General features: G+C 42.0%; 1 protein-coding gene and 3 pseudogenes across 3 annotated transcripts; 2 read left to right on the top strand and 2 right to left on the bottom strand.

Annotated features, from left to right (window-relative positions):
- Window positions 1-16,355: 16,355 nt before the first annotated feature.
- LOC118607473 lies at window positions 16,356-16,473 on the bottom strand (annotated as a pseudogene).
- A 24,091-nt stretch (window positions 16,474-40,564) lies between these two features.
- Window positions 40,565-108,790, top strand: NPR3 (natriuretic peptide receptor 3). 3 transcript variants are annotated; one of them, XM_016121982.2, is made up of 8 exons: window positions 40,567-41,886; window positions 50,707-50,829; window positions 60,343-60,509; window positions 92,692-92,827; window positions 98,226-98,320; window positions 100,031-100,166; window positions 102,270-102,354; window positions 103,390-108,790. In XM_016121982.2, exons 1-8 carry the CDS (start codon window positions 41,130-41,132, stop codon window positions 103,499-103,501), a joined length of 1,611 nt encoding a protein of 536 aa, XP_015977468.1. In that variant the 5' UTR covers window positions 40,567-41,129; the 3' UTR covers window positions 103,502-108,790. The 3 variants fall into 3 exon arrangements, with proteins under 3 accessions (XP_036081493.1, XP_015977468.1, XP_015977467.1); XM_016121981.2 differs by having other exon boundaries at window positions 40,568-41,886; window positions 102,267-102,354; XM_036225600.1 differs by lacking the exon at window positions 50,707-50,829 and having other exon boundaries at window positions 40,565-41,886; window positions 102,267-102,354.
- An 11,183-nt stretch (window positions 108,791-119,973) lies between these two features.
- On the bottom strand, window positions 119,974-120,092 carry LOC118607331 (annotated as a pseudogene).
- A 2,634-nt stretch (window positions 120,093-122,726) lies between these two features.
- Window positions 122,727-122,845, top strand: LOC118607417 (annotated as a pseudogene).
- Window positions 122,846-138,401: the final 15,556 nt, after the last annotated feature.

Below are 138,401 nucleotides of genomic sequence, written 5' to 3'. Positions count from 1 at the left end.
TAATAGCTCCCACTCTGGCTTTGTTTTCCAAATTAGTAGTAGTTGCAAGAATGGTACAAAGAACGCTCATAGACCCCATTTAGGTGTTGCCAGTTCCAATAATTTTTGTAGCAAAACCTTCTAGCCCATTTGACTGTTATGTCTCTAAAATCTGCCATAGTTCCTCAGTTTTTTCCTCGACTTTCACAACCTTGACATTTCTGAAGTTTTGGTAATTAGTAGGTCACTGGTGATGTTGACAAGGGCGGGGAAGGCAGAGCTGGTTGAATGAGGAGTGGACCTCGGACTCTCGACTCGTCAGCATGGTTGTGAGGGATAAAGAAATGGGGTGGTGGCTGCGGAAGGATATTGGACCCAAGGGCAGGGTGTGTGATCAAAACTGCAACATCTAGGTGCCTGTTGATCTCGCTGCATTCAGCGCGTGTTTAAACTGGCCTTTGTTTTCAGCTGCAGTTTCAAATCACTTCCCGCTTTGTTTTCTGGTGACTTCTTCCTGAGTGCCACCTGGACAGTGAGGTACATTTGGAGGGCAAGACTGACAGACCAAACTGCTGTGGTACTTCATCATTATGGCAAGTCATGACTGTAAAGATTTTGCAACTCTAAGAGAAGGAAAAAGTAAAAGGAACATAAAAATAAGATTCGTGAACTAGAGAGTCTCCATTTTAGCTTTGAAGGGGCGTCATCTTTCCTCTGAGGTCACGGAGCAGTCTTGGGACAAGCTCCGGACTGGTTATGAAGGCTGCACAATTGTAGCACCAATTAAGTACTTAGTCTTGCTAGATCTCTAAGGACACTAGTTGGGAAAGCATTTTCGGGCTGAGAACTTCGAACATGAATAGCAAAAGGAACACATCCTTCACCTATTTCACAACTTTGTCTTACTGAATTGTTTGAAAGTAAATTACAGCTACATATACACGTATACATAGATACATATGTAAACATAATATGTACATTTTTAAATTAGCTATTTGAAAATAGACATTTAATCGCTAAGTACTTCAGTATGCATTAGGAATAAAGATGTTTAAGTAACTAATGAAAAATAAACATTTTACATAATGGAAAAATTAGAAGAGACATTTTACATATTACAAATCTAATAGACAATAGCTGGATTCTCCTCTCTGCTTCTGCAGATGATCTTTTATGATACGTTGTTTGGGTTGATGTATGTGAAGAAAAAGCCTCACAGAAATACGTTGTTGGAAAAGGGGGGAGTGTTTTAATAGCCTTTTCAGATAACTGGTTATCCCCCTTTACTATTGCACATTTACTTTATTAGTGCCTTTTATTGTCCTCCCTCTCCTCATGTGTACTACTTTTTTTTTTCATTTAAAAATGTTTTATTAAAGTATAGCTAACATTAGTTTTAAGTGTACACTATAGTTATTCAACATTTATCTACCTAAAGAAGTGATCACCATGATTAGTAACCATCTGACACTACAACATTATAACATTACAGACTCTATTTCCTATGTGGTACATTACATCCCCATGACTTTTTTTTTTGTAACTAGAAATGTGAACCCCTTATTCTCCATCATTCCTCCCTTTAATTTTTTTTTCAATTATAGTCAACATTCGATAATTGTCATTTTTTGATAACCACAAAACTTGACAAATCATAGTTTCATCAAGATTAGTTGTACCATGTAATTTTTACTTGAAAGCTTGAATTCCACCATTGGCAACAAATATTGTCAGTTGTTTTCCTTGACGTGGCAGGCTTAGTTTATTCATTTTTGGGAAATGTCTGTCAGGTTCATATGTCTTAATAATCGTGGTTTGTCAATCATTCTTGAAAGGAAAAATGGTGTTCCATGGAGGAAGAAAACAGTTCCCAATCCAAACAATCGTGCTTACGCTTTTCCTTGTGTCAGCCGCTGAATTTAATATGCAGTTCCCAAGAATAAAGGTGTTCTTCAACCTAGCTTCACTATTATCACAACTTAGAAAACTTCAGTCATTTTATTTAATATTCAGTTTATATTTAAATTTCTCCAGTGTTCCCCCAAATGTTCTTCGTTTCTTCCCCGATACAGTATCTGACCAAAGTTCCTGCCTTATTAGTCTCTTTTATCTAGAACCTTAATCTTTTTTTAAAAAAAGTTCAAGTGTCTTGTTTGTCCCACATTCTGGATTTGTTAATTTTCTCATGGCTCAATTCGGGTTAAATGTTTTCGCAAGAACGCGGCACAGGTGAGGTTCCGTACTCCCTGTTGCATCATACCACAAGGCACATCTAGCCAGGTTACTTCACGCTGATGACTCAGCTAAGGTGGCGATTGCCAAATCACTCCATTTTAAGAACACCTTCCTCCACTATTCTTTGTGAAGCATGTAAGTTTTGGGGACCTAGTGTGGAAGGGAGAAATGAGTCCGATGAATTGGTGATGGAGATTGCCCTTTGGCCATCTTGGACTTCTCAGGCCACTGAACCAATAGGCAGAGTTTTTGTATGGACCGAATTGATCGATCTTTGATGGTCCGGAGGAAACGGGGGCTGCGGAGAAGGATGTTTGGAAACCAGGGGATTTACTGGTGATCTTTTACATATACTCCCTTGACCAGTTAGTTGTCTTGGTGAGTGAAAAACTGCAACTACCCACAAAGAAAAGGAGCGTTTGGATTCTCCCTCAGGTAAAGAACCCTGGTCCTGCCAAAATGCTGGAAGAGGTCAAGGGGTGTGTGGAATGAATGGCCAGTGGGAAAAGGTGCTGCAGTGACTGACGCAGGCCTCGCAGGAGTCAGGAGAGTCACAACAACGTTTTATGTAACTCGTTTCTTGTCTCCCTCTGTTTTCTTTGAAGTAAGTTATATAGGTAACGCCAATGTTGGGTAAAATTTTAGGTTTAGGTGGGAGTAAGAGAAACTTGATACCAATTTGCAATGACATGGTAGGTGCTATGTTGGAGGCTCAATCCTTTTGTCATTTGAGCGTGCCGAAGGCGAAAAGGCTCGGGTGGTGCTGTGTATACTGTCTGTCCCACCAGTCCATCATACGTTGTTTGTCCTGCGAGGCTGACGTGTATGGATTATCTTAAGGGGCTGTGCACTCTAGTCTCTGGCTGGGCTTGGTGCACAGTGAGAAGAGAGCGAGGTGGAGGAATGGGGTCGCATCAGGCCAGCTGTGTTTCTCATCTCCACTCCTCTCAAGGTGACCTCTGAGTTTTCTCCTTTCGGGTTCCACTAACTGCTCCTTTCTTTTACTTTTGGCTGTGGAGTGGTAACAGTTCCTCTGTTATTACCAGGTGAGGGGTAGAGTGTGGTTACCCTTTGGTTTCCCTAAGCCTTTGCCCACACCTTTGTAAATAATCTATTTTAATAAAGATACACTTTCAATTAATTTGAATGTCTTTTCAAATTAAGAACCCAATAACAGGCAAATAGAATTAGCAGAGAGAACTGTTACTGGGATGAGGAATCTCTGTCACCCAGCTCTGAAGATTAAAGTCAAAGGAAGATCGAGTGAGTGTGTCTTCAAACTTGTCTTTGGCCTTGTGAAAAACCGTTTAGTATTTAGCGTGTTTGTTCTTCTTGCGCTATGTGGTCTCTAAAAAGTCATGTTAATGTAGGGAGATTGTTTTCCTGTTGGTTTTGGATTGCATGCAAAGCTCCTTGCAAGGCATCTGGCCTCTTGAGTCTACTGTGTGGACTGATTTCAGCCAGTTATTTTCCAGAATTTTGTTCTGCCATTTCACTTCCCTGTAGATCTGGGAGGTGTGGGCATTGAAAAGAACTTACAGACTTGCTTTGTAATTTGGCCTGGACGTAGTTGGCTCCTGTCATTATTCAGGGATCTCAGAGTCTTTTTGATGGTAGTAGTGCTAACAGCTTTGCTGTATAGATATGCTTCTATTTATGTGGAAGCCTATCAACGGTTAGCAAAACATATCTTCATTTGTATGAGTCAGCTTCTATATTCGTAGATATACCACACAAAGGAGGCTAAATTGCTTTCTTTGTGGGCTTGACTAATAGGAAAGGTATGACAATTCGGCTGAACGACTCTGGAAAAGTTTGTAGTGTAGGAGGAGCCTTATTCTCCATTGAAGGACGTGCAAGCAAGGTCTGGGAGAAGATCCTTTGACACCACCTAGTGTCCATCTGGGGAGCAGCAGGGCTGTTCAAATTATCTGTGGTCAGACATGTTTCCAAATGGTTGTGGACCAACGTTTTGGTAAAATAAAACAAAAAATTATTAGGAAGATTATATAAAAAACACACACAACATACAAGTTTCAGTTTTTCTTATTGTGTTCAACAGACAAAGGATAACATTTTAATAAATATAATCAGACTGAATGTCTGTGTCCCCCCTCCAAGTTCACATGTTGAAATTCTTAATGTGCAGTGCCGCTGTATTTGGAGATGAGGCTTCTAAGGAAGTAAATAAGGTTAAATGAGGTCATAAGGGTGGGGACCTGATCCAATAAGATTAGAGTAGGGGGCAGTGGTAGGGAGCGTTTTCTCATTCTCTCTCTCTCTCTCTCTGTCCGTAAGCACACAGTGAGATGCAAGTCACCTACAAGCCAAGAGAAGAGCTCTAGGAAGGAAACCTGCCTTGCCAACGGCTTGATCTTGGACTTGCCAGCCTCCCGAACTGTGAGAAATAAGTGCCTGTTGTTTAAGCCCCGAGTCCGTGGCATTCTGTTGTGGCAGCCCAAGCCGACTGACACAGCTGCTGTCGCTGCCCCCTCACATGGCTTTCTTAAGAATCAATGTTGTTTACGCTGCACAACGAGGACTTTTTTATAGTGAGTGGATTGTGAATGAAATGATTCCGTATTATATTTTTTTCAATCTGTAAAGATTTTGTTACAGAATCGATACACATATGCACCAAGAATTTTATATGCAGAAGATTAAAATTATTTATATTTTTCTCTAATGTCAATAAGAAGGCTGCAAAACCTTGGGTGAAATTATCAGGAATTGGGAGAAGTGTATGTGCTATTCACCAGAGATAGACACCCTCGACACCCATGTGCTCCAAGCAGGGTAATTAGTATTCTGATTTCTAACAACAGAGTTCTGTTGTGCCTGTGTGGTTTTTAATGGCATGTAAATAGCATTATACAGTATGGATTCTTTTGCATCGGGCTCTTTCACTCAGCATTTGGTTAGTGTTGCGTGAATAGTTATGGGCGGCTCGCTTTCACTGCCCTAGTATTCTATCCTGCCCCATTTCTCTGCATATTGTTTATATTTAATATGGGCAATTCTCCCCAGTCCTGTTTCCTCTTGCATAACGTGAGTCAGTCCTTCTCGACGTTTCCCGTCTGGTTTAGGACCCATTTGTCCTACACCCTTTGAATGACAGACAGTTCGATGGTGGGGCATGGTTGTCCCTTACTCCTCTGTATACCAACAATATGTGTTCCTCGTGGAGGGCAGGGTCAGCTCTTCTGGGACCAAGTACAGCCTTAGGTGGGGGTTCTGTGTAGGGTTCACTCCACACAGCCGTGGGTGTCCCTCCCCCCGCCCGCCACCAGGGGATTAAACCTGCTCTCCCAACTCAACCCACTGCCTTGGATGAGCTCTGGCAATGCTCGCTGCCTGTGGCAAAGATGACGGGGTGAGGAGAATTCTGCTGTTCAGAGTTTTCACTTAGAATTTTTTCTCCCAGATTTTCTTGGTCACTACTTAGTTCTTCTATTGCCACTGTTGAATATTGGATGTGAAAACTTTTTTTTTTTTAATTGTTTTTTCAAGTACTGGATAAAGGAGACTCTGTGCTCTTGCTTTTTTTTTTTTTTCCTGCCATCTATGCCTTTTAACAACTTTTGTTTTTTTGCTGCAATAAACACAGGTAAAATAAGTGCAGAAGAGGAAATAAAATTGTGGAAAACACATTCTAGTCAAAGATCGTAAGTTGTTCATTAATTTGCCATAAGGTGGTAGCAAAGTTACAATCAGACCTTGGGTAAAAAATTTCAGATTGTCAACACACTACGAAAAACAAATGAAAATGAAAAGCAAGAACAAATTAGGAAAACAATGAAATGTCGTCTGCTTATTTAATATTTGATTTTTATCTTATAATTCTATTTTTAGAACAGTATTCTTAGAAGAAAACAACGCTATAAAATAAATATGATTCTTACCTCTCATGAATGATTATTAAAAAATTCTTTATGAGTCAAAGGCTCTTTTTCAAACTGAATTTCTACCCTGCCAGTAGTACAATCTGCTGAATTAAGAAGTCGGAAATAAAAGTAAAATTAATGGTAACCTAATAAAGTTCACTGCATTTTATAAATTTTTACGATGGTATGCCACTGGTGTTAAATTACATTATGTAATATACTCTCCAACAGGAAAACACTGGGAAAGAGAAAACCTATTATAGCATAGTTGCTGTTTTGAAAAAGAAAATAAATAGTGAAAAGATGAAGAAGAGGATTGAGTAAGGGAAATATATATTTTCTTCTTACACATGTCTGGGGAGTGAAAGATACAGGACGGGAAAGAGCAGCGTGTCAATAGATGCAGGATCCACCAGCGGGGGTTGAAATTCGGGTCTGCCTTTGGCAGGAGTGGACTTGGAAGGCTTCTTTGAGCCTTAAAATTCTGTAATTCTATTTCCACTGAACAAAATTCCACTGACTCCCTTGGCAACAGAGCTTCAATTTTCAATGTCTCACAAGTCTTAGAGTCAGAAAATTTCGTGGAAATCCTCAAAAATGTAATCCATGGCATATTTCCGAGTGAGTGTACAGGGCGAAGTTTCTGCAGCATGTGGGGATGTGGGCTGTGAGGAGCACCAAGAATTAAAGAATGCTTCTCTGCATCCGTGCACTCATTGTGTGTGAATTCTCAACCCAGCAATTGGAACGTTTAAGGGAAGGATGAAATCCTCCGAACATGAAACTCAGGGCGCTGCACATGCGTTGCTTCTGAGCTGTAGGGCTCCCTTGAAGTCTGCAGTGGGAGACTCAGTGCCCACGGATTTTGGACATGGTATGAGTGCCCAGTGGTTAGTGCAGAAGCCACATGTCCACCGTGGTGCATTCTGTGGACCAAACCTGCCTTTCAAAACACTAGTGTGTCATAGAATACCTTAGAATTCATCTGAATAGCTTCAATAGCGTGTGCTTTTGGAAATGGCTCCATGTTTTATGAAGGTTAGCTTTGTTGGCTTGCACAGTGTTGTCTTCTTTATGTGGGTCCTCATCGTGACCCACATAAGATGTGGAGTCGGGAGACCTAGATTTCAGTGTTGAATCTACCTGCTACCCGTTAGCAGTGAGACCTTTATCAAGTTGCTTAACTTCTTGGAGCCTCAGTTTTCTCATCTGTGGAAAGAAGGTGACATTAGTAATAGCACTGTCTAAGTAAGATGAATGTTTTCCCATATATGAGCAGGTATAGTAAACACTGTCTAAGAGATTATTCTTGCTTTTCTCTTTCTGGGAGCTCAGGACGATATAGTAATCAAGCAGCTAACCAAACTAGCGCATTATGTGGTGCAACTAACCATATTCCCATATGCACCAGTGTTCATGAGTTTGTCCTCCAGGTCTATGTTGGCTGGAATTTTGGTCATATTTTAGGAGCAGAAAGGGTCAGGAGAGAAACAGCTTCTGTTCCAAGTATTTTGATGGAAGCACAAGCACCGCCCAGCTTTGGGAAACCATAGTGGCTTGTTCAGTCAGGGTGGTAAAGCACGTTTACCTTTGATTTCTCCTCTTTAAGCACCCCTGTATTCCTTGGGGGCTGTCCCCTCTACTGCTGTTCCTCCCTGGGGATCCCTGCCTTCCACTGGCATCCTGATTAGACCCTGGACTCTCTCAGGAAAAGCCTCAAGACTAACCCCTCCCTCCCTTCATAGAAATGACTTTTGTCCCTTTCTCTCAAGGACTTGCTTTGTTTTCTAAGCTGGTTCATAGAATACTTATTAGCACAGCTTAGCTCAACAAGTGAGGAGGCGCCAGTGTATTACGTCTCCCAGTTACCCCCATGCTTTCTGACAGATGTCCTCCATAGCCTTGAGTGACTTGAAGGCAAGGTGGCGGCAAGCAGGTAGAAGAGGAAGGCTCTGAAAATGGGTCACTTTTGCCTCCTTAAATTTCAACGTGTAAATAGCAGCCTAGTGATTTTTGGGCTGTTCATTGGAAGTAGAACAGAGAGGCCAAGAGCTTGAGGACTTGGAGTTGTGGAGACTGATCAGCTTCTTTGCTCAGAAGAGGAGAAGGACTCGTGGTTTAGAGGGGCCTACGAAAGAGCACCTAGAATGAAGAAGCCTGTTCTGATCCCAAGGAAAAATAACAACAGACAACATTTGCGGGTGGGCGACAACCTCTTTCAGTCTATAATCTCTCTTGGTCTAGACCAGCACTGTCTGATAGGACTTTATGCCATTATTTTAACCCAATTATCAAAAATTAAATTAAGCAAGTCTGTGGTCACAGTAGCCATGTTTCAGGTGGTCAGTAGCCACACGTAGCTAGTGGCTGGCTACCTTTTTGGACAGTGCAGATTTGGACTAGCAAATCTGTGGATATGGGGTGGGCATTAGCGTGCTCACTTGATCTACCAATCAACAGCTCGAAGCAGTAAGACTCAAAGGCCTTCAGGAGCCGGACAGGTAAAGGAAGTGGGTGTGGCGGGCCGGTGGTGCTGTAGGATCGTGCGGACTGGGTCAAACGGAAGGGCAGCTGTTACTCGGCTCCAGCCGACTGTTGCCATTTGGAAATGAAGGCCCCGGGGTGCTAGATCTTTTTTTTTTTTTTTTTTTTTAAATTTTTTTAAATTTTCATGTGTTTACATTGATAATGATTTTTAAAAATTCAATATTATACAGGATAAAGGACAACAAATACCCTCAAACCCCCAAACCTACTTACACTGGAACCTTGATGTAGCCCACGAACCACCAAGTTTCAAACTCTGCGGATGGACCAAACCATGGCACTCGAAACAGTTTCTTTGGAATCAGCTCTCAGGCATGTGAGCCGAAGGGGGACGGAACTTGGGTGTGAGCTTCTAGAAATGGGCAGACTAAATAAAGAAGGTTGTGGTAGGAGTGAAAACACAAACAAACAAACAAAAAACCTTGCTTTTTTTTTTTTAAGGGTCAAAAGTTTCCTACATACGCATAGGCCGGTAGAGGACAATGTGGGGATTGGCCCCAGAGTATGAAGAAGGGCAAATGAGAGGCAATGATCTTCCCCAGGGACTGGTTAGAGACAGCGTTCAAATTATCAAAAGCAGAGTGCATTGTGCAGAAAGTATCTGTTTCACTAATTTAACGCTGCCAAAAATTGCCGTGTCTTAAAGTCCAGTCTTTTTAACCATCTGTATGTCCAGATTTTACTTACTATGTGTTTTGGGTTCAGATACTAAAAGAAAAAATGGTTTATTTGCATTTCAAATTCCTGGGTTCTGTCTTAGTTATGACTCAGATGTTTTGCTGATTGTCTTAAGACTGCTATTTTATAATGTTTTCTGACATAATGCCAAGAATGTTGCAAAAAAACCCCCAAAACCCACAGATTGAGAAACCTTAGTCAAACTGAGGCGAACATGAGCAAACTTCATTTAAACGAGAAAGAACTCTCAGTTTTCAGCAGATATTTCAAATGGCTGTGTTTGTGTTTTGTTAAATCTCACTGCAGAAGCCAACATTTATTGAGTGACTGCTGCATACCCTCTATTGTGTTTTTATTTGGGCATGATTAAAACCGATATATATATATTTTACTATTTTTTAAATAATTAAAAATTTTAAATTATACTTAGCATATAATATTATATTAGTTTCACATGCACGGCATAGTGATTAGACATTTATATAACTTACAAAGTGGTCACCCAATAAGTCTATACCCCCAACACCATACATAGCTATTCAACATTATTTTATATCAGTTTTAGGTGTAAGCATAGTGGTTGGACATTCACACAATTTATGAAGCGATTCCCCCAATTAGTCTAGTACCCACCTGGCACCATACGCAGTTATTACGATATTATTGACTACATTCCCTATGCTTTACTTCACATCCCTGTGACTATTTTGTAACTACCAATTGGTATTTCTTAATCCCTTCCCCTTTTTCGCCTAGCCCCCCATCTCCCCTCCCAGCTGGCAATGTATCTATGGGTCTGTTTTCATTTTGTTTGTTCATTTATTTTGTTCCTTAGATTTCACATATGAGTGAAATCATATGGTATTTGTCTTTCTCTGATTGAGTTATTTCACTTAGCATAATATCCTCTAGGTCCATCCATGTTGTTGCAAATAGTAAGATTTCATTTTTTTTTTTGATGGCTAAGTACCGTTTCGTTATCTTTATGTGCCACAACCTTTGTGTCCAACTGTCTGTTGATGAGAACTCAGGTGGCCTCCATATCTCGGGTATCGTAAATAGTGCCACAGTGAACATAGGGGTGCATATATCTTTTTGAATTAGTGTTTTGGTTTTCTTCAGGTAAATATCCAAAAGTGTAATTACTAGCTCATAAGGTAGACATAGACCTATTTTAAATTTTTTGAGGAACCTTCAAACTGTTTTCCATAGTGGTGGTACCAGTTTTTAATCCCACCAATAGTGCATGAGGATTCCCTTTTCTCCACATCCACACTTGTTTTTTGATTTATTGATGATAGCCAGTGTGACAATCAACACTCTTGTTCTTGTCCTCAGCAAGTCTGAAATTCAGAAATGTAGTCACTGATATTTTCTTTCGAAGTCCAATTGAAGTTAACAATGACCGAATGCCTAGTGTGTTCCAGGCAACATGCTAAGCATTTGAACATCCTTACAGAGTACAAACCATAGCTTACTGAGTCAGACTGTAACACCACCAAGGTGTTTACAGAAGCAAGAATTAAATTTTCTCTCAGGATGCAGGTATTTTCTACAAAAGGAAATGCCGTTAAGCCACAAAGGTTGATTATGGAGTCCATTTCCCTCGGACCTTTGGACATGTGCTGTACTTTGTTCAAACCATTAGTGAGTTTGTTGAGACGCCTCCTTCCCCAGATTAGTTTGTCCTTGGAGAACTTGTATTAGCCCATGACTACATTAAGCTTGGACAGGTACCTCAGCAAGGGGCAAGACTGTTCCAGGAACTAGGGGTCTTGCTTTCTGTTTCAGTCTTCCTGGGCTGTGGTAACAATACCACAGACCATGTGGCTTAACCAACAGATATTTATTTTCTCACAGTTCTGGAAGCTAGAAGTTTGAGATCAAGGTGCCATCGAGGTTGGTTTCTGGTGAGACCTCTCTCTCTTCTGTAGACGGCCACCTTCTGGCTGTGTCCTCGGATGGCCTCTTCCTTGTGACCTTGAGGGAGAGAAACATCTCTGGTGTTTCCTCTTCCAATAAGAACACCATCCTGGAGAATTAGGGGTCCACCTTTGTGATCTCGCTCACCTTTAATTACCTCTTTAAAGGCCCTATCTCCAAATAGAGTCATGTTGGGGGGATGAGGACATCAACATGAATTTTGGGGGGACATAATCCAGTCAATAACTTCTTTTATTTTACATTTCAGTTAACTTCATCTAGGAAACAGTAGTGCCTGTAAGTAACTATCCTCCACCCACAAATTTAAAAAACAATAATAACCAGATCCTTCAAGGTTAATACTGGAAAGCGAATTTCCTGAAGAAGAGAAACAGCTGGATCCCGGAGCCCTATTGTTTGTCCCCCAAGCTCCACAGTCCTGGAGGGAACTCTCATATGGACCTCTGCCACCTCCTCCACCCCAGGTGGGGATCAGGTTGGGAGTGGGGAGTATCATTTCCCTTTTAATAAAGCTGGCCTCAACAGGGAGGCATGACCCTTCCGCTCATGTCCTATAGCACAGCTGAGCCAAGGTTATGTCATTTAAAAGAGGCTTTCCTAAGAGCCAGAAAGTGGCAAAAGGCAGAGAATAACTGACCGCAACAGGAAGCACATGAATCTTTTGGCCAAATCCTCCCTAGTTATGGTCCACTGGAGTGAGCTGTCCGGTCTAAGATACCTAGACCTCCCATGTTCCATCCCGAGAGTATTCCTAAGTGCCTTTCTTCTATTTTCCACTTCTCGCCTAGCTGATTGCCTCGGCAATGAACATTCTTCTGCAGAGGAAGTCATGGAGGCAGGACCCCAACATGATAACCATGTCAGAATGCCCCTCGACATTTCGCAATGAGATGGCACTTTCCTGGGAATCATCTATGGCTATATCCATGTGTCCCAGATGTTCCTAAGGGGCCAGTTGTCTTCATCTTCCCAGTGCTCCAGGGTCAGCGCCAAGATGTGCCAGGCACCCTTAGTGGAATAATGGATTGCTCACGTGTCATCTTTCTGTCTGGGTCTTAGATCATCTCTGCTTTAAGCTTCGATGTAGTCACACCTGTGTTATTCTTCCTTCCAAATGACAGACATCCAGTGCCCCCAATAAAGAAGTCAAAAGAAATAAGAGCAATTATACAGATCTTGCTTGGAGAGTTTACTCTTGTAATTACTATACAACTTTAGATAACATGAAAACCCACCCCCCCATAGGTGCATAGCAGGAATGAAAGGACTGAAAAATCTATATTTATTCCTAGACATTAGGAGCATATAATCTTGGTTACAATATTTAAAAAAAACTGTTTTGCATACATGCATTTTATCTACTGAATAAAAATTGATAGAAAAGGTTTTTGTCTAGGAAAGGAGAATTTCAGCAGCAAAAGCCAAGGTTTCATTTATTTTTCTAAATTAATTGGATCTATAATTCTCAGCCTCCTGCCATCATTCTTCACAGCAGGTCCCTAGTCTGAGGTCTGGGGATGAGGCCAATTCCCGATTCACCCCCTGACTCTCGGAGCCCAGGATTCTCCTTGAAGCATTCCCATGAAGAGCTTGAGCCACTTCCTCAAAGGGAAAATCACAGAAACTCTGAGCACTGTGTGGTGATCTTAGCTGAGACACATTCACAAGGAGGGGTGTGTGTGTGCGCGCGCACACGCGCGTGTGTTTAACAGACAACAATAGAAAAGGCCAGGAAGACAGACTTAATTTTTCTTTTGAAAAATTTTCATTTCCATGTTTCCAGTTTTGAATACCTGAGCATAATGATAGCTATGAACAAAATGTTTATAGTCCACTGATATCCTTGAATTAAAATAAGCCTCCCAATCATTCATTCACACAGTAAGCATTTATTCAGGGCCACCTGTATGCGTAGGTCCTGAGAATGCAGAAGTGGGAAGTGACACTCTTTTTGCCTTCAGAAGGTGTATAGTCAGGACGTACGGTGAGGTGAACAGTTCCTTCCAGGAGCCCACTTCAGTCGTGGGACCAGCTTGGTGGCCTTCATGGGGAGGAGGGTGGCTGTGATGTTTAGAGCAGTTTGGAATGAGCAGTGTGTCTTTCAGGATCCAAGCTGATGGCTGATTTACAGCTGGAGGACGTATGATGTGAGGGTAAACTATGGCTGTGTGACTCCTTGAGTTCAGTGGATGTCAGAAAGCAAGTTACTTAGATAGCTCAAAAAAGGAAGAGGTAGGAACCCTGGCTTCTTGATCAAACATGGCTCGTTTGTAGGTGGATGGGGCCGGGAGAGGAGAAGTGAGGAGAAAAGCAAGCATATGTACATCAAAGCAAATGCAGAAGAGAAAAAAGGCAAATGGAACTGACTGGGAAGGGAAAACCTCAAGGTAAATGCCATCGGAATGAGCTAATGAAGACAGAAAGTCTCTAATACAGTGCCCAGAAGGTTTAGAGCACCTCTCCTGGAGAAGACTCAAAGGACTTTGTAATGTTATGGAATTAATTTTGATTGTCTATGGCACTCGATAATGCTTTTTAATCTCTGCGATCTCCCTCCTGCTATCCATCTCTCTCTAGACTATCCATGGGTTATTTCCCTCCTCATTTAACATTTCTATGAGTCTTCAAAGTTTAATTCTTATTTCCTCTGTAAGGTGGCAGTGTCTAACACAGTCAGTAGATGTCACTGTTGAATAGTTAAGGTGTCCAGTGGACCAAGCTCTTAGGTCAGAAGCTTCAGGTCCCCTTAGATGGATTTACTCCCTCCTTGGTTGGCTCTGTAAAGTTTAAAATCTGTGCACAGTATTTACTGCAGACAGTGCTGCAGCCACCTCTCCATTTTAGATATGACATTCAAGACGTGATTTGCCCAGGATCTGCGATCACCGGCTTTCACCGGCCTCCAGCTGCAGCACATTGCCTCATGCGCTAAGAAGCCACAGTTGCCCTTCGAGGCTGATTCAATGGCATTTAATAGTATCTACCCCTGGTCCATTGCCCTCTGGACCTAGATCTTTAAGTTGTGGCCAAAATCTTAGCTCCGAAGATGGAGACGGGATCAGGTACCACATGGTCCTGAGCGCAGGAGCCAGTCTGAATGTGCCTGTCACTTGATAGCAGACAGACACTCCTCATCAGCTCCTCAGGACTCCAGGCGCCAGGAAGTAAGTTGAGGTCAGGGAGTTTGTTTTATCTACTGATTTGGAAAAATATTTAGCCTCCCTGGAACAGGGATGTGCATTCCGTGTGCCTGAAGCCATGAAATTTGGCAAGTCCCATATTAGATGCCTAAAACTGTTATACAACTCAGTCTAATTTAGATTGTAAGGCTGCCAGACGGAACTGGTTCTCTCCCTTGGTCCAAAAGTCCCCTCTGACAATTATTAGGGCCCAATAATCAATATCAATCCATAATCATAATAATGAGAATGAATATACTACTACTACTACTACTAATAATAATAATATCCATTACCCAGGTTTGACTTATAGTTTAAGATACACAGCTTTGAATAATCAGAAGCTAGAATTTGGCTCAGAGGGCCATGTGAGTACTTGTGCAATAATTTGGCCATCTTACAAATAAAGACAAAGGTATTTGACAGTGTGAATGAGAATAAACACATCTCCCAGGCTAGTGTTTCTTTTACAATTGTCTCTGGCGACCAGAAAAAAAAAGAAAAGAAGCTATCTTACTTGCAGTTTTTCAAAGAAGAGACCATTGCATGTGTCACACAATTTTTATTTGAAATTGTCTTAAAAAGATTTAATACTATTTAATTTTGCATGTTGTAAATGGATCTGTAAGAGCAAGCTCGTAAAACTTTGTTCTCTGAGAAAGTAACACTTCAAATGAATTAGCAAACTCAAAACCAGTGTTTCTAACACTTACTTTCCAAGTGATTAATAATACTCGTGTTAGTGTATCTATGTATGGAATTGTGGAAAAGGCATATGTTTTCGATCCAAATAGATATGGGCTTAACTTGTCACTCAACAGATTCTTCAGTTTTCTTTATGTTCTGTTCATCACACCTAATTGTATTCTGTGGAATGCAAATTTTGTAGAATTGGACAAAAAGATCCCAGGACAGAAAATGGGAACTGAAGTGAAATAAGTTTGGAAAGTGCTAGGTTGAATTAAGTTCAACTGGCATTTTAATTGTAGAGTCAGTCACTCAGAACCCTTACTACATTAGAATATAATGAGGCTATCAAAGAAAGGAGCAGCACACAAATTAAAACACAATGAATGTCCCAGCGTTGCCCAAACTGATTTATGGAAACTGTTTTTCCTAGAGTGTCTTGCGGAATTCAGAAATTTAGGGAAATAATGTCTCTATTCCTTAGGACTCTTTAGGTTACAAGTAATAGAGACCAAACAGTAATTTAGGCAAAAAGAGAAAACCAGTTGCTCAGGTAACCAAGTCCAAGGCAGGACAAAGGTGGGAATAGCTTGGGACAACTGGAGAGCTTATAATACTTAGTATTTATTGTGCAATGACCACGGGCCAGTCACCATGTTCAGCATGCTTCACGTGTACTGATTCGTTCAATCCTCCCAACAGCCCCATGAGTTAAGTAATATTATTATTATTATTATTATTATTATTATCTCCTTTTTCATAAAAGTGGAAACTCAGGTTCAGAGAGATTATTTCCCAAGGTTACCTAGGCAGTCTGACCCCGAGCTCACACTTGAAACCACTAGGCACTGTGTGTCTCCAGGGACTTAAGTGTTGTCAAAGTTTATTGTCTCCATGTGACTCTTGTGTCCTTGGGTCTATTTCATTCTCTTCAATAGCTTTCCCCATGAGATTAGAGACCCAGCTCCCAGCTTTTGGCTTGTCCCCTCACCTCCTTCCCAAGAAAAGTTTCCTCCCACTTAATGTTCTATTAAAAACATTTTGGAGAAGAGCCGAGGTTAGCCCCTGACTTGAGGTCCTGGGCCCAATCTTGAGGGGCAGTTAGGTGGCATATTCTACTCAGCTCAGTTCTCATGCAACTCCTGTGGCTGGGAGCATCCACAATATCGACATGTTCTCTCTCTCTCTCTCTCTCTCTCTCTCTCTCTCTCTCTCTCTCCCTCGCCTACAGCACAGGTCTTCCTAGGTGGTCTCCCATTCAAGTACTCAGCAGGCCCAACCCTGCTTAGCTTCCGAGATCAGATGAGATCGTTGATGTTCAGGGTGGAATGGCCATAGACTTCAACATGTTCTCAATGGGATGATGGGGAGCAGTTCTCTGAATGAAGAAGGTGTGTTTTCCGGAAAAGGCCTTGGGCGGGCACTGACACTCCGAACTCTGACACACCCTCAGATCTTCTGGGATTGAGTGGCATGTGTATGTAGAGCTGTCAGTATGGTTCCTGGCACCAGAGCAGGTTGTGGGTTCATCGTGACTACTCTTCTATTCAGGTTGCAAAAGAGAAAGACCCTCTTTTTAATGGAGTTACTAAACTAAGCGGGTGGAAGAAATAGCTGGGAAGTGTGCTTTGTACCAAAGTCATAGTGTTAGAGCAAGATGTGACTGTCAGGGCAAGGTCTAGGTCTCAGAGGTCAGGCCAAGCTGGAGGATAAACAAAACCAGGTCAGACGTCCAGGGAATGGGGGAATCAAGATCCAAAACTGTCATAAAGCGCAGACATGCTCAGTGGACTGGGCCAGGAGTCAACATCCAGAGCTCCAATCTAGGGGAGAGGATACAGGCAAGAGTCCAACGGGACAGCAGGTCCGGCGTGAAACAAGGTCTGGAGTAGTGGATGGAGGCCGGTGAGGTCAGTCAGGGAGCAGGCCTGGGACGCGAAGCAGGGAGACAGAGAACAACGCCTCAGGGTCCAAACGCAGGGACTGCCTGCAGAGCCAAGTGATGCCGCGGAGAACTTCCTCCGGCTCCTGGAAGGGAAAGTTGACACACGCGACACATTGATTTAGATCAACCTGTACCACACATCCTAACGGCCATCTCTGACTGTTTTCAGGAGCGGGTTGCCAGATGCCAAAGAGCGCCCAGTGGCGGAGCGCTGGTGCCGCGGTGGCTTCGGCCCTGCCACGCAGCCTTTCCGGCTGGCCGGCTCCGCTCTCCGGATGGACGAGGAGCCGCGAGCCCGCAAGGTGGATCCTCGCTCACCTTCGTTCTTGTTGGTTTCATGCTGCTGCTGTAATGAATTGCCACGAACTCAGGGACTTAAAACACGAATTTATTTTCTCACGGTTCTTGAGATCCAAAGTGGGTCTCGCTGGGCTAAACCCAAGGTGGCGCGAAGGCTGTAACCCTTGGAGGCTCTGGCCAAGGATCCCTTTCTTTCCTCTTTTCAGCTTCTAGAGACCTCCCTGGTCCGTGGCCCCTCTCTTCATCTTCAGAGGTGGCAGCCTAGCATCTCTGAGCATCTCTTTAACCCTGATCCTCCTGCTTTCCCTTTTATAAGGACGCCTGTGACTACATTGGACTCCACTCCCCTTCCAGATAATCCGTGATAATCACCTCTTCTCAAGGCTTTTAAATTTAATCATACTTACAAAGTCCCTTCTGCTCTGTGAAAACATATTCATTTACAAGTTTCGAGGATTAGATGTGGATATCTTTGCGGGGCTGTTAATCAGCCTACCACAGTAGTCACGTTCACCTTTAAACCTCCAAACAGCTTTGGCTGTTTGTTATAAGCTCACCTCGTTTCCACAGTGCTTCCATTGGTCCATTCCAGATTTTATAAGCACCTGCCTGGGTACCTGCAGTGTGAGAGCTGCAAGCCCAGGATGTATTAGCTCTCCTTGTGGGGGACAACGGAACTGCAAGGTACATGCCCTTCTCTGAGAGAGGCAGGCCTCTGTAAGAGCCTTTGCTTACCTAGAGGCCCACTAGAGGCCTCCATCACCTGGTCGGCCCTCCAAGCCCATGGAGGGAAGACCGTCTCAGCAATCTCTGGTCCTACAGGTGTAGAAATCCACTGTACTTAAGCAGACTTTATGGAAAAACAAATGGGATGGATAGGTCTCTCTGGAAAGACTCTCATACTTATGCTCCAGGAAACATGCAGGAGAATATTCATCACAGTCTTGTTTGTAATGGTGTAAGATTGTAAACAATGAAAATTTCTTCAATAGCAGAATTGATAGATAAACCATTGATAGTGCCTACAGTCATCACTATGGATGAACTAGAAGTATATATATTGATATGGAAAAATATGTTAAGTGACTATAATAGAATTATATCCTTTACACACATAGGATGTAAAGCTGTAAAAATATGCTTGGGATGGATGCTCCACCTTCTGGATTGGAGAGATGGGAATGGTGTTGAATAAGGCCACATTGGTCATTTTCACATTTTTAAGAAAAAAATGGAACCGAATACAGCAAAGTGGAAATATATGGTAGAGCTAAGTGGTAGGGACCATGTGTTAATTATGTCATTCGTATATTCCGTATGTTTCAAAATATGTAATAATAAAGCAATAATTATTTTAAAAGCTAAGCATGAAACAGAGTAATTTGGATTATTTTAAAAAGCAACTTCTTCTATAATTTAATGTAAAAAAGAAATTTAAAATAGTCCCAGTCAAACTACCTTCTGAGCCAATGAATGAGTTACAGTGTTTTAATACTATAGTCCAATTGTAAAAATTGACTTCACACTCAAACTTCAAGGTTTTCAAGTATTATATAATTAGTAACTTGCCTTCTTATCTTTCTAAACAGCATGGTCAGTGTGACTATATTCCCTTGTTTTCTTTTTATACAAAATTCCACTCGAAAAGGGGATAAAAGAGGTTTTAGCACCAATGCAAATTCTTACTCAAAACCTCTCTAGCCTGATAATTCCGGCATGAATTTACAGGGTAAAGTCAATGTTGCAGAATCCTCCTCCCCCCACCCTCCCGCCCACAAGCCCAGGGACTTATGCAACTGACATTTTCTCTGTGGCACTAGATGGAAACAGATACTACGCAAATGTTCTGTAGTGACTACAGAATTGTCTCCTCACTATGATAACATTGAACACTGAGCATGGTTCTATCCAAATAGTGGTATGAGACTCCGACGTCACCAGTTCTCCATTTCTGCCTTATACAAAATGGCACGAGCAAGTTTAACAGTAACCGCCACTGAGGAATTGAATCCAATCCTGCCCATGCTCTTCCAGGTACCAGTGTTTTGTACAGTCTTGACTCCACGGGTATCACATTGCAGTATTTCTCCAGTCTTCTCATCTGCATGAGGAACCTGGCTCCATCATCTTTGCTTTATTTACTCCTTTGAGCAACCTCCGGGTATATAACCGATCTACCCTCTTGGCTGCCATCCTTGCCCCTGTCCAGATGTCCCCTTACTCCTAAGGTGCTGTCGCTGTTTGCTGGGCTGCCTTTCCACAAAGGACATCCTTTTCACCCTTGTCCCAACACCCGACCTGGAGTCTCCCCTGTGGGGATGCCCTTCTCTTCGTGCGAGCACCCTGACGCGCCCCACTGGGCTGTCTCCATGTGTGAACACGGGGTTCACTTTCCTGAGCGATGGCAACTTGCTCTGTCCATCACGGCTCTTCCCTCTCCCGGTGCAGAAGCCTGCTTTGTTCGGCCTCACCCGAGCGCCTTAGGGTTGAATTGTTCAAAAAGAAAGAGAAGGGAAGTGGGAAAAGGAAAAGGAGAGGAGAAGGAGGAAGAGGGGAAGTTATATGTAATTTTTAACAATAAGAAGCCCCTAACCTTAACCCTACTAAATAAATGTTAAGCTGTTTTTAGCATTGATTTGGAGACGAGCTGCACTTTTGCCTTCCCTGGGCACCTCGTGTCTCTGTTTAGCCCTGGCTGTCAAGCCCACTTATGTATGTCTTAGTTCCTTCCTTCTGTGCAACCCCAGAGTATAATCCTGAGGAAGTCGGCTTCTCTCAGCTTCCTTGATCTTTCTAAGGCTTCATTGCAGAAATGCACTATGATTTACCTTCATTTCTATTTTCAACAATCCCACTTCCACTCCTCCCCGTCCCAACGCCCCCCCCCCCCCCCCCCGCCCGCCGTTCTTCCTTTTCTACATGTGCCTATCAGGGATGAAAGGGTTTACTGGAATCGAAATTCTCGGACTTGCCAATGAGACGTGTAGCAGTTAAGGTTCGTTCCTAGAATTTATTTATCAGAAACTTGTGACTGATTTTCTATATGATGTTTATTCCTGAGTCTGAAGCTTTATTATTTTTTTTATAATTATTTTTTGTTTTTATGACTTGGCATTGTACCAGACACATGATAGGCAATCAGTCTATGTTTGCTGGATTGTGGCAAGTGATCCTGATGGGTATTATACTCTGCAAGGTTTGAATACTTGATGAGCTGAGACTAGAAAAACTGTTATTTTCAGTGTCCCTTTGTCCTGGGGGAACTAGTCGGGACAGGCCTTTAGTAATGAAAATGGAGCAAAGACCTTCTGGAATGGAGAGGTGTGAGCCGAGTGGTTTGTTGGGTTATGCACAGGGCCATTACTGTGGACGAAGCCGCCTTGCTGCATTGTCTTTCCTTTAGCAGAGGTTTTTCTAGGTTCAGATCCAGGCCATAGTGTTTCCTGAGTCACCGCTCCAGACACTGGAGCAATGTGTGTTCTTGCTCCCATATCAGGAGCAGAGACCCCGAAGATTCTGGGGATGCACACAGGCCGCAGTCTTCTCTTTCCTTTGCTGGAGGGGAGACTGTGCCAAGGAACTCTGCTTAGAGCAAAGGGGCCTGGATGGGATTATGGCTGATCCCACATGGCATTATTAAAGCTTGAGTAACCCACTTGGCAAATGTATTGAAGCAGAAATGTGTTCTGACGTCTTTTGGGGCTAATACCACTGTGCTCGGGGTGGACACTGGAGTTTCCCCTGAAAGGAATGAAGAGTCTGACCACCAGTTGTGCTGGAAAGAGGTCAGTCCTGGGGAGGAGGTGGGGGCATAAGAGGTGGCTGAAGAATGTCTTTTTACTGAGACCTCAGGTCAGTTAGCCCTGGATGCTGACGAATGGAGGTGTTTGGAAACCCGCAGAGGTGGCCGGCACGCTAGGCCACGTGCCCTGAAGGCAGATGACGAGGGATCCAGGACAAGATGAAGCATTTTAACCTGTTCTCTATGTTTTACTTCTTTTCCATGATTTTGGGGACACACACACACACACACACAATTTAAGTCACCTAGATTGAAAAAAAAACCCCTAGAACCCCAGAGCTATGGGTAGATTTTGTCACCTGCAAAATGAAGACAATAGGGTCACTGTGTGGGCTAGTGGGATAACCCAGATCAGAGCGCCTGCACCTGTGCTCGCTAAAGGTGAGTTTCCTTTACTTTCCATAGTGAGCTACTGTGGGAGTTACTTCCAGGGGACCTTCTGTCTGACGTACTTTTAGGCTTGCCTGGAGCACTCCACTCTAACCAAGCAAGCCAGTTCTTTATTCCAGAATTCTTTATTTTGATAAAGATGCTTGTATGTGTCATGGTGGCTCATCCAACATACTGTGAAAAATGATGACATGAAATAAAGTGATAAAAGGTCAAAGTGAAAAGAACTTCAGAGATGATCTAGGTTAGCTTCACAATAAGGCTATGTTGGTTTTTCAGATGGAACAATTATTTGTTTGTGGGACCATTCTCCCCATCACAGGGCATTTACTGTTTTTGGTTCTGTTAGTTTTTGTGACAACCAAAAAGTATCCCACTCATTTCCAAATGCCCCTTGAGTGGGAGAAAATAATATTCTGTTGAGAACCATTAAAACCTTCATTTTTATTTGTAGAATGATGGGCTTGAAGAGTTCATATGGCTTGTCAAAATCACAGAGTCAATTACAGAGCCAGAAAAGAAAACAAGTCCTCTAACTCTGACAGGTAAGTCTTATGAACTTCTTTACCTGGATTGAGAAATTAAAGTTCAGAGTGGTTAAGGACAGGCCTAAGGTGACACAGTTCGTAAATAGCGAAGCTCACATTCAGCCCCAGACCTGGCTGGTTTCAAAGCCTGCCCATTATACCCTATCACGCGACGCTCATAAACTAGTTCACATCCCATTAGAAAATGAAGACACATGCTCGACCCTTTCTGTAGGACATTTCCTCTGCCCCCGATTCACAACTCGCCAAGGGATAATCCACAGATTTTCTGATATTTCTAAAGTTTTCTAACTTTCTCTTATAAAGTATTGTAAAGGGTGACATTGTAAAGTGATAAGTGATGCAAAAACTTCTAAAAAAAAATTTTGTTGTTGTTGTTGTTATTATCCACCTATTAACTCATTTTGAAGCCATAGAGACTAATGGCTTTAGAGTCAAATAGAGCTGGTTCTCCCATTTACCAGCTGTGCGTAACCTTGAACATGTCGCTTAAACTCTAAGCTTCAGCTTCCTCATTGGTAAATTGGGAATAATAGTAGCTTATACCATATGGTACTGTTGCGAAGATTAAGTGAGATAAGGCATATAAGGTGTAAACATTCAAAATATATTCCAAAAATTCAAACATCCAAAAAAATCATTTTTAATCATAATTTTGATATGTTCTATGTGACAGTCATTGAGGTACATGCTGGATGGGGATGCAAAAATGAGGGCAAAGAAATTAAATTCACCCATATTATTCTTGTAAAAAACATGACTTCGAAGAAGTACATTGATATTCTGCTTCAGGTGGAAAGCAAAGAATGAAGCATCCCCCAAGGAAATGCTTAATTAATAGTTGAGTGAAGTTGGGAAGAGAAGAGAAATTAGCCAAAGAATGACAGATTACAGATTTTGAAGTGAAAAGTGATGTATATGATCCAGCCTATGTGAAATAATTTCTGATATTCTATGTGGGATTATTAAGGGAAAACACCCTTTTATAATTTATATTAATTCGCTTTACACTCGGAAAACAGACTCTTAAAACAGGATTTTGGGATTGGATTGTGCATGTGTTCAAGAAACGCAGAGGTTACTGTCTTGACAGGAGGGGAGAATGGGACATGGGTAATGCATGACAGGTAGTGACATCGTGACCACGCAGATCGCCGCTGGATGATATCAGGAAGTGAAGTGTAGGTGGAGTGCAAGGCATAGGGAGATCAAGTGGCTATGGGCTTTAGTTGCTATGGTGATAATAGTGTTTGTAAAGACTGTAGAGTCACCTGGCTTCTTCTGAGAACCCTAGATGATACAAGAGAAATGAAAAGCTATGAACAGATTTAAGAGTACATGCAGGAATCCTTTATCCTTCATCTTTTAAATTGCAAGATTGATATAGCTGGGGGTAAAGGGTGAAGAGTTACATTGTCAATTAAATGCTTTACACTGCTAGGCTTCTGACCCTAGGTTAAGGCCACTGGTGAGGCTGGAGTGGGATGACATGAGGCATGGCTTGAAGACATTTGGGCAGACATGAATGATGCCGAGAACTTTGAACGTGTAAATTCCCCTTAACTCCCTTGCCAGCAGAGGAAACCCCACTCCTCTCCAAGGGAACAAGCCTTCCTCTGCTAAAAGCCTTTTAAACGGGAACACCTGGCAATTGCCTCCCAAACTAATGTCACCATTCATTGCCTCTAGGCCCATAAAAGAGTTAAAACCCAAGAGAGCCCTGATGGACAGTCACAAAGCCTGGTCTGGGAAGACAGAGCTTATACACAGAGTTCCAAGATGTCACTGACTGCTGTTGGCAAGAGTCTAGAGAACGTATGTGAGAGTAGATTCTAAAAATGCTAGACCAAAAAGGACAACATTTTAAGCCTGACATTTATTTGGCCTGAATTTATTAACTGGAAGCACTCATCCAGGATTCCAGATTTAACGCATTGGCGTTTGTGTGCTAAATTGGCTAATCCAAACCTGGACTAGGCCATGATGTGGCAGATTGTGCCTTCCAAGGTGTTTGGAATATATATCCCATCCCAGGTGCTTAGCCCAAGGGCTAAGTCAGTTCTCTTGCTCCCCATCACAACATAGTTTAGAACGGTATTGATCGTTCTGACATTACATAGTTAAGGAAATTATACCAATGAGATTTGGCGGTCAGGAAGTAGCAAACTCCTCTGATGCCTTGGCAAGACACATGTATGCTGTAGGATGGAAAATAAACCCTGAGAAAGTTTAGGGCTTTGCCATCTTGATGAGTTTCTAGAATCCAGTGATCTGGGCATTTGGGGGATATTCCTGCTAAAGTGAGAGTCCTGTTGTTGTACCTTGCCTTGCTCACCCCTGAGAATGATGTACAAAGCTTGGTGAGTCTCTCCTTGGATTTGGCGGGTATTGATTCCTCGTTTGGGCATGCTGCTTCCAGCAGGGGGCACCAGTTTAGAACGGGGCCTGTCTTCAGAAATGGTTCTGTAGCAGGTCTAGGCTGTGATCCCAGCTGCCCTGTGACTTGCGTCTTATGACCCAGCACGACTAACAGTAGGAGAAAGTCTTTTGGGGAAAAAAACTCCAGTATGATAGAAATAAATAATATTTTTTATTCTCTCATTTTTATAAAATAATACATGCTTATTATAGAAATTTTAAGAATACGAATAGGGAGAAAGAAGAAAGTAAACCAACTATAACCTTATAACCCATGTAGCTATGAATCCTGTCTTGGGCATATCCTCTCTGTCTTTTATTTTTTTTTTTTCGGTAGCAGCTTTATTTATAATTATCGCAGGTTCAGAAGATGGTTAGCTTTATATAGATATTTAATTTATTTTAAATTATTATTTTTTTGGTGACATTGGTTAACAAAATTGAGTAAGTTTCAGGCATACAATTTAACAATTTAACACTAAGATATATATATATATATATATATATATATATATATATATATATATATATTGCATTTTGTGTTTCCCTCCCATAGTTTCTTTTTAATGCTTATAAATACTTTCTTTTTCATCAGAAAAGCAGATCACATAGAACATGGAATTTTGTGACTTACATTTTTCATTAAGTATGTCGAAATCACTTCCCATCTTGTTCATTATTTTTTTACAACATTATTTTAAATACTTGTTTCATGTTTCACTGTATGAAATTCATGTTTTGGTTAATCGCTTAGCTTTGCATATTTAAATTGTTTACAGTTTCTAGCTATCATGACAGGTTTTGCTAATCAACACATTTTAATTTTCATTCTACTAAACTAATAATTTTTATTCCACAACTTAGGAAATAAATAAAACTGTTATCTGAAAAAGCACATAGTGAAAATCTTTTTTTTTTTTTCCAAAATAATCTTGGTAGGTTTTTAAAAAATGCCTTACTTGCAAAAAATTTAGGAAATTATATCAAACACTAAATGATCACTGAGTAACACCTCTACACACTTCAGGCTTAGAACAAAAATCCCAAAAGTTCTTAACCTAACATATGATAATACAATAACAGGTATCATACTGAGAGTCATGATGCCTTGGTTCTTGGCTTGGCTTCTTTTGGTGGCAATGGGCATTCACTTAGATTTCCAGGCTCTCCATCCATGAAATAAAAGGCTTGGACTGACAGAATTCTTCCACTTCTAATTTCTAACATGAAATTCTTTCTATGATTATTCCAGGCCGATTTTTAGGTCTTTATATAGAATCCCCTCCCCCTCCCCAACCTCACCCCAGTAGAGACCTTTTCTCTTGTTATTACCTAATATTTTGGTATATGTCTAAGTACAGGTGCATGCACTTACATTTTACAAGAAAGAGCTGAAGAAAAACATAATGAGAAAAATGGAATACTTTTTGACAATGATTTCTCAAAGCAAGGAGAGCAACTGCAGTTCAGCACAGTTATGGAGCCAGGGAGCCCACCACTTGGGTAGGCAAAGGGAAGCTCAGAAATGCTCTCCAGTTTGGGAGTGACATTTGACACGGGCAAGTTCAACCCTTGTTCTGCTTGAATTCAAACCTGTTGTTACTCAGTGAAATACTCCTTAAAAATATAGGCTTTAGAGTTAAACACCTGGGTTTAAATCCCAGCCCTATCACATATGACCTGTGCCACTGCAGACAAATTATTCCATTTTTTTGAAGTTCTGTTTCATCATCTCTAAAACGGAGCTGGTAATAATGCTGACTTCAGAGTTATTGTAAGATAATGCACGCGGAACACAGTGCCTTGTACTTGCTGAGCTGTGCTCAAGAAGTAGTAGTTACACTTAGTATGCTATATTGCCTTCTTGGATCTCAGCTCTGCACCCTTATGATCTTGTTGGATTAGGAAAACTAAAAAAAAAAAGAGATATAATTTGTAAATATAATAAAGGAAGTTGGGGAAAATAGTGTCTAAGAGAAAGATGAACTTTTTTTTCAAATGTAGAAAGCAGATCACAATAGAGTTTACAAAGGCAGAGAAATTAACTTAAGAGATGACAAATTAAAAAATCAACATCAGAGTGGGAAGGAACATAACATTTTGACTCCAATGAAACTTTAATGCCATAGACATTTTGTTAAACAGAGGGCAAGTAAAGGTCTGATTGTCATTTTGACAGTAACAGCAGGGAACAGCCAATGGTTTCACACTCTCTTCATGACCCCAGAGGATAAAACAAAATAGATGCAAAGCAAAAATAGGTCTTTTTACACTTGGAGAGGACATTTGTCTTTGTTATTTATCTATCTATCTATCTATCTATCTATCTATCTATCTATCTATTTATTTATTTATTTATTTATTTATTTTCTATCGAGAGTCCAACCCTTCTTCCGGAATAGCACCCAGCTCAGGTTACATGTCTTGATGGGTGGCAGCACCCACCTCCCACCTCGGAAGCCAAAGGGAATCTTTTCTGCAGTCTAGCCTGCACTCACAGACAGGCCTTGCCTTGCCCTGCAAAACCGGACACACCTCTCAGACTAGGGCTCTTCCTGAGGGATACAGTGGCAGCTGGCTGGGCTCTTTCAGCTGCGGGGCCGCCAAGCCTACCCCTCCTGAGCTCCTCTGATTGTCCTTTTCCTGGGCCTGGTTGGGAGCTCTCTCTCCTCTCAATACTTGGGGCCTCCAACAGCCTTCTGGTGAAATCCCTTTTAGCTGAAGAGAACTTGTTTAGCTTGGTTTCCCCCGGAAGCAGACCTGGAGAAAGGGGTTTGAATGCAGGTAGTTTATTTGGGAGGTGCAGGAAACATTGGTTAGGAGAGTGGAGAAGTGAGAAAGGGAAGAGAAGGCAACTCATTAAGAGTGTGTAATCACAGCCGCCACTGTGGGCGCCTGCAGTGGTTCCGGCCGGGGGACTCTGGGAAACCGTGGGAGCAGCTACCTTGCTCAGGTGGGGTGGGGACTGGGGTGTTTATACACTGACTTCTGTCAGTCCTCGCCTGAGGGGTGCTCACTGCCGGCCCTTTTGGCTGCCATCCCCTGCTTTGGGGAAAGTCTCCAAAGAGATGCACATACTTGCAGTTGACTCTGGGTTGGAGCACACGGAGGTGGTGAGGCCCTGGGGACATGGGTATGGTGCTGACAACATCTGCTGCAGGCCAGAGCCGTTTCCAGGGGCTTGAGAATCAGAACCAGGGCCGGTACATTCCATAAACAGGACTGCAGCCAAGCTGGCCGCTCCCATGTCAATGATGTCAACACCACCTCCCTCCCTGACACCTCCATGTCTTCCTAGCAGCCTCAGCAGCCTACGGGGCCCTCCTTCCAGATTTCTGATCCTGGACAAGAACAGGTCAGACAGCTGTGTGCTGGCTGCCAGGGAGTGGAGAGGGGAAAGGCTCTGTCTGACCTGATTTCCACAGTCGGAGGCAAAGCACTGAATCCTACTGATATCATCCTAAAATTGGGAAGGGTGGGGGTTGGCAAGTCTGTGGTGGGGGAAAAAAATCTGACAAATATTCACTGAAGCCATCGCTTTGGTACCTCAATTGTCACCCTCAATAGTATCCCCACACTACATGGTCAGGTGCCTAACATGACGAATTACTTCTTATGTAACCACAAATGCACTCACTCTTTCTCCTAGGGAAGAACAACTGAAATCACATTGGTTATGGCAACCTGCTTCGGGACCAAGATTTTGTGGTAGGGTCCATTATTTCTCCAATTCCGTGGAATCCCATGTCAATATTTCACAACTGGTGCACCACATTGTAAAGTTATGAATGCTCATGCCCTACATAAGATAGTGGAGTTTACAGAGAGGAAAAAAGGAAAAATAGGTAAGATATATAAATGTATATGGGATAAAGTGAGGATAGAGACAAGTGTAGCAATTAGAACCCTCATATCTGCACCAAATCAAGAGGCCGTACTTGGGTTTTGGGGACTCCACTATGTCATGGTCCCTTTGTCTTTAGCCAGTACCTCAGCTTGTTATTGCTCTTTATCCACAAGTTGACACAAAACCTTTAATCCACAGGGATCTGTGTGTCCCTGTGGCTCAGATATACTGCTACCTGTGTTGGGGGGCTCTAGCAGTCATCGTTGTCTCATAACTAGTACTGTCGCGTGAGGAGGCACCTCGGAACCCTCGGGTTCCCTTCATATTTCTTCCCGTTCTTGCTGTTTTCCAGCATGTCTAGTTTTCCTTAATAGTCAGGATCGATAACTTCTAGATGACTTAGCGCCAACTTAGGACTCACTCAATTTTTTTGCTTGTTTGACCAATGGCATGAATTTCTGATTTTTTTTTTTTTTTTTGGTAAATAAAGTTTTATTGGAACACGGTGATATTGTCTATGGCCGCTTTCATGCTACAGCGGCAGAGTTAAGCAGTTGACACTGATGCCACATGGCCTGCAAAGTCTAAACTATTTACTATCTGGCCCTTTACAGAAAAAGTTTGCTAACTCCTGGGTTGGAGAAATAACTTGATAGTCAACAACTGCGCAACAGTTTCCAGGGGCTGTTTGGTTTACCAACATCTGTTTAGACGACTGTGAATGCTGTCGCCCCCTGATTAAACATTAAATGAGTCATTGCTATTTCTCCAGGATTAATCTCTTTTCATTTCAGCCGAATTGGACATATAAATGAACATGTAATCATCCTCTTTCCCCACATATAAAAATATTTGTTTCCGTGTGGGTCGGGCCACTTGGTCACATTAATGACTTTCTTTACTGTCTATACTAGCAAGAATGGGGGAAGGTAAGACAAGCAAGGTGCCTAAGACATGAAACGTAACAAGGTGTTCGTTCACTCACGGTAACACGAGTGCTAAGCCCTTCACTGGCACAGCCTCGAGAGTGAATGCCTGCCTAAAGTTCGTGTCCTCGTTGTATTGACTGTCGCCCTAGTCCCGGTCCCGTGTAACAGCGATTACGTGTTTCTACCTTCCCTCCCATTGTTAAGCACTGCTTCTTCATCTCCAGCGCCTCTAATATATTGCATTCTTTCATTCTTGTTGATATTGAAGATATCATTTCAATTGCAGCGTCTCCCCGGCTTTAGTGAATGTGTGCTGTGCTGCCCAGACCCCGTGTTAGGACAGAGGCACTCATTCCTCCAGCTGATGGGAATGCTAGTAGCTGAGGGCTGTCCACTGAGTTGTTCTCCAGGTCTTGCATTCAGCTGAGGAAAGTCACCTCATCCAAGATCATGCCCATCCTTCAAGGTGGAGCTGGACACTTTGCATTCCAGCAAAGTGGGCATTCCAGCTCCAGAGTTCTTGGTGGGACTCCACTGCAGTTTAACCCCTTCCTCTGCCTAATTCTGCCTTCGCTCCCCCACAGATGCTGATCGTGAGAACATTTACCGATAAACTTCCTGCGTGCTGATCTCCTCTCGGAATGGGTTCCCTGGAGAACCACATCTGTGAAAGTTGGTGCCAGGTGGTGTGGTATGAAGAAGCTGATCCCACAGTGAGATTTGGGAGCAGGACCTCCTACCAGTTGACTGGCACTGAGGACAGCATCACTGGTGGCAGGTAGAACACTGGTCACCTTGGCTTACAGTAATGATGCATTCATTAACACATTCACTGCTGGTATGCTGGGATGGGGTACCTATGGAAAGAAATTTATTGGCGGATTGAAGAAAGGAATGCAGAGGGGAGGGCAATACCACAAGTGTTTGAGAAGTTTGGTGGAAGTCGTAATGATAAGAAATGGAACCAGATGGCAATTCCTGGGGACAATTAATGAAATAGAATAAGATAATGAAAAACTAAGGAGTATTAATCAACAATTAAAGGCCAAGTGCAAAAGACAGATGGCCTCTCTGGGAGCATATAAGTAGACTCCTCTTGCAGCTGGAAGGCAAAAACAAACAAACAAACAAAAAATCCCCAAAGGATTAGGCCTGTTGCATAATGATCAGTGCTCCAGAGATGGTTGACTTCTCAACATTATAAAGTCTGTGGCACCAAGGTCAGGGCTCTGATTAGGAAACAGTGGTACCCTATGGCATGGGATGGGGAAATCTGGGTCAATGCATTAGAAAATCTTGATTCTCCACATTCCTCTGAGCCTCCTGAGCCTGCAGAAAGGGCACGCTGTTCCTTGTTAAAGGACCATGCTCCCCGATGTTTGAAAATGATGTGGACGTCTGTGCCATGAAGGACGATAAGAAGTCCCCTTAGGATCTACACCTATCTCATATTCTGGTTACCAGGCCAATAATTAGGGTTAAATCACAATAAAACTCGGCTGTAGAAGTTCTGGGCCAGCTAAGGAAAGACGGGGACCCTAAGTGGAAGGAACTGCAGGAATCCACCGACATGGTAAAAGCATCTGGGAGGATGCAGTATATGGAGCTGGATCCCGAGGGGGCTGAATGAAGGGAAGTTAGAACATAGTAAAGGAAATTTTATCACGGGAGCATTCTTCCATGATACACGATTTAACACCTTTGGCAATGACCCTAGGACGTGATGGCTCTTGGAAGGCTCACACCAAGTGAATTCTGAAACTGCTGTGGCAGACCGTGGACAAATAGATCAGAAGCCTAAGAGAAGAGGGCATGCTACAGTAGACATACTACCTAAGACCAGAAAGCCCACCAGCTGATTATGTTCTGGGGAGGGCCCAGAGAACAGTCCATTCATCGACGTATTAAAGAATGCTCTGGTGAGAGGACACCAGAGTTGCTGAGATTCTCACTGGTGTTCGTTCCTTTAGAACAGGGCTTGACAATAGCAGATGCTGATATAGCACTGGAGATAATAGAATTCCAAAATAATGTAGACCAGCTGTTCTTTAATCATCAGAAGCAACGAGGCTGCAAAATCGGAGTGGCACGAGGGTGTGTGGGTCTGACCTCTAAGAAGGCTACAGAGTCGGTTGATAGAAAATGTCTGGGAGCAAGACAGACGGCAGGCGAAAAGGGTGTTGCTTAACTTAGGCAGTCAAAGAAAATCAAGGATAGATGATACAAAGGCTGAATGCAGCTGGACAATCCCCCAGAGAGATTTATGGCTCTTTACTAAGATACCAGTCAGGGGAGAAAAGGGACTGCCCAAACATTTCAAGGACCGTCAGATATGGAGTACAGGTTGACATTGCGCTCTGGGAACCCGAAGCATTTTTGTGGACTGCATTTATAGTGGGGGCAAATGGGAGACTGGGTAGTAGATAGAGTTCTGGCTCAGGTCCATTTCCCAGTGGGTCCGCTGGGTCCATAGATCCTCCGGTGAGAAGACTTCAAAAAGACTTTTCTGTGTAACAGGAAACAACAAAAGGAAAATAAATACCGAGTTACATATTACAAACAGCCCAAATTGCACATTACAAGTTACTAGTTAGGATTAGGTTCAGATATATTGACCAAAAACTCAAAGAATGGCGTAAAAATATATGAGGTTATTCACTTTTGTAAAGAAGACCTTAGCCTGAGTGCTCCATCCCAGGGTTCGTTTCATGGCCTCATATGACTGCTGGTGCTCCGGCCCTCTACATCCCTAACTGTTTTGTAACTGTTTTGTAGCTTCTAGTTTGTTTGTCTTTGTCCCTTCACCTTTTCACCCAGTCGCTCAAGCCTCTCCCCTCTGGCGATCAGCAGTTTGTTCTCTGTATCTGTGAGTCTGCTTTCCTTTAGTTTGTTCATTTCATTTTCCCCTTAGATTCTACAGGTAAGAGAAATTGCATGGTAGTTGTCTTTCTCTGTCTGGCTTATTTCAGTTAGCATAATGCTCTCCAGTTTCCCCCATGTCGTGGCAAATGGTAAGATTGAATGTTTTTTTTTTTTTATTGTGGCTGAGTAATATTCCAATATGGTACAGATGCACCATAACATCTTCATCTAGTTTTGTTTTTAACGGAGAAGACCGTTGCCTTGAATAAAATGGATTCCGTTATGACAGACAAAAGGGAGAATGGACATTGGATGGACAACCAGCCCTCTCTGCAATAAGGTTCCTTCCATGGCTTAGAAGCCCTGTTCAGCAGATGGCCCCCAGTACCAAAAAGCTGGCAAAAGCTCAAAGCCTGTATTTTTTCTGTACCTTGAGTTTCTCTTCCATTTTCGCGTGGAGGTGTCATCTTACGACCCATTATCTCGGTGCTCCCTCAGTCCCCTACGAAGTCTCAAGCCAGAAGAGCCAAATATTTCTCTGGCTTGTTCTACTTGGTTTCGGTTTTTTGGCCGGTGAGTCATACGTCTTCCCTAGGTGATACAAAACTCAGCATTTTAGTGTAGCATACTGTGGGTGTTCTTATCAAAAAGATAAGAGACAACAAATAGCAAGAATACGGAGAAAAGGAACCTTAACACACTGTCAGTGGGAATGTAAATTGGTACAGCTATTACGGAAAATGGTATGGTGGTTCCTCAAAAAATTAAAATAGAACTACCATGTATGTGATCCAGCAACCAGTCCTGGGTCTATAGCCAAAGGAAATGAAACCAGTATCTCGAAAAGATATGTGCACTCCCATGTTCATTCCAGCATTATTCACAGTAGCAGAGATGTGGCAGTGACCCAGCTGTCCTTCAGTGGATGAATGGATAATGAAAATGTGACACACACAGACGATAGAATATTACAATAGAATATTATGTAGCCACAAAAAGAAGGAAGTCCTGACATTTGCCACAACATGGGGGAAACTGTAGGATATCGCATGTAGAATTAAAAAAGACAATTCTATAGAAACGGAGAATAGAATGGTGGTTGCCAGGTGCTGGAGGGAGAGGAAATGGGGAGAGGTAAGTCAAAGGGGACACAATTCCAGTTATAAGAAAAGTTCTGAGGATAAAACGTGCAGCATGGTGACTATAGTTGATAATATGGTATCACACCCTTGGAAGTTGCTGAAAATAGATTTTAAGCATTTTCGCCACACACACGCACACACACACACACACACACAAAGAGTTAACTCTCTGAGGTGATGTCTGTGCTAATTATCACATCAAGTTGCACACTTTAAAGATGTACAATTATATTTGAAAATTATTCCTCAATGAAGTTGGAAGAAAGATTACCACTTCTAAAAACTTAAACAAAACCAAAGCAATGATGTAGATTTTTCACCTAATAGTTAAGATCTATCCATGTTACTCTCTGAAAAAATAAAAAATAGCATGATACAAGAATCTAGTTAGGGAACAATATTAATAAAGTACTTGCTACGAAAAAAAGAAATAGCATAATACAATTTCTATATTAGGATGCATGCACAAGCAACACTCTTTTTCTAAAATATAGATCTATATATGGCATATATTAAGCAAAAAGAGAGTCTTGTGGAGTAAAAGTAATGTGAAGAGAGCAATGAAGGGAAGAAATTAAATAAGACAAGAATCTTGCAGATTGAAATAGAATGTGTCAAGAATTTACTTAAAAAATTGTACTCGAGGTTAAAAGAACTCAGTGATTTACTAGAATCTGAATGATTTGCGATTTGAGATAATTTGTACACTTAACATATACTTGAACATGAGAAATTGCCCAAGTAGGAAGTCCTTTCCATGTCATAGTTCAAGACTTCCAAGAGTCTGCAAAGTAATCAGATTCAGGTTAAAATAATCCCTATTATTTTTCTCCCAGGCAGTTTAGGAAAGGGAACAGGAACATGAAGGCTGTAAAGAATATTTTTGTAGGATGGATGAAGAGCAAAGAAGTACATTTCACCAAAAGAGTTAACAACAATTGAAAAGTAACAATGTCAGCTCCATGAAACAATTTTCACCACTAATGTCAGGGTGAAATTTAGTGTTACAACATGATCACCAAAAATATGAGAGGGCAAATGTCAAGAATTTTCCTGATGTTTTCCTCATGGCATTCTATTCTATTTTAGTCTCATGCATCAGCTATCCAAGATTTAATACGTACTGGAATGTACTTGCTGGAAAGAAATTAAAAAATATATCTCAGAACATTGTACATGGTGGCAAAAAAATTTTCCTTATCATCTTTAATTTCTGTTCATAGCATTACGAAAGAAAAATACTGATTTTTTTTTTTTTTTAGTATGACATTTTTCCTATTAGCAAGTAAATAATCAAGAATTAGGTATAACTGATGTGGTGCTAGTATATCAATGTGTTAAGACCTCAAAGTTGACAATGGGGATTTTTTGCTTATAATATTGTTTGCATAATCAGAAACCAACATGATAATATCTGGATATTCTGAAAATTATTTTAGAATTATATACATAAATTTATATATACGTGTTAATTTCTTTTTGGATTATCACATTTTTCCCTTTCTTTGCTTTATTATTTCTTGTCTAAATTCTGTTTTATAGAAATCTTTGCAGTCTTTAAATTTATCATTGGTGGAATAAAATTTTAAGTGCTCACTACGTGTATCATCAGTCTTGAAGGAACGTAGATTAAAGAAAAAAAAATCTCAGTCTTCATGGATTTTATATTCTAATGGATTAATGCTGGTTAATTTAGAGCACAAACTATTCAATAATGATGTAACACTGCCAGGAAAATAATTTTTATAAGACGTTTTTGAAACTGGATATATTTTTGTCCTGATACTGTTTCTCTTAAACATGGCTCATCTGGCCGTTATAACATGATTGATCATCACACAGATTTAATCATAACTTGGGTCAAATCATATCCCCAAACAAAACAAACGAATGTCTAGTACAATAGCTTTAAGCTAGAACATCCTAGTCCTTGACATGCTGTGGACATTTAAAAGGTTGAATTGAAAAAGAAAGAGGATTAAACCCTGGGCCTGACATTTTTATAGCTTGAATATTTAGTACACTGGGATACATTTTATTCTTTTCTCATTATTTATAATAGTCCTGATCTAGATATTAAATACATTATAATGTATAATCCTCTTTTGCTTCCATACAATCCGCGTATTCCACCCCTTCATCCTCGAAGTCCTGCCCCTTTGTACAGCCACTTCTATCTTTTCCCTTCTAAAAAAATCACTCTCCGATGTATCTCTGCCTCCCCTTGCTTGCTTTAGTCCTCTAAGGCTGGAGGCAGCCGGAGTTTCTGGAGAAGCCTTACACCTGTTATGGGCAGCACCGGAGCAGCAAACATGAGCTCCTGCTCTCTTTGCCACACCGTGTAGAGAAAGGAATATTGAATGAGCTCTTGTCCCAAGCTTACCAGGAAATATCTGAGGCTAGAAACCCAGGGCCAACGTCAAGGTGATTGTCAAAAGGGTTGCCCCAAGGAAGCCACTGTCACCAAGCCAACATTATTAAATAAGATCTGTTGTGATCAGGCAGTAGACAATTCCAAACAAATTACACATAAGCCATATAATTTTGTGTTTTGAATTCATTCCTTCATTCTAAAAGAATTTATTGAACAATTACATGGTATAATACTCTTTCCCAGATTTTGAAGGGAATATAATACCAAGAGCTGCCATTTATTAATACTCTACTGCATACAAAGCACTTTGCATCTGTTGTTTCTAATCCTTTCTTCTGCAATGCCAGGACACATGGTTTATCCCCATGTTAGAAGGGAGGAAAGTGAGGAAACCGAAGGTCAGATAGGTTAGGTGATGTTTGTGAGGCTTCTAAATGTGTGCTGTTTCCACAGGATAGCGCCCAAAGTAGACTTCAACCCAGACTACCTCCCTGTAAACAGAGAGGAAATTGAGTGTGATCAGGAGCTCTGTGGAAATTCAGGTGGGAGAGGAAAATGTTGTTGAGGCTTGGGGCCATTACTAAAGGTTTAAGGAACAAAGGAAGATCCAAGAGATTAGGAGCTAATGGCTGCACATTTTGCCTTGAGGAAAATTTCTAAAATTCTATTTTTTAAAAAATATGCATTTTCAAACACTTGCTGGAACAATGCAGTGTACAACTAAATAAACCAATTAAATATAATCCATATGGGTGTGCATGCAGTTGAGGCACATCCACTTTTGTGAATGTAATAATCTACACTAAATAACTTGTCTAAAAATCAACAACATGAGAATTCTTCAAGTGGCTTGCAAATCCTAGAAAACTCGTGCCGGCACTCAAGTTAAATTACGGACCAGCTCTATATTTTCTGAAAGCCTTTTTAAATGTTATTTTGTTTCAGAACATCTCCAAAGAAATGGAAAAAGGCTGTAGTTGATGGAAACCTAAGAGGACAGTAATACAGAAACAAATCTGACCATAAGGAGATAAATCTGTTAGAGCTGCTTTCAAAAGCAGTTTCTGATGAAATTGAATCATAAATTTAAATAGAAAAAAGAATCATAATGGCTATTATTTAGTGGCAGTACAAAATGCCCCATGGATTTGTATAATAGAAGAAAAGGGGTCAATTAACAGAGTCCCTGCTAAGGAAAGCTAAAACCTAGAGGCAAAGTTTTAATGCAATTTTTTGGCATTCATTGATTTCCTCCCATGAATGGTTCCCTCTAAAACATCAACTATATGTTAAAAATAAAATGTCGACACTCCTTGAATTACAGAAATGCTCCTGAATTATGTGTAATATTCTTTCATCTTTTCTGCCTCTAGGGGGAAGTGTGTTTTCAACAATTCGTTTCCCAGAAGGTATTTTCTTTGTGGGCTACAGGCTTCACAGAACACTCTTCAGTGTGACTTTGGGGCTGATTTAACCAAGAAAAGATTCTCTTTGAAGATCCGAAAGGGTCGGGACTGTAGACATTGCCTCCAGGATTCTGAGGGAGAAGGTCATACAGATTCTAGGGGAGAAAACTCTTCTCTGATAGCATTTCTAATACATTATTAAGAATTACACGTTAAGGTTCCTTGTATACTACTGTCTTCTCTGGTAGCAGGGTAATAAATATAGACACTGGTTTTATTTCACAGAGCTGAAAACAAATAATTGAATACTTTATGGAAAACTTGCCACCTTGTTTTAGCAACTTAAAGTTAAAAAATATGGTTGTGGATATTGATGAAAACATTTCTAAATCCTATGAAAATTCTCTTTGTTTCTGTCCCATCACGTTTAGGAATAACATTGTCTTTAGGCTTTCATTTGGCTAATTTTACTTGATTTTGTAGGATTTCCCTGTAACTGTCTTTTGTTTACATTCAGCAAGTGTGGCCTGAAAGAATATACACATGGAAAAGGTTAGCAATTCTTTGAAAGTTAAAAAAAAAACAACCCAAAAAACTTGAAAGGAACAATATTTAAAAATCGAGTCTAAGAGATAAGTTATTTCAACTTTTTTCTTTGTTTCCTTCTTTCTGGGTTTGATTCATCTTCATGATTTTAATGCTACAAAAATTCTATTATAAATTATTACTCTTACTGTGCTCTAGATCCTCAAAACTTAGCTACACACAAAGTAAAATTTCAGTTTAAAGAATGTTTTTATTTAAAGAGAGTTAGCTTTGTTTCCTCTTTGACATAATGTTAATGGGTGGTACGTGCTTTATTTCGAATCCAATTCTTCATGAAAATATTCTCAGGGGATGAAGAGGTATTTAAGTATGTTGTTTATATTCTCTGGGCCTCAATTCTTCATCTGGAGGGTGCCGGGTATCAGGCTGGGTGACTTCTGAAGTTTTTTCCAGCCCTAAGATTGGAGAACTCCGTGATATTCATAATATTTACACAAATTTATAGCTGCTTGGGAAAAATCTAATTTGATGGAAAGTAAACAAACTCATAACATTAAAATCTGTATACTTATATTACTTGGTGGGTCTTCCTATACTCTCATGCCAAATTTCATTTGAAAAGCTTTTTTTAAAAAAATCCTAATTTCTGCTCATTGGAAAAATTTAACGGGTGCTTTGAGCATTGGCAACAGTAGTGACATTGGCTTTTCTGGTTGTGCTGTACAGTTGGGGTGGTGGTGGGGCTCTTCCCTGCGGCAGCCTGGTCTGTCGGTGCTCTTGAGTGACAATCTGGAAGTTGAGAACTCTGAACCAAAGGCCACCGAGAGGCTAATACTCACCCAAACATAAACTCACTGCCCTGCGCGTGACCTTCAGGGGGGCTGGGCAGCGCCTGGGAGTGGAGAGGCATTCACACTGGTGCCACTGAAACCCCAGACTCTCCGAATAAACCCACGCTACGCGGTGTGCAGAATCACCTCGCCATTGGCTGGTGTACCCCTGACACAGGGCATAACGAGCAGTAATAGGAAACCCTGGTTCCTTGACGTTTCCTGGCAACCAGTTTTGAAATCCATTAAAACCCTTGGATTCAGCCGTTCTCTGTCTGCCTTCTTTCTCTCTCTCCCTCCCTTCCTCTCTTTCCTTCTCTCCTCTCTTTCCCAGGAGTTCAGGGAGGATTTAATTGCTGTGAAGCTCTAAATCTCAGTATCCAGTGCGTGTGAATTACCCTGTTTGTAGAATTAAATTTTGTACAGATGCCTCTTTTGCTACTGGTTAGCAGCTCTAATTAAGTACATGAAAAGTTCTCGCAAGAGTTAGAAGCTCTTACACGAAGGAGCTGAAATCAAAATGACCCACAGGACGAAAAGTTAGCCATAATTACGCAGTCGGTCCCTGGAGTGATAAGGGAGGTGGGATTAACCTCGGCGAGCGCCGATGCCTGAAGTTGCCACATCTCCAGAAACCCCAATTTGCCCTTTCGAGGTCACGAACGAGAGATTGCCCTGTCGGGTTTTGGCGTTAAAACAAAACAAAACAGAACAGAACGAAATAAACAAAACAAAACAAAACCCAAACACGCTGCGGCTGGGTCCGCGGCACCCGGCATACCAGTCCGCTGCAAGTTTCTGCCGAAAGAGGGCGTTAGTCTAAGACTAATAGAAGTTTGTGGACAGGACGCCCAATTAAATGAAAGATAATTTTAAAATATTTTCAATTTATTTTAATTTGTGGGACTTAAGTGTCAGAATTCTCCCGTCCGATGTAGCACGTTCACATTGCAAACGACCTCGGTGTGTCACCACAGTCAGAGGGTCAAGTTCCATTCCGACCTGTCCGGCGGCTCAGCGGACGTCCGCGAGCCTCCTCTGGCCACCGACTTCTCCGCGGCCGTTTCCATCCCGGTGTGCACTGCTGTTGTGGCTGTGACCAGAGGCAGAACTGGGTCTCCAAGGCAGGACCTTTTTCAGCATTGCAGAACCCAGAGCAGTGTCTCGCGCGCCCGAGAGGAGCAGCGGTGGGATTTCCAAGCGCTCGGGTCGGAGCGGAGCATGAGCCTGCACCCAGGGGACTCTCGGGGTAACGATTTGGGGAGAAGGTCTCTTTATTTAGTCACCTTGTTTAGCAAACAAAGCCCCGAGGACACGTTGGAGATGCTTCCCAAGCGTTTGCCACCTCCAGAAGCCGAACCGTTCGCTTGTCTTTCGGAGCAACAAGTTTCGCTTTCCTGCTTGCGGCGCGCTGGCAGAGGGTCTGTGCGCCGGGACACGCGGATCCCCGCGACGCTGCGACTCCAGCGCGAACCCGCGCAGCCCAGAGGGTGGGGGCCGGCGCTGGGCTGCGGAAGGAGGGGTGCGACTGAAGCCCGCGCTAGCAGGGTCCGCTATCGAACCGCTTGCACTGGGTCCATGGTCCCCGTTTCCTCACCTTGCTCCAGAGGACAGGATAGGTCGGGTGCCCGCCAGGATTTGGCGCGTCCTGCGAGAATGTGGCCGGACTGAGAAAGAGGTGAGAGTGAGTGAGACCTATGGATTTTTGCGTCGAAACTACCAATTGCTAGAACCATCCCTTCCTCTAACCCTGTTGTTTATTTTTGCGCGATGTAAGTGTGCCTGCGCGCATTTATTTACTTTCAAAGACATTCCCTATTTTAAAGCCGGGGCTGGAGAGAGCGCTGCCGCGTGCAGGGTCAGGGAGAGGCGGGGCCCCCAGAGGCGGTGCGGTGCGGTGGCTGCTCCCGCGGGCGCAGCTATGGGCAACTGCGGCTTTAAGGAAAAGGATGAGGGCTGGCGGGGAGTGGGGGTTAGGGATACGGGAGTGGTGGGAAGGGAAGGGGTGCGGGGAGGAGCCCTGATGTAAGAATGTTAATGAGAGGCTCCCCCAGCCCAGCCCCCACCACTCTCCCCACCCCCACCTCCCCCACCCGCTGGAAGTACAAGGCCGGCCTCGGCGCGCCTTGTGTGGTAACACGCTCCGCCGCTGCCACGCTATTTAAACGCCGGTTATGGATCCAGGAACCGGCGCGAATCAATGAGATCAAACGCGAGGGAGATGCACCGTCAATTACAAACACTTGGACAAGTCTAACTTTTTTTTTCTTTTACAAATACGCCTTCAAAAGCAACCTTAGCAACGCCCAAATAGAAGCCACCTCTAAGCAAAATAGTATATATAAAGGGAGGGCGAATATATATATTTATAATAAGTATATATATATAAAATATATTACAGGCGTTCAGGTTTACACCCGGTGAACTTTTTCTTTTTCTTTTCTTTCTTTCTTTCTTTTTTTTTTTTTAAAGAGTGACATTGCAAAGAAGGTCTCTTCCTCTTTATCTTTTGGCGTCAGTGAAGGGGGTATTCTGTTTTCTTAGAGCGCCCAAGGGGGCGCAGGGACCTCGGAGAGAAGAGAGGGGAGGAAAGAGGAAGGGTGGGTAGGGGGCAGAGGGCGAGTCGGCAGTCAGGGCAGGCGCTTTCCTGCGGCACGATGCGGTCCCCGCTGGTGCTCACTTTCTCCGCGTGCGTCTTGCTCGGCTGGGCGTTGCTGGCCGGCAGCACGGGTGGCGGCGGCGGCGGGGTCGAGGGCCTGGGTGGCGGGCGCCGGGAGAGAGAGACGCTGCCGCCGCAGAAGATCGAGGTGCTGGTGCTGTTGCCCCAGGACGACTCGTACCTGTTCTCCCTGGCTCGGGTGCGGCCGGCCATCGAATACGCGCTGCGCAGCGTGGAGGGCAACGGGACCGGGCCGCGTCTCCTGCTCCCCGGCACTCGCTTTCAGGTGGCCTATGAAGACTCAGATTGCGGCAACCGCGCACTCTTCAGCCTGGTGGACCGCGTGGCAGCGGCGCGGGGCACCAAGCCTGACCTCATCCTGGGGCCGGTGTGCGAGTACGCGGCGGCGCCGGTGGCCCGGCTGGCGTCGCACTGGGACTTGCCCATGCTGTCGGCCGGCGCTCTGGCCTCGGGCTTCCAGGACAAGGACACGGAGTACTCGCACCTCACGCGCCTGTCTCCCGGGTATGCCAAGATGGGCGAGATGATGCTCGCCCTGTTCCGCCACCACCAGTGGAGCCGCGCCGCGCTGGTTTACAGCGACGACAATCTGGAGCGGAACTGCTACTTCACCGTCGAGGGGGTCCACCAGATCTTCCAGGAGGAGGGTTTGCACACGTCCGCCTTCAGTTTCGATGAGACCAAAGACTTGGACCTGGACGAAATCGTACGCTACATCCAGGCCGGCGAGCGAGGTGAGCAGGAGCGCACCCGGGGCCCCGCTGTAACCCAACCGCTCTCTGCGGCTCTCCTTGCTCACGCATCCGCTCCTCGGCGGACCCCACTACCCCTTGCGGCTCTAAGCACTCGGGGAGGGAGCGCGTTCGGGGCTTCTCCAGGCTGTGCGCTGTCTGGCTGCAACAACCTTTAATCATGCACCATCGCGGTCGCGGGGAGTACGTAGAGGGTCCGCGGGAGGTGGCGGAGCCTGGGGGAGGGGCGTCTGAGCCTGCAGCTCCGGCGTGCCCAGGTCCGACAGGTGCTGTCAGACCGTCTGGGTTTTTCTTCCTCGCTCTCCCTTCGCCAGCGCGGTGCTGGCGTTTAGGGGCGCACTCCCAGTGCTCTGCTCCACCAGGGTCTGAAAGCGTGCGGAGGAGGAAAGAACTCGTTACCCAGTCCTTTTTTGACGTGCGCCCCCTCCTAGTGCGGAAGCGTAAGAGGATGATCTATAGCCCCCGCGCCACCACATGGCTAGCTCAGGCCTCGGGGTTTCCCTAGCTCTTCCTTCCGCGGACCCCAGCTTTCTTTTCAAGTCTCATTTTTCGCACTTCTCATTCCTTCCTCGGCTCCTCCAGTCCCCTTTAAACGAGTTTTTGTGGTTTCTACCAAAAAATGCCTCATTGTGTCTGGACGCAGGCGACACTCACTTTCCCAAGCTCTAAAGCACCGCAGCTCGGCTTTGCAGGAGCGCGCGCTGGAGAAGCGGGCGCTGAACCTCCTTTCCAGATGCCCCCAGCTTTTCCCCGCGGGTCTGTGGGGGGTTTTATATAAGCACCAAACTGGACGAAAAGCTAAAGGCTGAGGATGGTGGCTATGGTTACAGAGACCGGGAGGAGAAGCGGGTGGTCGCGGATACAGAATTGCGAAAGCCCCCAGTGTGGCCCGTTTTACTGCAGAGGAGACTGCGGGAAGGCGTGCCGAGATCGCAGCATAACGCAGTTCCCTCTCTCCCAGTGTCAGTTTTGGGGCGCACAACGCTGGGGGAATACGCGTAGGCACACACGCGCCTGGATTGTCAGTGGTGCGATCCCAGCAAAGCTCCCCACAACCCCACGCGGAGAGATGGAAGGGGCGAGGGGCGGAGCCAGGTGCTGGGCTAGTCCACGACTTGGCACCGCCAGACGCCTGGGCGCTGGTGGTGCGAGGCAGCGCGGCCGGAGGCGGGGGTTGGGTCTCAGGAACAGGTGAGAGTGAGCAGAGGAGCCATGGAGGATGACGCCGAGGCCACCCTCCTTCCCAGCTTGGCCACCTCGGACTCGTAGTGAACGTCATCCTTAGAATAAGGAGGCGCGAGGTGGTGACAGTGGGGATGTTGCATGGCCACATTTTGAGCGTTCAAACTCTAGGCCGTCTGTACAGAATCCCTGCCAGCGAAACAGCTGGGGCTTTGCTGATTATGAAAAAGAACTTGTACCAACGGCTGAGGACTCGCCACGCTCGGCGGCGAAACCCGTTTCTACTTCTCTCCGCTCTCCCAGTCCCCAGCTTGCTGCAGACCCCTGCAGACCTCGGGCTGCTCTGGCCCCGGGTTCCCGAGTCTTCGGTTCTCTGGGAGCTAGGAGTTGGAGACTTCCCAGGGCGGGCTAAGGCTGGGGGTGTGTCCCCCTCCCCATGAGGTCCAAGGTCTGCTGACACTTCTGTGCTGCCATTGCCCCGAAGGTCTTAATGCCGCTGGGATTCATGGCGGAGGATTCATGGCAGATGGCGGCCACGGGGCCCCTCACCAGGGTGGCTGAAGCCAGGTGGCAGAGAGGACGGCAATGCCTGGGGGGCCTGGGGGCTTCACAGAGCTTGGGCTACAGTCTGCTGCCACGGATTATGTTTAATTCCAAAAGCCTCATAGATGTTCCTAGCCTCTTTGCTTTTTTTTTTTTTCTTCTTCCAAGTTCGAATTCAGTGGTCAACGTTTGCTCAGCTGACCTGTACATTTTACAGTGGATAAGGTTACCATTCCTGCTAAAACATATTTCCAATAGTGACTTAGCAGACGTTCAGAAATATAAAAGTTTCCTTCCTAAGTACCCCATTCCTCGCCCCACCTCCCCGAAATTCTCAGAAAGTTGCCTGACAACAAAGTTTTTTCTGGGGACATCTACCTTTTCCTAATAATCATTGCTCCACCACAAGCAGTTAAAGGGTTACATAGGGGTTCAGTGGAGTTTACTGTCAGAAGTGCCTGTCCTGGCTCGGCCTTTCATTGGTGGTGGTGGGTGATTGTTGGGGCGCTACCAAACCTCCCTACCTCAGGCTCCTCAGGTAAAGTGGGGTCAGTGGGGGCACCCTATCTTGGGCATGTTGGGAGGGTTAAATGAGCTAACGCATGCAATGCGTTGAAACATACTAAGTGTTCAGGGAAAGTGAGGTTTTATCATAGTTGTTATTATTTTATATATATGATGATAATCAATCACCTTTACTAGAACCCTGGGGCGAGAAGCAGATTCTCTGGATTTGGTGTCTCCTCAGCAGCTGCATGACCTGGGCAAGTCACTTACCTTCTTCGAGGCTGAATTTCCTCCTCTGCGATACAGTGAGGTTGAATGAGAGTCAGGCCTCTTCAAAATGATGTTCCCTAATTCCGATTTGTGGTCACTCAAGTGTAAAAATATAACTGTGTTTTTGTCTTTGAGCATTTCATATTAAACATCACAGAACTAGACAGTTTTCCCCCACCCCCTTTTGGAGATAATATTTTTAGCACCTTTTTGGGCTTAGGTTAATTTTTAAAATCAGATCACAAGTGTTTGAAGCTCCTAAAGGGTAAAAACTAGCAATGCTGCCAACCCAAATAATAATATGACTAAAATTTCATTTGGCTATGTGGTATACTGTAAAGAGAAAAGCTAAAGGATATTAATTGTTCTTTCATTTTAGAGAATTACCTTTGAAGTCAGTAATTCAAATTTTTCCCTTTCATGTTTTAGCCAAAATATATCTCTGAAATACACATACCTGAGCATATATTATTTTTAAAAAGATCTTTATTTAAAACTGATTAAATTATCCAGTCAACTACTGCCTTCAATATTCTATATACTCAATGATAAATTTATTGTTAAAAAGGCAAGTTCAACATTTTCAAGCACTAAAAGTCAGTAGTTGCTTTGTCTATGTATTTTATAAGATACAGAACTCGAAGTATTGTGCACACAAACATTTTTGTATGAAGAACTGTAATTTTACCCTATTAGTTGTTAAAATGTCATTAATCTGGGCCTTCATGGCAACTGTAGAGATAACAGTATATAATCAGTACCAGGGTCACTTATTTTTGGAATTAGGCTGGGGTAAATGACCGAGTGGTTGATCAGGAGCATTTTAAAGCAAAGAACCCATGCTACGTGTAAAATAAGTAACGCACAGCAGGAGAAGGAGAAGGAGAAAAAGGAGAAGGATGACAGGCTGCTGTGTGGATGTTCAGGAAGCCATCGAAGGGGATGGAGCTTTGTGAACGACACAAGTAAAGGTGCAATCTTTATTTTGCAAATGAAACCCATTGCTATGTAATAGAGAAACAGCCAGAGAGAAATCCCTTTTTTAAAAAAATAGATTTTATTTTTACGAAAGTTAGTTATACAACTATATAGCTTAAAAAGTCAGAAAATTACACAAGTCTTATTAGGAACAAGAGTTTCCTGTCTCCTACTCTCTATTTCTCACTTCCCAGAGGCAACTATTTTCAACTTTTGTAGCTGTTTCTGTATTTGACTTCATACCACTAAATAACATGTTACTTTTGATTTTTTCAGTTTTAGTCTAGTTCTTGCCATGCCAGTGGAAGATGATGATTTAGTTCTCTTCTACTACCTGTTAACCACACACTCAAGCCTTCCTTCCAGCTACCTTCCCAATATGATTGAATTAAAATTTTTGGTTAGCTCGGTAGTTTTGAGTGTCTACATTATTATTACTTTCTAAATGCTATTTGTAGCTGGGCCATATAGGCTACTACAATGCATTTCCTTTCTTGCCCTGTTTGTTTTCCTTGGGGTTAAAAAAGGTCTATTTTTGTTTGTTTGCTTAGTTTCCTATGGACTTATAACTAAATCGTCTACCGAGTCTCTATTTTAAGTCTCCTGAGTTGCTCCAGTTTAGTTATTTTCTAAATAGGCTGTCGCTCTAGATTCTTTCTCCAACTTTCTCCAGCAACTCCCATCACCTCTGTCTCTGGCTAGATCCCTGTGTGTTCTTCTTTCTTGGTTTTATACTCTTGTGTTGGTGGAACACATCCTCTAGGAGCTTTCTGAGAAAGGATGGATGAGAGCTAAAGTTTGAGACCTTTCATGACTGAAAATCTCTTCATGTTACCATTATATGTAATTATAGAATTCTAGGTTGGAAATTATTTTCCCTCAAAATTTGAAGTTTGTCTTTTAAATTCTAATGTTGTATAAGGAAGCTTGCATTGCTTCAGCTTCTTTACCAATTATTTGTATTATTATTATTATTATTATTATTATTATTAGGAAATTTTTAGAGTATTTTTTGGGCTCTTACTGTTTTACTATTCCGTTATGATGTACTTTCTTGCCAGTATTTTGCCTTATGCATTTGAGTGTATAGAAGGTTAGGCTGCTTCAATCCAGAAACTCATATCTTTCACTTCTGGGAAAATTTCTTAAGTTATTTCTTTGATAATTCTATCCCCTTCATTTCCTCTGCTTTTTATTTCTAGAATTTATTTCATTTGGAGGTTAGATCTCCCGGATTGATCCTCTACTTTTCTTATTTTTTTCTCCTTTTTATTACCTGTCTTAAAATAAAAAAATCTCTCTTACCTAGATATTTGACTACTCCCAAAGTGACTATGGAGTTTGGTTTTTTACTTCTGCCCTTATTTTTTCAGTTCGCAGCACATGGCACATCTTGCTCTGCTTCCATGCAGTAGCCCATCCTTTCTCCCTTTTAAGTTTAGTTAACTGGAAGATGGATACAGGAGTCAGATGGAGAATATGAAAATACTACTACTATTATTATTATTATTATTATTATTATTATTATTATTATTGGTAAAACCCATTGGGGAACATGGATTTAGGTCTGCTGTCGAAAGGGCTGCTTGTTATTACTGTCCCTCAGAATTAGGCAGGGTCATCCATCTAATCACAGATAGTGCTGTTTGGCCGCACCGTCCCCTCCGAGACAGGCCCCTTACCATATAACACAACTCACCCATAACGTATGCTCTCTGCAAGCAGACAGAGAGAAAGGGAGAAAGGGCAGAGCCCAGTGTGCCCAGTTTTTTCTTTCAGACTCACCAATCAGACAATTCAGTCCTTTTCCTCCGGGGAGTGGAGAAAGGAGGGGCAAATGAAGACAGATTGAGAGGTGAGGATTGTCACCTTGTAAGTTTTCTCCAAATGGAAACTCGAGACTGGGAAAAGGTATGCATACCCCCCAACTCAGGTATGCTGCCTGCCATGTTTTTGGTTCTCTAAATCGACTTCATAGCCACTGCTTCGCCCTTCTCTCTGCATTCTTAGAGTGACTGCAAGAAGGTGCTGCAGAAGTGAGAAGCCTCTTACAGATGACACTGTGGGAATCAGGAGGATGACATGGGACATCGTAAGGTCTTTGGCAAGTTGGAGAAAATTAAGCAGAATGATGAAAAATCTATCCAAAAACTTAGAATTTTATTTGACCAAAAAATTAATATTTAGGTATTTAAGTATACTTAAATACAACAGAAACTATCTTTATTGATCTCCACATAAGCAGTTTTCAAGATGAGCTGATAATCTCTTTTTCTCTATAAACCTTATTGATTATTGGTGAGTGTTGGCAGCTAACACACTTCTGAGTATGCCTGTACACTGCTCACACTCGTCCATGTACTTTCCAAGAGCTGTCTCCAAATCTGTTTATGCCAGTTGTGCTTATTATTTTAAGTATGTAATTTAATAAGTTATGTAAACTGATGAAACATGAGTAGGAAGAGAAAGTTATTTTAATGAAAACTATTTTAATCTTCTGATGGACTGTATAAAGGCAAGTTGCTAAAAATACTTGCTGTTGAATTAGGCTTGAATGAAACAATCCTAAGAGATTAGAGAATATCCTGCAAATTAGAGGGATTCTGTGCAATGACTGTTTTGCCATCATCTTTAAGTACTTGCTCCAACTTAAACTGGACTATGCTGTGTATTATGGGTTTGTTTTATACAAGAGAAACAATACCCTGCCCATGAACTTGGAAGTTAGGAGATCATTTTGAGAGTTAAACTACATGGTCAACACACAATGGATGAGATCTACAATAATCAAAGTCTGCTCAGTTAGACACAGTACCACTGGGTCACTCTTGCTCGGTCCAAGTAGGTACTGACATTTAAAGAAAGAATGTGTCTGTCAGAAGGGGTTGGTCTTGATGGTGATGGGAATAGAGAGAAGGAGATGGGCCAGGACTACAAAAATAGAAGGAGAAGTGACAGAGAGGCCAGTGTTGGGCAGAGCCCAGATGCGATTTAGGGAAGCTTGTACTCCAGCCTGAGGACTCAGCCTTTTCAGTCTGGGGCCAGGTATATGTCTCCTACATGGACACTTAGAGTTATCAGGCCCAGATGCCCTTGGATGCCTGAATCCTCCAGTTGACCTCTCTGATTCTGATTCAGTTAGCATGTCTAGGTACATGTTGACATGCCCATGACCATTTTGGTCCTCATTGAATTTAAATAATCTGCATTTTGGATTACCTAAAAATATCTGAATTAGGTTATTGTGACTCTGTCCTCAAGCAGTGACTCCACTCTTTATGTGCTGACAGAATCAGATGATGCATCTGGGGACTGTAATTCCGGACTATAATTAATTGATCAAAAAGTGATGAGGGCCGCCTGGCAGACAGTTTGTCTGAGCCTACTGGACCCTCCTGGAAATGCCCACTCTTGGAATCTACACTCTTCAAACTTGTCCAAACTGAGCCCCTTCTTGGCTGATTTGTGGAACACCTTGGCTCTTTTTTCATTTAAGGGTCCAAAATTGAATCGGAGCTAAAACAAGGGTCTAAGTCATAATGAGTAATGAGTTTCTTAGAAAGCTTTCTTATTGAGGCATCTTGGAATTTGACTACATATCCCAAATATATATTTCCAAGCACAAGCAACAGCTACTCCTAAAGAGCTATAGTTCTTTAGGAGTTTTGTATTGTTTAAGAAACTCGTTCTCCAAAACTTTTAGCCAGTGCACCGAGCCCCTTTGCAGTATGAAATGTCAGACTCATGACCTAACACTCTGAATGAATGCTGCAGTAAACGAAACATCAACAAGCGCCTGACCCTCCGTGCACGTTGCCAAGGCAGCTTTGGCACAGCCTGAAGTTTGTTTTACGTCTTTCAGCACCCATGCTTTTACAAAGAGCACACACATCTCTGAGTGCTGGCGTGCACGGTGATAACGTCGGTGGAGCATCCAGGCCTCTCGGGTCTCTCCTCTGTGTGTGCAGCAAAATGCAGGGGTCCCATTGTGGGGACCAAGGGTCAGCAACAATGATCAAATTAACTGGGTAATGGCCAGGTCCCTACTTCGCTCTAACTTGTAGCTGTTATGAGGCTGGCAACAATATTCCGGAGCTGTTTAAACCTCTCCAATCCAACAGCAGAGGTATAAACAGAGAACTTGGGGAGGGACCTAAAATCTTGCTTCCTAGGTATGTTGAGACGGCTTGAGAAAACTTTCAAAATCGAGAATGCAGAAAGCCTGTACCACTCACTGCATCCTCTGATTGGCAAATGAAGGTTCTCCCTAAAACCATTCAGTTCGTTTTTTCGGGAAAATTTACTTATTAGGCTATTAAATGTAAAAAACAGTTGGCACTCCTCACTGTCTTATATTGGGTAAATATGGTGATTCATTTATAGTATTTTTTAAACTTTATTTTGAAATAATTTCACACCTTTGGAAAAGATGTAAGAAAGTATAAAAACCCCTGTTATAGACTTTGCTTAGATTTTTACCAGTCGTTAACATTCTACCACATACGCTTTATCATTCCAAATCTCTCCCTTCTTCCTCCCCTCCTCATCCCTTCCCACCTCCAAACATACACGCAGATATGTCACACACAAATATTATTCTCCTTTTATGAACGATTTGAGGGTAAGTACAGCCATCATGTTCCTTTACCTCTAAATACTTATGTGTGTGTGTTGTTAAGAACCATTCTTAAGGCCATTCACTTACACATCCACAGTAGAATAATGAAAAGCAAGAACTTTAATGCAAAATGCAATACTATTATTTAATTTACAGACTTTATTCAAATTCTCCAGTTGTCTCAACAATGCCCTTTATAACAAAGCTTTTACTATTTTTTACGGTCCAAGATCCCACTCGGGATCAACCATTGCATTCAGTCTTCTGTTCCTCTAAGTGTCTGTCTGTTAGTCTAGAACATTTCTTCCGTCTGTCTTTGTTTTTCATGGAATTTGAAAGAGCATAGGCTGACTCTCCTACGGACTGTCCCCCCGAGCTGGGCTTGTGGCTGCTTCCTCCTGATTAGATTCAAGTTGCCCATTTTGACCTTTCGGGTCCTGGGTGTGTTACATCAGGAGGCTCTGGAGTCTGTTCCCGTGGTTGGTGACATTGGCTTCCATCCCCTGGTTATGGTGGCGTCTGCTAGGTTTCTTCGCTGTACAGCTACTATACTTTCCCTTTGTCATTCATACATGATTGGCGATGAGATACTTTAGGACTACGTAAGTGCCCTGTTCTTTGTCAGACCACCCCGTGGCGTCGGCGCCCTCGCCGTGCTCTGAGGAGGGGCGGTTCACGTGTGTTGTTTGTTCCTCCCTCCCCAGTGGTGATCATGTGTGCGAGCAGCGACACCATCCGGGGCATCATGCTGGCAGCGCACAGGCACGGGATGACCAGCGGGGACTACGCCTTCTTCAACATCGAGCTCTTCAACAGTTCTTCCTACGGTAACTCTGCGTCCCGTTTCCCCTCGCGCGGCTAGGGTGTCAGAAACAGGTCGTGAGAAAGGGCCAGTAGTGGGAGTTAGGTCAACAGATTTGATTTCCACAAATAGGATTTTAGAAGTTTGTGATCCTCAACACTCCCATGACTTCTCCTAAGTTCTCAAGCTTTTCTTCTCTGAGAACTCAGAGCAAAATGACACCACCTACCTGTGATGCCAAGGGACTTGTCTCAAATGATTGTAAATCCAGACCCCAAAGACCCCTCCCTAGGGCTTTTCCAACTGCTGGATGGACTGTTAGAGTAATCTTAGTGCGATTTGGGCAGGATTTTTCCTAGAATGGAATAGACTAGAACATATCAATGTAATAAAGTAGAACATGCCAAAGCGTGTCACACATAGCATATGTATTATTTCATAAAACTTCTAGCAATATTACTGTATGTTTGTGTATATATATTTATGCATGTTACGTATGTTTGTAATGGTCTCAATATGAAATAAATAAAATAACCCTCGCCGAGGTAAAATATTTTGAAAGTCACGGCTCCCAGCCCTACTTCGTTTCAGGTTACTGACCCTTAAGCTTCTTCCATATAGAAGTTCAGAAGCCATCATCAACGTGTATGATTGAAAGCATTTAATTTCTTAAAATGGATCTGGGGAAGTCCCCAGGGTTCCTGTGATGGAGTGTGTTTAAGGACAGAATATTTCCCCCAAAAGTGGTTAGGGCTCTCTCTGAAGTAGACACGATCGGCTATGGTACGTTTTCCCAGATACCGCATATTGTCAGTTTAGGGAACTTGCAAGTGTGCATGTCACAACGGCGTGTTTACACTGAGCTCCACTTCCCAGCTCTTGCAGTTGAGAGATAGTTAAACAGGATCTAAACCTTATAACATCCACCTCAGTTTCCTGCTCTGATACCCTGGCTTACTCATAAACAGGTAGTGAAACACACTTCTCATGGGGGTAAGGAAAAGTTGATGGTTCCTTGTAGAGGATAAAATTGGAGATTCGAGGCTTGCAGGGTAAACACTCTGTTTTCTTCTTGCTGCCGTGATCATCCTTCCCCCAAGCAGCATGGCAGTTTCGCTTCTTGGCTGCAGTATTGAGTTCATTGAGATAGTGGTAGAAACTGGTTAAAAATGAAAAACATTTATTCTGAATTTTGCAAGTTGGCAATTGCAACCATAGAATTTAGAGGCAGTGCATGTGAGTGCACAGTATAAGTGTGCAAGTGCAATACAAATATTGGGCACTGAAATTCCTTTCATCCACAGATAAAACTTATATTACTGTTCCCTGGTTATTGAAATACATGAGTATTGCAGACAATTTGGGAAACAATGAAATACACAGGGAAGAAAATAAGTAACCATGAATCTATCACCCAGCTAAAAGTACATTGATAACATTTAGAAGTTTGTACATCTTGTCTATTTTATGAAATACATAAATATTTTTTCGATGGAGTCATCATACTATTTATAGTATGACTACATAGTATTTTGTAATGCTGCTCTGCCATCTTTATTGATTCAGTATTTTATTTTTAAATACTTACGTTGTTTCCAGCTTTTTGCTATCAGAACAGTGCTATATTGCGTTGCCTTCCATTTGCTTGTGCGTTCCTGCACAATCACGCACATATATAAATATTCTGTAAGATAAATTCCTAGAAGTATATTTTCTGGGCCACAGGTTATATGTATTTAAATTTTGATAGCTATTGCCAAGTTGTTCTCTAGAGAGGTTTACTGATTTACACTTTGGCGGCAACGTATGAGACTGCTTTCCTGTCAATCCTGTGTCACCTAACTTTTAAATTATTTTATTTGTTCGCATTTCTTTTCATGTCCATAAGAAGAGTTATGTTTTTCTTCATTTGAATTCTGCACCATTCTTGTTGAGCTCATTATTCGATATTTTATGTTTTCTGGTTGTTATTATAATCACGATCTTTTCTTATTGCATTTTGAAACTATAGTTAGTATACAGAAAAGGTGTGAGTTTTGTTTAATTTTCAAGAATTCCACATATTAAATCCTCTGTTCCAATAGTTTTTATATCATTTTCAAATAATAACTACAGTTTTTTCTCCATTTTGATAGCTGAGCTATTATTTCTTTTTCTTATTGCAAGAGCCTCCAGAATAATATTATATAATACTGTGATACTTTAATTTCTGACTTTTTATCTTGAAGTAGATATTAAAGCATCTTTTTATTCTTAATTTATTAGTGTGGTTTTAAGTCAAAAATTAGTAATGAATCTTGTCAAATACATTTGACCCATAATTTTAATAAATTTCTTAATATTGAGTAATAGTATTCTTGGAATTAAGTATATTTTTCATGATTTTTTTAAAGATGCATTTCTGATTTTAAGTTTTAATATATTTTTTAAGATTTATGAATCTACATTCGTGAGTGAGATTAGACAGTAATTTTCTTGCCTTTAGTTGGAATTCTAACATCAGGTTTAGATTAGCCTTATAAAATTAACTGGGGCACTTTCAATTGTTTTTATTCTTTAGAACAGCTTATAAGAATATTTCTTGAAAGATGGAAACAATCCAACTCTGTATATGGACCTAACTTCTTTTTAGAGGTAATTTTAGACTTATAGAAAACTTGCAAAAATAATGTAGAGTTCAGATATACCTTTTACCTAGGTTCCTCTATATTAACAATTTAAAGGACGATAGTACAATGATCAAAATCAGTACAATACTACTAACAAACGTACAGGCCTTATTTGAAATTTACCGCCTTTCCTTTTAATGTGTATGTTTTTTTTTTTTTTCTTTTGGTTCCAGGATGCAGTCCACTTAGCTGTTGTGTCTTCTTAATCTCCTCCAATCTGGGATAGTTCCCCGATCTTTCATTGTCTTTTATGACCTGACACAATGAATCTGTTATTTTGTAGACTATCTCTCAATTTGGATTTCCCTGGTGTTTTTACATGATAAGATTGAGTTTATACATTTTTGGCAAGAATACTGCAAAAGGGATGTGTCCTCATTGCATAATAGCAGTGCATAAGAAATCATATATACACATATACACATACACATATGTCACTATATATGACGTTGGTGATTTTGGGACAACTTTTTAAAACTTATTTTTCTGAGTTTAGTTTTTCTGCTTCTTGAAAATTTAATTACATAGTTATACAATGTGTTTTTATACAACCTGCAAAGTAGCCTTGGTGTGTCTGATTAGATCCCCTTTTCTTTTCCCTTTTACAGCCTGTTTGCTCAGTTTGTGAACTCAGGTGTTAGTCTGCTTGAGAGGCTGAGCCATGCACCAGCTCCCATCCCTTGCAAGCCTTAGTTTCCTCTAATGATAATAATAGTACTTACCTCATGGCATTGGGCTGAGTAATAAATGAGATGATGTATGTGAGATACATAGCAAACTTTTTGAGTATTTAACAAATATTAATTATATTTATTATTAGTTTTAGTTTACTTTGACCATTACACATAGTCCTTTAAGAATAAGTTAAATTTGTACATTTTTGCTGTGTGTAGTTTTATAGATTGATTTAGTCCATATGTTGTTACCAGATTAACCAGATTTTATCTACTATATCCTAAGGGCTTGGGTGTGTTAGGAATTACATCTGCTTGCAAATAACCAAGACTCCCAACAATAGTGATTAAAATGAATGTAGAGGTTTATTCTCTCACCTGTAAGAAGTACCAGGCAGGTAATTCTAGGCAAGGATGGTGGCTCCAAGTGTCATCAGGGATCCAAGCTTCTGCTTTTCTGCTCCCTCAGTCTTAGTGAGCATCCATCTTCAAGATCACAGGTAGTGGCTAGGGCTCCAGGCATCGAGTTTTAATTCTAGGCAAGACAAAGGGGGAAGATGAGAGGCAAAAAGACCCTCTTGGCTGACCCAACCCTGTTGGAAACGCTCTCTGGAAGCCCCACTCATTAACTTCTGCTTACATATCATCACCTACTTCTAGTTGTAGGGAAACCAGAAAATGTGTGTTTGACTCACTCAACTTAGGAATCTGTTACTCAAGAAGAGAGGAGAATGGATGTGGGAGGTACACTGTGCATGTCTCCCACAGGTCCTGAAGCACCTTTTCTCCTCAGAAAAGAAGAGGTAAACAGACTCTTACGGCAGGTAGAGTGACCGAGAGCAAGGTTCTGGTGTCCGTCATTAACTAAGGGCCTTCTTTGAGATCTTGTGCTTTAAGAATAGGAAATATGTTCATGAAAAGTTCTTCAACAACCTCCTCATCCTGTGCTTCCTCACACCAAATTCTACTCATTCTAGAAAAAGGCTCTATTTTAATTTCTACTTGATATTGGATTTTGAAAAAAATAAGTGTCCATATTTACTGATTGTTTGGTCTTCATGAGCACTCAAATATATTCTCAATTCTGCCCAAATAATATTGTTAGGGGAATATATGATGGCGGAATTCAACTGATGGAAAATAAGATCGAAAGGATAGGTTTTACAAACTCTAGAGAGAAGATGACATGTATTGCCCTAGAGTTTTTCATGGCACTTATTGGCATTCTCATTTATTGGCGTTATCTTCTTTGGATGTAAGTCAGGTAGGAAGTTATTTGGGCGATTCTCTCTGGGGCTACTAAGATCATTGCAGCATTTTCTGCCTTCTTGAGAACTCAGAGGACACTAATTAAGGTGAGGATGGAAGTACAGAGAGACAGGTGATGCGCATAAATGACTTGACTTGCTAAAAGTGGGAAAACAGCAGAACAGCTGGGGGAGCGTTGGATTTATTGTATTTTGCCATAAAAGTGGTGTATGTACATAAAAGTCAGTTTGGGAAAACGAGGATTATGCACAATTATTCTGACACAGTTCTGTCACAATCTTTCAACTGTTAACAGTTGTTAAGCCACTGTTCAGATACTTTCTCTTCTGATCTTTCTTCTACTGTTACTTTTGCTTTTAACACTTTTGTCATCCCACCACATTTGCAGTTTTAAATCGTGGAGCATCCCAAACTCCGATGACATGTATTTGGAGCGGGCGTGGCACCAGCGCTTGGAGTCTGGGTTGCATTTGCATCCTGCTTCTGTTGTTTGTTAGCTACGTGACTCTGGGCATATTAATCTCCTTGAGCCTCCATTTCCTCCTCTGTGAGATGGGGATTATATCTAAATCTACCTTGCAGAGTTTTCATGAGGATTAAAGAATAAAATGCTACAGGCAAAGCCTTTTGCAATGGCATCGCCCAGTAAGTAGTGCTGTTATTACTGGTGGGAGTAATTGGACTAGCCTAGCTCATGGCAAGCACCTAGGCATTTTGAGAAGGTTGGATTAGGCAAGGAGGCTGATGCTTTTCTCTCACTTATATGGCCATCAGAGGTTAAGAGTCATACTTAGTGCTATACAAGCAGCCTAGGTGAACTTCAGGCATTGATTTTTTGAGTACATTCTGTGATATCTCAGGTAGCCATTCAGCCCACACTTATTGAAGGCCTACTATGTACTGGGTCCTTGGTAAGTACTGAGGGCTCCAGGATGACACAGTTATATCCCAATGTGGGTACCACCCCTTGCCGGCACCAGCTCCCCGGCCACAGGATTGCTGAGCACAGGGCTTGGTGCTGAGCAGGGTATTTCCTCTTTCACAAATATTCTATTCCCTTCTCACTCTAAGTGCAAGCTTGGGAGTCTATGATGTTTAAAACAAAACAAAGCAAGGCAAAGTGACTTCGCGTTCTCTTATTACTAAAACAACTGTTAAGAATTGCCTTCTCTTCCCTAGTTGTCCCTAGCAGACTTATTTCTCCTCTTAAGCCCCTTGTTCAGGACCTTTGTAAGGATATGACATTAGTACCCACCTCTCCTCTGACAGTGCTATCCTTAAGGTCACCGGTGACCTCCTCATCACCAAAGCCATTAGCCTTACGTCAGACCGTGCCTCTAAAGCCGTGCTGTCCAGCGGGACTTCCTGTGGCGCTGGTTGCGTTCTGTTCTGTGTTGAGGTGTGGCAAGTACAGCCAGGAAACTGAATTTTTAGTTTCACATAATTTCAATTAAATCTAAATAATCACACGCGTGGCTAGTGACTACAGTCATTAGACAGCACAGCTCTAGAGCATTGTAGATATTGTTTCTGGAAACCCTGTTTTTCCTCGCTTTGGTGGCATGGCAGTCTTCTGGGTCCGTTAGCTCCTCCGTCTCCTCTTCTCCTTCTGCCCAGCGAGAACAGCGTCCCCAAAGTGTCTGTGCTCAGTCCTTCTCTCCTCTCCTTTCCACTCCCTTATCCACTGCAATCAGTCCCTAACTATAAGCCACATGGAGACGACATCCAGTGAGCGCTCTCTCGAGCCTTCACTTCTCTTTCTGGCTTTAGACCATTGTTTCTAAGCCCAGCCCACTGTTGCCACTGGGGTATTCCGTAGATAGTCACCTTGGCTTGACCATGACCCTAACTGAAATCAGCCTCACCCCTCCTCCTCCATCCGGCTCTGCTCTCTCCTCTAACGACAACCCACTTGCCTTTCCTCTTTGCATCATCCATGACGTGACTCCCTCTCTGTTGTCCCTCACTCCCTAAATCTTAGGGAGTCTTGAGATTCCTCTGCTTTCAGTCTCAAGGGCTCTCTCTCTCTTTTTATGATTATAAAAGCAGTAAACATTTATTATTGAAAATTTCCTTGATTCAGAAACACACACACACACACACACACACAGAGAAAGAAAAGAGAAGAAAAGGGAAGAAAAGAAAAGAAAGCTTGCTCAGGGTTTTAGCCACCCAGAGGCCCATGTTTAATCTTGGGGGGCGTGGCTTCCCACATTTAACCTCTCGTAACCTCCTGCCTGGATTACCGTGGCTGTGAACCCTCAGCGTCTCCCCAGTCTGACCCACTGCTATTTCCCAAGGCATGATTTCGGTCATGTCATTCTTCTGTTCCACTCGTAAATCTTTAGAGGCACCCAGTTGTCTACTGAATTAAATTTGTCCCCACTGATGGGGAGTCATGCCAAGCCGACCTTTGCTTTCCGAGTGCCCAGCAGCCGCGTATGGGAGACGTCGCGGACACAGTACAAGGAAAACACCCACGAAAGCAGGAAATCATAGTATCGGTTATGCTGATGACCAGATAACTATTTCGCCTTAACTTTATTAAGCACTATTGTTTCTATTCTTTTTTTCTAGAAAACAAAACTCAAAAGTTATTATCTTTTAGACGAACTTATTGTCTGGATTTTACTTCTTTCAAAAAACAAAACCAAAACACGATTTTCCCATGTCAGTAACAGACACAGTTACTGTTTCCAGTTCTCTGTGTGTGTTCTAATTATACAGCACAGCACCCAGCAGGATTAAGTGTTTCCTGTCCTATGAGCTCTTTCCCAGAGCTGAGAAACACTGACCCGCTTTGCCTAAGAAACATCAACCCTACTAAGTCTCGAGAGCTCAAGGCAGTTAAAAATAAATCAATAAACATTGATTGCATCCCTATAAGAAATGGGATCCTCCTTGGGATGAAGATGTTCTAGACATTCTTAGACTTTAGAGTCTTTCTGGTAAATGGATTCGGCCCCTTCACCAAGGCCACGTCGTCTGGGCGTTGCGCACCCAGATGGGCCTACCCTGGCCGATGGCAATGACGCGAAGCTCTCTGGCCCTCTGAGCACAGGCACGCCCTCTGCTCGCGCGGCAGCTTCATTGGTGTTTGGGAGGTTTCATATGCGAGGAGGAGGACTTTGTCCAGTTTTGTTCGGTGGTTTGAAATTTAATCTTGTGCTCACTGAGAACAGATCCAGGCCTTAATGAATTCTGTCCTCAGCTTTGTCTTATTTATCTTTTAACAGCTCCCTGGGCACATAGTAAGCAATTAAGGAACGGTTGCCCTGATTAGGATTATGATTATACAGAGGCCTCCACAAACAAATTCTTCGTCTCTGGCTTTTCTCATGCTCCGGACCGAGGTTCCCAGCTGCCTACTGGATGTCATACACATTTGCACCTTTGCCCATGCCGTAGGCTCTGCCAAGCACACCATTCCATCCTCCTGTCCTCCTATTAAAATCCTACTCACACACCAGCCTCGTCCACACATGAAACCTTCCCTCATCGGAGCTAGTCCCCTCTTCCTTTACACTCTGCATTGTTTCTTTGCACCCCAAGCTTCTCTCACCCACAGAAGCTAACTGGTACCCTGTAATCACCTCAGTTGTTTACATGTTCATCTTTAAATCTCTCTCTTGAAGGTGGTGGAGACTGTTCCCGAGACTTTTGATGTCCACTGTGGTGGCTATCACAGACCTTTGAACGTAGTTTAGTTAATCCATGTTTGTCTGACTTAAGCTGTAGGAGAAATTCTAGGGCCACCAGCTCCTTACTGATTTTTTTCTTTAAGAGTAGGGTGAGTGCCACAGAGCTCTGGCTGCACGCTCTAGAACCATCCTCACAGCTCAGCTGCTGGGCACCCCACACTGGCCAGGGACTGGGTGCTCATTGCAAACCAGTGACTTTGGTGTTGGAGTTGAGTCCCTTGTTGCATTTCTGGAGATCTCCAGGGATCTCAATGACGACTCACAGAACTAACAGCTTTATTGTTAAAAGTCAGAGGCTCACATTTCCTTTCGGGAGCCCTGCAGGCTACTTTGTTTTCTCAAAAATGGAATGAAGAGAAGAGTAATGATTCTAATCCATGTGCTTTGCCTTCGCTTTTGTGAAGCAGCGGAGTGCCCGGCTCTCGATGCCTCAGTCTCCTCATCTGTAAAATAGAGACAATAATTGTACCTACCTCTTGGGGTCTTGGGAGGATTAGGTGAGTTTCTCCATATAAAGTGCTCAATAAATAGAGCCTTTTCTTAATAAACATGAGCAATTTTCATTTTATTTCTATTGGTGCACCAATGAACATTGTCCGGCAAGTAGTTTTTACGGCGTTGCCAGTGCTAGAGGGGTACAGACCCTCACATTCACCCAAGCTACTTCTCACTCTGAAGAGATTCCAGAAGTCTTTCAAGGAACACAAATAATCTCGAACTTTTTGTTGTTGTTGTTAGAACAGTGCCAACTTTATCATGCTTGTGTGTATCTGCTGCCACACATGGCCATTCCTGGCCCTCCACATGTACATAACGTCAGGTTTTCCTGTACCCCAGCAGCAACTTGGTCGGGCTCCACAGTTGATAGGAGATGTTAAAAACTAAGTGTGAATGAGAAGGAATAAAACTCACTTCTTGCGCCTGCCGTGCTGCAGTTCTTGGGGGCTGAAAATTATAGTTACACGCTTATTATAACACAGTTTACTCCACTGCGCTTTTTGATTTTTGTCCTCTCACATTTCAAAGGACCACGTGTCTAAAGGGCTTTCTTCTCCTTGAGGATGGTAACATTGTCACATTATACCCAAGTGCAGAGCTGTGACAATGCCTCTTGCCCCGGCCGCCAAGAGTAACATGTAGAGGAGACACATCGCAGTTGAAAACAGAGAATAGCCCCTTTATGGTGACCGGCTCGGAATTATAAATATTTTTATTTCTCCCGTAGGAGATGGCTCGTGGAAGAGAGGAGACAAACACGACTTTGAAGCTAAGCAGGCGTACTCATCCCTGCAGACAATCACTCTACTGAGGACAGTGAAACCCGAGTTTGAGAAGTTTTCCATGGAGGTGAAAAGTTCTGTTGAGAAACAGGGCCTCAACGAGGAGGATTACGTAAGTGCTCGATTACGCGCCTAGACCTTCGGCATTCTGGAAAGCCTTCTAATTAAATCGGAGGTGACAAAGTGTCCCTTTCTGAACCATTCAGAAATTCCTACGTTCATGTCTGAATGTCACTGAGCTTTCTGTGTTTTTTTTTTTTTTTTTCTTTTTCTGGCCAGTTACCTTCCCTCCCTGCCCCTGCCCCCCCGGCACACCCCCATCATCCCCCGTCCATCACTTACGCTTTTCCATCTGCTGCAGGAAGGAAAATTGCTTTTTGCGGGTACTTGTGGTAATGCTGAGCAGATGTCTGTAGACTTCCATCACTTACTCGGCTAGGAGCGTGTTCGGGGGAGAAGATGGATGAAAGAATGCCAAAGTTTTGCATACCTAATTTTTCCAAAGCTCGGTGGCAGAAGGTGCTTTGGGTTTTAGAGGGCTCTTTCTCCTGGCAGTTTGTCTTAGCCGTATGGCAAGTCTACTTCTCCCTCGTGGCGGTGGCGTCATTGCCCCTTTGGTTGCAAGCTGGTTCCCGCTCAGGTATTCCAGAGCTTCCCACCCAGTTAGCGCTCTCGTTACGGATTCATTTTCCAAAAGTGGATGAGATTCTGAAGGTTAGGACAGGCTGAGGATTAAACAGAAGGACTCATCTCATTGGTGGCACTGAAGACAGCCGACCGCACCCTGCTCGGTGCCATCGTTTTGCTGCCTGTGGCACATTTTGCCGTGTGGCCCCACAAACCTCCATGTGACGGAGCAGGATTTGCAGCGGGCCCCGCAGGCCACTTGGCTAGGTGTGCTGGTTTTCAAAATCGTTCACTGCACGGTGTCCAGAGCAGGACAGGAGCACCTCAGTGACAGATATGTGATGTGGATAGTCCCTGCCCAAGGCAGAAAATAACCAGCTTCACAAGAGACGGTCACTTTCAAACAGGACGAACAGGACCTCTCCCGATTTCTTTACCTCAAGTACTGCAGGGTGCAGGCATCGGCCTCAGACAGACCTACATTCAGAGCCTGGATCCAGCATTTCCTAGCTGTGCGATCTGGGGCCAATTCCTTAGCCTCCTTGATCTAAATTATTCCTCCCTGTTGGGAGGATTACAGATAATCTCTCTGAAGCATTTAGCATTATCCTTGTCAAAAAGTTGGAATCCAATAAGTGATAACTCTTTTATACTACTGTTACAATATTATGCCTGTCTTTATAGGAATTTGCTACCAAACGACCTAGAAAGGGTCTTATAAACATATCTCTTAATGTCATGTACTAAACACACATCATTTAAAATACCTTTTGACTTTCTAAATCAGCACTGTCCAGTAACATATGATGTGAGCCACAAGTGAGCCAAAGATGTAATTAAAAATTTTCGAGTAGCCACATTTAAAAACATTAAAATAAAGAGGTGAAATTAATTTTAATAAGATGTTTTTATTTAATTTACATATAAAAATATTATTTCAACAAGAATGAGATTATGTGTTCTTTTTATTGTACAAAGTCTTTGAGATCCAACATGATTTACCCTTACAGCATATCTTTAGTTCAAGTGCTGGGTGTATGTGACTAGTGGCTCCTATTTTGGACAATGTGTTCTGAATTGTGAAAGAAGTAGGGCTTCTGCAATAGAGCCTGAGTTTAAGGAAACCTATGATAGCATAGTCATCATCCAAATCCTTTGCCTCAGGATTGTGAAGAACACAAAAGGCTTTGAGCTTCCTTTAGTAGTGCTGCTGAAGGTGGCCTGGGCCAATATTGAAAACATGTGTCACTGTATTATTTTACGATACTAGGCTCATATTAATTTTATGGTTTAAAAATTCAACAGTACTGTCATTTTTGGTTGGCATCCTTCTTGAGGCTGTTGAAGTTCAAGTATTTCAGTATAGGTTGTCCAACATAATGATACTCATTGGGCAAGAGTTGGCATTCCAGCACTCTGGTGGGTAATTATTTTTGGTTATCAGTTTTTCTGTGTTCAGAATAGTAAGTCTTATTTTAAGGGTAGTCTAAGAACAATCTCATTGGGAAGGTATAGCAACTACAAAGATCCATGATACATTCCAAACCTAATGCTTTGTAGATTATTTGTAGGTGTAGATGACTACACCACTTTCTCTGATGGTGGTCCCATTTAAAACTGACTTTATAAATAAAAGAAATGATAATTTCCAGTAGAAATTAGGGCTCGTTATAATGCCTTCCTGCAGTTGTGGAGATGTGTCTATCTTTCGTATTTGTGTGTGTTTTAGTTGGGCTCTGCTGAGTGCCAGTTGCAGATGTTTCATGAGGTTAGTTTATCAGTTTCTGTGGTGAGTTCTGTGGAAGAGGGAGATATGGGAGCCTAAGATCCAGGAGCTAGTGCGGCTGGGACTTGCACACTTGATCAAATGCAGCAGGAGACACTTAATAAGGCCAGCAAGACTCGGTGGTCTTCATTCTAGGGCTCAGCTCTTTTCTGGGTCTTTCTACTTTTTTCATTTGTACTAACGAGTGTCTCATCTGCTTATTTAGAGCTTAAGTTTGTGACACTCACTCATCATGGGCCCTTCAGCCCCTGGTATTGAATTCAAATCCAGAAATTCTGATGGACTCTCTGATTAGTTCTAAAATCTACCATGCATTTTCTAAACAGTCACGTGACCTGCGAATAGCGACGAATTTGTTTCTTTTCAATTCTTCTCTTAAGTATGCTTAATTAAAGCATATTTAATTAAGCATATTAAATTAAATTAAGGAGAATTAATTAAACTAAAACTTTAATTAATGGCATTGGATAGGATCTCAATCTAGTATTGAATAGAAGCAATGATAATGGGCATCCTCGTTTTAACTTTAATATGAAGAACACATCACAGATTTCATATCTGTTCATCTCACCACATAAGCATAATGTTTGCTGTGGGGCATTTGGGAGCATCTTCATGAGATTATGGAAATTCTCTTTTATCCCTTGAAGTTTTGTTTTGTTTTGGCAAAATTACAACTTTTATTAGGATAACTGAAACAAAAATAATACTAAAGCCATCAAGAGTTATATAATGTGGGTTAAAGGAAGGCTTTGGTTCAGGTTTTTATTGCAGGCATTATAGATTGTATGATATCCCTGATTCTATGTCATATAAGGTAGAATCACATTTATCATATTAGCATGATGGTGGCTTCCATGGAAAGGCTGAGATTCCAAAATGCAAAAATTTGAAACTTTAAAATTTTTATAAGGCTTTGCTGAAACACCAAAAGGATGCAGTGGCTATGATTTTTGAAATAAAATTATTCTACATTTTTTAACTTTTTAAATTTTGCTGGATTAATGCAATTGTTTCCACGAAATTGATCTCTTCTCCCTTTCTCTCCCCCTCTTTCCTCTCTGCTCTCTCCTCTCCTCCCTCCCTGTCTCACCCTTTTTCCTTCCTCTATCGACACCTCTTGCCACTCCTTTTAAAACTGACTCTTTTTTTTTTATCTAGATAAATGCAGATTTACATGCAGTTTTAAGATGCAATACAGAGAGATGGCTCGTTTGCATGCCCAGGTTCCCCCAATGGTAACATTTGGAAATTATAAGATCACAGTACAGGTCTTGACACTGATACAATGCACTGATTTCACGCAAGTTTCCTCAGTTTTATTTGTACGTGTGTGTGTGTGTGTGTGTGTGTGTGTGTGTGTGTATGTTCTATGTAATTTTATCATCTGTTTAAGTTGAGGTGTTTGAATTTTATCAGATACTTTTTCTGTATCTTTCGAGATGATCAGACGGCTTTTTTTCTTTATCTGTTGTAATGTAGTTTGTTGAATTACTAGATTTTCTTTTTTCCCTAGTTGTACTGAGATATAATTGACATATAACATTGTATGAGTTTGAGGTGTACAACATAATGATTTGATATATGTATATATGGAGAAGTGATTACCACAATTAGTTCAGTTAACATCCATCACCTTCCATAGTTTCAAAATTTTCTCTTAGCACCTTTAAAATGCACAACACAGAATTATTAACTGTAGTCGCCATGCTGTACGTTAGCCCTCTAGAACTTATTCATCTTATAACTGTAAGTTTGTACCTTTTGACCACCCTCATTACTAGATTTTTCTAATTTTAATAATCTCCGCACTCCTGGAATAACTCCGTTCTCTTTGTACCTCAAGACTTTGAGCTTCTCTGTTTCCTAGGCTGTATTCTAGAGAATACAATTGTGGCTGAATCCATACATGCTTGCCTAGGTGGAACTTTCCAGGCTGGGTCATCTCGAAGGCGATAGCAGCCTGTAGATTAATGTCTCTGGGCCAAATCTTTACTCCTGTTTCATTAATCTCTGGTGGGTAGTTGGGTGGGTGCATGTGTGTGTGTGTGAGATAGAAAATAAGATTGCTTAGAGATGGGCTATTACTGAGGCTGTGGGTGTTGCATATACTGCAGTGATCTAGTTATTAGTACATACGTGTGTCTTGTGATGCTGTCTTGACTATTTTTATAGGTAGTTTGATAATATTTTGAAATGTTATTATACAATTTAGTGAACCAGGTGGGAACCTATTCTATTCTGATATATCATGTTTTAATAGGCCCCGGTGGCCACCACTGGAGACAGCATGGTCTAGTGGTTCCATATGCAGACTGAGAGTTTCATGGACTTGACACTGCCTCTTACTATTCTTATCTTGGGCACATTTCTGAAATTCTGGGCTGTAGTTTACTGACTATAAATTGGGATAATAATTTTTTTTTAACTGATACGTCTATTGAAAGAACTCAGGAGTTATGTGTAGATAACATATAACACGATTCCAGGCACTTAACAAATTTTTGATGAATGGTAGCTATTATTTCTCTTATTTTTGTTTCTTATACCCCAGACCAATGGCCATGATTTTCTTGCATGCCTAATGTACCTAGAACTGCTACTCACCCTTCAGGTCTTAACATACATACCATCTTCTCAGGCCGGTGTCTCTGGACTCCCCAGACCATCTCATGGCATGTCTCTCATCCCTACTGCTGTAATCACACACACGTGTGTGCGATTTCCTGGTTAACTCGGGCCTCTTCTACCAGACTGTAAACTCTGTGAGAGCAGGGACCATTTCTATTTCTGCTCACTCTTGGATTCCTTTCTTGGATGCTTGGCACATAGGAAGCAGCCAATAAAAGTAAGCTCTTTGTTACTGTGCTCATTGTTTTAGTTAAAATTAAACCAGAGTCACAGACTCCAACCCACTCCCTGTGCAATGGTGGAAACCGACGCCCAGGGAGATGAGGCGGACTTTCCAAGTGTAACCAGTGCACTGCAGCCAGTACAGCAATGCTGGGTGGCAATGAGGACCTTATCAGGTACACGAAGCCAGGAGTTCAGTTTCCCTTACACTGTGGGAGGCGGTGTTGGGGGGTAGTAATGGGTTTTTACTGTGGGGCTTCTGAATACCCTCAAAGGGGTCATCAGAAATCCAAAGTCAGAAGTAAAGCCCATTGGAAAGGCCCTCCAGTATCAGTGGGGTGCCCGGCGCGGCTCCCACGGTGTTCGCCAAGTGCCTGCCGGCGCTGCTCCGGTGGTTCTTATTGGGTGGCCCACATGTGTGGTGGCTTCGACTCTAGGGTAACTTAGAGGAGGTGTTTGGCCTATGCTACGCAAGTGGTTCCAATTCTAGGGCACTGGTGTTTGGTTTTAGAATGCGCTGTGTGGCGGCCAAGCCAAGATTAGCTGCATCCCCTGATTCCTGGTTCAGTGACTTTCTTTTTCCACTACATCAGTCTGACCCTTTTAATAACAACGTGCCCAGCGTGGGGGTAAACCCATGACCCGAAGATTAGATGTCTCAGGTCCTACAAGTGAGCCTGGCAGGCAACACAGGCTGAAGTACTTCCTTCCTCAACCTGCACCCTGCCTGCCCAAATATACACTTTGAAGATATCGGTTTCTCTTTACTCTTTCACGCACTTGACGAAGTCTGGCGAGGACGCTGTCTCCTCTTCATCTGCAGTGATCTGTCTTCTCTCTTTTCTTCTGAAGAGCAAACCATCATTTCCTACATCATCAGATGCTGTTTACCAAGTGCCCCAGGGAGCGTGGCCGTGAGCTTGATCCTGGACCATGCTGTGGTCCCATCTGAGATGGGATCCTTATCGCCTAAAAGTCCTTAAGCTGATATATAAACATTTATGGCCAGGAGCTCTGGGAGCCCACAAGGGCCCCATTCCCGTGCTAGCACAGACATAAAACGTCATGTACCTCTGAGTAAAGTCCACTGGCACAGTGGTGGCACTCACAAAGGTCCAGACAGTTTGTATTGTAACAGAACAAATGTGTGCATATTTGAAATATCCGTGTTCCGAGAGATGAAATGAAACACGGTGGAGTGGGTTCACTTCTTTAGTAGGAAGCTACTTCCAAATTCATCCAAGTTTCCACGACTTCTTTAAGTGGATGAGGGTTTTTTGACTTAGGGTGCATTAATTCTTTGTATTTATGTATAAAATCTTGTCTGTAAGTGCACATGCATATGTTTTTGGAGAGAGGGGCCAACACTCCTCGTCTGATTCGTAATGGGGTCAGTGTCACAAAAAGGTGAGAATCATCGCACCAGACCACGGCCGGTCAACACGTCATTCATCTGGTTATTGCCTGAAGCGCTCTTTATTGGCATGGGTGGGGCACAACGTTGTGCATGCTGAGCTGCCCTCGAAATCTCTCCCCTGGAAGAAAATGAAGAAACACCTAAATGCTCTAATGTTTCCTAATCTTAGATTCTAAGACCATCAGTTTTATTTTGGAGATGAAAGCGATACCAATTCCTTTACTCATTGCTTTATCCTGGACTAGGGAGTCGGTCCAGTTCTTCCGACGCCCAGTGTTTTCACATTATCTTTAAGAGGTAGACTTCCATCTGTCCCTGCTATTTCTTGGTTTAGACTGAGCCAATGTTGGAGACATTTTTTTTTTCTCTCTCTCTCTCTGGAAGCCTCTCTGACTTTTTGGTCCCGTAAATCCCACTCTTGGCCTCGCCCCATTCTCCTTATTGTGTTTGGCGTTTCTGAGACCCGTTCGCTGGCTGGCCCTTTAACAGCTGACCCTGATATTGGTTGAAGCTCACCTTCTTTCCCTGATATTCTTGTTGTTTAAATCAAAATAAGACATCACTTTCCAGACTGAATGCAGTGAATGAAAAAAGACCCACACGGAATTAAAAATAAATTAATAGCACTGGTAAGAGGTAAAACAAACATGTGTCTTCTGTTCTACTCCTCTCCACTTCTGACTCCCATTCCTTAGAGGCAACAATCCTTCATGCTTTAATTGGCTTCTTTTGCTATTTCTCCATATTTCTAAAATAGCTTATTTAGGTTGCTGTTTTTGATATAAAGAAATTTAACTATGGGAGGTGAACACACAATGTAAATATATATATATTTACAGCTAAAATGTATAGCTGAAACTTACTGGATTTCATTAACTAATGTCACCATAAAAAATAGTAATTTGAAAAAAAGTTTTGTTGATACTATCTCTTCATTTCCTAAACTGGAAAAAGATTTAGCTCCTTTACACACTCTACCAATACTTCCTTTTCCTTGCATCCTCTTAATATTTTATAACATAGTTTTTAAAGGTATGTTAACAACATAAAATTTGAAGAAAAGCCCTTCCCCATATTCAGAGTTTTTAGGATAATTATGAACATATAATTTATATTTATAATAGAACCATGTAGCATTCTATGATTACATTTTCTTTCCTGTGTAGCTTTTTGTTTTCTCTGGAGTCGATAATTTACTTGGTTTTTAAATTTATTTCCATGTAATTCTATTTCATTCCCATTCCCTTGGTCAAAAATTTTGGATAATGATGTTAGAGTTTTTGTTTTGTTTTTAACCCTTTGTTTTCCTGCCCCAGTTAAGAGTAATTGCTTCCTTCAATATCAACCTTTAGTTCTCTCTTGTACTGGGTCCTCCTTTTCTTAGCTATCAAATCTCCTTCTTTGTTGAGAGGGGCCAATACTCACCTTAGTTTTGAAAAACAAAGAAAATATGAGTGAAAAATCTTTTGAGACTTTGCGTATTTTTATATTTAATTGATTATTGAGTTGGGTATAAAATTTTAGTTTAAAGATTATTTTTCCTCAAAATTTTGATGTTATTGCTGTACTATTTTGCAGCTCTTGGTGTTACAATTCTGATTATTTACCTTTTTCATGCTACTTTTATCTATCTCTAGAAGCCTTTAGTATTTTCTCTTTATTGTTGATTATATCAATCAGAATCCAGTCAGGAAAATAGAGTCTACACCAGGTAATTCAACAGAAGAAATTTAATAGGAGAAACTAACTTTAAGTTATATTTGGCTGAAATGCCAAATAGAAGAGTAAGGCAAGCCCGACATTAGTAACAGCAGAAAGCCATGACCACCTCTAGAGCTAGAAGGACTAGGAAAGAGATAGTTTTACTAGGACCCAAGAGTTAGCGCTGCTCACAGGAGCTAGAGACATGGAATAAACATGGCCTCTGCCAGAGATGCTACCTAAGGCAAAGAGAAAGAGGGAGAAATATCCTGGCTTTTCCCTTTTTCCTGGCTCTCCAATCAGTGCTTCTTATTGGCTGAACCAACCAAAAGTCAGCTGATGGGAAAATGCAACCCTTAAGAATCATCCTCCTATGATATAGAGCAGAGCAAAGCAGATGTAAGGAGGAGAATGAATTGGAGATCAAGTAAGCATACAATTGGCCCACTGGTGTTCCGAAATTTCACAATGATGTGTCTTGATGTGGATCTTTTAAAATCTTTGTGCTGGGTACTTTGTTTACTCTTTCTGGAAATTTTAAAGTTGGACATTGGCTCTCCTCAATCAATTCTTTAATTTTCTCTCCTATTTTCCAACTCTGCCTTTTCTTTTCACTTTCTGAAAGATTGCCTCAACTTTATCTTCCAATCTATTGAAATTTTAATTTCCGCTATCATAGTTTTAATTTCCAAGGGCTCTCTCTTGTTCTCTGAGTGCCTCTCTTTTTATAAAATAACACCCTGACCTTGTTTCATGGATGCAATATCTTTTTTTTTTGAGCTTACCTTTCCATCAGTCTGGAATACACTTCTTTCACATTTTAACTTATCTAATGTTGGAATTCATTTTATAATTGGTGGGCTGCTAGAATTTTTCTTTCTAAGAGCACGTAAAATGCAGGTGCTTCTTACAATTGCTGTTATCTTACATTTTTGAGATAAAGTTTTTGTTTTCTTTTGTTTCCTGCATTGCCTGTTTGTTTTTCAAGTTCCTCTTTTAAAATAATAATTTTGATTTCTTTCTCTTTCATATTACATGGTTTTCTTAAACTGTTGGTAATCCTTAGTTTCTGTTTATATTTAAGGGCGAACCATTAAAGAGCTCTCCAGAATGTCTGCGTGTATGGGAACTTGACTAGTGGTGGACTTTATTGTAGGGTAATAAGGTATTGAGATAGGATTTTCAAAGGGTTATCCAAAGTATGATTATCTGGAGGTTGTTTCTCATAGGCTGGTCACTTTCACTAAAGCATTCTCTTCTAAACCCTTGAGAATCAGAAGGCTGCCCTACATTCTGGGAAGGGACAGGGAATTGCACCTTTAGGATTACAGACTTTTTCACTTAAACCTTAATATTCAGTTTTATGCTCTACCCAGTCTCCAGCTGTGTCTGGTACCTGCCCATTTAAATCTTCTTTATGTCAACATATTTGGACAATAAATCTCCTGTCTTCTGCCTGGATGGAAAGAGGCAGTTACTTCTCTGTGTAAGGTTTGGGGGTGGAGGGGCATTTAAGTGCTTGTTATATAGATTTTCAACTAATCCTGTTATTCCCCTACCCCCCCACCCCCACATCCCTCCAGAGGTAACTAGTGTCTCCAATTCTAGAGCCTCCAGACTGGAATTCTTTGCTTTTTATTGGAGTTCCCTGCAATGCTCCTGGGAACGCTTTTGGTTTTAGATTCTTAGCTCTATTGAGTCAGTTACCCCTCTCCAACTTCCAAAAATTTTGTTGACTTTACTCATCACTATTTCCTTTCCGTACTCTTGTAAGTTTACACCTTAAAAAAATATTGCCATTTTAGTGGGGGATTTTAGAAGGAATGTGTTCTTTAAATTAAATTTATCGGGGTGACATGAGTTAATATATTATTAAGTTTCAAGTCTATAATACGTCATCCGTCTATTGCATTTTGTGCTCACCACCCAGAGCCTAGTCTCCTGTCACCATATATTTGGCCCCTTTTATGCTCTTCATCCTCCCCACCATCCCCTTATCTTCTGGTAACCGCCATACTGTCGTCTGTGTCTATGAGTTTGTTTTGTTTGTTTGTCGCTTTCTGTTTTACATCCCGTGTATGAGTGTAATCATATGGTTCAGTCGTTTTCTGCCTGACTTGCTTTGCCTAGCGTGAAACTCTCAGGATCCATCCATGCTGTCGCGAATGGCAGCATTTCATCCTTTCTTATGGCTGAGTATGTAGGGGACGTGTGTTTCAATGGCTGTGATTTACCAGAGGTCTCTCTGGATTGTTGAATCTAAGACCAACCAAGTGTTCAGAGATGGGGGTCCCATCTTTTTTGAAGGGTAGGAGTGAGGAGGAGGCTAATCTTGTATTCAAAGCAAGAAAGGAAAAAGGAAAGAGTGTATTTGAGAGAGGAAGCCAGCATATTTCTTTGGTTCAGAATGCTCCAGCTCCTTTAGAAATTCCCATTTGGTTATAGTTTCCTTTCTGGTGGCTACTTTTTCTTGATTTACTAGCTCAGTGCTTACTTTCTTACCCTTGCAGACACGCCTGCCTTCTGTGATTCTTTAAAAGCAATTGTACAGAAGCAACATATATTCACAATAATATTATTTTACTTTATGTCCAGGGCTAAACTGTTTTCTCTAATATATCTCTTATAACACTTTCATTTGAAAAAGGAACTTATATAGAAACATCATCTAGAATCCCATTGCCAGTGTAAGTTGAAGTTTAGGTTTTAATGTGGATTTTTAAAAAGCCAAATTGACCTAGTTTTAAGCTTAAAAAAATGGGAAAATAAAAAGAACTGGACATGTTTGTGTTCAGTTATTTTGTAATTTATCACAGTGCAGCAGTAGCAATTTTACACCCTTTTTGGAACCTGTCAGGACTTTTATACTTAAAATGAATTACTTCAGAAAATAAATTGAAAAACATTGGAAGACATAAACTTGTTAAGAGAGTTCTGATGTGGGCTCTGTTACCTTCTGATGCAACCTTCCCTAGCAGAGACCATCTCTTTTGGATAGGCTACTCCCTCGTAATTTCCAGGGCTGCAGACAGCATCATTCTAGAGCCAAAGGCAATCTGGTTGGAAAAGGAGCTGTGGGAGAGAAGACAAGCTCCTGCCTCTGGACTAGCACAGTGGACTTGGGCTGAGAAGGCTTTTGGCCAGGTCCCTTTAATCTTAGGGCTTCTTCTGTTGTAAAACCTGAGATTTGGGCCGCCCCTTCAAGAGGCCTTCCCATTCCCAGGTTTCTGTTATTGCATGTTGTAAGTGTTTTTCTAAATTTAGTCTTAATTTAGAGGCTTCATTTCATTGTCATCATCTGTGTATGGACTTAACTTATTCTTTTTTGAAAGATCACAGTGAAACAACCATCGCTCCCAGCCCCCATCTTAGGAGAATTCTATTATAATAAGGTATTCTGCTGCTCGTAACAGCAGAAAAGTCTCCTGGAAATTTTCAGTACTTCAGCTTTAAAATACAGAGGACCAACTTTTCTTCAGCTTCGAACTGGTCACCATTCTACGGCGTATAGCTGTTTGTATACGCAAAACCTTTGCGCACACAAATTAAGTTATTGCAATGTTCTAGTTTGCATTTGCAAGGATACAGCTGCAAGTGTCATTTTGTAAACACAAATTTAGAGTTTAGTTTCTAAGGCTGGATTAGAAGCATTTTTTTTTTTTTTTTTTTTTAGTATTTCTCCAATTAATCTCAGAGATGGGTTTGTGTTATTGTTGTTGAAAAATGTTTTAGTTATAGAGAGTGTGTAGAATCCATTTTTTTTTAAAATGAAATAATGCTGCATCCTTGGTACTCCAGCTTTCCAATTCAGTTTCGTGCTTCTTAATGCGACCTCTGTTCTTGACTTGGGGTAGAATTTGGTAAATGCTGTTTTTATTTCTAACCAGGTATTCTGAGCAGGGGGTGATTTTATAACCTTGGATATTTGCTCGTTTGAGGTTAGCTGGCCACCCATAGCTTGTTTTTTCTCCTTATTTAAAAGTTGAAAATTTAACTAATTAAACAAATATTCCGGCGGTGTTCGAAGCACAGTGGCATTGTCAGGACGGTGGGATGTATTTGAGCATTTCCCTCTCTCCGAGGTCTCCCTCTGCCACGGAATGTGAAACGAAAGCCCGGGGAGCAGGCGATTTATCTAGCCAAGCCATTTGAACAGAGACAGGGTTTAATAAATCATTGTTTAGATAGGCCAGACATTACAGTTTGGAAAGTCCGAAATGTTGAAAAACAACGTTCTCATTTCCTTCAATGTAGGGAAGGCCCAGCAGTAAAGCTGTCTAAACCAGCTTGTGTTTTGACACTGGTTTTGCACAGAAGCAGCGTGGGAGGTGACATCAGTTGAAAAGTTATCAGATCATCAAGAAAGTCTTGGCCAGACACTTCGCCCCCTCTTGTCTTACATAATGTTATTTAATTGGGACTGTATACTCTTAATGAAATTTAAAAAAGTTAGCCGTTCAGTAAAACTAATGAAAGAAAAAAAAATGCAGCAGATAAAGGTCATATTTGCCCCCACTTCTCATGAGATTGTGCACAGGCAGCTTTTGTGTCTGCCAGAGCTGCGTCAGAATAGGAGAGCCCCCCACTCCACCATCCCCCCTGCCTTGGCCCCAGCCCTCTTTAACGTCAGCCAGGGAATAATTTGTCCAAATGAAAAGGCCCTTTCAGGCACTGGAGAGCTTTGCTAATTGTCTTTGAAAGAATAAAAGCAAACCACAAGTTGGCGTTTAACAACAGAAAAATAGCGAGTTCGCATGCCAACATATTAATAAGATTAGTTTCATTAGGAGAATGCAATCAGGCGGATGGGTACTGCAAGAGGAATGGCTTATTAAAAGCCATTTTTTTTTTCTGGCTGAAGAAATATCAGTCGGCTTTCACAACATTTACAATTCTTAAATAAAAGAGAAAATTGTTTTAAAATCGTTTGTTCCTGTGACTTTTAAATAGCTTTATTTGCGCTAAATTAGAATATTAAAAAAACTTGGGAATCTCCTGATTAAAGTTGTTTTTATTTGATTGTAAATAAGTATCCATTTGCTAGTTATTTCTATATCTTGGCAGGTATGGATTTATTAATTGCAAAAATCTATTGAGCTGGTATAATCGGAAAATGTTCAAGGAAGAATCACAGTACCTATGAAAAATGACTTTTCCAAACAATAAGCTTCATTTCGACCTTTCGAAAGACAATCACTATGGATTTTTTTCCCGTTGTGTGTGGTGATGTAATTTCAGTCAGAAAGATATTTTGCAATAATAGTGACAATATACTCAGATATGCATGACTAAAATAGCAACGCAGTGTGGAAATGTGTTTCACAATTGCAAGGCTAAGCCGTTATCCTTTTTCTCCTCCTGTATTGTCATTGCACGGAATAGAAGAGTATTTTAGCTCATTCGGCCAAATTCTTCACAATGGAAACACAAATTAAATTCTTTTTAGACTAGTCAGATCACTTAAACTATGGAATGCAGACACATGACCAGTTCAGCCTGCAGAAAGAACACACATCACCCTCAACAATTATGCCCATTAGTGTGAGTGAAAAAGCACAGGACAAAATTACAGAGGATGAAAGCTCAGATTTCTTTTTTTCTGCTGTTCTTCCTCCTTCTGTGTTCTTGGGGTCTCAGGGTCTCAGCACTCCTCTTTCTTGTTGGCAAGGAACTCATTTACATAAAGATATTGGGGGTCCTGTAGATTAGCTTTACTGGGATATTGCATTGAATGAGAGAACCTGGAAAAGGGAGGCTTCAAGTAAACAAATCCAACGGTGGCATTTTGCCGTCAGGTGGAGTTGGTGAGAGAGCCAGGATTTATTCTTCCTGCAAGAGAGCTATGCTCAGGAAAAGTCCTCTAGTCTGACGACCCCATGGCTAGAACAGAGTGGTACCCTCAGAACCGAAACTCCCTGACGTGAAGCTTTGCATCTTACTGACAGAGCAGCAACACGAGGACGCCGCATTTCACATAATTTGACAGGGACCAGAAGGGGATGCCCGTGTGTTCAGCCCTCCAGCTTGGACGGAGGGAGGCCGACAGGCCCCTGCCAGCTATTTTGGCCACCGCACTAACAGAGAACTCTGGTGTTTGATGCTGACAGCGGCCACAGGTTTTTAAAGTCTTGGGGCAGAGTTCTGGTTCATAAGGCCTGGCCATTGATGCTGCTATCCATGTGGGTGGATGTGGCGGAGAAGCCCAAGGTAGTGGTTCAATAAATATTAATTGATGGGCATTAAAACAATCGATGACCCCAGGGCATGCCACCTTGCGTGCCAGAGACTTTAATCTGTGAAATGGAGAAAACCACACTGAGTTGCTCTTGGAAGTTATGAAAAATGATTGTAAAGGGGTTTTATAAGCTTAAGCGCTTTGAGTGATAGTGTCCAAAGCAAACAGCCTCAGCAGCCGAGAGCAGCACACCCCCCTGGCCCTGCAAGAGCGCACAGTAGCGGTTTTAAATGACATCCTTTCTGGGCTCCAGCCAATTGCTAAAAGAGAGGAACTAGAATAATATATTGCTAGGTACTCAACCCCCTTCCCAGTTATGAAATTTGAAAGTAGCTCAAGCTGTAGGAAATTATTTTGGATTAGTCTTTATCTTCTGATTTTTTTTCCCCCTCCCTGGAATGAATCTGCTTCATTTTGTAAAGTTCTAAAAATCTCACTCCCACAGGATGTGATTTGGAGATAGGGAGTAGGCAAGCAGAGGATTTTTGTGTGTGTATGTGTATAACAAACAATTTGACAACTGACCTAAATTTGGGGACCTATATTAACTATTTCCTTTACTCAGTTATCTCAATGTGCACTAATTACTAAATCACTGAAGTCAGATAGCTGTGTTTCTACCCTATCCTAAAGCTCTTAAAGAGATTTATTAGTAAACAGTCCTGGGTCAGATTGGCACCCTAATTTGCCCATTGTTGCCTTATAAATTGCATTAATTTCAATTTTAGGCCATTTTTCCTTTTCTGGACTCAGCAGTGACATATATTTATGGTCACCATGCGTCCAAGAATTTTTTGGGAAAATCAGACATCAGACACAGTTCCCATGCCATCTCAGTGCACTTGTATTTTTGTTAACCACCTGACACCATGTATTGCTGCACATGTAGTTAAGCCCGCAGATGGTTACTGATCGAACCTGTATGCATACCATCACGAATTTACCAAGTCCCTTTTTTTGTGCCAGGTCCTGTGAGGACAGTTCAGCATCTGTGCAGGTGGCTCTAAGAAGATGTGGGTACAGATGAGACTCCCAAGAGAGGCAAATTTAGGATGCAAGCTTAGAAGTAGGCATGCATTAGATGCAGTTAGAGGGTAGTGAACAAAACAATCTGGCTCGCATGGAGGGGTTTTGTAGAGTAGTTCGGAAAGATCCCTCTCTCTTTTTTTAAAATATGCCCTCCCTTGGCTGCCAAGTCACCACCATCTCCAAGTTCTCTGCCTACATTGCAGACCTTTCTCGTCTGCTCTCATGACTCCTCTTTTCCACTTGCTTCACAAATATTAGTGTTTCCCAAGGTTCTTCCCTTGGCCCTTTTCTCTCTAAACACTATTTCTGGGCAGTGCGTCTACTTGCCTGGGTGGGATGTTCATCTCTGTATGGATAACACCCAAGTTTGTACCTCCAACTCCAACCTCTGTCTGAGCGGCAGGCCCCCTGCTCCCAATTTCCCACTAGCGCCTCTTCCCGAATAACGCCGAGTATACCTGCCTCATCCTTCCATTGAGACCTGCTCCATTCTGAGCTCTGCTGGACCCAGCATAGTGGAGAGTCAAGGAGGATGGAAGTTTGCATTTAAAGAACTTGTTCTGTACACGGAAGGAAGTAGGAAGTAAGAGACTGTAGTTAAAAGGATATTTTCAAGGACTGTGAAAGTAGAGCAGTTCCAGGTGATGATAAAGTCTAGAGTCTTGCTACTCAAAGGGTGGTTGGTAGCCACATCGGCATCACCGGGATAGTTGTAGAAATGAGGATTCTTAGTCCCCCATGCCTCAAACCTGCCAGAATCAGAATCTGAATTTGAATAAGATAACCAGCTAAAGTCTGAGAAGCATTGGTCTAGGGTATGTGAATGAGAATGAGCTGATAAAACTGAGTGGAGATGAAGTTCATCAAATAATGGTGGTCTGGGAACCAAGAGTGGTGGATGAATGAATAAGGCACAGACAGGACCAGTGACATGGCCAAGTCTGAAGGCAACAATGTGGGCGGAGAGGAGGAATGTGAGCTGACTGCCAACCTCCGTAATGAATTCGTTATGCCCTGGGAACAAGGGAGGGTGGGGAGGGAGGGCCCTAGGGAGAGAGGGCCCTTGCATCAGACGACAGTGATATTTGACACAGGATTTTTGACATCTCAGTTTTTTGAGAACAGAGTCTCTGATTAGGGTTTTTCTATATCTCAGCCCTCAAAAAAATAATAGCAGGTCCTTAAATGATGAATTAACTTTATGAGCAGTGGGCTTAAGGAGATTAAAACTTTTTCTCCCCCTGCCTTTAAGTGTATTTACCTTTTTTTTTTTTTTTTTAAAGCACTCCTGGAGCTGACTCTAACAATCTGGTATCCAATATTACCCTTTCTTCTCCTCTGATCCAATTTTCCTGACAGTTAATTAAAAATGTGTTTGCTAGGGCAAACTTTCTCACTTTTTTTTTCCTCCTTCCTGATATGCAACATCTTGGAAATCTTACACATTTTAGAGAAGTCATATTAAGTCTTTGAAAGAAGAGGCTGTTCTTCTTGGCGCTCTGTCCCTGGTGTGAGTTGGGTCGTTAGGAGTTGCCTTGCTTGATAAACAGATTGACAGGGATGATGGCGGGGCTGGTTTGGAAACAGGGCACTTGAGTTCCAGCTGCAGCTCTGTCTTTACTAGCTGTGCGACGTCGAATGACTCGGGCAACCGTTGTGGGCTTCAGTTTCTAATTTTCACAGTATGCTGGTTGGACTGTACGCGTTCTACATTCCCTTCAAGTTGTAAACTTTTGTGATTCTGTAATTCTTTTAGGCTGTTAATGAACGCCTATCAGGTTAAGATAATGCATCCCTCTAAGACATGTACCCAGGGGGTCTCTCTTGTATTCTGGCCAATATATTTTTTGAGCTCTCCATTTCCAAATATTGGGACTGTTTCCTTGATAGTCCTCATGCATCTGCACCTAGAATGCTCTGCATAGTTTTGGTAATTTTCTTAAGAGAAATGAGTCTCTTCACATTAGTAGAGCATGTTAGCCCTAAGCATTAAAAAAAAAAAAGAAATAGGTTATCTCTTAATTGCCTGAGTAAAACAACTTTGTTATGAAATATACTTAAGAAGATCAGTCTCTTAAAAATGTGTTATAAAATGTAGAATTATCCAACCTTGTGAAGACTAAGGGGCATTTCTTGAAATTTGAAGACTTAACTGAATTCTCAAACCATAGACCTGAAGGGATGCTTTCATGATAATTACAAGGAATGACTATTTTTCCTGGTAGTTAGTGAGCATATGAAACTCATTACTTGCATAGTTTCCAAAGGCTGTCTCAAAATGGGTTCCAGAATGACTTAGATCAGCTCATTATGATGGATCCCAAATGGGATTGAAAGCGTGTTGATCATTTGGTGTGTTGCCCTATTCTTTTAGGTTGATATTTGAGGTCTTTTAGTGTCTTTTTTTTTTAATGTCTTTTTACTTGTCTTTTTAAATTAAAAAAAAAATTTGATTAAATGCTAGAAAACACAGAACTAGACTGGACAGAACGTGAATGTCGACCTCGTTATGAAGTATTTTCATGTTCCAATAACACTGACTGTGGCAAGGTTTTCGTAATTTTCCAGGCTTTAGTTACTCACTTAGCAAATCGATCAATAAAGACAACTTTTTATTATGGGAAAATTTAAATATATACAAAAATAGAGAGTGCAGTATGGTGGAGCCCCATGGCCCCATTACTCAGCTCTAACGGTTCCCACCAGCTCAGTCTAATTTCATCTCTAACTTTTTCCCCACCCTTACCCCTACCCCTGATAATTTTGAAGCAAATTCAAGGCATCTTTATTTCATCCATAAATATTTTAGTATGTATATAAAAGATAAGGCTTTTTATTCAAATTTATGTACGGTGAGAGCCACAGCTCGTAGTGGTACTTGATCGGCTTGGATAAATGTGTATGTCCATGCAGCTCCCACTTCAGTCGAGACGTAGGAAATTTGTATGACCACATACAGTTCCCTTATGTTCCTTTCCAGTCGATTCCCACCCCAATAAGCTTCAACTCTTCTTTTTTTCCAGCTTTACTGAGCTATAATTAAATAATAAAATTGCGTAAATTTAAGGTGTACGACATAATGATTTGATATACATATATGATGTGAAATGATTACCACAATATAGTTAGTTAACACATCCATCATTTCATATAGTTCCATTTTTTTTTTTTTTTTTTTTTTTTTGGTGATAGTGAGAACACTTAAGATTTTTTGTCTTAGCAAATTACAAGTATACAATACGGCGTTGTTAGCTATAGTATCCATGTTATAGATTAGATCCCCAGAATTTGTTTATCTTAAAACTGAAATTTTATACCCTTTTACCAACATCTCCCCATTTCCCCCACTCTCTGGCCCCTGGCAACCATCAACTCTCTGTTTCTATAAATTTGACTTTTTTAGATTCTCTATATAAGTGAGATCATACAATATTTGTCTTTCTCTGACTTATTTCACTTAGCATAATGCCCTCCAGATTCATCCACATTGTTGCATCTGGCAGGATTTCTTTTTTATGGCTGGATAATATTCCCTTGTGTGTGTGTGTGTGTGTGGTGTGTGTGTGTGTGTGTGTGTGTATGTGTGTGTGTGTGACAGTTTCTTTATCTATTCATCTGTTGATGGACGTAGATTGTTTCCATGTCTTGGCTATTGTGAATAACGCTGCAATGGACATGAGGTGCACATATCTCTTTGAGATACTGATTTCATTTTCTTCAGATATCTATCCAGAAGTGGGATTGCTGGATCATATTGTAGTTCCAATTTTAAATTTTTGAGGATGTTTCATATTGTTCTCCATAAAGGCTCTCAATTTACATTCCAGCCAATAGTGCACAAAATTTCCTTTTCCTCCACATCCTTGCCAAAACACTTGTTATCTTTTTTTTTTATAATGGCCATCTTAACAGGTGTAAAGTGGTATCTCATTGTGATTTGACTTATATTTCCCTGATGATTAGTGATGTTGAACACTTTTTCACATACCTTTTGACCATTTGTATGTTCTCTTTGGAAAACATGTCTATTCAGGTCCTTTGCTCATTTTGTCAATCACATTTATTTTTTCTGTTGAGTTGTATGAGTTCCTCATATACTTTGGATAGTAACCCCTTATCAGATATGAGGTTTGCAAATATTTTCTCCCATTCTATAGGTTGCCTTTTCATTTTGTTGATGGTTCCCTTGCTGTGCAGAAGCTTTTTAGTTTGATATAGTTCACTTGTTTATTTTTGCGTTTGTTGCTTGTGCTTTTGGTGCCATATACAAAAATCATTGCCAAGATCAGTGTCAGGGCAATTTTCCCCTATGTTTTCTTCTAGTAGTTTCATGGGTTTAGGTCTTACATTTGTTTAGTCTTTAATCCATTCGAGTTAATTTTTGTGAGTGGTGTAAAATAAGGGTCCGATTTTACTCATTTGCATGCGGCCATCCAGTTTTCTGACCATCATTTACTAAAGAGGCTATTCTTTCTCCATTGTGTGTTTTGAGCTTCCTTGTCAAAGATTAGTTGACTTTATAGATGTGGGTTTATTTCTGGGCTCTTGATTATGTTCTATCGGTCTGTTTACATATTTTTATGGTGGTATCATATTGTTTTGATTACTATAGCTTTGTAATATAGTTTGAAATTAGGAAGTGTGATGCCTCCAACTTTGTTCTTTCTCAAGATGTTTTGGCTATTCAGGGTCTTTTGTGGTTCCATACAAATTTTAGGATTTTTTTGTTTCATTTATGTGAAAAATACCGCAGAAATTTTGATAAGGATTTCATTGAATCATAGACCGTTTTGAGTTGCATGGGTATTTTAACAACATTAATTTTTCTAATCCAAGAACATGGAATATCTTTTCTATTTATCTATGTCTTCTCCAGTTTTTTTTTATCGATTTGTTATAATTTTAAATGTATAGTTTTAAATCTTTTACCTCTTTTGTTAAATTTATTCCTAAATGTTTTATTATTTTCTATGTAACCACTCTTCTTATTTCTATTACTGTACATTTGTTCTGCCCATTCTTGGAATCATGCAGTATATACTCTTGTGTCTGGTTTCTTTCACTCCATGTACTGCTTTTGAGATTTTGCATGGCATTGAATATATTAATATTCATTCTTCTTATTTTTTAAGACTGTTGATTAATATTCCATTGTATGAATCTATCATAATTTATTTTCCTGTTGATGGACATTTTTTTTTTTCTAGTTTGGGACTATTATGGCTAGAGCTACAATAAGCATTCTGGCATAAGTCTTTGTGTGGACATATGTTTTCATTTCTATTGTGTAAATAGCCAGGAATGAAATTGCTGGGTTGTAGCATAGATATGTATTTAACTTTGTAAGAAACTGCCAAAGTAGAATGTTTTATATTCCTACCAGCAGTGTATGAAAGTTACAGTTGTTCTACAATCTCATCTACATTTATTGTTGTCAGCTTTTTAATTTTAGTGATCCTGATGGATGTAAAATGGTTTATCATTATGGTTTTAAATTGTATTCCCTTGGTGACTAGTGATCTTTGACCTTCTTTTCATGTGCTTGTTGGCTACTTTACTTTTTGTGGTCTATTTGCTAAAATATTTTACCCATTTTTAAATTGGGTTATTTATCTTTTTGTTATTAAAGAATTCATTTTAAAAAGATTCTGGATATAAGTCAGATAGATATATGTATAATAAATATTTTCTCTCAGTCTTTCACTTGGTTTTTCATATTTTTAATGGTGGTTTTTGATAAACAGAGTTTTAAAAAAAATATTGACAGTCTTTTTTATATGTTTGGTGGTTCTTAAAATTTTGTTCAAGAAAAGTTTGCCGTCTCCAAGGCATAAAGATATTCTCCTGTTTTCTCTCAAAGGTTTATAGATTTAGCTTTTGTATTTATATCTGTGATCTATCTCAAATGAATTTTTTTATATGTGGAGAGGTAGGAATCGAGGTTTATTTTTTTCCTATATTTTTATCAGCTTGTCCTATCAACACATGTTGAAAATACTTTGTTTTTCCTATTGCATTGCTCAAGTGCCTTGGTCAAAACTCAGATGATTATAAGTGTGGTTTCTGGACTCTTTTTTTTTTCTGTTCCATTGATCTCTTTTTCTATTCTTATATCAATTTCATACTGTTTTAAATAATGTAGATTTACAGTAAATCTTGAAATCTGATGAGTCCTGTAATATGTTCCTTTCTTTCAAGAAAGTTTTCCCTATTTTGAATTATTTCTTTTTTTAAATAGCTATTTTGTAATCATCTTGTCAATTTATGCAAAAAAAAACCCCACAAAAAAACCCCCCAAAATATAAAACAAAAACTTTTACCCTTCCTGGGATTTTTGATTTGGATTGTATTGAACTGTAGACTAACTTGGGGAAAAACTGACATCTTAAAAATATTGAGTCTTCCAATCCATGAACATGGAATATCTCTCTATATTTTTGAGTCTTCTTTAATCTTTTTCAGTAATGTTTGTCGTTTTCTGTGTGGCAGTCCTTTATATCTTTGATTAAATTTATTGCTAAATAATTTTGTCTTTTGATACTGTTGTAAACAGAATAAAAATTCATTTTCCAATTGTTTGTTGGTAGTATATAGAAATACAATTGGTTTTTGTATGTTAATTTTGTATCATTTCTATTCTTTAGATATGGATATTTACTATTGATATATTTTGAAGATCATGGACTCAAGCTGATTTTTAGCTTACTCAGTAAACTTTTTTTTTTTTCAGTATTGTACTTTTTAGTTCTAGAATATCTACTTGTTCTTCTTTATAGTTTCTATTTCTCTGCTGAGATTTCCCATTTGGTTACTCTCTTTGGCCATCTTCTTCTTTAAGACCTTGAACATTTTTACAATAGCTGCTTGAAAGTCATTATCTGCTAATTCCAACATTTGGATCATCTCAGAGTCAATTTCTATTCACTGTTTCTTTCTTGACTATAGATCACCTCCCCTGCCCATGCTTAGACTTTTTTTTTTTAATACTAGATGTTGTAGATAATACATTATAGAGATTGTATTCAGTTATGTTTATGTTCCTCTGAAGAATAATTTTTGTTCTAAAAGTCAGTTTTGTTGACTGACCATTTTGAATTTTTGGACGCTTGCTTTTATTATTTTTTAAGAAGAAAGACAGTGGCTTTGTTTTAGTTTGCTGTTAGTCTTAGGATTAATCTTTAGCCTTTGGACATAGTCTTTACTCCTCAGGTGCAGCCCATATAGGGTTTTTCTGGGAAGCTTGAGGTGTTTCCCGAGTTCCTCTAACTTGGTGATATTGAAACTCTTTTCTGCACAGAAGGCAGCTGTTCAGGTGTTCCTTAGCTTCCTCAGCCTTCCAGCTGTTGCTTTCTATTGGACTCCTTGGTGTCTACCGTGTGTGTGTGTGTGTGTGTGTGTGTGTGTGTGTGTGTGTGTGTGTGTAATTTAGGAATTAACCAAGATACCAAAAACTTATGGACAGATTTGGGTCCTCCATTCTCTGTGGCTCTCTTCTCCCAGGATTTACTGCCTCATTGTACATCCTCAATATTAGCTCTGAACTACATCCTTTGACCTCTAGAACCAAGAAACCTGCGACTTTCTGCTTGAGATCTAGCTGCCCCATGACTGCTGGACCAGGAGCACCACAGAAGAAAAGCCATATACATTTAGTTGTCATGTAATATAGTCCCTCTGTCAAGGGTTCAAACTCCTCCAGTTTCTGCCTGTTTTTGGTCACTTTCCAGTGCCTTCAATTAGTTCTTTGCATATGTATGTGTGTATGTGTGTGTGTGTGTGTGTGTGTGTGTGTGTGTGTGTGTGAAGTTAAACTTATACGAACTACTCTGACACTTTTAGATCTCTTTTTAAAAACATAACTATAATACTTTCATCACACCTGAAAGTTTTCATTAATTGTTTAATTTCAATACACAGTGTTCAAAATGTAGGGATTTAAGTTTCTTGTGAAGGAGGTGATATTTCGTTTCATTTCATTAGTTTTCTTGGTAGCAAACAGGAAAAGAGTTCTCAGAAAATGTTTACTTATTCACTGGCTGAGGATTACATTGTTAGTTCCAGTATGAGCACCCCGTGTCGGTGTTAAAACTTAGAGGCCTTTCACTTAGCACTAGCTGCTGAACTTATTTTTATGGCAATCTCAACTTTGTGGGACCCAGTCAAGAGCAAAGAAGTATGTTAAAAAGGTCTTGGAGCTCTTAAAATAAACACGTAATCTGTTAATTTTATCATAGGAGAAGCTCTTAAATCCTTACTCAGAACCTATTTAACTCATTTTTAAGTAGAATTGTAACATACTTTGCGATTTCTTCCCCTAGTTAGAATATTAGTAGGAGCAAGTACAAGGAGGAAGATGACATGCTAGAGGCAGGCACAGTGAGGGTAGCGGGCAGTGACAGGTGACGGTGGAGTCAACTCAAGTGAGCACAGTCTCTGTGTGAGAGGCAGGGTGAGGTCCTAGGGAAACCAACATACCTACCATACGGCTTGCACATCAAGGAGCTTGTGGAGTGTCAGGGTTTGCAAGCATGCAAAAGCAAAATAGACTGGTGAGTGAAATAATACAAGTTTACACTAAGTGACTTATGGAAGAAAGGAGGAATTAGGTGGTTCGGGGAAGGCTCCAGCAAGAACAAGTTTGAGTGGCTCACAGAAGGCTGGGGTATCTATTTGCATCCTGGGAGGAAAGAGAAGACACACTAAAAGGAAATGGAAGAGAATTTAATAAAGGTATTATTAAAAAGGCGTCTGTGCAGTTAAGGAAGATCAACAAAGGATGGCAAAGAACCCCAGGGTCTGCAAAAGTGGGATGCTGATACCACCCCTAGAGCAGAAGAGACAAGAAGGAGCGGATAGTAGAACCTGCAAGGCCACCGGGGAGAACCACTCGTGGTATCCGGTGGAGGAGAGCAGCCCTCGACATCGTGACCTTTACCTCCTGCCCTCTCGGCTGCTGATGCCAACCAGAGGCCAGAGGACCAGGGGACCCAGTTGATGTTGTCCATATATGTCAACCTTTCCGGGCGCAGAACTGACTGGAGAAGGGTGGAAGTTAGACCTGGAGTGGGTAACCTGAGACTATTCAGCAAAGTTGAGTAGGAGTTTGCTTTGGGTAAAACAAGGTCCCTGGGGAAAGCAGTCTAAGCCCAGGGGCTATTGTGTAAAGGCACCTCATGCCATGCTCAGAGAATCCAAGAGCTTTCGTGAGGAGTAGTACAAAGAGTTCAATTAAGGATGTGGCTAATAATGGAGAGTGTTCTTCACCATCCTGAAGCATTTAGACTTAATTCTTTAGCTGTTGAGAATCCTAGAAGTCACCAATAGGAAGAGCTGGCTGAGGAAATGCAGAAGAATAAGCAGCCAAGGGAAGGAAGCATTTCAAGAAGGTTGGTGGGTCCTAGATCATGTTCTGTCAGATGGAAGAAGAAAGGTTATGTAGAAACACGCAAGTCTGGTGTCAGCATTGTGTAAGCAGTACAGTATACTCTTCAGTGGGGACAGAGGCTACTGGATTGTTCATTGTCATAGCCTTACATATAGAGAATCACAATAAATTAATATCACATTCAGTGTATTTCTGTTACTGAGGCAGGAATGTATGTGGTTAATTTTAGAAGCATTTCCATTAGAGATGTTTATGTTATTTAAAGTTTTGATACTTAGAGATAAAACTTTTAAGAACTGGGAATATTTGCTAATAGGAAATATCTTTTTTTTTTTTTTTTAATCCTGATGAGGCTGGGTAAATGAAGCTTTGCTACTTTTATTATTATTATTTATCAAGGTTATTATTACTATGAAGAATCAAGACCCTTCAAAACCAAACTCATCGTATTTCATATTGAGTGCTAGTTAGAAAACATCGAATTAGTAGATCTCTTATTACCTGGTTTGGCTGCAGATGTGCTTAGAGCCCACTGGTCTCTGAAGGCTCTCATCCTTCACATCCAGCTTGTTAAGAGGCCCCTTTGGCATTGTAGGTCTTTTTATTCATTGTTGGAGCAAGGTCAACTTTAGCTGATGAGTCCATGACTTCCCAGGAATCAAGTGAATCCTGATTCACTTGATCCGAGTCATGCTGTAGTAGCAGCTGGTTTAAAGATTTTCTTGGGAGATGAGTGACAATTAGCTTGTTCCCTCGTGTCCCCCCTCCTCCTTTTCTTCCCCCATCCTCTGCCCTTTCATTCCTTCTTCAGCTGTCTGTTCTGTTCTTCCCTCAGCCTGAAGTATGTTGTCAGCCTTAGCCTTCTCTTTTATAGACTCTCTCATTGTAGTCTTTCAGCCCACACGCTCAACCTGTGGAGCGAGCCAAGTATTGGCCAATTAAAAACAGAAACTTGAACACAAAACTGTTTCCCAACATTAGCTGGCTGAACATATGTGTCAATAGGATGAATGTCACAACTAGGCAAGCTTGATTTGGACCCCTACTTAAGAACTTGCCCACCCTACTTGTTCTAGGGTTTTGATTCCATCTTCTGACCAAGATCTCTTCTTTCTGTTAGGATAGTAACAGCACCTACCTATGAAAGTTTTGGAAGGACTAAATGCAACAGAACTTCAGTTTTATTTAGTTAAGTTCCTAGAATATAGGAGATGCTCAATAAAAGTTAACTATTATCATTATTACCCAGAACTAGAGACCTGCTTGACTCTATTCAATCTAGCATTTTGTAAACCTGTTTAACTACAACACTGACATTTCTAGAACCATCCGTTAACATATTAAGGAACGTTACTGCTCTACTGCATACAGCTTGGGAAACTCTGAATTAAGAATTGAACAAAATTAGGTTGCTCACTGTTCACAGTGAGTGAATAAATCAATAATGATTTATTGAGAATGAACTAGGAGTTGAGGTCTGGATCTTGCCACACCTCAAAACTACTTAAATAAAAAGGGAGAGGTTTAATTTTAAGTTATAAAATAGAAATGAAAAAGCACTCATCTAAAGTCTGAATATTTGCTCATTTCTTCCTTATAATCACATCTCCAGGTGACTCAAGAAGTTCAGGGGAAGCTATTTGAGGTTTTCAGGACCAGATTAAAAGGATGCCATTGACCTGGATAAATTAGACTTGACATGCTCCTTCTGATTTTGACCTTTCAGAAATGAGGTCAGAGTTGTCCTCCTGTGTTCCCTGGTCTCCCTCCCTTTGATCGTCCCTCTCCCTGTCTTGGGAGTGCACCTGCTACCTGGCCTGCCCCTGCCCTTTTCCCATTCGATTTTGGTATGCGTTTACCCCCCTCACACTGTGCCTGACAGGAACGCAGACCCCTGGGGAGAGAGGCCAGCATGTGTCCAGAGCAGTCTGGGGGGCGGGGGTAAGCTCACCAGGCTTTCCAGAGGCACATCTGGTTGGACACTGGTGGGATGTCAAAGCCAAGGACAGACATTACTCACTTGATCATCAGAAAGCCAGGATGATTATGTCATTATGTATGTGCATTTCTCAACTAAACCTTCAAGAGTGTTGGGTGATGGGAGGCATCCATGTGTGACGTGTGTGAGACACATTCAAAGGGCACGTATGTCAGATGACTGAATTCCTTGTATGAGCATTGGGAGAATTTTGAAAAGTCATTCTCATGTGCTTGTGCTCCATGCCCACCAAGTCCAAGAGCCCAGGTCCATGAAGTTCTCCTCTACCTCGTTTTAACTCACAGATAGGCACTGGGCAGCTTTCCTTGCTGAAGGATGCTCATGTAAGTAGATTCCACATGCCAGCACTCTGGCTCCTGTGCTCAGCACTGCTGTTCCAATTATTAAAAGGTTACTATAGTATGGGAGATGAATGAGGGGGTCTTAATTTGACTTAATGGTCTTCCCAGGACTGCTATTGTTTAATGATCCACTTTTTTATCTGCAGGCAGCCATGCTTCTGGCTATAAGATCTGAGTTAATTTGCCAGTCTAGGGCATTGCTACAGGGGCCAAGCAGAGCAAGGATGGAGTCAGTCATTTGGGCAAGTTAGGGCAAATCCTCATCCCAAGTAAGTCATACCTTCGGTATGGGGAGAAAGAAGCCTGGCAGGCCGACCGGCAATGCTTCGGTCAAGCACAGAGCTGATCCCAGCTCTTTCCCCGTCCGCTGCCTGACCGTGAGTCAGCCACTTGCTCTTTGTATTTCCTCAGAGTTCAACTAGGATAAGGACGAAGAATTTCAACTTCACTTTCCTTGGGCTAAAATAAGTCAAACTGACTAAGAGCGAATTCCATGAAAGCCGGCTCTGTATAGAACAGACGTCAAGGGGTCTGTCAGGAAGAGTAAGAACCCTCTCTTTCAGTGTCGAGGATGTTGTGATACCACTTGATTCACAGAAGTTCCTGCTGTTACCCTAAATTGTAGATTTTAATTTTATGATTCAAAAGAAAATCGAATGAAAACAGCATCTATATTTTTATTGTATGGGGGTCACATGCACAGTCTTCATCAAATGCATAGTATAGTTTAACTTTTGGCCTACCCGTGCAGCATGCCCACTTTCTTCTGTTGTCCACCATCTCTAGTGGCTTAAAAAAGGAGGATGAGATTCATCTTCAGGGTCTTATAACTGATTAGACAAGATGATGCTGCCGCTGTTCCAGCTGTGATGGGGAAAGGCAGGTCCTGGACTCGTCTCTCCTTTGCCTGCCTGCCGTCATAATTTCCCTTCCCTCGCTCTCCCTTCAACTGAATGGAAGATTAAGGGTCATGTCTTTTCTAAAGACACTTGGGATACACTGCCCAACACTCTCCACTGTCATTATCTGCATGAGGAATCACTGGTTTGTGGTAAGGAAGATAAGGCACCTTGCAATCTGCTCGAGTTTATGTGAATGCCACAAGCAAGACCTTGGAGCAGCCTAGCCTTGCATTTAATTTTGGTAGGTTTTTCCCAGTAGACTCTATGCGAGAGCTTTATAGGCTTTCTCAGATATCCAGACCACACCTGGAGGTAGATTACTCCCGTGTTATTCACTCTCAACTTTACAGAACAGCTGAGACATGCAGCATTCTTTGCTAACTTGTTTGGAATACAAGCATTGAGGAATTCGTCTTTGAATTTGCCTCCCCAAAGGGAAATGAGAAAGACTCTGTTTACTGTCACAGAAAGGAGCCGTGTCATGAATGGAAACTCTTTATGCTCAGATAAAAAATAACAAGATCTCTATTTAGCTTTCCTTATGATAGATTAAAAAACACTGATAAGTAGACATGACTGACAGGTGCAAGCAGAGAGAAGGGCCCAAAGCGAAAATGACGTTTTCATTTGGCATACCTGCCATTGGCCAGCTACAGAGGAGAAGTCAAGATCATTGAGATGAAATGATGGGAGAGTTAGTGCCAGTGTGCTACCTTATTCTGGCCAGCTCCCCAGGATGAGTGGAAGATGGTGAATGATTTCTGTCTTGTTTGAATGACAGGTACTTTATTCGATACACAGCACAAATAATGAGCATTCTGGGACTTGTCCTTCACGGTGGTCCACTTCACAGCCGCCTTGCAGAGAGTCCATCTGTGTGTTTGTGTGGGGTGGAGGCACTAAGGCTGTGGACTCCCAGGGCTCATGAACTGTATCGTTCTTTTAACTCTGCTTATTCAGCACCTAGCAGGGGAATGGCTGCATTTAGGCATTTAATTAAGACTTATGGCTAACGACAGTAAGAAAAAGCTTTCTGGCTAGAAGTGATGCTAAATGATAGCACAGGTTTGTCAGAAGAGGGAATCCTACTTTCTGCCATCAATAACAAGAGCATGATCTGTCAGTCAGGGCTTTGAGGTCCAAGTATTGTTCTGACCAGAGGCAGAGGACGGACCAGATGACCTTGTTTGTCTTAGCCTGGAGGTCCAGTGGAAAGTGTTCCACAGGCAACTTAATACTCTGGATATTTTTTTTCTCCCCTATTTTTTAATTTTAAATTGCAGTTCCAATTTTCAGTGACTCTAATGTGCTAACGGGCTTTCCTCCCACTAAAAAACACATGTGGATGTGAGAATGTTCTCCTTGAGAAAAGACGGTGTCTAGGGTTTTGCTTCTGGCCTGAGGTCCTATGAGGTAGGTGCGACGAAGCCTCCTCCGCAGCAGGCTGGGGTGCCAGCGAGCCTCGGTGGGGGTCGGCAGCGCTTCCGCTAGCTTTGGCAGGAGAGGGAGACACTCAGCCACTTTAAAAAGCAAGGAGGTAAATTTTGCGATCCATCTGCAGATCCAGAGAGAATGAGTTTCCAGACCTGGGCATATGTTCAGAAACCTATTTATTCTCTTCTACCATTAAACCTGGCAGGTCACAAGTAATCCAAGTTCATGTTTCTCAGCCAAATGATTGTTTTTTCCATCCTGGATTGTGGCGGGGTTAGGGGGAAGCTTAGAGGGCATATCAAGAAGGAAGAAAGGGGAAGGGCCAGGGGAGGGGCAGTGCTGGGGTGCTTCAGGTGGCTAACAGTAGCATGGTGGCCCTGGGTTAGGATTTTGAGAAGTCGGGAGGAGGAGGAAGAGAGGCAGGCGAGTGATCCCCAGCAGCTGACAGTTCACAGCCGAAGCAGGGGCTGCCCTAGGCTCCCCAGGAACGAGGCGTATAGAGGGAACGACCCTCTATACTGAGAGTGTGTAGGAAGATTGAGGGAGAGAGATGCTCTTCCGGTTTTTCAAGTAAGGAGAGGATCAGACTAGAATTTTTTACAAAGCATCTTACTTCTCCTATTTTCTACAATTCTGTGATTCTGTGACTGTCCTCTGTAGCAGGGTGGTTTTCGTAGTTATCAAAGAGAAGAAAGATCTTTTGAAAAGATTTTTTAAAAATTGCAGCCCGAGAATTAAGTTGCACAGCTGAAGTCTACTTTTAAAACTCATTAACTCATCAGCATGCATACTTTCTTAAGCCATGATGACGTCATGGTCTAAGCGAAAATTTCATATTCCTTTGGAAAATTGAATGAGCACAGCCAAATTAGCAGAAAATTATCTTTGACTAGTAGATGTTATTTTTACACATTCTGCTTTGCCTAAAAAAATAATGAATCTGGGACTTAAGCTTGACAGCTAAGAGTAAGAGCCATTGCCTCGCATTTGCTTTTACAGTCCCAGGAATTATCTTGGATGTTATACACGCACTCACTCATTTAATCCCCAGAAGAGCTCTACCAGATGAGTTAGTATTAAACCCCCATTAAACCTATGAGGAAATTGACGATTGAAGAGATTAAGTAACCTGTCAGGGCTAGGATTAGATTCTGGGTCCAGCAGCTAACTCAGAGCTCTCCCATCCTGCACATTTCCCAGAGGGTCAGTGGAATGGACCAGCTTGGACTGCACCCTTCGTACTTGGGTGGAATTAAGAGCATCATGCTGTGGAAGTAAGAGAACTACTTCGTATGTCAAAGCATGAACAAGGAAGGAGTCTTAGTTCCCATTAGGTGTAACACGGGTCAGGAAGCTATGTTATACTAGTGAATTGATCACTTATTTCCTGAACATGGGTTTATAATATTTGTTTCTAGGACGCAAACAGGACTTACCGTCCTTCAGGGTGGGATGAGGCCAAGTAGAATTGGACGCTGAGCACGTGTCTTCTGTGAATCTTTGTGTATTTGAACCAGGTGATACAGACCAGTCGTGGGGTCGCTTTCTAGGGGTGGGACAGGGAACGGTTGTCACAAAGCCTCACTGTGGTCATCTGTGGAATACCCAATTCGTTCTGCTTCATCGCATTCCATTCTTGACATTTCCTCTTGAAATAAGAAATTCTTGTGTACTTTTATACAGAATTTGTAAGCTACTCGTATTTCAAGACTGTATGTGCTCATTTCATGTTCGATGAATGTTATAATCGGGTTAAATGTGGTATTAGAACTTGCCAATTGTTGCTTAAAGAAAAAAATAAGGCTCGAAGAGATTTAAATGACTTCCCCAAGTTCACAAGAAACTGTAAGTTTCTGGGGGAGAGGGGGGTGGTAAGGGCTATCTTACTTGAGCCAAGACTCAACTGGTACAAACCAATGGTGTGGGCCCATTTCCATTCCTGCCCTTGGAGCTTGGTGAGAATGGAGGTGGGGAGAGGTCAGATGCACTAGAACTACCCACAACGCAAACTGGGAAGAGAAACTGAGGTGCCCTTGCTGATAGAGTAGAGAACACAAGTGCTGGGCAGGCAGGAACGACAGTACCACTCCTCTCTGCATCCTTATCATTCTAGTAGGCATTCGACAGCATTTAAATATGAATCATTTAAATGCTCTTCATATTCCGCATCCAGAGCATGGAGAAATGAGAGAGGCTGCTGAAGTTGGAGAAGACCTCAAGGGGAAGGTTGGACTCAAGTTGGCTTGGGGTAGAAAGCAATGTGGGGATAAAGGAGAGTTCATGAGCAGAGGGAACTGAGGGCAAAGGATGATGCACCAGGGATAACTAACCTGGTCAACAGGTACAGTTTTCTTTACTTCCGTAACGTCTTGTCTGCTTTCCAAATTCCCAAGTTGGGGAAGGGTTTTCCTCGGTAAGCCAGTGCCGGGAAAATCATGGCACGATTCCTGTTAGCTAGTCTTCTGCCCACCTCTGCCATGCTATGGACCTCCAGTCTGATTTGTGAGCCATTTTGATTTGCTTACATTATTCCTGGACATGACTCATTTGGTATTTGGTCTCATCTGACTGGGATTTCTTTCCAGGTTAACATGTTTGTTGAAGGATTCCATGACGCCATCCTCCTCTATGTCCTGGCTTTGCACGAAGTACTCAGAGCTGGTTACAGCAAGAAGGATGGGGGGAAAATTATCCAGCAGACTTGGAACAGAACATTTGAAGGTGAGGATCCGGTCCATGAGGTGACGACGCTGCAGCCAGTCGAGCTGCTTCTCTGCTGGTTCGTTTTTCCCTCTTATGACTGTGGGCCTTGCTCCTCTCAGCTGTAAAGTAAGGATAATAAGTCAAGATCAAGCCACCTCACGGGCTTGTTGTGAAAATTAAATGAGATAAAGCATGTGAAAGTGCTTTGAAAGGGTCCCACTGAAGTGCCTCGTCTCCTTCTGATTGTTAGGTAACAACTCTACGCCCCTTAAAATCATTCACAAGCTTCATTCAGAACCTATAATCAGTTTGCGAAAAGTTCTGTAATCACTTTTGAAAGGAACAATCCCAGATATCCATTTCTCTGTTCAAACCTGAGTGGTTTCAGATGATGAGCAGGTCTAATTGAAACCCTGCTTTTATTTTATTTTTAAAATGGTGAATATTAGCTGTAGCTTTCATAAGAGTGGAGAAGTAGAAGAACAACAACCACAAAATGGTCCATTATTTCATCACTCGAACAACCTCTGTTGACATTTAAAAATTGTACAAGAATGAGACTATTCTTGGCTGGAAAATTTAAACAGTATTTAAATGTATAAAATGAAGAGTGACAGTCCACGCCCCCACCCCTACCCGCTGCCCCCTGCCCCAGCCTGCAATATGATCGCTATTAACAACTCCCTGTGATTTGGCCTGAAAATATTTTGTGCCTTCTGCCAGCCCATACACATTTGTATTATATCTTATCTAAAAAATTTTCACAAAAGGGATCATGCTATGAATGCCGTCCTTCATCTTAGCGTTTCTATTTGTATGTCAAGAATTTTCCATATAAACACTCATAGTTCAGCACATTTTAAAATGACAGTTCCATATTTTTCCACCGTAGAATTTTTTTTAACCAATCTCCTACTGATGGACACTTCAGTTGTTTACAGTTTTTGTAGTTACGCAAAACATGATCATGAGCATCTTACACATTTTGATAAAGTTTTATGAGTACATCCAATAGGGAACATTCCTGTTTGTGGGATATCTGCGTCCAAATGTATGTTAGTGCCTTTTAAAGTGCTTTAGATATTGCCAGATATCTTCCAGGGAGGCCTGCTAGTCTGTGTTCTTGCTAACAGTGCATAGAATGCTGGTTTCCTCCACCTCATCATCACTCAAAGAAAATTAACATGAGACTCAGTATGAGAATGGTCCAACTACTGGAGCCCTGCAGATATCAACTTCATATTCATTCATTCATCCATCAGATATTCTTGAACGCTGACTGTGTGCCAGGCAGAGTTCAGGGTGCTGAGGATTTAGCAGTGAACTAAAGACATTTCGTGCAATCAAATGAGCTTCCATGTTGCGTGTGTGTGTGTGTGTGTGTGGGAGGGAACTGGTGATAAATAAAAACTATACCTTTTCAGAGGGTATAAAATAAAGCAGAATAGAAAGCGACAGGAGGGATATGGTGGGACTGCTCGTTTAAATAGAGTGGTCGGGGAAGGTCTCTCTGGAAAGTGGCAGTTTACTAGTGACCTGAAGGAAGTGAAAAAAAAAATGCGTAGATGTTTAGGAGAGAACATTAGAAGGGGCAGTCAATGCAGAGACTCTGAGTGTATCTGGACGGAGAGTGCTGAGTGCCCCCCGAAGAGCAAGGGGGCCCGTGAGGCTGGCGCAGAGCACGTGGGGGCAGCGTGATAGGAGCCAAAGTCGGAGAGGCGGTGGCCGTCATGACGGTCACGTGGACAAGTTGTGCTGAGGACTGTGGGTTCCACCCGAGTGAGCTAGAAAGCCATCAGAGGGCTTCGAGGGACATGATGTGTCTTGAGTATTTAAAAAGGGTCCTTATGGGAGTTACGTGGAAAAGAAGCTACTGTATGCTAGTGGTTGTCTTGTGAGAACCATTGACATAGAGTACAAATCACTGGACCAGGGGTCAGAAAACCTGCATCCTAGCCACTGACTCTCAGTTCAGTCCCTTAGGCTTCTCCTTCTTCCCCTGTACTAAGAGGGTTGGACTAGCTGATGACTGACAAGGGCTCGTTCGGTTCTGCATCAGGCTAACTCTTCCTTTGAACTCTTCGGTGCATTGGGGCTATGCCTATATTTATTTGCAATCCAACTCACACAATTTTCAATGATGGGAACAAGTACTCCCAAGTCCAGATTTGGGGCACACATTTTTTTTTTTTTAACTGGGATTCTTATCCACTCCATTGTTTTGTTCTCTCTCAGTTATTAGAATGGGTAGGACAGTACAAAGGGGCCAAGTTCCAGCTAGAATTGTCCGGGCAGCAGCTATGGTGACAATTGGTGGGTTTCATTGCTCCATGGTGGTTTTAGTGGATGCCACATCTTACTCAAAACTAGAGTGACATCTGCTTTAACTTTAGACAGATTGTAGGACATGAACAAATAAGCCTTCAGGATTGTCTTGCTCAACCTCTGACTGCTTCAGCTGAGGAGCCGGAATCAAATAGGGTAGTTCAGGGGGCATCTTAGGACAGAGTCGAATTTCCCAGAAGTTGTGTCTAATACATTGTGTGTGTGTGGACACAACCTTGGTAGGCCACATCCCCTTCTTAGCTATTCCTCACTACATGGTGTGGTCATTTGTTCTTGGTCCTCTGAGGGAGGTCGTTAAGGGAAGGGCAGGTGCCCACAATGGCTGGACCTGAGTTTTTTTTAGAGGGCATGGACTAAATTTTCCCTTAAGCCATCTTCCATCTGAGGGCCAGGTCTACACAAGTAATATGAAATGAACCCCAAAACAATCAACTGTATCATTTGGTCTAAACTTAGAATCTCATTTGTCCAAATGTAAAGATGATTGAAGCCAAGGTAAGTTTCCATGTTATTTGCTAAACAATGACCAAGCTGAGGGTAACCCCCAAAAGAGCTCTAAGAAAAACTCTAACCTCCCTAAAATTAAAAACAATTTTAATTTTAATGGTCACTGTAAGTGACCATTAAGTTCTCAAGGGAAAAATACTCTGGATGTTATTTGACGGATTTAGCTTTTATTACCGAGAAACCTATGACCAACTCTCAACCATGGCCTGGGAAGAAGCTAAATCTCCTCTCTGTGTGAGAGGTCAGAGTGACAAGGTAAATAGGACTGTGGCTCAAACCTTGAGCTCCACTACAGGCCAATAGAAATGAGGGTGGAAAGTCTCATTATTTATGTACAGGAAAATTCTGCTGTCAACTTGACAATCTCACCTTATGTACAGTACTCTCAGGTGAAGTCTCACTTGCTAATCGGCCACCCTGAGGGTTCTCACCTCATTTCTTGGCAGAACTGTAATAGCTTGAAGTGTAATGAGGTCTTGGATTACGAGGGCCACCTTGTCTTATAAAATACTCTGCAAAACACCATCATAAACCCCTCTAAACAGAATGAAAAAAGGTTTTGGCTAGCCAATATGTTTGGAGATAAATATACTTATTAAAAGTGACATCTGTGACTTTAGACTTGTGTAGGCTTCAAGGATAAACAGGTTTGAGATAGGTGCATCCTTTGTAACCAGTCTATATTAAGAAGACAAAACATCAAGATGAACGGTAGCTCCATTCTGTTTCTGGCAAAATAGACCAAAGTCTGGAAAAATCAACGGGCTTTCAAACCACAACCCAAAGACAGTAAACCCAAATACTTGCTTTCTCCAAACCACACTTGAGGATGGAACTTTCCCTTGGGATCCCTTTTCCCAGACATTCATTTTACTTCCGGAGAGAACGAATCAATGGAAACATCAATTAAGAATTACTCTGAACTCTACCGCAGTTTAAAATAAAACAAATAGCCTTAGTTACTTAAAATGTGGCTGACATATGCACTCTATTACTTAGTTTATGAAAATTACAGTAGACGTATTTAATATCAACTAGTGATACATATTTGCTTTTATTGATCAGCTGCCCTAAGCCACCATTGCTAGCAATGGCAAATTCGAGTCCTTCGTGTGGGCAATCTGGGCTCTCCATGCTCTGGCCACCTTGTTCCAGACTTATATATCACTGATCCCTTCCATACACATAGGCCATCTCCCCAAAAGTTCGTGGTCACTCTGCTTCCTTTCAGCTTCTGTGCCTTTGTAAATATTAACAAGACTGGCCTATCTGCCTAGAATACCCGGATGGCCTGATGGCTGCAAATCATAGACTTCACCGAGGCTCCTCTAAAAGACCTGCTTTTTCTCTGAGTCCCCCCTGAGACTCCAGCGAGATCTGCCAGATCCTCTTCTGAGTTGTACGTGTCCGGTCAAATGTCCTCTGTCAGATTCCAGGCAGAGCAATAGTAGTGACAACAATAGAAGAAAACAAATAACTTCTCTTAAACCTGTGTTCAAAGAGCTTTATTTGTTTCATTTCCTCAACAGCCTCTGGGCGGGGAGGGCCCATCAGGACTCTCACAGTCCTGGAGAGTGGAGATCGAGGCTCCAAGGGCGAGGTCCTTGCTCAGTGTCACAGAGCTAGTTAATGTGAAAGCTCGGATTCAAATGCAAGCCTTGGATCCCACTGCCAACACGCTAAATCCCTAGTCCAGGCTGCCCCCGCCACCCCAGACAAGAATGTGTCTGATTCTTCTTTGCCTCAGTGGCAGCATTAGATTCAGCACATAGTAGTCACCTAGAAAACATCTGGATACACTGGATGGTTTACTGTATCTGTATAAGATGATGGGTATTAACTAAACTTATGGTGGTAATCACTTCACAATGCACGTAAGTCGAATCTTTATGCTATATACTTAAAACTCATACGATGATGTATGTCAGTTGCATTTTGATAAAACTGGGAAAAATCCCTAACCCCAAACCCAAAAACAAAACTATGAACACAAGTGGGATAAAGACCGGCTCTTCTTCAGCTCTTGGGTCCCATGACCCCTGAGGCATCCTCTGCCCTCTCTCCTGTGCACCAAAGGCGTCCAGGGTGAACAGCGTGAAGCACACTCACTGAGTGCTGGGCCCAGAAGGGTTTCCTTCCCTCACGTCTGTCCCGTGCTAACGCAAACCCACGGCAAGCCTAGGGACGGACCACACTTCTGCTTCTCCCTCTTGGCTGTTTTGTTTTTGTTTTAGATTAACACAAAACTCTGGGATAAGCATGCTGCTTTCAGGATTAGCCTTAATCTTTTTTTAAAAAACATGTTCCCCCCGAGAAGGTCATTTATTTCTTTTTCTTTCTTTTCATTTTTAAATGGAGAAATGTTAAGAATTTAGGAATGCAGACACAGACGAAATTACAATGTCTTTCCAAATGCCAACAAAAATGCTCAGCGTCTGATGAGATTCCCTGTGGCATGAGTTTGTTTAAAAAATCCCGTCAATTCATTTTTTTTGTTGTCGTTGTTGGCAGATGGAAGTATTTTAAGTAACTAACTTGAAGCTCTTCCCATCTCATTCCCTAGGTATCGCTGGGCAGGTGTCCATAGATGCCAACGGAGACCGGTATGGGGATTTCTCTGTGATCGCCATGACCGACGTCGAGGCGGGCACCCAGGAGGTAAGGGAGCAAGGCCTCTGCTCCAGCCGCTCCTTCTGCTTACTGAGATTCCAAAGAATGCATTTGTCCTGGAGTCCACATAGCTGTCCCCAGGGTAGCCTCCAAATAAAACTGAGCCCCAAACCCGGGGCTTTCCAAATAGGGAGGGCTCTCTTGGGGTTGGAGGTATCAGGGAAGCTGTTGTGAAATGGTCCCGTGTTTATCCCAAGTGGGGAAAGCCTGTGTTTCAAATGGCCACAAATCACACCTCCGTCATAAGATGCAGGAAGGATCCTTGGATGAGGGGTCAAGTCAAACTGTGTATTTATTTCCTCCCTTAAAATTCAAAACATTTTTTTTTTCCTGTGGGGGGATTACAAACTGGACATGCGTTAATATTTCAAAAGATGATGGAGTTTCAGGACAGCATCATGAAGGGAAAGTAGTGCCTTGGACACAAAGATGAGTTTCTGACACTTCCTGGGGTGCGAGCTCCCTGCCTCAGTTTCCTTGGCTAGGACACCCTAAAGGCTTCCTTGCCAGTCTTACATGGTCATTGTGAGTAACAGGTATAACGAAACCTAGACAAGTACTATATAAACTTAAAATGAGAAACATATAAATAAAGGTTATACAAATATGCAGTGTTTCAGGTCGAACGATGCTACTTGCTTGGCGTGGTTGGGGCCTCAGGGGTGAGCTAGTCTCCCCCGCTCTGTAGAAGGCAAGCAGCACCTGTCTGTGATAGGGTCGCCGTGAGGCCTGAGGTGTGAATGTGTGTGAAGTGCCTGGTGAGTTCTCAGTACACACCAGTGATTGTTATATTCTGGAGATTATCTAGAATTCCTTTTACTATGATATAAAATAGCCCCTAAGAGCTTGCTGGGACTCCTTCAGGAGAAAAAGGGGAGATGTCACAGGCCACCCTGGAGCATTGTTTTGGTGTCCAGAGAAAAGAGAAACCTATCCTAAAAACCTGGTGGGAAGATACTTCTAGGTCAGGCCTCAGGTGGCTGACGAAATAGCCGTTTAAACCACACGCTGAAGGAGGACCTTGGACTGAGCCATTAAAGAACACTGCTTTTTCAGGAGCCAGAGGAGACAGCTGAAAAAGAGTCCAGCCTGGAAATGGCACACATAGGGCAAATTTGTCAGGGAGGAGAATGTAACCCCTGACATCTGGATGAGAAGTAGCCTTCCAACCAGAGGAGAGTGACACAGGAAGTTCCTAGAAGATATTTCTTTAACGCTTTAGTTCCATGCTGAGCCGACTGAGAGGCGCGAGGCCGTGGACCTGAGTCTAGAAAGGACCCCGACTTTCTCTCACACAGCCCTGAAAGTAGCTTGGGCCTTACAGATGGCTGACCGTGTGGGCTGCTCTGTGGCAGATGGGTGGGGCACCAGCCCCTCTGGTAAGCAAGGGAAAAGCCATGGATTGCGAGATTATTGTTTTCTATATGATGACTTTTCTTGCCTCAAGGAGCCATAGTTCTCCCTAAATTATGCTCACCTTGAGAGCACCATTGGTGACTGCGAATCTTGACTTATAAAGTCCTCAGAAACACACTGTCGTGGTCAGATTGAACGGTGGGCGGGCCCGCCCCGTGCCCTGTGCCCGTTTTGGAAACAGACAACGTCAACCTTTCAGTTTGTATATTTGTTTGTTTGTTTGTTTGTTTCTTTCTTTTTCTTTTTTTCTTTTTTCTTTTTTTTTTTTTTGCCTTAATATAGGTCATTGGTGATTACTTCGGAAAAGAAGGTCGTTTTGAAATGAGGCCCAATGTCAAATATCCTTGGGGACCTTTAAAACTGAGGATAGATGAAACCAGAATTGTGGAGCACACAAACAGCTCTCCTTGCAAATCATGTAAGTTTAGAGACTTAATTCACTCTGTTTCTTCATCTGTGGTAATCAGTATAATGCAAGTTTAAAAGACAGGTATTACACAGGAGCTCACATTCTGAAAAAGTAATGTGATGTCGTAAAATGCATGAGACTATTTCAAACTGGCATCCTGCCTTCATCAGAGGCTTCTAGGTCTTTCTTCTCTTCCGTCCTTGTCCCAACTGGTAAAAAGCTTCTCCCTATTTTCACGTCTCTTACTTCAATCTTACTCTTATGCAAACTTTGAAAATCCGAGTGAGACTTGCTACGAAAGATGAATAAATGAGTGACATTTAGTATTCGAGGCTTACTCTTTTAAGGAAAATCCAAATATCAAATACTAGATGTCACTCACTTATTCATCTCTTGTAGCATCTCAATTTGACTTTCGAAGTTGGTAGTTATCCTCTTACCCCTCAGAACCAATCAGATTACGTCTTTTAAATACCTACAAATTTATACATTGGCAAATAAGTGTAAAGTATGTTATTTACAAGCAGCCTTGTCATAAACATAGAAGCAAGTGGATGTTCTTTAAGGAGCTTACAAATAGGAAAGTTGTTGGAAATCATTGCTTTAAGAAGACCCTTTTAATAAAGAAGTTATGGTTCATATATACAATGGAATATTACTCAGCCATAAAGAAATGAAATCCTACCATTGCAATGACATGGATGGACCTAGAGGTTATTATGCTGAGTGAAATAAGTCAGAGAAAGAGAAATACCATACAATTTCACTTATATGCAGACTCTAAGGAATGAAAAGAGCAAACTAAATGAAAACAGACTCACGAATACAGAGGACGTTGACGGCCAGAGGGAAGGGGCGTGGGGGCTGGGAGTAAGGGGAGAAGGTGAAAGAGGAACAGATTAGTAGTTGAAAGGTGGTCACAGGGGTGAGGAGCACAGCATAGGCAATGCAGTCAGCAGTGATGCAATGGCGAGATGGAGAGCCAGAGGGGCGATAGGTAATTGGGATCGTTTCATAAACTGTAAATGTCTAGCCAATGTACTGTATGCTTGAAACTAATAATAAAAAAAGAAGACCATTTTATAAGCTAGTGAAGGAGAACAAAGCTAATATCAGTCTTTCAGGCCAGTTGGTCATTTTAGGTTAACAAATGTACGTGCATTATGTTTTGGGAACAGCCTTCAAATCGTAGGGTATTTATGGGTGCGCAATAATTACGGAAAGGAGTAAGGAGTAAGGCAGATATGTGTTAAGAACGCAATCTCTGGAGTCACTGGGGCTGGATTTGAAGTCTCACCCTTGTCACTTATTGGCTTTGAGACCCCAGGAGCATTCTTTCACTTCTCTAAGCCTCAGTTTTCTCAAATGTAAAATGAAGGAAAGGTACCCAACTCTTAGGACTGTTTTGAGGGTTAATAAGATAATGCATTTAGAGGCGGCGGCCTGAACTCTTTTCGGACGAGCTAGCTGTTTGTCATTTTTATATAATAAATGGGACACCACTCAACTCGATTGTTTTAAGTTGTTACTCACATTTTCACAAAGCTATATAGGACATTTTGACATGAAACTCTGGCTTTGGTGAGAGAACATCTAAAAACAGAACATTAACCCAACGAATTTTTCACCAAACCTCCCAGCACTTTGAAGTGTCGGCATCCATCTGTGAAAAGAGGGAGCGCTGGGTCAGTCTCTCGGTCTAGCCGGTGTCCTCTCTGACTAGAAACTTCAAAAAGTGTGGGCGGATCGGAAAACTTCGCTTTCCAGTTTTCCTCAAACCCTTCTCGAACCTGCTCTCCTCGAATTCTTTTTTATTATTGCCACTGTGCTTTCTCATGGTAGTGTGTTTGTTCAGCTAGTACTTTCTCGAATACTTCTTAAGCTTTGTGCATGGCAAAACAAATGCAGGATCCCCTAGAAAATCTTCCTGAAAAAGAAAGGAAAATTTGCCTCAAGTGGAAAATTGAGAAATACCTCCTAATGAGTGAAACTTTTCAAAGAATGAAAAATTAGAATGAGACATTGCTGACTTGAGAATTTTAGACATCTCTAAATTGAGAACGAGACATTCTCACAATGAACGCTGATTATCTATGTTTCTTTTTCAAGCAGGTGGCCTAGAGGAATCAGCGGTGACAGGAATCGTCGTGGGGGCCTTGCTAGGAGCTGGCTTGCTAATGGCCTTCTACTTTTTCAGGTCAGGACCTCTTTATAGGGTTTAAAGATTCGACTTTATTGCCTTTGTCACTTGCTTTTGCGTGATCCCTCTTGTGGCTTGTTCGTATTTTGCTGTTACCCCCCAAAGCATGGCAGTTAGAAGAACAAAGCCACCTTTGGGGTGGCCTCGGATTTGGTGATCAGTGAGCTCGCACACGAGGGAGCGTGGCAGGGGTTTCTATTGCAACCCCACTGTAGGCCACAGAGGGGCTGCTGTCCTTTGATCGCGAATATTCTGACCTGAATTCCTACCACCTACCCAATGTGTACGCGGAGAGGGAATCTGGACAAAGGAGAAATCAATTACCCCATTCTCAGGCTTCCTCCAGTTGAGAAATAGGTGCCTGGGTTTACTTGCTGAAGAGGAGGAGATAGCTCTGAGTGGTCCCTGCTCTCAGGCTGGTCTGTGCTCAGTATTTCGAGGACCTAGACACTCAGTTACTACTGTGGGTAAGCCCTAAGGCTTTTAAAATTGTAATATTTCTGTGTATCCAAGATACTGATAGTTTTGCATCACGAGGGCAATTCAGTCCTTTGTAATCTTTGGTGGCTGAGTTTGCGGCTTATTCTTAAGTCATTAGACCAGGATTTCTTTATTTCTTTATTCCTGCGTGGCAGTGTAATTCTGAGTATATGTGACTCTTTGTGGGAACAACTGTATTCCTGTTCCTCTGGTCACAGTACATTTAATCTGATTTTTATCTAGGGCACATCCTGGGAGCTGGGAGAGTCTCGGTGGCTGAATAGACAAGACTTAACCCACCAAGGCGCCCAGGGAAGAAGGGGCAAGCTTGTTCTGTGGCCTTTCAGAAAGTGGGCCAACTTTCCTCCCTGAACAGTGCGTGATGCCTCGGGCCACACGACTTTAACCTCTGACCCAGGCTTCATATTCTGTCACTTCTCATTTATCAACCCAAACCCAGATGTCCCTTGAGGGCATTCTTTGTAAGAGAAACCATAGTATTTTGTAGCCAAGTAAGGTTTTATTACTACATTCATTTTCCCTTTTACCCAGGAAGAAATACAGAATAACCATTGAGCGGCGAAACCAGCAAGAAGAACGTAATGTTGGAAAACATCGGGAGTTACGGGAAGATTCCATCAGATCTCATTTTTCTGTGGCTTAAAAGGAAGGCTTTTCTTCTGGCCTGAGATTCTTTAAGGAGATTGATGGGATGAAAGACATCAATGGAACAGAAGGGGTGCTCTTGAAGAACTCATTCTTTTAAGCAGTTAGTCATTTTATTGTAAAATTTCTTTAGAAGCTCAGGAATTGTTAATCACCATATGCCCCCCTGGCCTTTCATCTCACGACAAACAAATATAAGATTATAACGTCACTCTGTTAAACATTTATACTGTTTCAAGGGCATATGATTAGATTTATGTTTTGGAAATCTGATGTCTCCATATCTCGATGGCTTTGGGGGCATTTCACACAAGGCTCTAAAAGGTGGTTTTCTTAAATGAAATGTTTTATAGCTAGAATAAAATCATTTTTACAAGTAGAATATTCTTGGAAAGAATTTAACGCCCGACAAGAGGAAAATGTAATGAACAATCTCGAGGTTGGAAATACAGCGTCCCTTTCTCTCGTGCTGGCAGGCAGGTCAGAGGGTGAGGACTGCTCTGTCCAATGGCATACGTTCAGGTCCTGACTTCGTTCGTATCTTGAGCAAAGCATTTCCTCCCCGTCTCCTTCAATGTCTCATAAAAGCTGCTCTGGATAGTTGTAACTATTAATGAGATAAGAGGATTTATACAAGAAAAGCCAATCTAAAATGTTTCATTTTCTTAAATGTAAAAAAGCCCTATTTCACACTGACATTTCATTTTAAACTATTTTAATCTTCTATTTTGCTATTAGAAAATGTGTCTATTTTTTCATTTTGAAGATTTAATTTCACCTATAGTTTAAAAGCATGGGTAAAGTGCACAACAAGCCGACGATGATGAAAGATGCTTCTCTTTTTCTCTTCTCCCTCCTCCCCTTGGCCAGAGCCAAATGCACATTGCTGCTTAATTACAGAGATCTCACAACGTATTGAGATTATAGACTCCACAGGAGTGCATCAATTTACCTGTTTTAAGTGCAAGTTATTTTAGGGATGTACCCCTTCCAATTCTGGCCACAAGATAGGTTTCAGAATCAAGGGTGACATTTACTAGAATTAGGTAGGATTTTAAAAAGGAAGCAGCCCTTTTTCCTCAAGAAAAAACTTTACAGAGAGTTAGAAACTTGAGGGGAAGCACCAAAATGATAAATTTTAAAAATTCATATGTGACATTTTAATCTACAGCGATGATTTTGCTTTAAAGAGGAAATCTAATGAGCTCTCTTCTTCCTTCGACTCCATGGAGCTTTGTAATCACCCACCAATAGCTCGTCTAACAGTGGGTTGGGTGTGGATATAAGGAATTTCAATGAAGATGAATAAGTATTTACTGAATATCTGCTTTGCACCCAGTATTCTGCACACAGGTTTAAATTCAGGTTGCCACTTACGTTTATAATTTGTGTCGAAAATAGACAGTGAAGGAAGAATGGGAAGTTGCTGGATGAGCATAACACCTTGTAATTACGTCACCAGGTCCTTGATGACATTTCGAGTACTTGGAAATCAGGTTTAAAAGCTATCTTACTGTCTACAAAAGAACATGTTTAGGGAGGAAAATAGGGGAGTTGGAACAATTCTTGGGTGGTCGTGGAGGTGATAGTTCACACAGGTAACGGTGGAGGCAGAGTGAGTGAAAACTACGAGTATCGGAAGCTGGTCCCAGCTTGCTCCCGTGGAGGAGTCTGCCTCCGGTGCTCCGGCTTAGGCCCGTCAAAGCGAATGGGTTATCTCCGAGCGAGGCATATTTCCCCTTTACTGTTTAAAAATGGATTGCAGGCAGCTGGAGAACATGATAGAAGAATTGACTATGACCAAGTGAAACAACTATGTTGTAGTACTCCATGTTGGATGCAAAGGAAAAAGTGGTGGATTTAAAAAAAAGGTGGAAAAAGAAGGCAAGAGAGGCAAGCTGCAGAAATTCTAAGGTAGGAAGAGAATTTGGGAAGCGAAATCCTGGAAAGCAAAGTGTTTAACAGCTCAAGGCTCTTCAAAGTGAAAACAGAATGGAAGGTTTGCGTCCATTTTATTTTTGTGAATTGAGAGCTTATTTCTCTCTCGTTTTTATTTTTCAGTGATGTTTTGCATATATTTTATCTTGTGTTTGTAAAGACATTTAAATTTCAAGCTTATGTGCTTATTACAGGGGGGAAAACACTTGACCTGGTTGCAGTCTTTGGATATAAACATTTCCGACCTTTCTAGAATCTACATCGAGGCCCAGTGTTAACTCTAACATCTTAAAAGCAAATATCTTTTATTTCTACTTTAAGTAGAGGAATAATTTAAACTTAAAAATCATAAGGATTTAGTCTTCTAAAAATGGCACAACAAATCACGGGGTTTCTCATATGCGGATGCCATTCTTTTCCAGTCTTAAAGCAATTCTAGGGTTCTTAAGATTGCTTGTATATTCACATCTCTGTCGTTTATTCTTTCTTCCTTGAAATCATCATACGAGTTACCAAAACTCTGTTAAGTCTTGAAAACTCCATTAAGTTGGAAATCTTTGTTACAAGTGTAGGTGTTTGGCCCAAGGTTACCCTGGGTTAAGGCCTGTGGAAATTACAATTTAGGATTTACGTTCCTAATTGCTAAGCAACATCTTTGACAACTAGTCACTCATAGTCCACCAGTAGCCACGCATAGTGTAGTAAAATAATTGGGGCTTTAGTTCTTAAATTATTCTGTAAATTTTTAGCATGTCCAGATTTAAAAAGGGATACTCCATCAGTATTTTCTCGTCCGGCCAAACATCAGCTGACAGTGATACAGGTCAAAATGAGTATATACTTTTTGTATACACTCGTGATGTTGGAAATAAATGTAGGTTTATGTTTTAAGTGCAGGTCGTTATTGTCACCTTCTTAGATTTTTTTTCCCCTGGACTCAGAAATGAAAGCTTTCCCTAGATGAGCACTTGTACCCAGAAAGCATTTTCTGCATAGAGTGCCTTTCTTCCCCCAGAGTGACCCCCGGTTCCACAAGGAAGCCCCTACATTATACTTCTCAGAAGAACCATTAACTTTCCCTTTTCTGAACCATAGACATGGTTCCACAGGCTTTAAAATAGTTCTTTATATTTCAGAAGTGATATTTAATGGAGGGAAGGGAGAAACTTATGGAAAGAGAATGCCTCCTTTTCTTCTCTTCCTTAAATTCAAAGACTTTACGTCCAGATGCTTCTCCCTATTTACAGGCTTTTAGGGTCTTAAACGTCTTCAAGGCACCTGTGTCCTCTTCACCCCAATGAACTGCTTTCCTTCTGGTTGTCACTGATGTTGGCAGTGTAAGAGATGCCGTTGGCAGGGAGAAGAAGGCCACTGTATAGATCTCATACAGACAGTGACAGGAATTCAGAAAGTAGGTTCCAGGGACATCACCTTCTTGTGAGTGAGCATACAGCGGCTATTTGTGGAAATCTGTTTAGGAGACCAAATAGAATATTAAGCTGAAAGGAACACATATACCTGTGTTTCTTGGGACACAAAGAACTTAGATGCTGAGTGGACGCTGTCATAAAGCCAAATGCTAACCAGAATTATTAGGCTACTTGATCTGTTTCATGGGTTTGTTTAGTTATTGCCCTGGGGTTCAGTGCATCATGAGGAAGCTGATAATGAACCAAATGAACTTCTTCAGTGGAAAACCGAAATTGTCTAAAAACATGGAATATGTTTCAGGGGCACTGTGGCAGTAGAGAGCATGAGATGGTGCTGTTCCGGGAGCTCTGTTTCTTTTTCAGTTGATCTTTAGAACTTGGAATGACCAATAATTTAGTCCCTTTTCAATAGCCAGACTCAACAAGAAGCTTGGGCCACACCCAGAAAGAAGAATCAGGAGCTTGATTCTGCAAAAGAAACAGAAGAGGGTACAGTTGCACACTGCCACGTCTTTACCACCCCTTCCCCTCCCACATCCAGCCCCCATCCATTGTGGCTCCAGAGATGCGTGAGCATCTTGCCCAGGCAGGCAGAATTCGTAGTGGGACCTCCATACTTCCTCAGAGCGTAAGACGACAACAAGGTGCTGGCTGTGAGAATGGAGCTGGTGTTGGATCAGAACCCTCATGCTAGCTTGACCACACACGCTCGGGATAGTTCAAGCCTGTGATGCGCGTAGACTCCAGCAAGCCTGGCGTCGGTCTTCAGCAGGTCGAGCTCATCCATAGCTCTTACAGGCATATCCCATAGCTAGACTCTAGGATTAAAATGACTTTCAGAAAGTGCTGGATTGGAATTTGTTCGAATTTCTCATTAACCACTAATGTTAATTCATACCAAAGGCAAAGCAATTCTAAGCCAGCCGATGCTGTTAACGTTCATGTTTTCATCTACTTCAGACACGGGAAGGGTTTCTATGGGAGCCGAGTCTCAGAAGTAAAAATCCATACATTGTACTAGCTCTTTGATGTATCAGGTGTGGGATGATTCCCAGGGGAGAGATTTAAACAAGCAGAATTAAAAGAGTTAGCAAAACTGCTGCATTGCTTTGATTCACGTGTTTAAAGACCCAGGTTTCTATGCAACAAGGAATAAAGGGCCCATTCACCAAGTGTAAGTCACAACATAGCCTACCAAATTGTTTCTTATTTGCTAAGAGAACAAAGCTATTGTAGCACATAATAATTTGGCAGAGACGGTTGATTTGGATTTTGGAAGGAAAATTTGGATTTTGAAGCAGGATGTTCTGCTTCTCATTCAGTGCCGAGATCTGACAATGCTCACTGTGGTGTGTCTTACGTATGAGACAGAGACAGTGGTGCGGTGCCCTGGAGAGCGGGAAGGCGCTGTCGAGTTTGCAGACCCTTTTGCTGGGCCCTGGGGATCCGAGCTTGTTCCCTCCCTGTGCATGAGGGATGGGTGAAACCAGGAGGGCGTGGTATAGGCCCTGTGGAGGATTACTTCTGCAGCCCTTGTCTTCTGGGCTTTATTACTCATTGTTAATTTAAATATAGGATTACCAAACAATACACACCTACCATAAGTCTGGTAGCAAAGTAAAAGTAAAAGCTGCGCAAGCTACATACAGCTAATTATTCTAATGTAAGTAGAACTATCTGCATATAATGTGATTTAATTTATTGTTGTGTAGAAAATGAGAATTAATGACTGTGGATATAACCCCCATTTTGTATAATATATTTTATTTCTGGTGCAAACTGGTCATTTAAAGTACCTACTTCATTTGGTGTTTGGATATAAATGTGTATGTGTTCTTGTAAATGTTTCTATTAAGCAAGAATGCCACATGCTCACAGTATAACAATGTGTTCTCATTAAAAAATACATCCCACTGAAAGCTTTTCTTGTTCATAATTCGAGGAACCACACACTACATATAGCCATATTCTCTGATAACTTTCTATTCTCCCAAGATGAGTTTAAGTAAAAAATCAATTGGCGGATATGATAAACTTTATTGTTTGGATGGTACCTCTGAAAGAACTCAAGAATTTCTGCCCAGCAAAGGGAAATATGCAGAAATAAAAAAAATAATAATAATTTATTATTAAAATGAGAGGTCAACCTTGAATTGGCAGGTAAGGGAAGTAATCTTCACCAATAATATTACCTTGAGTCTCTGAAGTTTGAGCACTTCAGTTACGTAGCTACATAGTTGGCTTCATCGACCTCATTGTGAAGTCCCTTACCCACTCTGAAGAGGTCCTAAGTTGGTTTTGTCACTCTTAAGAGCAGCATACTAAGCAGACCAACCCTCCTCAAGCGTCGCCAGTTGCCTCTGGGTTGTAAAAAGTTGCCTCGCTATCTGGGAAGTTACTCACGGTTTATTTTAAGCCCCAGAAACACATGGCGATTCTTGCGGTCAGAGCAATGCTCCCCTTGTCCTGCCGCCCCCACCACCGATGAGGTCTCCTGAGAATACGAGAGCCACTCACACCGGCGCTGGTGCTTGAGAAGATTCTGCCGCAGGAGGCTGACTTGAGGGTGGGGGTGGGAGTGGGGTGGGGCAGGGTGGGGGCCACTGTAGGAATGAAAGGCGGGCCGGGAAACCTCCAAGAAACACAGGATGTCTTAGCCCATTTAGGCTGCTGTAACGAGCACCGGACTAGGGGGCTTACACAACGATTTATTCCTCACGGGTCGGGAGGATTTGGTTCCTGGTAGGGACTTTCTTCCTGACTCGTAGACGCTATCTTCTTGCTGTACCCTCACATGGCCTTTCCTAGGTGTGTCTGTGGGTGCGGGGGTGATGGGGGCAGGGGGAGAGGGGATCTTGTGTCTCTTCTTCTAAGGACACTAATCCTATCGGGTCAGAGTCCAGCCTTCATGACCTCATTCAACCTTAATTACCTCCTCAGAAGTCCCATCTCCAAATACAGCCATCCTGGCTCAACATCCTGGCCTCGACATATGAATTTTAGGGGGGCACAAACATTCAGTCCGTAACACAGAGTATTCCCACTACTTTCCCATGTTGCCCTGGGGACCATGGCTTCCTTGAATCCTTCTGCCCTACGTCTTACGTCCCCATCTGTCCTGCACTTCTTCATACATACCCAACATCCCACAATGGGCCAAAGTTGCCTCATGACTGTGGCTAGTGGGGGGTGTGTATCCCTTGGAGGAGCCCTAGGGAGCTCCAAACACCATGGATTCAGGGCTCCACCCTAACCCTAAATCATGGGCTTCTGGGGTTGACTTAAATAGCAACTACTATTGGATTGGGAGAGGTACCAATGGCTGCGTGTCTTTAAAAAAAAAAAATAGCAATTTAATGAACCATCTATTAGCACCAAACTAGAACCAAGAAAAATAGTTCCTTTTGCAGGCTTTGTGCATCCCCGACCATCGCTGGCTGCCGAAGCTCTATCGTTTCCATTTCGCAGATGAAGACACACTGGAGCCAGACTCCTCGGGTTTATAGCCTGGCTCTGCTGCTTGTGGCTGTGCAGACTGGGCGAAAATGGGGATAATCATAGTTCCAACCTCATGGGGCTGCTGTGAGGACTTCAAATTTAGCACATAGTGAAGCATTCAAGAGAGTAATTATTATACTCTCCTGTTTCCTTGGATGAGGAGACGAAACCTTCGGTTGGCCATTTTTGAGCCCTTTCAAGACGACTAGGCTTGAGGACAAGTAGTCCTTTCCTTCTGGAGAATGAGATGAGAGACAATGAGGAGCAAGCCCCTTTTCTGTACATTGTGCCCCTTCCAAAGGGTCCAGATGAGGGCCCAGAGGAGGATAGTGATGGCCACATTGCCTCTGGATCTCAGAGGACCAGCCAGGGCAGTTTCATTCACATCTGTCTTCTCCACAGAGTGGAGATGCCACAGCTGGATCGCACACCTCCAGCCCTAAGAACCGCCCCCTGGACTTCACCCCTGGGGAAAATGACGCCAGCAGCGGTGATTGGTCAGAGCAGCGCCTGTTCCCCTACAGCGTAGAGGCCCCTCGTGTGTCCTAAAGAACACCTTCCCCTCCAGTGGCTGCCTCTCCCCAGGAATCCTTTGAGAATGCTGAGATTTTTGTCCCAGTGTAGCAAAGGCTCTTCATAAGGGTGTCAGTGGCTGGGGGGGCTTCCCAGTGTTGACAAAAGGGGGTTCTGATTCCACCACTACTCCAGAGGGCTGAGAGAGACCAGAACTTTGCATTGAAGCTGCAAAGTTCCGGGGACTTATGGAAGCCTTCCTCTCCTGGGCCTAGAGGCCACAGACCAGGCAGAGGCAAACCGCTCTTCCAAAGGGCCTCTCACCGTCAGAATGGGTCGAGTAAGCAGATGTGCGAGGCTGCGTTCCAGACCTGTCCCAGCCTCTCCACATCTTATCGGGCAGTGGCCGGTGCTGGGTGCCCCCTGACGAGGGGTGGAGCGGCTGCACGGAACGCTGAGAAGAACCAGTTATGTGGGGAAGACCTGGCCTCTCCCCGGAGGAGTGTCTTGGGTGGTGTCAAAGGCATTTTATGTTTTCAGGAAAAAAATCCAGCAAGAGACTAAATAGAATTTGCCACTTGGGATCTTAACTGAATACCACTTTGAGACTATTCTCGGCATTTTACTCAAGAAGTAAAATGAAGAATGAGCAGGAGCACATGCCCTACATACCTTAAATGTGTTCACTTATTTAACCATGTATGGATATCTACCTGTTGCCCCATGAAGTAGGGCTATGGTCATCTCCCTCACTCTAGAGGTGAGTAAACTGAGGCACAGAGACGTTAATTAACTGGCCCAAGGGCTCCCAGCTACTAAGCTGCAGAACCGGGGTTTGAAGTCAGGCCGGGGGCTCTAGGTGACGACCGTGCTGCAGCGCTCACCCCAGCGGATGGCGGGAACCTTCCGTCTTCTCTAAGTAGACCTGGCTCCTCGTATCGTCTCCCACAGCCAGAGTCCCATCTCTCCCTTTTTCGCTGCTGCCGAACAAGGCCTTTCTCACCTTACCCCCGAGGTGGCCGAGGGCACCTCACTCTTCTCCTGACTTCCAAGCGTTCCTCTTGTACTCATCTGACCCCCGCGGGCGCGTCAGTCTGCCTGAGCCGTGGCCTTGATAATGTTACGCTCTTGCTCAACGACCCGTAATGACTCCCATTCCTCGCAGATCACATTCCATGCGCTGCGCCTGGCGTTCACAGCCCTACGCCCTCAGTCGTGCTGTATTAATTTCTTACTCACTATCCTTTTGGTTCGGTCAAATTGTGCTGAATGTGACTTAACTCAAGGATTTACTCGTCGCCCATTCACTATTCCTTGCATTTTCCTGCCCACTGCTTTTTAGGCCCACTGTTCCTGCCGCTGGGAAAACCATTTGCTTTCCAGTCGGGCCATTGCTTCGCCTGCAGGCCACACCTCAGCCCCTCTGTACGCGTCCCTGTCCAGCCTACCTTATTTTGTGGCATTTATTGTCTCAGGGTTTTCGACCGGGTGGTCTGCAGATGCATTTCGTTTGGCAAGCCCATGTTTTGGGAAAAAAAAAATGTTTGGATGCCTTTGGATGCGGCAAATGCTCTCCAATTTGCCGGAACATCCAGCTTTCTTCATGAATCTCTGCGAGGGCTGTGGGGCTGGCAAACTCTGCTCGTGTGGTCAATGGACAGTCATGCAGAACTTGATAGTGGGATCTCTGCTATTCCCACTTTATTTCTCCTTCAACATAACTTCCAAGCTGCTGGTCTTCAAAGAATTCCCTAACACTTTAGATTTGTCTCTCTCCCTTTAGCCTGTCAAATATTAAGGGATCCCAAAATAAGACAGTTCCTGGATCAGAGGAATTAGTGCCCAAAGAAACTCCTCTTAGTTTTTGTAATGTTAGTGCTCATTCTATAATGTTTCTGCTTTGAAATTTCCTTAAAACTCGGATATTCTTAAATGGCCTCCCACAGGAAGGACTCTTGAGCTTAAATCCCTGCTCTTCTATTTACTAGCTATGGGACCTCAGGAGACCCCAGGTCTTTTCGAGCTTCAGTTTCTCCCTTCGTACTATTAGGAAAATAGTAACTCCTTTGTAGTGTTTTCAAGCGATGCCTGCTATGCAGCAGAAGCTCGATAAACGGGAGCGAGCACTGTTTTCGGGAGGCGGCCTTGCTTAGTGCCTCAGGTCCTTAGGTGTCAAGACTGGCCCTAACTGAGGCCCTGGGTTCTTTTTGGCATGCACTTTGCGGGAGGTCTGCATCCTTCTAACCCTCATCCTCCTTTCACGGACAAGGACACCAGGAGCGTACACAAGATTGTGGATGTGAAGTTTCTGGCACAGAGCAATGACAATAGCTCGCGTCTGCGGTGGGGACCCTCCACCAGGCACTGGTCAAAGAAAGCGCCGTGTCTCGGGCACTGCAGTCATCTCTGAGACAGAGTGCGTTAAGCGCATGCCCTGGCCCTCCAGCCGGGAAGGGACAGCGCCAGGGTGAGAGAGCGGAATCTGGCCCAGAGCCCCAACGCCCGTCCGGGCTGAATTATGGCGGCGGCACACTCAGGTGTCCCTGTCACCCTGAGTGCCTCGAGGGGCCTCGAAGACCCTCCTGCCTCGAATCTCCTGTCACTCAAGACGAAGCGTGCTCTTGCAGCAGAATTTAGGACTACAGCCCAGAGTCTCCCAGCCACCACCTGCAGGCTGGTGTCAATGGGGGAGTTTTATCAGTTTGTGCTGAAATAAGAAAAATTAGGACAATAACAGGCAAAGGTCACAAACAAATAGATTCAGTGTTTAAAGACTGACTTTTTTCCTAAGATTATAACTTTGTGATGTTGTGGTCTGGGTGGCAAAAATGCCTTTTCCACTATTAAATGGCAGCGATACTCGTTGGTAGGTTTTTCTTTTATGTCTTTACTTGACAAAATAAAAAGTTGGCAAAAATGATCAAAATTCATGAAATCCAGCGGTCTGGAAGCACCGCACTAGTCTGCTGCGAGATGAAGCAGACGTGGTATCGCTGCGCGTTCCCGGTCACGTGAGAACATATTTGCCCCCTTTTTGTACCCCAGGGGCTTAGAGATACCTGCGCAGTAAACCCTGCCAGCCGATTCCCTGAAGCGCCAGACAAAACCCGTGCCCCAGGCCAGATCCTCGGAGTTTCTCTTTGTCCTCCTCACATCCCGACTAGTCAAGTGATTAACAAGCCACCTTCAAACCAGAACAGCTGGCAGTGCAAACGACTCAGACCGCTGCCTTCCCTTCAAAGGTTTTCACAGCTGCGCCTCAAAACCTCCAGCCCTGCTCACCGCCCTCCCACTCCCTCTCGCCCTCTGCCTCTGAGAGGAGGCCACACGCTGCCTGTGGAGTGTTACCCCTTTTCGAATACACGTTCCTTTTGAGTCTAAAAACAAAACCAGCCTCCTGCATGGAACTTTGAGCAACAGTTCTAAGCAGCTTCTATGGTGAAACAAGTCACTACTTATCAGCTTATAATGATAACAACAGTAGTGATAGTGGTAATATTGCCACAGCAGGTTAGAGACGTCTACTTAGCGTATCCCCTCCAAATGAAAACATGAAAACATCATTGTACATTACTTTCAGTCTTTTCTAAATGGAGCTGTCTTGACCGAAGAGAAGTAACGCCCCCCCCATGCCAAAACCCTGCTTCGGTGCGGGTCCTTTGCTTGCGTGTGATTCTCATTTCCACCCATCCAAGATCCTGGATCTTCTCATTCGAGTAAGCCTTGGCCTGAAGTCTTTGCCAGATTTTATTTATTTCCATCCCTGGTTCACATCTGTCACGTAAAAGACGCCAAAGCCCCCGGTCATGTGCAGTCGCTTCACGAGCTGCTTGGTGAACACAGCCATTCTTAACAACTAAATTACATAAACTTACAACTAAATTTTATTGTTGAAGTGAAGGTTATAAATACACGGAACATTTGAGGTTATTTATATTTAATCTATCGGCAAAGTATCCATGTGGAAATACAAAACCATGGTGTGCTACTGTACATCTCTTCCCAGCTCCACATTCAGTGACGTCACAGTGGTCCCTTGAAAGGGGCCATCTACGAGTATTCACGCCGTGGAAATCAACAAACTCTGTAAACCATGGTGTGTTCCCTTCACAGACCTGTCTGTCAAGTGCTTATCAGCACACCGCTGTCTACCATTCTCTGCTTCCTTCCAGGTAAACCCAGAACTCAACCCATTAATGATGATTCTCTTTCACAGAGAAGGAAATTGAAGTTCTGAGGCATTCGAAATCCCACAGCTGACAAACAGTAAACCCAGAACTAAGGCCCCAGGCTTCAAAGCCTATCTAGTGCTCTTTTTATGCTAGAAGATGAACATCTCAGACCCTAAAAAGAACCTTGAATGTTAGGACGAACTTCCCAGCTTAATAATGGTCCTGCCAGGAGATCAAAGATTTTCATTCCTCTAAGAGAAATCCTTAAAATGCAAAAATGCTTTTATGGCTGGCCTCAGCTAGTACTCCCAAATCGTTATCTCATAAGAAACGCTTGGTGTTTTCGTGAGGTTTGTGTGTGCACGGCAGGTGAGGTGATGGGAAGGGGAGGGTGCCACAAAAGAATGAAAATCACTAAGAATCTGACAGTCGGAAGCTGTGCCGTCGAACCTTTTAGACCTCCCCCACTTCTTAAATGTACAGCTTCCACCCCGCACAGCACAAATCCATACGTGGCACATGTGATAAAGGTAGAAACATGATAAAAAATTTAGAAAATAAAAATTCGACGAAGAACAATTGAAATTCAATGAGAATCAATTGAAATACAGTAAGACTTCAGTCCATATCTGTTTGCAAAATACTATCTCTTGGGACATTTTAAATATTATATTTATAATGTAGAACCAATCTAATAAGCACACTCATAGTAGATCAGAGAAATTTTACAGGCTCTCTCAAGAATAATGAATGTCATTTCCTAAACAGAATGAGAAATCTGGTATCGACCTCCAGTTTGTGCTAAAACTCAGAGAACCACCACTATATTTTTTTAATCTCTTATAGAGCAAACACTGTTTTTAATATACTTAATTTTATCCCGTAAAATTAATAAAATATATGTAGTAATTGGTAATAAGTTAGTGGCTTGCCTCATCTTTATAGGATGTTTTTTGTATGGCCCAGCTACTGCCCTTGAAGGACAGGTATTTTTCTCTCTCTATCTTCACTGGCCAAATAAGCTCAGGGCCTCCGCATCTGTACTTTTGTAATAGTATTTCTGAGTCAGCATTTGACTATCAATTTCATACCCAGCCTCCCACCACCCAAACTTTATATTTTTTCTATCTTAGGAACTCAGGTATGTTGTAAATGTTTCCCATGACAACGACAACATATAGTGTTAATTATAGAGTGTTTGTCTAGATGCAATGTTATGCTGCTTAAAAATGGGCAGGGAATGTTCTCCATGCCAAGCCATAGACTTGGGTATTCACATTTCAATGATCCCCTGAGGTTTTTTAAGTATGAGCAATGCTATCTAATATATAAATGAAGCTCTAGGTCGAGGCAAGAAATGAAGACAGGGTATCCAGTGGCTGTCTGGAGGGTCGGAGGTCATTCAGATGTTCACATGGCTCTCCTCTTCACTATTATTACATCCACATGTAATACCGAGTGGAGGAAGCCTACATTGTTTAGTTTAACACAGAACTTTCAGCGAAGAAGAGAGGTCTAGCTGGGTAACCTTGATAGATTTCACATTGCTGTACTCATATCTCCTGTGGAAGATGCAGGGTCCAGGCCTGTCCTATGCCAGTTAAAGCCATTCTCTTAATTCCTTCATTGCATTTGGTGAGGAGGATTTCTGATGCGATCAGGACTTCTCACCCTTTGCTGGGGAAGCCCATGGTCACTCGGCTGGACTGGTAGATCCCCAAGAGCCTCATTCCTTAAGCCCCTTTCGAACATGTACAGGAGACATTCCGGCAGCCTACTTAGGAAACTATTTGTTGAGGAATAGTCATCACATTTCTGAAAAATTATGGTGGCAGCTGATCCAAAATCTTGGCCTTGAACTCCAGCCAATGTTTTCTTGACTCCAAAGTGTCCTGCCAAAACAAAGTAATTGCACAGCTGACAGAACCTCTCTTGTTACCTCTTAGGAATGACCATAATTTACAGCCCGCCATGCCAATGGGGGTCTCCCGGGGAACATACAGCTACTCTGGGTGCATGTCAGTGAGCCATCTCAGAGCTAATGACCTTGCCATGCTTACCTTCTAGGGAAAACACAGAATTCCTTGCTCGAGGAGGGTGAGCGTCACTGATAAGGAGCTCTGTTTTTACTGTAACCGCATGTTCCTTTTCTTCTTTCAGGTGTCAGCTGGATTCCTGACAGGACAGTGTGGTGCCATTTCCTGAGACCTCCAATTCTCCTCCCACGCTTGAGGTGGCCACGGCAAAAGCTGTCACTGTGGTGTTCACTCAGTTCCTTCTGCATTCTGGGCCCCTGGAGCTTTCCCCTAATTTTCTGGTCAGCTCAGCTATGCACTTACAAGAATGTTTGTTATATATGTCCAGAATGTCTAGCTGTTCTATAATGGGCAGTTTCCAGGTTATCCTATCTTCCGTACTACCAGAAATGAAGTTTTTGCAACCTGAGGTAAAGTGGATCAAAAGAGGTAAACAATGGATGTCTTTTCTTAATCTCAGTAGGAAGGGTCAGGCATTGGCAAAGGCCTGAATCAGGGTCTCTGAGGCGAGATGAGTTTCTTCTGTATGGCATGATCTGCATTGCTCCTGGGAAGAGCTTTTTGATGGGGCATCAGATATATTTTGCTACACCTTGAACCACCTGATCAGGTCCCTAAATCTTGATCGGTCACACTTCCCACTTGGGGAATGGAGGTCTCTTTTCCAGACCGGTCCAGACTACTAGTCTCTGTGTCTTAGGCTCTGACCCACTGGCTGAGATTGTTTTCAGAGCTTTGTTATCATGTGGTTCCTAACTGTTTTGAAAAATTACCTTGCTTCAACCTAAAGAACCGTGAATATCCACCCTTAAATGGCTCACCTGATCCCCTAGCTTCCCCTCAGGCCAATCCACTCTTGTGTTTTAGCTCCCAAGATGTAGTACTTTCTCTTAGCCTTCTCTCCAGCACAAATAGAGGCAAATAACACAAAGACCACTTTGCTTTGACTGTTCAGGTAGTATAAATTCCAAGGAAGAGAGATGGCTGGGACTGTGCTGTCAAAAGATGTGGATCTATCATGACATTCAGAATTGAGGAGACCTGAAGTTAGTGGAAAGGAGGTCTCACATAAACCTCTTCAATCCCTTTTGTATTCCAAGGTTATTATTTCAGCTCTGTCTTCATTTACATTCTATGGCATCAATAGTTCCCAAGTCACTGGGAAGAACAGACAAGTCCAGACCCCTTAAAATTCTGTATTCTCTCCCCTGTCCATCTTCCGGTTATCTATCTCTCATCCAACATCTCCTGAAGTTAACTGCCAACGAAGGAATTGGAAATGTCTTTTTTTTTTTCTTAATTGCAGTAAAAACCAACTTTTAACCAAAAATTTACCATCTTAGCCATTTTTAAGTGAACCGTTCAGTAGTGTTAAGTATAATTCACATTGTTGTGAAACAGATCTTCAGAACTTTTTTATCTTGCAAATCTGAAATTCTAGAACCCATTAAACCATAATTCCCCTTTTCCTCTTCCCTTAGCCTCTGGTAACCAACATCCTTCTTTCTGTTTCTATGAATTTGACTACTAGATACTTCATATAGGTGGAATCATACAGTATTTGTCTCTTTGTGACTGGCTAATTTTACTTAGTATAATGTCGTCAAGTTTCATTCATGTTATAGCATGTGATTGGATTTCCTCCCCTTTTAAGGTCAAATAATATTCCACTGAATGTATATACCGCATTTGCTTTGACATTCATCTTTTATTATTATTAATTTATTTATTTTAATTTGTTTCAAGTGTACGGTACATTGGTTAGACATCTATATATTCATAAAATGATCCCCTCAATTGCTCCCTCCCTCCCCTGACCCTCCTCCACCTAGACAACATATTAATGCTGACTGCATTCCCTATGCCGTGTTCCCATCCCCTTGACCATCCAACAGCTACTAATTGGAACTTCTTTAACCCTTCACTCCATTGTCCCAGCCCCCCAAACCTCCCTCCCCTCTGTCCGTCACCAAATTGTGCACTATTTTGGTGAGTCTGTTTTTGATTAGTTTGTTCTTTCTATTCCTTAGATTCCACATATAAATGAAATCATATAGTGTTTATCTTTCTCTGTCTGACTTAAATGCCTTCTACGTCCATCAAAGCAATATCTTTTTCTATCCTCTTCCTTTTAGTGTGTGTCTTTTAATCTGAAATAAGTCTTTTATAGGCAGCATATGTAGGGGTCTTATTTTCTTATTTCCTTACTCTATCTTTTGGTTGGAGCACTTAATTCTTTTCCATTTCAGGTGCTTATTGATAGGAATGTAGTTGTTACCATTCTTTTTTGATACTTTTTTTTTTTTTTTCTTAAAGAAGTCCCTCCAATGTTTCCTGTAATACTGGTTTGGAGGTGATAAATTCCTTTAGCTGATTTCTGTCTGGAAAGCTCTTTATCTGTCCTTCGACTCTAAATGATAGCTTTGCTGGATGAAGTATTCTTGGTTGTATGGCATTCATCTTTTGATGGACATTTGGTTTGTTTGCTTCTGTCTCTTGGCCACTGTTCATAGTGCTGCTATGAACATGGGTGTGCAAACATCTCACTGAAACTGCTTTCAATTTTTTGAATATATACCCAGAAGTAAGATTACTGGATCATACGGTGGTTCTATTTTTAATTTTTTGAGGAACCACCATACTGTTTTTCCATAGTGGCTGCACCATTTTACATTCCTACAAATAATGCACGAGGGTTCCAGTTTCTCTACATCCTTGCCCACACTTGTTATTTCACTTTATTTTTCATATTAGTCATCTTAATGGGCATGAGGTGGCAATGTCTTTTTCCTTCCTTCCTTCCTTCGGCAAGGCAACCCTTGGTTGACCTCACAGATTGCAAGGACCTTGTCAGCTTACAGTTTCTTTATTTTTTATTTTTTATGCCTACAGCATCTGGTCTTCCTAGGTGGTCTCCCATCCAAATACTAACCAGGCCTGACCCTGCTTAGCTTCCAAGATCAGACAGGATTGGGCTTGTTCAGGGTGGCATGGCCGTAGATGGCAATGTCTTTCTTGTATTTCATAAGATCCCTGGAATTATGAATGTTTTGGAAATACTTAACCAGTCAACCTCTGGATGCTCAGTTCAACTTTCAATGGCAGATGGAGATTCAAATGATCTTCAAAATGCAAAGAAGCTGCAACAAATTTAGAGTTTTCCGATCAAGAGTGGAAAACATCCAGAACATTCATGTTTGCTTTCCATTCAAAATTATCACTCAATTAATGTTCGCCACCAAATTCCACCTGGTTTCACTATACAAACTTTATAGAGCTCTCCTTACAAGCCTTCTGTGTGTTTTCCTAATGATGGAAAGACCATTTCATCTTGGCTTCTGCTTTTCTTCTGTGAGCTCATGCTAGAGTCACTGTGCTGTGTCTTTTATATGCTTAGACTAGACTAGAACTACAGGAATCCATTCCTTTCTGATTCTAAGCCTTGGTCTCTCCTCAGGCTGGGGTGGTTGGCTTCTTATGGAGGCCACAAAGGTCACGTTGGCTTTACATAATGACCACAAGCAACATGTCGTTTTCACTGCAAATGATTTTCTTGCTTACCATATTTTATGTGCAGTTGATGCTGGATCAGAACCTGGTGTATTTAGCCTGGCAGCCTGCATTCCTGTCAGCATCATGCCATTTTCAAGGAGAGCATCTTACAATGCCTTTCTGCCCGGTGTCCCTCTCCTCTAATTCATGGCTCTAAATAAGAAATCATACTTCTTACATTTCCTTTTATTTCCTTATTATGTATTTAGTTACAGCCCTGCACTCATTCAACACAACAAAGTACATGGCAAGGGAAGAATTTACAATTCTCAATTGATGAATATTTTATCTTATTGAGAGGTAGCCTGAAGGCAACCAACTTTGCCAAACTAAGCTTGACCAAATACTCGTAAACATTTCAGTCCAATACAACTTAATGCTTCTGACGTTGAAACTTATTAGCTGCTAATGCCTTACAAAGAGGTTACGTGACCAGGGTGATGTGATAGTTTTCAAAATTATGTACCCCGGTAAGGCAACAATAGGTGAACCCTACCTACTCACACTTAAAAATACCTCAACATAATGAAAGGCAAAATAAAGGCACTTTAAATAACAGCTCAAGGAGGGATTAATATGAAAGGAAAATTTTTCCTTTAAGATCAAAACTATGGTGATTATAAATCAGGAATATTCAAGAAAAATTCAATGGCAGAGAAGAAAAGTGGACGGAAACTGGTTCCTTGAAGATGTTCATGATCCATCTGGAGCCACCATTTAAGTACTGCTTATTAAGTGACATCATCATTATTTAAGCTAGTTGAATGAGGATTTTCTGTTATTTGCAGTCAAAAGCATCCAAATCCATGAAGCCCTGGTTTGATTTTTAACTAATAGGCAATGGGAAGTTGCTAAAAGATTTTAACAGAAGTGTGACATGATCAGATGTGAGTTGAAAAAAGATGGTCTAATCTAATTTGGTGTGCGGAGATGGGGTTTAATAATGGCTATAGAAGGTAAGTATAAAAGAGGACGAGTTTTGAGGTGGAAGATTATGAGGTATATCTTAGGCATGTTGAGTGTAACATGTCTTTAAGTTTTCCTCGTGGAGATGCCAAGTAGGCAGTGGAATATATGGAATGTAGAAATGAGATCTTGTCCAGAGAGATAAGTTAGGAGTCAGTGATATATATATAGCTCCTGAAGTCACGAATACGGATGAATGGGCTTGGGATGAATCCTCGAGGAACTTCAATATTTAATGATAGGAGAGAAAAGGGTGAGTCTCCAAAGGAGACAGAGAATGAGAAGCAGTGTAGAGGGTCTGAATACCCTGAAGTCATCCCATGGGTTCCTACTTAAAAACCCATGGGAGAGTCCTCAAAAAATTAAAAATAGAACTATCATACGATCCAGAGAATTTCACTTCTGGGTACTTAACCTAAGAAAATAAAAACAACAATTTGAAAAGTTGTACACACCCCTATGTTCATTGCAGCATTGTTTACAATAGCTAAGACATGAAAGCAACCTAGGTGTCCATTGATAGATAAAGAGATACAGAAGATATAGTTTATGTATACAATGAACTACTACTCAGCCACAAAAAGGAATGAAGTCTTGCCATTTTCTGGATGGAACTACAGATTATTATGCTAAGAGAAGTAAGTCACACAGAAAAAGACAAATACATTATGATGTCATTTCTATGTGAACTCTAAACAACAAAACAAATTAACAAAATGAAACAGAAACAAACTCATAGGTACAGAGAACAAATTGATGGTTGCCGGAGGGGAAGGGGTAGGGAGATAAGGGGAAAAAGGGAAGAGGATTAGGAAGTACAAACTTCTAGTTGTAAAATAAGTCAAGGGGATATAACATATAGCATAGGGAATAGAGTTAATAATATTGTAATAGCTATGTACTGTGACAGATGATTACTAGATTACTCTGGTGATCACCTCCTAAGGTGTATAAATGTCGAAGCCCTATGTTGTACATCTGAGATGAATATAATATTGTGTATTCACTATAATTAAAAATAAAGAAAAAACCCCATGGGATAAAGAATTGGACTTGATGATTTCTCAGAATTTTCCTACTTCTGAGATCCTTGGTTCTAAGATATTCTGAGTATTCTTGTCTATGGTCATGCTACCCTGAACAACCCCGAGCCTGTCTGATCTTGGAAGCTAAGCAGGGTCAGGCCTGCTTAGTACTTGGATGGGAGACCACCTAGGAAGACCAGGTGCTGTAGGTGTAAAAAATAAAAAATAAAGGGATTGTAAGCTGACAAAGTCCTTGCAATCTGTGAGGTTGACCAAGGGTTGCTTTGCCTAAAGAAAAAAAAAAAAGAAAAGCTATTCTGAGTTTTCCATATTGTGATATAAATGATAAATACTGTTGAAACTTTTATGAATCCTTCCAATCTCAAATAATCCCTCTGCCTTCGAACTCCCATTACATATTATCTGTACTCATGGCACATTCTGCCTTGTACTGTGGTTGTGTGTGACTGAGTCTCATTTCCTCCACTAGAGCAGGTGTTCTTAGAAGCCAGGAATTATGTCATTGATTTCTTTTTCTCTGTCCCCAAATTGCTCTCCCTAATATTCAAGGTGTTTTGAATATAGTTGGACATCAAAACCTTCTTGGGTGAATGAGTGTTTGATAAGTTAAAAATACTGAGAGAAATTGCTAAAATTTTTCTTTTATTGAATTTTTGAACTTGAACTAGAAAGTCTGACTGAATTCAAAGGTAAATTTGAAACCTATCCTGAAGCGCTCTGAGGGTCACAAAACATTTCTCTGAAGTTCGCCACCCGATGAGCACCCAGCTGTCTGTTTAAGGTCACTGATAAGATGACTACCAAGAACTGGCTTCCAGATTTCTGATTCAGTCAAATGATCAAAACATACAGAAGATAAAATATCCTTACTCTGACCAGGCTTTCTTATGCTCCCAAAGTAGATCATTTTCTTATCTCCTATTGTACTTCCAAATTATATCCTTCATCAGTTGAGGAAGAAAGGAATGTTGCATTTGGTCAAAGCAGGCTTCACAAATGGATTTAGCGTCAGAGATTGTATAATCTGCATGATAGTCAATTTATCAGCTTAGTCTTACTATAGTTCAGTTTTGTGACTGTGTTTTTAACTGATGTCTATCCAAAACAACACATACAATGTTTAGCTGAGTTCATTACAAAATCTAAGAGTTGGTAAAAATTGGTCTATTATTATGGGCAATTGAATAAAGCACAGAATAGAAGATGAAATGAAGCCTGCATTTACTGACACTTTATTTTTGCTGGAATCTTTAACATTGTTATTCCATCTGACAAGAGGCATAAAAGTATATGTACATTTGTTTTCTGGTTTTACCAATATCTAGGTAATTAAGAATTTTGAATATTAGATCACTTATAATTGTCAATTTAAAATAAAAATTAAGTGATATCGAGTCCCAGGTTTTTAAGAAATCTAGATCGGTTCTTCTGCTTTCACACATCCCTCAAAAATTCCCTCTTTCTTCAGCCAGCAACCATGAAGTTACCCTGAAACCCAAACTAACAGGGGCCAGAAAGCCAGATAGGTCTGGGTTTTGGTATCAGTAGTATCTTTGTTGTGGAAAGATGTCAGTTTCCAAATTCTCACTACACTGTACAGACCTGTATATCTCAGGCAACTTTATAGCTCAAAATCCACTCCTTAGGGACTTATGGCAACTTGTAAATCCATGAGGAATTTTTCAGCGAAGTTCTATTTCTTAGTTTATTCATGGATTAGACTTGTAAGAGTAGATTCATTCTAAGGCTCTAATGAGCAGGGGTTTTTTTCACCCTGAAAAGAACACTTGCTTCTCTTTTTCCAACATTCAGCTTATGATGGTTTTAGAATTTATGTTCTCAGTTATATACCCCATTGACTTTGAAATCTTAGAAAATACTCACCATGGTTCTTCCCAGAATCCTGCACTATTCAAAGCCTTTCTTTATGTAGCATTAGAAAATGGAGACCCACAAAATTATTTCACATGAGTTTGTTGCTCTGGTTTACTTCTAAGAACATTGGCTCTGCTCTTCCGACTAACCAGAGGTCAGGACAGCGGTGTGATAACTGAGCAATGTCTGTTATTAGGGGTGGAGACCATGCAGAGAAATTCCACGCTAAGTTTCTTAGAGTTGGCTGAGGGTAAGTTCTTTTTTCTTTCACTGGAAAAAGTTTGAGCTAGATTTAAAAACAAACAAATGAACGAATGAACTAACAAACAAACAAGCAACAGAGAAGGGAAGGGAATTGCTGGTCAGCATTTAATGGGATTAATTTTAGATTCTAGCTCTTTTAAGTAGTGATTCGGTTACCTGCTCAGAGATGCAAGTTAATCCAGAGCAGGCATCAGAAACAAGGCACCTATGTGTCTGAACAGTTTGTTTCCTCACCCTAGACCCTGCACTAATTTTCTATGCTATGTAACAAATTGTCACAAACATAGTGTCTTAAAACTATATTTACTATTTTGCTATTACGTACTATGTTATATAATATATATATTCTGTACTATATATGTCTGTTTCTGAGGGTCAGGAATCTGGTCAAGGCTTTGCTGGATTCTCTGGATTCAGGCTGCAATAATTAAAGCATTGGCCAGTCTGTATTCTCATCTAGAGGTTCAACTGGAGAAGTATCCTCTCCCAAGCTCTCACAGGTTGTTCACAGATTTATTTCCTTTTGGCTATGAGACTGAGGGACCTAGTTTCCTTCTGGCTAGAGGCTGTCTTCAGCTCCTAGAGGCCAGCCTCATCCCTTTGAAAGATAGGCCTTCTAATAACAATTTACTTCTTCGAAGCCAGCAAGAGAGAAAGTCTCTAGCAAGATAGTCTTATATAACTTCACATAGTCAAGAAGAGAAACATTGCGTCACCTTTGCCATATTGCATTGGTTAGAAGCAACTTACAAGTGGCACTCAAACAAGGGCATAAATACCAGAAGATGAGGATCACTTGGGGGTCACCCTAGGGAATGTCCACTACAACCCCAAATGAATCATTTACCTAATACGGGAATACAGGACTAATACAGGAATAAATTCCAGGCAAGTGATATTTTCACCATAGAGCACTATCAGTTTGTAAACTTATTTCTAGTGGTATGCCTCCAGGTTCTATCCTCTGTCTCATTCAATAATTTTATCCTTTTTATCAATGACTACATGAATATACAAAATACAAATTTTTCAAATTTATCAGTGAGTGAGATCAGAGTGTCAGCAAATAATTTGGATGACATAATTGGTTCCATTTTTATTTCTATGTTACTGTAATGGGGAATCATATTTTTGATTTATATGGAAATGATTTTTGCATTTGAATTTCCTCTTATGTGACCTCCTGTTCTGCAAAAGGTATCCATTTGACTTGGGGGGGAAATCAGGGTTTTTACAGCAGGAATGCAAGGACAGAGGCAGTGCTAAACTTATAAATTCTGAAATGGAAGCTTTAAGTTCACAGACTGATGATACTTTGAAAGACAAGCTTTGGTGAGAGAGAACAGGTTTTCTAAACTTCTTCGGCTCCTGGTAACATTTATGATCGTTGAGTTTTAATATAAGTAGCAGGGCAGAGAGAACTTAGGTATGATGTCACAGAAGCCTTTTCCATTAAGGAAGGAAGGAGAGCTACCCTCGCGATCTCAGAGGGCCGTGGGAAGGGAAAAGGACATAGAGGTCAGATGATAGGGCACTTAGGGACCTTGTTCAAGGCCGACAATTCAAGGGCTGCAGAATATCCAGATAGGTATATGGAATCCCAGGCAGATTGGGATGATTAGTGAGTTCCCTTGGGTGTAGCCTGAGGTGACCTGTGAACTTCTGAAGTTGGTCTCACAATGAGCTGGGCAGCCCTAATTTCCAGTGTGGTGTATCGCCGACAGAGGCGGCTTTGTAGACGGACCCGAGGCACCACTTCCAGCTTCCCATGATCTGTCTGTGCCATTCTTGGAGCCAGGAAATCCTCGCGTACCTGAGGGAGGGCACTCCGAGACGCCGCGAGGGCTTGGCGAGGGCTTGGCGTGAACACAAAGGCTCACGGTGACGGTGACGGTGACGGTGTCGGACCTCGCCTGATCCCTGTGATCCCGGAAAGCAAGCAAAGGGTAAGAAACTCCCCATTCTTCTGTGTTCCAGGAAAGGGCTCACTGCAGAGAACCACCCTCCCTCACATGACCTACATACGACTCTCATTGCCGCCCGGTTTGCCTACCACAAAGCCAGACATAAACCTGCGAAGTCCCCGTTTTTGCCTCATAAATAGTTAGCTGAATTGCTTTTGTCTACTGATCAAAGGGAACGAAATACTTGTTAGTCAAATTTCAGTTAGAGTTAGGACACTCTCCTTCCTCCGGGTCCCTGAACCTTGGCTCACCTTCAGCCCGAGCCAGCCAGGGTACAACTCCCCTTAGGGACAGGCCGGCCTCAGGGTGAAGGGGTGTCTGATCTGCCGCTCCATCACCCCACCATCTCACCCCACTTCCCCACACCCAGTTCTCTTTGGCCTGCCGGCTTCTCTCTATAAAAGAAAAGCTCTTTTTGCTGAAAACCTGAGATGCTCGTAGATCTCACGGTCAAGGCGTCCCCCGCATCACAACAGACCCTCCTTCTACTGCAACAGCCCTTCCCCCTCTCGCGACAACCCTGCTGAATAAAGTCTCTCCATACTAAGTCCGGGTTTGTTTTCATTCGACAAGATACATGATGAACTCAGGACCAGAGGCAAAGGGCCAGAGCCGCTGATGCAGCCGCGGATGCCAGTAGGAAGAGCCAAGATGCAGATGGGGCCCCTGACACTGCAGGGATGAGATGGGACAGGTTCCTTCGCGGTACAGACCAGCGAAGACCAGAGGAGGTCCCTGGGACTTGAGGCCTCTTTTCCATCATCGTGAAGTCTCACGATTCCCTCCTTCAGCCAGCGCACATCTTGAAGGAGGAAGACTGGACTGCTCCAAAGAACTAACAATTTCCTCAAAATAACTGAGTCAGTTCCTTTCGGCCTAAGTCTTTTTTAAAGAGACACTGGAAAATCTTTTTTTTTTTTTTTCCTTGCCACCCAGTGGAGTCTTAGGAGGTGACTTCCTGTTACCAAAAGTTTACAAAAGCCACATTTTCTTAGCACGACTGACAGCAGCGTGTGCAAACTTGTGACTAGCTACGTTAGAATTATGAATCAAATAAAGCGAGGTGACGTTCCACAGCAGTACATGTAAGGTCCTGCCTTTGAGTTAAGAAACACGTAAGTACAGGATGCGGATATTTGGTTTAGGAACGACAGGGCAGCGAGCAGGAAGGAAGAATCAGGGGTTGCATCAGTCAGGAATTTTTTAGTTGCAACTTACAGAAATCCAACTGGAATTAGGCAAAAGGGCATAAAGGGAATTTATTGGCTCTCGGGATCCAAGGACAACCAGACCGCGGGAAGGGGGGGCTGCTGGGTTTCAGGGATAAATGGGGCGAGGGACACGCGAGTCCCGGGGCGCTCCCTGCTCTCATCTCCCCACTTCTCTCTGGGTGGCATATTCTCCCCTTGGGTTTTCTTCTCTCGCTACAGACCATCTTTCCGCCTCAGGCAGGATTCTGGCCCTTAAATGCTGTGAGTCTTGCCTCTTCTGACTTTTGCTGCTGGACTTGAGAGAGGCTCAGAAAAATTCCGTGGAAGGATTCTGATAAGGAGCCTCGTAAAGGCTCTTCTGGAGCCAGTGAAACAGAGTCATGTGAAAAAGGGCAGTTCTCAAATAGCCATTTAAGTATGCTTACGGGGAGGAGGGACAGGGGAGGGCCCTTCCCAAATTTCAAGAAGTAAAAGGAGTTTCTGGGTAAATAACCCCATGCAGTCCAAGCATAATTGTGTGGTCAATGATAATATTAGGTCAGTGAGAGAGTGTGTTTTTCAGAGAAGCCGATGTGGCAGTAGGCTAGGTCTGCAGATGCAGAATTTAGGGTGCAGCGGTTAGCACGCTTGGAGCCTGGTGTTTTGCTATGGGGTCACACTCATAGACTAGATGAAGGGCATTTTGAGGGAAGCAAGGGGACTGTTACAGCAACTCAAACCATTCGACGTTATTGCTGGCATGTCAGGGGCCCCCTGAACGCACCACAGATGCCGAGACTAGAGAGACGGCCCGGGGCACAGCGGCTGTCGTCGGCCGATCCTATTCTTTATGAACTAATACACAGGGGCTTCGGGGCAACAGGCTTTGATTCGGTGTAAGGACTTCTTCCTAATTAAAACAGTCCCGGCATGGGCGGACTTGGAGGGTGAGGTGGCGAGATAATCCATGGCAGCATAGGGTCCTTTCAGTCACTCCTTAATCCCTTCGTTCACTCAGCAAGCATGAATTCATCAATACATCGACGACATTAGCAAATAGACGATAAATAGACAATAAATTCTACCAGAGCTGTTTACCACCGCACTCCCTTCACTTGGCCCATGTACCTGCACTATACTAATGCGTATGCTAATTGTTATGTGAATACAAGAATAAGGGACTGTGTGAGGGGCGTGGTCACAGGGCTGGGCACTAGAGATGCCCGCAGGGCCCTCAGGAACCGACAGTCTAATAACACTGGTGACGCTCTGCGTGCCGTGCTCTGATGGACGTTCGCGCAGGTCGCTTTGAAAGGACAGAGGAGCGGTGTTGGCAGAAAGTGCTCAGAGAAGGGCTGGCACAGCAGGAAATTGCTTAATGGAAAGGGCGAGCAAGGTGGGAGGATGGGAGGAGCACTCCCGGAGGGAGGAAGAGTGTGGCGAAGGGAAGCATGTGGGGCCAGGTGTGGCCACCTGCTCTCGGGATGCTCCAGTGCCTGACGGAAGCCCCCACAGGCCCTCGGGTGCTCTGGGCCTGTTCCTTCCATTTCCGCTCTGCACTTCTCACGTGTGCAGGAGCAGAGGGGGCAGCAGAGAACTCTGGGTGTGCTCAGGAGGCATCGGTCTAGCTTTTCTCCACCTTCTCATGGGGAGAGGGCAAAGGTCTAGGACCATCAAGGTGCCCGAACCTCAGAAGAAGCCCATTACCCACTCTTTTGTTCTCACTCCCATTTTTGCCCTCATCCAACCTGAGCTCCTTTCTCTACTGCGATGTGATGATGAGATAGGATGTAATGTAATATGCTCAGCATCATAAAAATAGAAGTTACGGGCCAGGTTTAATCTCTTATTCAGGGTTCATTTAAATTTTAATAAGAGAGAACATTTTTAGCCAAGGCGATGACGTCCTTAATGGGAAATTTTGAGTGTCTCCAGTAGAAGTGAGAGGATTTGTGAAAAGGATTCACTTCTTTACCCTCTACCTTTAAGAGTTTTGTTCACACTGAGGGTCGCGGATTGAGAAATCAATTTTGTGGGTCACAGCTAGTGTTTTAGAAAGAATGAAACAGAATTGAATGGAATGGAATAGAGGAGATGAAAATATCAGATTTCATAGCATGCAGTAAGGGTAAGTTATGTTTCACAAAGCATGTTTCAGGTAAATACATATGTGTGTGTAAATAACGTAAAATATATTTTTGTTATGGGTTGTAGTAAAAATGAAAGTTTGAAAAATGCTGTCTTAAATTTACCTTCTAGAAAAGTATGATTTGATTTTTCCTGAACAAATTGCCTTTTACTAGAATAGGGACAATCTTGCCTCGTGGTGGGTTCTAAGCAGAATATTTTTATCTTTTTTCAATGTATCCTATATCAGAGGAGTGGAAGCATCTCAGTCTTTCCAAGTCCTCTCTCTCAGGAAATGAAATGAAGTATTAACAATTATTTTCTGCTTATCCAAGTAAATGATATTTTGCCTGAGATTTCCCCAGAGCCATTCCCCAGGACCATTATAAGAGATGAAAACTTGACTCAGTTTTTTCTAAATGCTTCTGAGGATTTACTGTCATTAATAATGCATTCTGTCATCCGCAAGAGTAAATGTGGATTTCCTGATGGGCTTTTGCATTTGTCAAAAGTAGAAGAACCAGTGTGGCTTGTTTAAATCAAATAAGGTCATTGTTTGAATAACTAATCTTGAGGAAGACAAACTAGACCCACCACGAGTATTGCAAAGCAAGCCCCTGTTCCCAAAGGCAAGCTGGGCCCGTGAGTCTACGGCACCAGGTGACAGGAGCAGAAGATGCACAGAAGTATTTTGAATGATTATATTTTATGGTAAATATACATGAAAATTATAGTTTGTAGAAACTGTTTTTTTTTTTTTTCTTTGCCAGAAAGCTCTGAAGATGTGCACGGAGAATTCTATTTTATCAAGTTAAGAGGATGACTGAAAATGACAAGTCTATTAGGTTTAGGATGGAAATTCAGAAGAACAAGTTTGAGAGTTCCTGCCTCAGGGGAACCACCCAGAACTGTAAACTGGCTGTTGATGTGATGAAATTTACCCAGAGTCTGTGCCACCCAGATGGAAAAAAAAAAACAAAACAAAAAACAAACCATTCACAATTCTTTGGCCAAATCGATAATGAGTAATGATTAACAAAATGTTCTTTTCCTTGGCTCAACTCCAGGAGACAGACGTTCTCTCTCCCACGTGGCTTAAAGGAGAGCCTGCCTCTGCGTGTTCTGTGTTCTCCGCGTCTTAGGGAGGTGAAGGCAGAGCTGATGCCTCCTCTGCAGGTGAAGTTCTGTCTTAGGTGTTCTTCCCGCATCAGACCACCTCTGAACTACCTCCTGTTCAGTTATAAAGGAAAACCAGGAAGCAGTGGGCCCGTGAGCAACTCCCCTGACTTTTCAGAGCTCTCAGACCGTGTTCGATGCTCCTCCCGGAAATTCCACACTGCATTAGCCCCAACTAAAACACCATATTCTAGAAGTCACCTCTAAGCCTTATCTGTTGTATAAATTTTAGAACGGAAGATTTTTTATTTAAAAGGAATAGACGAGGAAAGGCTGAGAATATCAAATGTTATTAACATTTCTCTAACATTTGGCTCCATGCAATTTGGACTTGTTCATAGTTTAATAAATAAATGTGTCTATAAAGGAGCAACAAATTAAAAGTAGTGAGCAGGGTCTCAGCAACCACTATTTTAGGGAGATACAGACCGCCATGATTATCAGAAGGAAGGAGGATGGTGATACACCGAGTGCGATGTGGCAAACATGATCTTTGTAATAGAGAGGTTGCTTAGGAATGAACAGTCTGTCTAAGATTCTCACAAAGTTACAGGAATTATACAAAATATGATCTAAGTTTCACCGGAAATGGTTTATAGTCCAGAGAAGTATGTTTGGAGAGACAGTTGAAAAAAAATTCAGTAAACGCCGTGAAACATAAATGACATCTAAGAGGCTGGAGCCTTCTATGCAAGCCTGTGAGGAGTGAAATTCTTTTGGGAATGTAATTCTGGATTCCCGTTTTCATCACCTGCAGCCTAAGATGTGCATTTCTCCTCTGCGTCAGTTGGGCATGCAAATACTTAACATCTTCTTCTTCCTTCACACCATTTAGCAGATTACAAGAATTTCACAGATAGAAGTTGGAAGGAAGTAAGAATGAAGAAAGGAAAGGAAAAAGAAAAAATATGAGGAGAAAAAATGGAAGGAAGGGAAAGAGAGAAAAAGAGAAAGAAGAAAGAAAGAGAGAAAGAGAGAAAGAAAGAAAGAAAGAAAGAAAGAAAAAAGAAAAAGAAAGAAAGAAAGAAAGGAGGAAAGGAAGGAAGGAAGGAAGGAAGGAAGGAAGGAAGGAAGGAAGGAAGGAAGGAAGGAAGGAAGGAAGGAAGAAGAGAAAGAAAGAAAAGAGAGAGAAAGAAAGAAAGGAAGGAAGGAAGGAAGGAAGGAAGGAAGGAAGGAAGGAAGGAAGGAAGGAAGGGGCAAGTCTTACCAGAGCCTTGAAAACAGAACGCAGCCTTCATTTATCCTGCTTCAGTCAGGCTGTGGTCAGGACAGATGTCTGCTCCCTTGTCCTGGGAGCAGGTGGGATCTTGTCTACCTGTGCTTGGGATGTGACCAGGAGTAGGATTTTAGAATGAGCAGTACCCGCAAGGCCTCCTAGGAAGGCTGAGTGAATCTTAGGTAAGAGAAAGAGAGAAAGAGAAGAGAAAGAGGGGCTTAGAAGGTGTTATGTGGCAAAGAAGGAGGCAAGTGAGTTTATTTCGGAAACACGGCAAATGCTTCGCAGGTTGTGCACATTAACAGTAGATACGTGAGGTCGGTCTTGGCACGGAGTAGGTACTCAGTAAACAGTCGCTGGTCGTAGTCTGTTAATGGACACGGGTGGATAGGGAAGTGGGCACTAAAAGACATTAAGGGAATAAATGATTTTGAAGCAATTTGGAAGTATTTATGTTTTGAATTGATGTGTCAATTATAAATCTTTTGTGTGTGTGTGTGTGTGTGTGGAGCTTTCTTCCTAAGGATCTTGTTGGCAACATGTGTTTAGTTTCACTGTGGTCAGCATGTGAACCACTTCCTCATTCAAGACTCTCAAGTATTTTTCTTCCTGTGAATTGGAGCCCAGGCCAGAGGCTTATCTCCTTGCGGGCATCACTGCTTCCGTGAGGAGCCACCTTTTCCTCATCATCTTTGCTCACTCCCCATTTCTACTACCACTGTCACTCAGTAAGAATCGGGACCACTATGTAAAATGCATATGACTGCTGCTGCTTACCAGGGTTCGCTGAAGTCCCAGGCTTCCGCATCACCCCAAGTTTTCCCCTAGAATCTCCTTTCTGCTTCCCGGGATCCCCATCTCAGTGCTGAGAGCTCTGCAGACAACCATGGTCAGAACAGGGGTCCCAGCAGCCACCCCCTGAAGTCCTGAATTGGAACTTGGGATGTTCTAATTTCCCATGCAGAGCTGCGCGCGGTGATGAGGTTTCATGGTAGGACTAGTGTAGCACTATTCTTCAGGCACAAAATGAGTTAAGGAAGCATCTGGAGGTTGGCTCAGGATCTAACCACAATGTTTCTATGGCAAATTGGCTACTAATTTGCCAATAATCAACTTAGAAATGACTATGAGAATCAAGACATAGTCACTGAAAACTAATGAAACTGAATACCGTCTAACAATTTCATGTTTCAGATTTTGCACATAACTCAGATGGATCTAACTTGTCTGAATTAGGGCCTTCAAATAAAATATATTGAATGCATCCTGTTCCAACAGCCGTGCCCTCATTACAGGCTGATTTACCCAAGGGAAAGAGGCAGTAAAGTCTGATACTCTGGTGGTACTAACACCTTCTGGATGTTTATAGAAGGAGCAACCTTGGGCCAAGTGAACGAGAAAAGAGGAAGTTCCTGAACCGCTTGCAAAGGGTTGAGGCTGAAGAGCAGATGTCTCTGGGCTGCCCAGACGTCTGCCACATGGCTCAGCAGTGCTACCGCTGCCGAAACCCCAAGTCTACAACTCAGGGTGGTCTGGAAGTAAAGGATTGTTTTCCTGAGAGTGGTTTCAAGAATGTAGCTCCTCACCTAATAAAAGGAATGTGCAATGATTAACTGGGTCTAATATTAGCATCTGCAAAGTAAAGAGCAATTGGGCCTGCTATGAAAGAGAACAAACTTGCACGCACCCGTTGCCAGGTAAAATCTGTTCTTTTTCAATCATAAATCTTTCTTGGACGCCAGAGAAGAATTTCACTTCCGTCAGAAACGCTGGGCGGACCAAAGAGAAAGGACATGCTGTTTTGGAGATGAAAGCGTCTTGCATTTAAAGCTCTTGGTATCTTTTCTGCCTGTTTTGCTGGCTTCTTTCTGATTGTGTCCTTGACTTGGCCAAGCCTTGCATTATTTTTCATTGAATGGAGCAGCAGTGAGGAAAGGTCAAGATGGGCCATTTGCTTCAAGCTTTAGCTTCTGAGAACTAGTGTTTAACATTGAATCACATTGTTCTTCAGGGCGGACCCTTGATTAAACTTCCTTGAACACCAAACCCTTGATAATTGTGAAGAATATATCAACAGACTTCAGGGTGTTCTTAAACTCAAGACTACCACTGATTGAGATGCAGAAGCCGAATTGACTCGTTCACCAAATAAGGTTACCATTCTTGCTGAACCAGAGATTCAAATTAGTAGTAGCCACCTTACTTACATTATCTAATTTTTCTTCATGAAACCCTTGGATGTAGGGCAGTGATTCTCAAAGTGTGGTCCTGACGATATCAGCATTATTCGAGAACTTGCTAGATATGACATCCTAAGGCCCCACCCCAGATCTACTGGGCCAGCAAACTGTGTTTCAGCAAGCCTCTGAGTGCTTTTGGTGCACACTAAAATTTGGGAACCACTGATGTAATAAACATTATCATCACAGAGTGGATTATATGCCATCATATCTTAGATCTTTGAAGTCCCTTAAAGCTAAAACTTTCAATTTACATTCTAGGTTTCCAAGAATCTTCAGCACCATGCATGCAGTCAACAGTCCATAAATGTTCCCTATAGATGTGGAGTCTCTGAGGTGGTAGTCATTTTCACTTGTCTTCCTTCTTCCCTCAGTCAAGTGGATCTTTTCTCATCTACCCTTTGGTAGCCACTTAATTCAGGCTGGCCAATCAGCCTTCCACTCCCTGGGTACAGTGATAGATCCTGAGGTCCTAGCAGGGCTGCTGAGAATCTTTGGGGTGGGAGAGATCCGTATGAACTCTATGAAGGAGGGACTCTCCCTCTTCCTGACTTTGTGAGCACCAAGAAACCAGGTGAACTTGGAACTTCTGGGAGGTACCTTTGCTTCCTGTGGAGACAGTCTGCCTGGGAATGAGACCAACTCAGAGAAAAGCAAAGCCAAGTATTGAAAGGGGAGAGAACAGGGAGCTGATGTCATCGTTTGAACCCATAGATTCACTATGGCTTGAAGTCACAGTCTGCTCTCTCCTTGGACCTCATATTCAATTCAACATTCCCTGTGAATACTTTAACCTAGGATCCTGGGGACATTCATATTAATGATTTTTTTTTCCTTAATGCAAAAGTCAGAAATACACATACAAAAAATTTGAACTTAGTAGAACCATGTTGTATAAGAAGTTGAGGTCCCTTGTGATCACTCCTATTTCCCTGATAATCACTTAGTTTTGTATATGTTCCTTTAGATTTTTCTATCAACATATTTTAATGAAATGGAATGTTAATTGAGAATTTTCTTGATGTCTTAGTTTTGTCAGAGGCCCATAAAGTCAAGAATAAAACAATAGGTTCCAACACCTACATTCTAGAGTGAGGTTATCAGAACATTTTTGTAGGATATGCAAAATGAGTGATCTATGTCTGCCATTATTAACTCATATGAAAGATTATATTAAAAAGTCTATGAATTAATGAGGAGATTGACAAGACCAATAGGAGCACATCTCTGGAGAACACTTTTAGCATTGTGGGGATAACTCCCATCTTGAGATGAGGGCAGGAAACAGTTCCCTTTCACCCTAAGCCAACTGGGGGAAGGAACTTCAAGAAACACTCAAAGGAAACTATATACATCCACTGGCATTTGGGGAATGTGCTACCTGGCACTTCATCTCATACATATTCTTACCTGCAAGGCAGCAGAAAGAAGAGATTAAATTGTACTCATAATTTGATTTTATTTGACATGATTTCCTCTCTGTCTGCCAACCGTTTCTAATTTGGAGCTGTTGCAAAATGTGAAATTGTCCAAATAGAATGCATCTATTTGGTTTGGTTGACACTTGGGGAACCTTCCTTCATCACATCCAATCTTGAATTTCTCCTCCAAACCCATAACCTTTCTTTTATACTCTCCTGAGTCATTGTTCCCATTCTGGAACTTTCTGGAACAATAGTTCTTTTTCTGGTCTTTGTATCTACTTTTCCATCCCATTTCCTCTCCCTGCTCCTGAATGAACTCCCGTGTAGTAAGTTCTTGAATTCTGCCTATAATATCATCCCTCAATGAATTTATTCATCCTTTAGGTTTTACTCCCTTACAAATGTTCTAAGAGCATTTCTTATAACGACCACTTTTTAACCTTAAACAAGTGCATTTCCCCCCGCCCCCCATTATCTCATTTCCTCCTCGCAGTATCCCTGTGAGGTATTTCTGTCTCCATTTTGAAGATGGGGAATCAGAGACTCAGAGGGATTGAGTAATTTGCCCAGTGTCAGACGGCAAGTTGGTAGTGGAGCCAGGACATGAATCACAATTTCCTGCCTTAAAAGGAAATTCTTTCCCTTCAACCCTATTTCTTCAGCTGCCTCTGGACTACAGGCGGGTCCCCTAGCTTCAGTTATTCTTCTCTACTCTCTATCTTCATCATTTTTCTTTGAGCTCCTTAGAGTTTCTTCAAACTCTTTCAGCAGAGTTATATTTCAATTACTCTGACTTTGGTCAGACTGAGGGTTGATCATTTACAAAGGAAATTTGAGGAACAAATTGCTGTGGACAATCAATCCAACTTGAATATTTGAGTCTTCTGTTCAATTAACTTTTCTTTAGAGGTGTTTTCTTTTTCTTAAAGAAAAATGTTTCTCTCTGAACAAAAAATGAGTCTGAAATTCCCATTTGCAGGATTAGGGAAGGTTTATAAAAATAAAAAGATTCTAAAAACCAAGGATCTGAGAAAATATTTGAATATGATGGTAAATTAAAATGTTCACTCAGCAATCATTGTTTCATTATCATTCTGTATGTATATATATATTTACTTTTCCTCTTCTCATTTAATACTCTTGGCTACTAGCGATTTTTATGTAATCTTTGTTCTACATAATTGTTTTTGGTACCTTTTAAGTTAAAAAGAAAAAAATGATTTTTAATAATATGACTTGATTTTAATATCACATCTTTTAAAAATAGTGGACAGTTCATAAAAATGGAAATAAAAAATACATATATTGTGTATAAAGGACTATACCTGTACCTAACTTCCTGAACATAAGCTAAGTGATTTGTACAGCTGATTTCAAAATTTAAATCTTTCTTTTTTAAAAATATATTTTAAGTATGCTAGTTTTTATCTCGATCTGTTTAAATACTAGGCTTCCTGGTTTATATATCCATTGAAAGTGGCTTGGATTAACAGCATTTATTCTTGGTTCTTGGAAGAAAATGTAACTTTTCAAATTCATATGTCCAAAAACATGAATCCTCAAACAGCATTTACAGTAAATGTTTACATACATAACCTCACTTGACCTTAAGAACAACCTAATGAAATATTATTACTTATAAGGTGGGAAGTCTGAAGGTTGGAAGGCCCTCATTCTGTAAATACTGATTAAGGTTTACAGGGCCTAGGAGAGGAGGAGTGCACTCAATCCGTGAGTGTAAGAGGGATGTTCATTTTGGCTGCTATTAAGTGGAGATTTTGTCTATGGAAACAGGGTCTGTCCTGTCTCCGATGCCAACTTCAACCTAGAATTACTCTTCTATCTTTTTCAAAAAGCCACACTGCTGTCATTTCAGGAACTGTGATAGTCACTCAGAAGTACTGGGAGATGACAAGCCAGATAAAATATAGGCCACCCTGTTTGATTTGCATTTTTGATAAACTATGAATCATTTTTCAATAAAAGTTGTTCCATGAAAATTGGGTCATTCTTATGCTAAAAACATATTCATTGTTTATCTGAAGTTCAATTTTAACTGGCTGTCCTGTATTTTTAATTTGCTAAATATGGCAACCCTACAAGCTGGACTCTCAGGCATGAAGCAGTTGGTGGCCTGGTCCAAGCTTTAAGGACAATGAATCTACTAATAACGCCGCGGGAGGCAGACTAACAGTAGACACCGAGGCTGGACTCCCTCGCTATTCTGTTTGGACTGCGTACTAGCTTACTCCACTTTCCTGAGTCTCAGTT

This window comes from Rousettus aegyptiacus, unplaced genomic scaffold, assembly GCF_014176215.1.
Source record: "Rousettus aegyptiacus isolate mRouAeg1 unplaced genomic scaffold, mRouAeg1.p scaffold_m13_p_8, whole genome shotgun sequence".
NCBI lineage: Eukaryota > Metazoa > Chordata > Mammalia > Chiroptera > Pteropodidae > Rousettus > Rousettus aegyptiacus.
The sequence above is the reverse complement of the archived record's forward strand: the minus strand, read 5'-3'. Positions and strand labels throughout refer to the sequence as shown.

Bases quoted from the DNA above. Each gene is read 5' to 3' on its own strand.
- NPR3 (XM_016121981.2), top strand. From the start codon at position 41,130: ATGCGGTCCCCGCTGGTGCTCACTTTCTCCGCGTGCGTCTTGCTCGGC. The intron at 92,828-98,225 runs GTGAGGATCCGG...CTCATTCCCTAG, and splicing joins TTGGAACAGAACATTTGAAG to GTATCGCTGGGCAGGTGTCC. The intron at 100,167-102,266 runs GTAAGTTTAGAG...TTCTTTTTCAAG, and splicing joins CAGCTCTCCTTGCAAATCAT to CAGGTGGCCTAGAGGAATCA.